The 134263-nt window shown below is 43.5% G+C and overlaps 13 protein-coding genes, 2 long non-coding RNA genes and 2 pseudogenes across 22 annotated transcripts; 5 read left to right on the plus strand and 12 right to left on the minus strand.

Annotated features, from left to right (window-relative positions):
* Positions 1–876: 876 nt before the first annotated feature.
* On the minus strand, positions 877–3711 carry LOC4348020 (MEIOTIC F-BOX protein MOF-like). The gene is made up of 4 exons (XM_015757282.3): positions 3614–3711; positions 2551–3497; positions 1558–1713; positions 877–1461 (listed from the first exon to the last, which is right to left on the minus strand). The coding sequence occupies exons 2-4, from the start codon at positions 3436–3438 to the stop codon at positions 1180–1182; spliced, it is 1326 nt and encodes a 441-aa protein (XP_015612768.1). The 5' UTR covers positions 3439–3497; positions 3614–3711; the 3' UTR covers positions 877–1179.
* Positions 3712–6180: 2469 nt separating this feature from the next.
* LOC4348021 (F-box/LRR-repeat protein At3g58900) lies at positions 6181–8851 on the minus strand. Its single transcript, XM_015758373.3, has 4 exons — positions 8741–8851; positions 7627–8588; positions 6744–6899; positions 6181–6642 (listed from the first exon to the last, which is right to left on the minus strand). Exons 1-4 carry the CDS (start codon positions 8787–8789, stop codon positions 6445–6447), a joined length of 1365 nt encoding a protein of 454 aa, XP_015613859.1. The 5' UTR covers positions 8790–8851; the 3' UTR covers positions 6181–6444.
* A 4596-nt stretch (positions 8852–13447) lies between these two features.
* On the minus strand, positions 13448–20902 carry LOC4348022 (uncharacterized). The gene is made up of 10 exons (XM_015757603.3): positions 20626–20902; positions 20323–20484; positions 19115–20059; positions 17938–18093; positions 17626–17837; positions 16789–16807; positions 16470–16515; positions 14921–15849; positions 14035–14190; positions 13448–13938 (listed from the first exon to the last, which is right to left on the minus strand). The coding sequence occupies exons 2-10, from the start codon at positions 20470–20472 to the stop codon at positions 13702–13704; spliced, it is 2850 nt and encodes a 949-aa protein (XP_015613089.2). The 5' UTR covers positions 20473–20484; positions 20626–20902; the 3' UTR covers positions 13448–13701.
* A 14440-nt stretch (positions 20903–35342) lies between these two features.
* Positions 35343–45947, minus strand: LOC4348023 (uncharacterized). 2 transcript variants are annotated; one of them, XR_010737034.1, is made up of 11 exons: positions 45440–45947; positions 44463–44697; positions 44130–44299; positions 42507–42649; positions 42207–42384; positions 40980–41547; positions 39857–39969; positions 38642–38732; positions 38464–38557; positions 37100–37343; positions 35343–35699 (listed from the first exon to the last, which is right to left on the minus strand). XR_010737034.1 is itself a non-coding variant. In XM_015758986.3 (9 exons), the coding sequence occupies exons 1-9, from the start codon at positions 45652–45654 to the stop codon at positions 35472–35474; spliced, it is 2094 nt and encodes a 697-aa protein (XP_015614472.1). In that variant the 5' UTR covers positions 45655–45947; the 3' UTR covers positions 35343–35471. The 2 variants fall into 2 exon arrangements, 1 of the variants encoding a protein (XP_015614472.1); XM_015758986.3 differs by lacking the exons at positions 38464–38557; positions 38642–38732.
* A 3514-nt stretch (positions 45948–49461) lies between these two features.
* On the minus strand, positions 49462–58045 carry LOC4348024 (F-box/LRR-repeat protein At3g58900). Of its 4 annotated transcripts, none has more exons than XM_066304786.1 (5): positions 57791–58045; positions 52670–52991; positions 51563–52496; positions 50143–50298; positions 49462–50043 (listed from the first exon to the last, which is right to left on the minus strand). In XM_066304786.1, exons 3-5 carry the CDS (start codon positions 52457–52459, stop codon positions 49822–49824), a joined length of 1275 nt encoding a protein of 424 aa, XP_066160883.1. In that variant the 5' UTR covers positions 52460–52496; positions 52670–52991; positions 57791–58045; the 3' UTR covers positions 49462–49821. The 4 variants fall into 4 exon arrangements, 3 of the variants coding, with proteins under 3 accessions (XP_066160883.1, XP_015614811.1, XP_025876637.1); XM_015759325.3 differs by having other exon boundaries at positions 49462–50066; XM_026020852.2 differs by lacking the exon at positions 52670–52991.
* A 3280-nt stretch (positions 58046–61325) lies between these two features.
* On the minus strand, positions 61326–69025 carry LOC4348027 (MEIOTIC F-BOX protein MOF-like). 2 transcript variants are annotated; one of them, XM_026020880.2, is made up of 4 exons: positions 68886–69025; positions 62881–63767; positions 61885–62040; positions 61326–61783 (listed from the first exon to the last, which is right to left on the minus strand). In XM_026020880.2, exons 2-4 carry the CDS (start codon positions 63736–63738, stop codon positions 61562–61564), a joined length of 1236 nt encoding a protein of 411 aa, XP_025876665.2. In that variant the 5' UTR covers positions 63739–63767; positions 68886–69025; the 3' UTR covers positions 61326–61561. The 2 variants fall into 2 exon arrangements, with proteins under 2 accessions (XP_025876665.2, XP_066160884.1); XM_066304787.1 differs by lacking the exon at positions 68886–69025 and adding an exon at positions 63941–64058.
* Positions 69026–72360: 3335 nt separating this feature from the next.
* Positions 72361–73104, plus strand: LOC112936657 (probable CCR4-associated factor 1 homolog 11). The gene has a single exon (XM_026020881.1). It carries the CDS (start codon positions 72361–72363, stop codon positions 73102–73104), a length of 744 nt encoding a protein of 247 aa, XP_025876666.1.
* Positions 73105–74336: 1232 nt separating this feature from the next.
* LOC136353804 (uncharacterized) lies at positions 74337–76614 on the plus strand. Of its 2 annotated transcripts, XR_010737247.1 has the most exons (3): positions 74337–74632; positions 74971–75114; positions 76024–76614. It is a non-coding gene; the product is annotated as an uncharacterized lncRNA (long non-coding RNA). The 2 variants fall into 2 exon arrangements; XR_010737246.1 differs by lacking the exon at positions 76024–76614 and having other exon boundaries at positions 74971–75333.
* Positions 76615–76807: 193 nt separating this feature from the next.
* Positions 76808–79355, minus strand: LOC107278984 (MEIOTIC F-BOX protein MOF-like; annotated as a pseudogene).
* Positions 79356–80682: 1327 nt separating this feature from the next.
* Positions 80683–88406, minus strand: LOC4348029 (uncharacterized). Its single transcript, XM_066304876.1, has 11 exons — positions 88342–88406; positions 88120–88170; positions 87049–87970; positions 86052–86207; positions 85772–85941; positions 85458–85569; positions 83461–83558; positions 83238–83288; positions 82147–83068; positions 81270–81425; positions 80683–81160 (listed from the first exon to the last, which is right to left on the minus strand). The coding sequence occupies exons 3-11, from the start codon at positions 87913–87915 to the stop codon at positions 80987–80989; spliced, it is 2706 nt and encodes a 901-aa protein (XP_066160973.1). The 5' UTR covers positions 87916–87970; positions 88120–88170; positions 88342–88406; the 3' UTR covers positions 80683–80986.
* Positions 88407–89206: 800 nt separating this feature from the next.
* On the plus strand, positions 89207–89860 carry LOC112936658 (E3 ubiquitin-protein ligase RDUF2). The gene has a single exon (XM_026020882.1). The coding sequence runs from the start codon at positions 89207–89209 to the stop codon at positions 89858–89860; it is 654 nt and encodes a 217-aa protein (XP_025876667.1).
* A 1102-nt stretch (positions 89861–90962) lies between these two features.
* Positions 90963–93959, minus strand: LOC4348031 (putative F-box/LRR-repeat protein At4g13960; annotated as a pseudogene). The gene is made up of 5 exons (XR_001540199.3): positions 93895–93959; positions 93663–93717; positions 92584–93470; positions 91703–91854; positions 90963–91601 (listed from the first exon to the last, which is right to left on the minus strand). The product of XR_001540199.3 is annotated as a putative F-box/LRR-repeat protein At4g13960 (transcript).
* A 4138-nt stretch (positions 93960–98097) lies between these two features.
* Positions 98098–98973, plus strand: LOC107275712 (mannose/glucose-specific lectin). The gene has a single exon (XM_015758021.3). It carries the CDS (start codon positions 98098–98100, stop codon positions 98971–98973), a length of 876 nt encoding a protein of 291 aa, XP_015613507.3.
* Positions 98974–105161: 6188 nt separating this feature from the next.
* LOC112936686 (uncharacterized) lies at positions 105162–107656 on the minus strand. Its single transcript, XR_003239095.2, has 2 exons — positions 107555–107656; positions 105162–107305 (listed from the first exon to the last, which is right to left on the minus strand). It is a non-coding gene; the product is annotated as an uncharacterized lncRNA (long non-coding RNA).
* Positions 107657–112482: 4826 nt separating this feature from the next.
* Positions 112483–115853, minus strand: LOC107278969 (uncharacterized). Its single transcript, XM_015757255.3, has 3 exons — positions 115672–115853; positions 113306–113642; positions 112483–113219 (listed from the first exon to the last, which is right to left on the minus strand). Exons 2-3 carry the CDS (start codon positions 113633–113635, stop codon positions 112710–112712), a joined length of 840 nt encoding a protein of 279 aa, XP_015612741.1. The 5' UTR covers positions 113636–113642; positions 115672–115853; the 3' UTR covers positions 112483–112709.
* LOC9270097 (uncharacterized) lies at positions 113799–115503 on the minus strand. The gene is made up of 3 exons (XM_015757253.2): positions 114994–115503; positions 114681–114906; positions 113799–114596 (listed from the first exon to the last, which is right to left on the minus strand). Exons 1-3 carry the CDS (start codon positions 115501–115503, stop codon positions 114154–114156), a joined length of 1179 nt encoding a protein of 392 aa, XP_015612739.1. The 3' UTR covers positions 113799–114153.
* Positions 115854–125972: 10119 nt separating the features above from the next.
* LOC107278431 (probable L-type lectin-domain containing receptor kinase S.7) lies at positions 125973–126536 on the plus strand (the record flags this gene model as incomplete). Its single annotated transcript, XM_015758022.2, has 1 exon — positions 125973–126536. A coding segment is annotated over one exon (564 nt), but the record flags the coding sequence as incomplete, so codon positions are not given.
* Between the last annotated feature and the right edge of the window lie 7727 nt (positions 126537–134263).

A 134263-nucleotide genomic window follows, 5' to 3' on the forward strand; every position in this document is an offset into this window, starting at 1 on the left:
TATATAATATATAACAACAACTTAGCTGGTTACAAAATCTGTAATTCTTCTGTTTTAGCTTTGTTTTTTTATTTTTTTGTAAATAACTCTTCTTTCTTTATAATATATAACTACTGGGCAAAGTCTTGGTTGTATTTTGCATAAAAAAAACTTATGAGGCGAAGAGAGATGCTAACATGAATTGCATGTGTTAATTAATACCCAGATCTTAAAATGTACTCCCTTCGTTTCAAAATGTTTGACACCGTTGACTTTTTAGTACGTGTTTGACCATTCGTCTTATTCAAAAAATTTAAGTAATTATTTATTATTTTCATATAATTTGATTTATTGTTAAATATACTTTCATGTACACATATAGTTTTACATATTTCACAAATTTTTTTGAATAAGACGAATGATCAAACATGTGCTAAAAAGTCAACGGTGTCAAATATTTTGAAACAGGAGTAGCAATCTAGGATATGTCTAATCATATCTCATGTCCAGATTTATAATTCTAGAATGGGATTAGGGACATAGGGGAATACTTGGCTTCCTTTATACTCTCTCTGTCCTCTAATATAAGGGATTTTAACATTTTGATTGCACTGTTTGACCATTCGTCTTATTTAAAAAATTTTAGAATTATTATTTATTTTATTTGCGACTTACTTTATTATCCAAAGTATTTTAAGCACAACTTTTTGTTTTTTATATTTGCACAAATTTTTTAAATAAGACAAGTGGTCAAACAGTGCAAGCAAAATGTCAAAATCCCTTATATTAGAGGACGGAGGGAGTAGATCAAGGAATAATCATTCAGAAACAAATGATGTATCTCTTCCATTGTCAGAATGGTCACATCCTGACAGTAGGCAGTGATAGATAAAAACGAGTAATAGAAAGTGGAAGTACGATATGGAATTTTAATATCACGTCATATATAAAGGCCTAATGAAGTACTCAGACATGTAGCACATAGTCTTGGTTCTTGGAATATCACAGAAGCAAACAAGCAAAAGACGACTGAGCTTATATGCAACGAAAGACATGATTCTTCACATCATAGCTCCAAAGAAGATCAGTAAACATGTCTCTGCTTTCGAAGTCAACTGGAATCAGAGGAAGACGGAAGAGAGCGATCTTTTGGATGGAATGTGCCGCTTTGATGTTTCATGTCCTTAGACTGAGTGAGCTTTACTCATCCTCATCCTCATCCTCATCCTCGTCCTCGTCCTCATACTCGAACTCAAACCCAAACATGTCATCAGATTCGATATGAAATTGATCCTCATCGTCGTCTTCGTATTCGATATGAATCTGAGAAGAAGACATTCCACTACCAACAAAGAAGTCAACCACGTTGATCACCAGGGGATCATCCTCCCAGCATTTCATTTCAACACTCGTAAGGTGCTCACATGTAAATGATTTTTCCTCAAGCTCACCGATGAATACTTCTGATGTTTTACAATTATCCTACAGAAAGGAAAACAGGTAAGCTATATCCTCTATTGGCATGTGCACTCGTGCAAAAGCTTTCACGTATGCAGGATGCATTTCAAATTGTTTTACCTCAGCGAGTATCAGAGTCAGTTTCTCCAATCTTGGTGAGTTTTGAAGGAAGACAATTAGTGCATAGAAGTTTGCATTCAGACACCATTTACCCAGAGTCAAGCCGACAAGATTGAAGAATTTTGGACACCATTGCAAATTGTTTTCAATTGTCAGCTGCACAAGAGTGGAGTGATTATGTAGCTACATAAAAGCGATGCCATATTGACATTGTAGATAAAATTTCACAAAACTTGCCAAAGAAAAACTTGAGAGCATGAACATTATGTGACAAGTATTTTGGTTGCAGTACAGGTAAAATATAGCTTCAAGATAATGGATAGTAAAAGACCACAAGGAAAGAAGAAAGATATGATGACTGCCAAAAACCAGATTAAACAATGCCATACTTGATTGGTCCCACGTAAAGTCTATAGAGCATGTGTGAATTATTTATCAGGCTTTTTTCCATGCAAGTTGGGTAGCTAACTAGCTAAGCCAGTCGACACAATACAAATGTATCACGAGGTAGCAGCAGGAGTAAGACACTGAAAAATTGCTGAAGCATCTTTCCATTCATTTGTTGACTTTGAATGTCTCATAATTTTGAAATATATGTGTAGTACTCCTCTCAGGAAAGAAATATATATGGAGTAATGTGAACTGAAGTTAAACAATTACTCAGATTTTGGATGATGCATTTTCAGTTGCCAACCCAAATATTGCAGCCACACAAAGCACATGTCAGTTATCAAACAGGAAATACTCCAGTTCCATTGTGAAATCGAACTGCCAACTAAGATGCTTCAGGTCAAGTGATCAACATGTTGATTTATATAGAAATGAAACAGAGTACATGAACTATATTAGATGATTGGTTGATATAACATCAGTTATCCTATTGATATGTCATGTAATTGTGAAGTATCAAGAAGAGACACTTCACCTTTTCGCATTGACACCTAAGTCAAGATGCATAAGACAAGGTGGAATATGTAAGATCGGTAAGCATACCTTTCTCCCCTGATAACTGAAAATCAAATCTTTAACGTGAGAAAAGCTCCAGAGATAGTGGCGGAGATCATAAGCATCGAAATTGCCGCTTTCCACACAATAAAGTACCACTGATGCGCTCACTAGTGATGCCACGTCCTTTAGTACAGGCTTGCCGCAAATAGTATTGCGCAGGGCTAAAGTAGTAACGGTCGGAATAGAAATAGAAATCCTGTGCTCATAGCAGAATTCAGTAGTATCGAAGGTCAAAACCTTCAGTGTGTTGGAGGAGATCTCGTCATCCGCAACGATGCAATCATCTAAGTAGAGACGTTCCAATGCTGGACAGCCAATCTGGAGTTGCTTGAAGAAACCTTGGTCCATGAAAACATTGCCGAAGGCAATTCTTCTCAGGTAGATTGAATTGAACACCGAGCGATCGAGCTCCAATGAGTTGAGCTGCACGACAACCTCCAGAAACCAGGCGTTCTTCTGCAAACCGTAGGAAATCCACCTGTTCGCGTCTGCGGATCCATCGTCGTCTTCGTCTGGTATGCAGCATCTGAAGAAGAACGTCTCTATTGAGGCGGTGGGATCGCGTCGCTCCAGCAGCCGGTTGACGAACCTGTTGAACACCACCACCACCTCGGCCTCCTCTACGTCCTCCTCTCCCTCGCCGTCGATGGTCCCGTCCGGGGTGAAGTCGTAGATGTCGGCGTGGACGCGGGGTATGGAGCGCCAGAGGTCGCGCCAGCGCCGCGAGAGCACGCACGTCCGCACGGCCTGGCGCGAGTCCAGGAACGACATGATGCGGTGGAGGACCCCCTCGGGGAGGCCGCTGAGCCAGTCCCTGCCCGAGTCTTGCGCGGGGTCCATGGCCGGACCTTTCTTGCCAGGCGGCTCTTCCATGGCCGCCGAGCACCCGCTCAGACGCCTTTCGTCGAACAGGTGGCGCGCGTGGAAGCCCGCTGCAGAGAGGGGAAAAACCAAGAAACCAAGAACGCAGCAGATCAACCGTAAGCAAGATTCGACAAGGCAGCAGCTCTGGCAAGCAACGATGATTGGAAGAAAGGAAGAAACAAACCTCGATTGGTTTGGTGCTCGTCTCTCGGTGTTTGGGCTGTGAAGAGGAGGAAGACGAACAATCTCTTTGTATTTCCAGCGCCGAAATAAAGCGGTGATGCCTCGTTTTCCCTCCACAACTCTAATTATTTCCCGCGCATTTAGTTTCAGCTACTTTGATGGGCTTCCCATCAGAGCCCAATAGCCACAGAATGTAAGCTTGACCCGCTTCATCCGTGAGTAACTAAGTTTCGAATTATAAGTTCATATTATAAAGGAAAAATTTGCCACGGGACAAAAAAAAAAAAAGTGTAATTGACTGAGAGACACCGTGAAAACGTGATATGGCTGATGGATACTACAAACAAAACGTGTAATTGGCCGTAGGACATCGGTCGCATTATTTTATTTTTTGCGGGTCAAAATAGGTTATTTTTCTAAATGTCTGGATTGCCCTTTCTCTTTTCTTCTTTAAACACCGGTGGGTCCCACGTGTTATGGATAGTGTATGCTTAATCTAATTTTTAATAGGTTTTTAACCACCTGGCCCACGCGTCATGGACTAATTTGTTCCTAATTAGTAGGGTGATTACTATTTGCTAATCATAAGTGAGGCCCACATCTCTCTCCTATCCTTCTTCTTCCTCACGCATGCGGTGGAGCGGAGGAACGGCGCTCGGCCAGCGCGATGGCCCGAGACGGGGCGGCTCGGCGCGCGGAGGAAAAGCGGCGGCGCTCCGCCGGGGTACCACTGCAGGCGACGGCGAGGACCAACACCAGGATCTCCTCGTTCAGCAAGGACCAACGCCATGGCGACGAGCAGCGCTGGGATCTCCTCGTTCAGCGAGGACCAACGGCGACGTCGAGGACCAACGCCATGGCGACGAGTAGCGCCCGGTGATCCACTCTGGGAGCAGCGTGAACCAGAAGGCGGCGATGGCGACGAGCGCGACGAGCGCCAGCGCGGCGGCGGTGTTGGGGAGGAGCAGCGCGAAGGAGACGGCGTCGAGCGGGAGGCGGAGGCACCGTGAGAGGAGGAGGAGGGCGACGTGGCCGCCGAGGAGGAGGAGGACGGAGAGCGAGGAGAAGGCGATGTAGGCGCGGAGGCAATCCGATCCGATGAATTGGCGGTGGCCCTGCTCCATGGCAGGGGCAATCTCGCCATTTGAAAAATATTATCACCTTTTTCGATATGGAAATTATAAATATTGCCTCCGGTGTCCTATAGCCAATTATACAATTTTTAGAGTGTGTATCAGCCGTGTCACGTTTTTACGGTGTATCTCAGCCAATTACACGTTTTTTGCATGTCGTGTAGCAAATTTTGCCTATTATAAATTGTTTGATTTTTTCATCAAACTTCTTTAAATTTAACCAAATATATATAAAAATATAGCAATAATTACAAAACTAAATTAGTTTCGTTCAATATATTTTATTTTGATGTTATGTTTGTTTTGCATTGAAAATATTGCTATGTTTTTTTATAAGCTTATTTAAACTTAAAAAAGTTCTAACTTAAAAAAGTTCAACTTAAAAAAGAATCAAAGTGACGTATAATATAAATGGAGGATGTAAAGTAGTTATATGCCCCCATCCCCCATTGAAATGGTTGTGTATTTATTGGGACCATTTTGAATCTGACATGTAAACACTTCGTATTAATTTATATAGCCGCCTACGCGATTAAGGGTGTGTTGGTACCACAACTTTCTAACTTCTAATCCTTAATTCTTCACGAGCACGTTTTCCGAACTAAACGATGCATTTTTTTTAAAAAAAAATCTTTGTAGGAAAGTTGTTTTAAAAAACATATTAATCTATTTTTAAGTTTACGTTAGTTAATAATTAATTAATTATATGTTAGCGAGTCAGCTACGTTTTGCGTGCGCAAGAGACAAGATTACAACATCCACTCCTGAGCGCAGCCTGAAGTCATGATTCACAAGGTAAGAGTGCTGTCAGACTTCCAGAATTGCTGAGACATTTTCCATTTGTATGTTGTCCACATTCTGTGATTGCCGCAGACATGTAGTACAAGACTATCTTACATGCAGCTAAAGGCACGACTGTTAAAATTTTCACAGCACCAAACAAGAGCAGTAAACATTTCTATCTGCCTTGAAAGTTGATCACAAGATCAACACAATCTACTTACATCATGTGATTTATGTTTTAATTTGCAGTAACAAGGTATCCCCGCTCTGGCAGAAACAAACATCATCAAACAGCAGAAGAACTGCTGACCATACAACTTACAAGTTACAAGCAATGAAGCAACCCAATGCAAGACACGCGATTGTTTGTACTCAAACATGTCTATGTTCTTCAAACTCAGCTGGAACCAACAAATGTATAACCAGCCCAGAAAGAGAGGCTTCTTCAATGGAACAACAACTGAATTGATCTTTTTGTCATTTCATTCAAACATTTCCAGGAAAATTGCAGTACCTCACGCTGGAACTGGCTCCAGTGTTTGATATCAATTAATCTGAACAGATGCCATGCCAATGTTAACAAAGAAGCCTTTCACGCAGTTGACCAGGGGATTAAACATCCTCCAAGCATATGATTAATAGAAACCAGAAGAAGTGAAAGCATGTAATGGGAATGTAACACCACGTCAGCAGAACATAGGCCAAATGGAGTATTTAAACAGAAGCAACATATATACAAGTATAGGACTATGATTGTTTGTTCTCACGTCATAGCACCGACCAAGAAGTCTATGTGCTTTCAAACCCTACTAGAATCAAGGAATGTAGCTGAAAGAGAGTGATTTTTTGGATGGAATGACCACCGAATGTATGATCCTTTGACGTTTCATATGTCCTCAGACTGGAAAAGTGGATGTTACTCATACTCGCTCTGGCTCCATTGTTTGATATGAATCTGAACAGAGGACATTCCACTATTCACAAAGAAGTTGACCACGTCGTTGACCAGGGGATCATCCTCCAAGCATATGACTTCAACACTCGTAAGGTGCTCACATGTAAATGATCTTTCTTCAATCTGGCCAATGATTCTTTGTAATTTTCCTGTACGATACTATAGCAAGAATAAACAGGTAAGCTATATTCCTGATGATATGTGTGCTTGTCAAAAATCTTTCAAGTAGGGTCAGTATACATTTGGAGGAAAATATTTACCATTGCGAGTTCTAGGGTTAGCTTCTCCAATATTGGTGAGTTCTGAAGGAAGACGATTAGTCCATAGAAGTTGGCATCCAGACACCATGGACCGAGAGTCAGACTGACAAGATTGATGAATTTCGGACACAATTGCAAATTATTTTCCATTGTCAGCTGCACAACATTGGAGTTATGTGGTGTATAAAAGCCATGCCATATTATAGACAAAAATATTCAAAAAATATGGCAACAAAATTGAGAACATGGGCATTATGTGATAAGTACTCTGGTTGCAGTACAGGTACAAATATGGCTTCAAGATAATGCATAGTAAAATACTACAAGAAAAAAAAAATTATGGCTACCAAAAACCAGATTAAACAATGACATACTTGTTTAGTTCCAATGGAAGTTTATAGAGCTTGTGTGAATTAATTATCTGGATATTTCCATGCAAGTATCACGAGGTAGCAGCAGGAATAAGACTTTTGAAAATTGATGAAGCATTTTCCATTCATTTCTTGACTTCGAGATTTGAATATCTCATAATTTTCAAATATATATGCAGAATTCCTGTAAATGTGCAGTAATGTCAACTGAAGTTAAACAATCACTTGGATTTTGGACAGGATGCATTTTCAGTTTCCAAACCAAATATTGCAGCCACACAAGAACATGTTGTGCCATCAAACGGGAAATGGATCCAATTTCATTTGTGAAATCAAATTGCTAACTAAGGTTCGTTTATGTAGAAATAGACAGAGTACATGAACAGATGAACTAAATTGGACTGAATGGTATGGTTGATAATATCATCCACCCTATCAACACACCTTTTCACATTGATACCACAGTTAGGGCACATAAGACAAGGGAAAATATGTAAGATCAGTAAGCATACCTTCTTCCCGTGATAACTGAAATCCAAAATTTCAACATTATAAAGGCTCCAGAGATAGTCGCGGAGATCATTAGCAGCAAAATCGTCGTCTTTCACATGACAAAGCAGCATCGACGTGCTCACTAGTGCTTCCATGTCATTCAGTACAGGTTTGCCACTCATAGGATAGTGCAAGGCCAGAGAAGTAATACTCGGACTTGAAATGGAAGTCTTGAAGCCACAGCAGAAATGAGTGGCATCGAGGGTCAAAACCTTCAGTGTCTGGGAGGAGATCTCATCATCCACAATGAAACATTCATCCAAGAAGAGCTCTTCCAATTCTGGACACCCCATCTCGAGTTGCTTGAAGAAACCTTGGTTCATCACGACATTGCTGAAGTCCATTGTCCTCAGGTAGCGCGATGAAAACACCGAGTGATCGAGCTCCAATGCGTAGGACAGCACGGAAACCTCCAGAATCCGGACATTCTTCTGCAGAGCGTAGCTGATCCATCTGTTCCCTTCTGCTGAGCCATCATCGCCTCCATCCGATCTGCAGAATCTGAGGAAGAACGATCGAATCGAGGCATTGGGATCACGGAGCTCCAGCAGCCGGTTGACGAACCTGTTGAACACCACCTCGTCCTCCGCTACGGCCGCTTCGTCCACCTCGTCGTCGTCGCTGGTCCAGTTCAGAGTGAAGTCGCAGAAATCGGCGTGGACGCGGGGAACGGTGCGCCAGACGTCGCGCCACCGCCGCGACAGCACGCACGTCCGCACGGCCTGGCGCGAGTCCAGGAACGACATGACGCGGTGGAGGACACCCTCGGGGAGGTCGCTGAGCCGGTCCTCCCTGCCGCCGGCGTGCGCCGGGGCCATGACCCGCCACCCACTCTTGACAGGCGGCGCCTCCATGGCGCGGGCTGGAAGCCGAGCACGTCGCAGAGGCGTTTCGTCGAACAGGTAGTGCGCGTGCGTGGAAGCTGCACGTACAAAAACCCCCCAAGACCAACCAAGAATCAACCAGACATGAGCCCGCATGCAATTCTAAGCAAAGATTTGTGGATGAACTGATGATGATAGGTGCAAGGAACACAAACAACGGATCGATCGAAGGAGGGAGCCATGCGCATACCTCGAATTCGAGATTGGGAGGCGTCAGCTTTGGACACCTGGCTGTTCATTTCGGTAGATAGACGCTTGCTTGTATGTATAGGACGACGTGCTTGTAAATTTGTTCCATCTGATTTCCTCCTTTCTCCGTTATACTCCCTCCGTTTCAAAATGTTTGACACCGTTAACTTTTTAGTACGTGTTTCACCATTCGTCTTATTTAAAAAATTGAAGTAATTATTTATTCTTTTCATATCATTTAATTCATTTTTAAATATACTTTCATATATATATATATAGTTTTACATATTTCACAAATTTTTTTAATAAGACGAACAGTCCAACATGTGCTAAAAAGTCAACGGTGTCAAACATTTTGAAACGGATGGAGTAGAATATAAGTATTTCTATGCTCTATTTGGAAAGCCTCCATAGCTACAACTTCTCTTCGAATCTTCGGCTCCCGAAATAGTTTAGAATTTTACTCGGGTTATAAGGATTAATTTGTATATATAGAATTTAGAAAATGAACTATAAACTTAAGTTAAAAAATCTACCATTTCTAGACTAGATCTTCACCGGCTGTTTTTAGAATCTCCAACTTCACAAACAAGGAGTTGTTTAGCATAGTAAGATTGAGAAGAAAAGACTACAGTTGCCTCATTAAATGATGTGTAGTTGAGGAGTAAGAGGATGTTTGGGGTTAATATTAGGTTAAAAATTAAAGAGTGAAGTGCACCAGCGGTCGCTAAACTTGTGCGAGTGTGTCATCTAGGTCCCTAAACTCTTAAAATGCATTTTTAGATCCCTTAACTTGTCTTGTGTGTCATATAGATCCAAACGGGCACCGACCCGCTCCATCCGGTGACGTGGCATGCCACGGTAGCGCCTACGTGTCAGTGGGGACCCACATGTCAGTCATATTTATAAAAATAAATATATGACATGATAACAATATTTACAGAAAGAACTTTACATGTTTTAAACTTACTCTAATCAAATCCTGTACGTGCTAATGGAGCGGGGCCCACCTGTCATAGGCACAGGGAGAAAGCAGCAGCAGCTGCTGCTGCAGAGTTTGCCGGCCGGCGTTCCTTCACGACGATGCCGTCGGCGAACGACGATTCTTTGGCCGACACAACCACAAGAAGAAATGCTGAGAACTTCCTTGCGATCCTGTTGAAGGTGGTCTCATCGCCGGAGGTGGCCGGAATCGATGCCAGTGGTGTCGCGAATGGCGGTGGTCTTCGGTACGCTTGTGCATGTAGAGCCCCAGCCCGATTTAGTGCAAAAAGATGCATGCATGCGAGTCTAGCAGGTCCCTAGGTGCTCACTGGAACTTGATTGCGGCATGGCGTCTGGGTAACAGCAGCAATGGAAAAGACAGCCCGGCGGTGGTGGATAACGTCGGCTTCACGGCGACGGCTCGCTTGGGTGGTGGAATGCTTAGAGAAGGTGCATGGATGGTCAGTGAGGTTTCTAAAGAGTTGCATGCACGATTAATTAGTCCGTGGCTCACCGAGGAGAGAGGGATTGGCGATGGCACTCGGTGACCGGAATTGGAGAAGATGACGGTGATCTCCCTCGTCTGTGCACGATTCTTAAAATTTCTTGAGGGCTTTTGGCCATGATGGTGAGGCGATGACTTTGGCGCGATGGCTTGGCTTGAGATGGACCATGTCGGCCGGAACAGCGACGACGTCATGGCGGCGGCGCCCGGTGCGAGTTCTGGAGCTCTCGTGGGCAAGGTCGCGTTTCCGTTGCTGCAGTGGATAAAACGAGATGGGGTCAAAAGGAGATTTGCTCGGCATGATGTGGGAAGTATGGAACGGGAAAGATTTGGAGATGGAGACGACTCGTCGGCAACAGCGAGCGTCGTCTTCTTCGCGACCGACGACGAGAATGTGGGCGACGGAGAGGCATAGGGCTCTCTCTCGTCCGAGTTGTTCGGCTCCTGAAGAATGTAGAAGAGAAGGCGACACGTCTGAGGAAGAAAAGAGTGGAGCTCAGCGTTGCCACGTCCCGGGCACGCGTGATGCGTCGAGCACCGCCGGCGTCTCTCTTTCCCTCTCTCTCTCTCTCTCTCTCTCGGCTTCCAGGGCGGTGGAGATGATGCACAGAGGTGACATGTGGGTCCCCGCTGACCCGTAGGCGCTACCGTGGCATGCCACGTCAGCGGATGGAGCGGGTCGGAGCCCGTTTGGATCTATATGACACCCAAGACAAGTTCGGGGACCCAAAAATGCATTTTGAGAGTTTAGGGACCTAGATGACACACCCACACAAGTTTAGGGACCGCTGGTGCACTTCACTCAAAATTAAATGACTCGCGGTTGGTGGAAGAATCAGCACTCTGAAAAGTAATCGTAAGAGTTAATCGGTATATAGAATTAAAAAACGAACTATAAGAGCAAGTACAATAGCAGGCTATAAGCCAGCTATAACCATATATCGAGAAGAAAAGAGAAGAGAGAGAAGAAAGCGAGCTACATATTTATAGCCGGCTGCAACACGGACTCCAAAATGTTATGTGTATATGAGAGGTGGGACCGGGTATTAATAGTGAAGTATATTTTTATAGTTAAATATTGTATGAATGGGCTATTAGATTGGCTATAGATGTTTTGGAGCTAGTAGTTGGCTATACTATTGACATTGCTCTAAGCTAATGTTACGAAATCTAACATTTTAGCTTGGGATTAATTAGGTTAAACATTAAATGACCCCGTGGTTGATGGAAGAATAAGCAATCTAAAAAATACTCCTAAAAGTTTTATATTTGAGAATGGAGTGATTGTCCAGTTTATAATTTTAATCCTCAATTAAAACGAGAATGAAGCTCCTGATTCGGAAACAAAATGTTAGTAAAGGATATAAATTGGTCGGCCAAATGATTTCAAGGGTTTAGCACAATTGTTAATGACTGGTTGGAAAAAAGGGGGAAATTGGTATTAAACTTGCCATTTGCGATCACTTCTGTTAGTAAACTGGAATGTAGGTGGAGTAAAGAATAACAATAATTTGAAAACAATATGTCTTCCACAATCAGAATGGACTCCTCCGGACAGAAGTAGGCAATGAAAAAGAAACAATAGAACTAGGGCTCTCAACGAGCCGAGCTCGAGTTCGCTTGTCTGCCTAGGCTCGAGCTCAATACAAGCTTGAGCCAAGCCTATAAAATATTCGAGCTTTCCGACAGGCTCAGTTCGAGCTCGACTACAGAGCTTAAATTTTAAGTAAAACAATATATATTTTAAGGATAATATTTAAAAAATAATTAATTTCTAGTTCTTCATATTAATAGAAGAGGAAAAAAGAATAAAATAAACATATGATGTCAATACAAGATATATAAATAATATAACAACAAAAATCATATATTACTAGGCTCGTTGGAAGCTCGAGCTCGGCTCGACAAAGCTCGCGAGCTTAGGGAGAGGCTCGGGCTGGGCTCGTTTGGAGCTCGAGCCGAGCTCGAATCGAGCCTAGAACGAGTCGAGCTCGGGCAGCTCGCGAGCCTTGAGCTTTTATGAAGGCTCTAGGAACATGGAATGATTATAACATAAAAGAAGTTTCCTGAAGTATTGAGATATTTTGCCAATCCAATGATCCAACAGTCTGCAACCTCTGGAGCGAAAATCAGTCGTTCCATATTCTTTTGATGATGTGACGCTGTAGTTTTGCATAGAGGGTTTCACATTTTCACCTTTCAATTATTTGGATGGAGTAAGGTGGTGTTTGGATCCAGAGACTTAACTTTAACTTTAGTCTCTATATTTAGACATTAATTTAGAGTATTAAATATAGACTACTTACAAAACTAATTATATAAATAAAAGCTAATTTGCAAGACAAATTTTTTAAGCATAATTAATTCATAATTAGAGAATGTTTACTGTAGCATCACATAGGCTAATCATGGATTAATTAGGCTCAATAAATTCGTCTCGTGAATTAGTCTAAGATTATGGATGGGTTTTATTAATAGTCCACGTTTAATATTTATAATTAGTGTCCAAACATCCGATGTGATAGGGACTTAAAAGTTTTAGTCCCATCTAAACAGGGTCTAAGTCTACTTTACCCCCTGAAGTATTAAGGTTGGCCTACTTAACCCCCTAAAGTACGAAACTGATATGAAAAACCGGTTTAAATAACCCCAAAAGTGGTTTTGTAGGTGGTTTTGACATGTAGATGGTTATGTGGTAGCGGCATTAGCTTGCATGGCATAAAGATTAGCATAGCAAATCCAAGTTGATCTTACTATTATTTTTCACTTACATGTCGGCAAGCCTAAACATTATATATTAACACTAGTTTAAATCATTATCAGCCCATTTCACTTGTGAATAAAGTGCTTAGCCCATTTCAATAGTCTCCTCTATAGTCCATGTCATCGTGTGTATAATAAAACCACTCTAGGAGGCTATTTGAACTGGTTTTGATATTTTTGGGTGTAGAAAATTCTCTTTCATACTTTAAGGGGCGAAGCAGACCTATTCCTATTTAGATTAAAATGAGAAATGAGAATGAAGCTCCAGTTGTTAGTGACTTCAGGGTAAGGGCTTAACACAGTTGTTAATGACTACTCCAGTTGTCGACGGGAAGTATCGAGTATGCCCCGTAATCACCAGCTGAAGCTTGACCAGAATACCAAATCAGCCTAAAATGAAAGTACTATAGAATGGACTCATCCGGACAGAAGCATGCTACAAGTGAAAGCATGTCATGGGATTGCAACATGCAAATCATATATATAGTACTCAAATATGATACCATATACAGTCCTAGTTCATGGAGGAACATTTTAGGCTAACGACTGAATTTGTGTTTCCCCCCAAAAAAAAAACTATACTTACTTATACATGCAACGAGACAAGATTGTTTGTACCCACATCACAGCAGAGAGGATCAAACCAGACCAGTAAATATGTCGACGTGCCTTAGAACTCAACCAGCCAAGTAAGCCGAAAGAGAGTGATTTCAATGGGACGGAATAGGAATGCGGGTAAACGCCGGTAACTTATCCTCTTTTAGCTGGCTCCAGTGTTTGATATGAAACTGAACAGAGGTTATGCCACTACTAGCAAAGAAATCTTTCACACGGATGACCTGGGGATCATTTTCCAAGCATATCACTTCGATAATCTTAAGGTGCTCACATGTAAATGATCTTTCTGTAAGCTCACCAATGATTCTTTGGTGTATTTCCGAAGTACACTATAGCAAGAAAAACAGGTAAGCAATATTCTGATGAGCAAACTTGTGCGAAAAATAATCAAGTGGAATCAGTATACATTGGAGGAAGGTATTTACCTTTGCGAGTTTCAGAGTTAGCTTCTGTAGTTTTGGTGAGTTCTGAAGGAAGACAGTTAGTGCATAGAAGTTTGCATCGAGGCACCATTTGCCGAGAGTCAGGTTGACAACATTGACGAATTCAGGACACCATTGCAAATTGTTTTCGATTTTCAGCTTCAAAAGATTCAATTATAATCAGAAAACTTGCCAACAAAAATATATTGAGAGCAGTAGAGTACTAACAGTATGTGATAAAATATTCTATTTGCAGTGCACGTATAACTATAGCTTCAACTTCAAAATAATGGTTGGTAAAAGATCATATGAGAGAATGAAATTATGTCAACAAAAAACCAGACTAAACAATGTTATACTTGTTCTTTTAATGTGAATCTCTTGAGCACGTTAACTAACTATCAGGATGGTTTCCATGACACTCATGTAGCCAAAACCAGGAAAAGAACAACAAAAATATGTCATGAGGAAGCATTAGAAGTGAGAGTTTCAACAATTCCTGAAGAATTAGACTAGAACACTTGAGTCCTCACATGAGAAATGATCCAGTTTCATTTCAAGATCAAAACTGCCGACAAAGAAACTTCAGGACAAGTGTTCAACGGATTGATTTTAAGTACAAAAAAAAAAAGGTTGGAGGACATGAACTATGTTGCATAGAGTATAACATTGGTTATCTTATCGATATATCATGATTTCAAGACACAAGAATTAGCTGCAACGTCAGTTTTGCAGGTACAGCCATACAGGTAATTAAATTATTGCAATTTGCAATAATGAAGTGGCAAGAATAAACACAATGCTTAACTTTCAGTTTTTCATACTGGTACCAAAATAAAGAAGAGTGAATGTATGTAGTAGCAGTAATTGTACTATGTAATAGCAATACCTTTGGACCCTGATAATTGAACTCCAAATTTGTAACACCAGAAAGGCTCCATAGATACTGGTAGAAATCATTAGCATCAAAATGAACTCTGAATTCACTAAATGAAACTGATGCAGTCACTAGCGATGTCATGTCCTTTAGTATATGTAACGAACCCTCAGGACTATACATGGTCAGAGAAGTAACACTTGGAGCAGAAATAGATTTCTTCTGAACATCAGTGGCATTGATCGCAATTAAGAAATAAGTTCTATCGATGGTCAACACCTTCAGTGTCTGGGATGATATTTTGTCATCCTCAATGGTACAGTGATGTAAGAAGAGATCTTCCAATGCTGGACAGCCAGCTTCAAGCTGCTTGAAGAAACCTTGGTCTAAACGAACACCGGAGAACCCAATTCTTCTCAGGTAGCGTGAAGTAAAACTTGAATGATCGAGATCCAATAGGTGGCAGGGGTACATGACAGCCTCTAGAACCCGGGCTTGCTTTTGCAAAGCATGGCTAATCCACCTGTTGGTGTCTGCAGAGGAAGTAGTGTCGGTATCCAATTTGTGGTACCTGAACCAGAACGCGTCCATCATGGCGATGGGGTCGCGGAGCTCCAGCAGTCGGTTGACAAACCTCTTGAACTCCACCTCGCTCCTTCGGAACCCGAAGAAGTCGAACTCTTTGCAATCGGCGTTGATGCAAGGAACGGTGCGCCAGAGGTTGCGCCAGCGCCGCGACAGCACGCACGTCTGCACGGCCTGGCGCGCGTTCAGGAAGGACATGATGCGGTGGAGGATTTCGTCGGGGAGGTCGCTGATCCAGTCCATCCCGGCAGCGTGCGCCGGGGTCTTGACCTTCCTGCGTGCAACTGCAAGAACGCCCCTCCATGGCGGCCAAGCACGCAGAGGCGTTTCGTCGAACAGGTGGTGCGCGTGGGGAACTGCACAAGAGCGGAAGAACAAGAAGCCATGAATCCACAGCACAAATCAAATCAAAAGCTGAGATGTCAGTGAAAGGATCGAGTCCCGAATGCCTAGCAGGAATGTGCCCGTGAAGAACTCCCAGAGAGGAAAGATGCAGCAAGGATGGGGGAAGGAAGGAAGGAGGGAGCCGTACCTCCAGCTCCAATGGCGGCCGCGTCTCGAGCGCACCACGTCTTTTCCATTTTAATAGAAAAAACCTGACTACTCTGTTAGATGGGCTGATAATCGCCAATGGGCTGGGCCCTGTTGTCTATTCTGGCCCAAGATGTACAACTGTCTTCTTGTTTCTTTTGTGTTTTGCAAAGCCACAATTACCGTCCACTCTAATTGTTCCACAAAATTCAAAAAAAATATTTTGTTCTTATATTATTATGTTTAAGAAACAATGATAATTTTTTTCTTATATTACCATCAAGAAGATAATGGCATTACCACGCATAGTTTCTCTTTTGTTAGACATGGTGCATATTATGGAACAGAACATGAGAGATTATGCATGATAGGTGAAACGAAATGTTTTCCATACCAGTAAAAAAAAGTGCAATAATTTCTGAAATGGCCAGTTTATTTGAGCTACCTTTGATGGCCATATGAAATATTACAGGGTGTCTCTTGATTTCAGGCTACAGAAATATTCAGAAGTTTCAATCACCTTTTTATTCTTTGGATGACAATCAAATGGTTGCTATCATCACTCGTCTATTACTTATTTATAAACAAAGTCCCTTCTCTTTTAAATAGAAACTAAAAAAATGAATCTAAATATGAAATTCATAAAATTACATGCAAAAAAACTTTGATAAAGTAAATAAACTAAAACGGTATATAACAAAGAAGTTGAAGATAAAATGAACTGAAAATTACACATCATATAGCATTGCAAATTTAGGACTAACAATGTAAGATTTATGATGCCTGAAAATTTACAAAATTTTAGGCATTCGAAAATCTAGCAAATACCTAGATTAAAATCTCAAGTGGCAGCATCAACTGATTTGTTGTCTTGAAATAACGTTTGATTATTTGCTTTATTCAAAATTAATGTAAATATGCTAAAATATAATTCATATTTAAAAGTCTCTTTAATGGTAAACTTTTCACAACAACATAAATAAATTTATGTATTATTTTAAATATAACGAATGGAAATATCATGTAAAAAGTCAACAGCGTTATCTATTAAAGGATTACTCCATAAATACTTTACCTAAAGGATGATTTTTTTCTCTCAAAGGTTTTACCAAAAATGTGGCAACACAAATTGTTGGATTTCGTCGCCATGAAGATTCGTTGATCGTGATTGTTGCACATTCTTGGCGAAGCCAATTAAGTGAGCAGTTTGTGTGGTGGGGTGCTGTGATATGTACTTGCTCACGTCGTGATGGGAAAAAAGTTTAATCTACATAAGAATGTTTTTGTAAAATGAAAACGAAACTGAAGAGACTCGACAAAAATAGTTGATGAATGGAAAGAAATTCTGTTGTACAAGGGATAAATAGGTTCTTGGTTGAACAACTGCTAATGTAACCAGAGATTAGGAGTAGAATGACACATTACTCGATTTGTTCAGTTGAAAACTAGCAAGTTATTGGATGCCATTCCTAGAGACCAGCAAAAATGCAGGAGACCTTAAAACTCTACTGTAACCAGTGAATGTAGCAGAAAGCGAGTTGATTCTTCAATGGGATGACAAACAAATGCATGATCCTTTGGCATTTCATCTCTCCTCATACCGAATAAATGCAGGTAACTCGTCCTTGTATTGGCCCCAGTGTTTGATATCAAACTGAACAGAGGCCATGCCATTACTAGCAAAGAAATCTTCCACACTGATGACCTGGGGATCATCCTCCAAGCATTTGACTTCAACAATCTTAAGGTGCTCACACGTAAATGATCTTTCCATAAGCTCGCCAACAATTCTTGGAGATTTATCTGCAATGCACTGTAGCACGACAAACAGTAAGTTATTTCCCAATGCACAACCTCTTGTGCAAAAAGAAACAATCGAGCAGGATCAGTATACATCTGAGGAAAGCAATTACCTTCGCAAGATTCAGAGTTAACTTCTCTAGTCTCGGTGAGTTCTGAAGGAAGACAATTAGTGCATAGAAGTTTGCATCCAGGCACCACTGACCAAGAGTCAGGTTGACAACATCGATGAATTCTGGGCACCATTGCAAATTGTTTTCGAATGTCAGCTGCAAAAGATTCAAACGATTATACACCACACTTCCTCAATCACAAAACTTACCAACTAAATTGAGAGCTTCAAGATAATGGATGGCAAAAGATCACAGGAGAAAATGAACTGATGTCAACAAAAGACCAAAATAAAAAATGTTCTACTTGTTTGTTTTCACCGAGAATCTCTCGAGCACATGCGAACTCACTGTCAGGATGGTTTCCATGGAAGTCCAAAACCAGTAAAAAAACAACACAAATATATCATCAGGAAGCAGTAGGAGTGAGACATTCAACAATTCCCGGGAAGAATTTTCTGTTTGTATGTTGCCTTTTAATGTCTCCTAACATTAAAATTATGCTAGCATAATGTCTGTGTATTGTAACACCCAACACATTACACATCCCAACTAAATATACTATCTAAAATATAAAATGCAATATACAATTAATCCTGAAATCTAAAAATTACATGAAAGATTGGACAAGAGAAAATGACTGCCTATACAAATCAATACTTTTCTTTCACTATCCTACAAATAGCATGCACACGTATTTGCAGCCACAAAAAATCTGGACTTGGGGCAGGTGTAGAACATACAATCACCAATAAACCTCTCTTTCAAAAAGTACAACTAAAGTAAAATAGTCTATCAGATATTGGATAAGATGCATTTTTGGTTGACAACCCTGATATTGCATCTAGACTGACATGTAAAGTCCTCACATGAGAAATGATCATGTTTCATTTTTTAGATCAAACTTCCAAATAAAAAACTTCAGGGCTAGTTGATTAATGCACAAATGACCAGAGTACATGAACTAGATTGCATCAAATGTTGATAACATCCGTCATATTATCAATACATCATGGTTTCACAACATATGAATTAGCTCTGCGATGTTAGTTTTACAGGTTCAGGCTACTAAACTTATGCAATTATGAAATGACAAGAAGAAAAGCTTAAGTTTCAGTTTTTTCATATTGATAACTAAATCAAGGTGGGTGGATACACTAAGTAATACAAATAACCATACCTCTGTACCCTCATAATTGAACTCCAAGTTTGTAACACCAGAAAGGCTCCAGAGACACTGGCGGAGATCATTAGCATCAAAACCATAACTGAATATGAATGTATTAAATTTAACTGATACTGATGCGGTCGTTAGTAATTCCATGTCCTTTAGCATAGGTGTGGAATCCTCAATAGACAAGGTCAGAGAAGTAACACTTGGAATAGAAATAGATGCCTTGTTAGCCATGGAGAATTCAGTGCCGTCGATGGTCAAAACCTTCAGTGACTGGGACAAGATCTCCTCATCCGCAATGATGCAATCATGTAAGAAGAGTTCTTCCAATGCTGGACAGCCGGTGTCAAGTTGCTTGAAGAAACCTTGGTGTAAAGAAACACAGGAGAACCCAATTTTTCTCAGGTAGCATGAAGTGAACACTGAGTGATCGAGCTCCAATGGAAAGGCGAACACGACAACCTCGATAACCCTGGCCTGCTTCTGCAAAGCATGGCTAATCCACCTGTTGGCATCTACATTGGAATCCTTGTATTCATTGTACCCGTCCCATATTATGTAGCTGAGCCAGAATGTGTCTATCATAGCGGTGGGATCGCGGAGCTCCAACATTTGGTTAACGAACCTCTTGAATGCCACCTCGTCATTGTAGTCCTCATCGTCCCCTTGGTAAGCAATGAAATCAAACTCATCGAAGTCGGCATTGATGCAGGGCATGGTGCGCCAGAGATTGCGCCACCGCCGGGACAGCACGCACGTCTGCACAGCCTGGCGCGTGTTCAGGAAGGACATGATGTGGTGGAGGATTTTGTCGGGGAGGCCACTGATCCGGTCCATTCGGGCAGCGCGCACATGGGCCTTGACCCGCCTGAGCTTGTGCCTCCCAGGACGCCTATCCATGGTGGCCGATACCGAAGAGGCGTTTCGTCGAACAGGAGGTGCACGTGGAAACTGCACAAGAGCGGAAGACCAAAAGAAGCCATGAATTCATACGAATCAACAGCGCAAGTAAGCAAGAACTGAGATCGCAGTGCAAGCAACGATTCGCGAGCAGAATCTACCGGTGAAGAACTCCCAGTCAGTGGCGCAGCTAGGAATTTTTTCTTGGGTAGTGCTAGTTCACACGTTCATGTCACATGCTAAAATTTTCTTGTACCATAAAGCCGATATACAAATACAAATTTAGTGAAAATGCGATAAAAATAATGTCTTACAGCATCTGTAGGAACTTGTCGTGGTTCTTCTTCAGGTACAGGAGCTTCATCACCAATGAATACATTCGAAGAACTAGAAGATTCTGGAATCTCCATTGTTTTTGCTTCATGGTTCCCAAATAATGACGCAATATCTCCGCTCCTCTTCATGTTTTACCAATCCTACAAACAATAGCACACATTCACTAATCAGTAACAACTTATAAATTGCATATTCAGTTATTCTTATTCACAAATTCACTGATCTCTAATCACACATCGATTTAGGCAGCCGTTCTAGTGTTTTGTTGATCTGTTCGTTACCTGGGCTGAATGGTGGAGCGCCGGATCAGTGGAGACGTGGAGCAGCCAAGCAAGAGAACTGGAGAAGGCGGGCGGGCAAGCCGCGCCAAGCCACCAAGCCGGCAACCCGCAACCGGCGAGGCGGCGAGGAGGACTGGAGGAATCGCTGTCGCAGCGTCGCGGCCCCCGGCTTGGCGGCTTGGACGGTGGGGACGGCGCGGACGACGGCGGGGACGGCGCGGCGCCGGCGTGGACGACAATGGCGGCGTGGTCGCGTGGAGCAGCGCCTGGTGGTGGTGGGCTGGACTCCCTCCAACCCTAGCTGTTTTTGGGCTTCTTGGGCCAAACAGGGTATTTGGGCCTTTTTTTTGGGGGGGGGGCCCGGGCCAAATTCTATGGTAGTCCGAGCTCTTGGCAAAGATGCAAGAAGAGAACCGTACCTTCAATGGCGCTCGCGTCGCGTCTCGTCTCGACTCTCCAGCGCACCACGGAATGGGAGCAGTCGTGGCTTGAGGCATCCTCCTTTGCAGTCTGTAGCACGGAATGGGCTGGTGTCACGTCTGATGGCACGGTGAACATCAGGGCAGCGACGACACATGAAGAGGAACATGAAGTAGAGAAAAGAGAAGAGGCATAGTGCGTAGAGTCGTTTCCCGGTAAAGAAAACATAAAGTAGAAAAAGTAGAAAATGACATGTGGACCGACAAGGGTTGGTGAACTTTGATGTATTTATAACCTCCAGGCTATATGGTGGAAATTAATTATGAAATGAAAAGAAAAAAACCTCCCCAATATGCTGTCTTCTTCCCATGTCTCCCTCTACCTCTCGCTCATCTGTTTTGCTCTGTCCTACTGATTTCAGCGAGTCTCGCCACCAACGTTGGGTTGTGACAAGTTGGTATTCAGTCGCTTTCGGTCTTGGGGTTCTTCTCCACCGTCTGTGGGTTAGTGCTGGTAATTCGCTTGCTTGAGTTGGTGTTTTTCCTTTGGATTGCGTCGTAATCCTCTGCTCGGGTTCAGCCGTGATCGACAGCGTTCCACCACTGCACTAGCGAAGCAGAGTGTCCAAGTCCGCCAAGTGGTTGCCGCGATGGAGTCCATGGAGGAGCGCTTGATGGACGCCATGAAAGCTGTCGCGGCTAAGGTCGACGGCATGGACGGCATTGCCAAGCACCTCGCGCAAATCGACCTCAAGTTGGCGCAGCAGGACGAGCTCTTGGATCGCGTGCAGACCAAGGTAGATCGCTCCATGACTTCCCTCGGCCAAGTACAGCAAGAGTAGATGCAGGTGGCTCGCACCTTGAAGGTCACAGCGGCTGCGTCTAAACCATCCCCATCCACTCCGTGTCAGAAACCGATCTTACCGACTCTATAGACTCGTCATCGGCGGCTTCTTCCGCGCAGCCTCCACCACCTCGTACACCCCAGCATCAAGTATCTCATCATGATCCTCAATTAGATGTTTTGCATACGGCTAACTTGGGGCATCGCCATTGGACTGCTAAAATGGATTTTCCTAAGTTTGATGGTACTAGGGTTTGTGTGTGGATTGATAATTGTGAGACGTATTTCTCCTTCTATCAAATTGCTGAGGGTTTTATGGTCTCCGTGGCTACACTAAATTTAGTTGGGGACGCTGCTAATTGGTATCTAGCATGGAAACTTGAGGTGGGGTGGCATGACTGGCCTATGTTAAAATCAGCAATCTCTTGGTGAATTTGATGTGCATTTGCGCAGTGTTAAGATGAATGAATTGTTGTTGTTGACCTAAACCGGTACTGTGACTGAATACCTCTCTAAATTCAACGAGTTGGTCTTATCAAATTCGACTGTATGATCCCTTGCTTTGAGGTTCAGTTGTGATTAATCACTTTATTTTGGGTCCGAAAGATGAATTGCGTTCATTTAAATGTCCAAGCTGCTCAGCCTACTTCTGTTACTCTTTTTTTGAACGACTCGCAAGAGACGGTGTAAAGTTCTATTGATAGAGTAGGAAAAAATTACAAGATTACAGCCCTGAAGATCGTAACCAGGAAAAAGGAAAAAAAATATACCACTACCCACACATCGACAGCGCCAACACACAGGTCCGGGAGAAGACTAGCACCGGACCGGCCGTCGCTAAGCGTGAACGACTATCGCTAGGCCAACAAAGGAACACAGACGAGATCGCCCAAAAAACGCCCTTACAACCAACACAAAGCCCAACTCCATCCTAAGCGTGCTTGCACCAATCATTCGAGTAGTTTTGGCAAGGGGATGCCTAAACGACATCTCCAAGGAGAGAAGCGACGGAAAACAGCCGCCACTGTCCGTCAGGGTCTCGAAAGAGCCAAGACTGGGCTTTCGCCCGGCAACCACCCTTAAGGGATGAGACGGCATGACAACACCCTCAGGAGGGGGAATGAACCATTGTTGTCGGTCCAGCCAAGGCCGGGCTGGGTTTTCACCCGCCGCTCACCACATACAAGTCCACGGCTGACGCACCAATGCTCCACCACCGCTCATCCTCTGGCGACATGTGGGACCACTGCACCAGCGCCCCCCCAGCCACATTGTCGCCACCGTCCAATCGCTGTCGCGCCAGCCAGGTGTGGCCGTCTGCCACTCCCCCAGCTAGCAGTCCAAGTCCGCCATGCCTCCTCCCACCGCAGCCACGGTAGCCACTGCTGCCATCGGCCAGCCACATTATCGCCACCGTCCAGCCGCTGTCGCTGCCGTGACAGCCGCTCCTGCCGCGGGTGCACCTCGTTGCCACAGCAGCCATCAGCCGTTGCTGCCGTTGGCCAGCCACCCGCTGTCGTTGTCGTCCAGCCATTGTCGCCACCGTCACCACGAGCTCTGCGTCGTTGCCACCGAAGCCGTTGCCGCGAGCTCTCCCCGCACCAGATCCGCCCTCAGGGGAGGGGGGAGGGGGGATCCACCTCCGGCGCGACCGGATCCCAGCCAACACCTGAACTTCTTCCATCCCCACCGCTGTCTCCTCCTTCCGCCAAAGGCACCGCATGGGCGTGGCCACTGTCGACGTCGCGTCGTTGCACCCTCTCGCCAAGCTCTCGCCTCAGACGTTCACACCGTCACCTCCACAGTCGTGTCCTGCTGTCTCACCGGCCTCCACCGTCGTACCGTCCACTCCACGTCCGCCACCGGCTCAGGAGACCGGGTCTGGCAAGGGGCGCTAGACCTAGCTTCGCGGCAACGCCGCCGTACCCCAGCACCTCGCTGTCGTCGCCAGCACGGGGGGCCGGCCTCCCACACCGAGGAGGCAGGATCCGGACGGTAGGGTGCCAGATCTAGCGGGGAGGGCGCCAGACCGGCGTCGCCGCCTCGCCGTCACCACCCGGTCCACCCAGCCACCGAACTCGTCACCTTCGACGCCGGCGGCTAGGCTGTCACGACGCCGTCCCAAGAGCTGGCCGGGGTCGTGGGCTCCGACCCCGCGACTTCGGGGGAGAAGGAGGCCCCGCCGCCGCCATCCTTGCGGCTTCCGCGTGGTTTCTGGTGGCCTGCTCGGGCGGCGGTGAGGCGGAGGAGGAAGGTGGGCGGGGGTGGTGGCGTACCGGCGGCGGTCACCACCCGTGTCACCCTTGTCTCATGCTCTTCTGTTACTCAAGCTTTATTTGTGGCTATATATACATGCACAAATTAAAATCACACTCTCCACACATCAAATCAGCAAGATCATAGCACACTTTGCCAAATGATGAATTTTTTTCCGTTTGGCGCCGCTGTGGGAGAAGTTCTTTGAGGGGCACCGCGGGCTCTAATCCGTCTATGTCCACACCGACCCCGGCGAGGCCTCCGATCCGTTTTCCATCACCACACTATCCCCAGCAAGGTACATCTACCTAACCATACACATTGCTTAACTATCATGTATATAATTACCTGATCATAAGCACCTGATTAACCAAACTATCCATAAGCATCGGCCTCCCTATCCAGCTAGCCTTATATCTCCTTTCTCTCGATCTCTCTCATTCTCTCTCGCTGTCTTTCTTGCCTCTCTCCCTCTCTCTCTCTCTCTCTCTCTCGCCTCTCTTGCTTCTCTCTATTGTGCATGGCGGCCCGGCAGAGGCGTCAGTGGCGGTGCAAGAGGGGAGGCGGCGGGCGACAGGCCGCGGCGGCGCCCCCCCCCCCTCCGTCGGATCCGACGGGAGGGGAGGCGGCGCACCTCGCCGATGGTTGTAGGCGGTGCCCTCCCCTCCATCGGATCCGGCGGGAGGGGAGGCCGCGGCACAAGAGGGGAGGCGGCGAGCGGTGGTAGCGCCCTCCCCTAACCACCAGCAACGAAGCAGATGGTGGAGCATGAAGCCCGAGGGCCAGCCCCTCTCCCTCCCACGTCTCCTGTAGATTTTCTTTAGATGTTTTGGTGGATTTGTGGATGATTTTGTTGTTGAGTATGTTCATTATGTGATGTCAATCGATTTTGGTGATGATTTGTGGATGATTTGGGGTTTTCAATTTGATTTGGGAGTGATGGTGCTTAGTGAGTTCGGCTCAATTCGAGCCGGTTGTTGGTATTTTTTAACGACATAAGTAGAAATATAATTCACAGCAATGGTGCCCGAAATACTCCTGGTATATTACGGTTACAGAGTTTATCCGCAAGCGCACGGATATACCAGTGTAGCATTTCACCCGAGAGTATTCCAAGGGTATCGTATTTGTTTAATCCCGTGGGATGATTATAGCAGAGAGAACCGTACTAATAATTTATATATTACTTGTAGAGTGGGTTAATATAAGCAAAGGGTAGAGTGACACACAAGCATAAGACTACTTATTCTCATAATAAATTATCTGAGTTAAGTGGAAAGAAAATAGAAAAGAATCTATTCATATACTTCTAGTATACATATTATATATACATCCTAGCTATAAGATTAACTAGCTAATACCCTCTTTCCAATGCCCTCCTGGTGCTTCAAGAAGCCACCCCTGACTATCGAGTTCCTTATGACTGCCCTTCATGACCATACAACCGGGACTAAATACGGAGGAGTACCCTCCCCATGAAATTAACTTAGGACTATATACACGCGCGGAGGAGTACCCGTACTGAGATGTCACCATCAGCGGCCCACCTCTCATCTGCAGCATATAACCCCAAATAATGATATCCTGTAATCTAGACACTACGCCTAAACTACCAGATACTAATCTAATATCATCGTCATCACATAGAGTAATTGCATAAGCAAACACTATACATGTTCCATTGCATCTCCCAGATAAGCTAGCAATATAAACAATATAATTCGGATATAAAGTAAAGTTAGCATTCATATACTTGGAAAGTATTACAATACTAGAAATGTATAAAGAAGAATATTCTAAATAAAGTACAAGTCTTACAAAAGAAGAAATGAGAGCTGCTGGAGCCATACCCGAACTCTTCCTACTCCACTAGCTTGAGAATACTAAACTAAAGCTTGAGAGAGTATGAGAGAGCTTAGCTTGAAGAGTGTGGAGAGAGTGTAATATCCTGAAAATTCCTGACAATAAAAATCACTAAAATTTTGAACTTTTTAAAACTTTTGCACCATGCTGGTTGTTATGATTGCTATTGGTTGCCAAACCGTAAATGATCACAAAGAAAGTAAAGAAAAGATCTAAATTTAAGCAATAGATATAATTTACGAGAATATGTTATTTATTAATAACCCTACCAATATTTATGCACAAGATAGTAAAGTCAAATATTAATTTCTATTATAAATTACAATTCAGATATTAAATATTCGAACCATGATTGATAGCTTGATGTCACAATTAGCTAAAGAAATAGTAAGATTAAATCCAATTCATTTGAATCCAATCTCACATGAAATATAAGAACACATGAAATGATGATCACCATTATAATGATCGTGTTTATAAATAAGTAATTCACCGGAATATATAGAGTGATACTCACAACATTTCGCCAACTTCCTCATGACATGAAAATCACTCATATAAAATAATGGTCATATAAATACATTAAGATTATATATAAATAAGAATATGTGAGTTTTAATTAAACAATTAGATTAATATTGTACCAAGTCTCAATTTACTATTTATAGAATAATTGGATTAAACCTATCCGTGTAAAATATATTGCTATGCAAATAAGTTCATTCAATGTGCTATTGTAATAATAAGGGCCATATTAGGATATTTTAATTAATTTTAGAGCCCTCGAGCCTCCAAAATTATCTAGGTTAATTTTAGAATTAGACCTCATTTAAATAATACAATAGAAAAATATATATAAGAATAAAATATGGGTAATATTAAAATTTGGTAAACTTTCATCTAAATTAAAACATATATTGGGGTGAAAATTAGGTTTATAAAACAAGATTTGAAAAGGAAATCAATCAAATAGGCAAAATAGGAAAAAGTACTGTTCATTGCCCCTAGGTGCTCGACCCTGTCCTATCGCTGCCCTCCCCCTGCCCGCGCTGCGCCTAGCCCTGCCGTGCCGCTGCCTCGCGCCCCGCCAGTGCCGTCGCCCTCGCCATCTGACGCCGCGCAGCCCGCCGTCCCGTCGCCGCGCCGTTCCATCGCCGCGCCGTCGCCGTCGCCGTCGCATCGCCGCGCGCCGTCGCCGTCGCGTCATCTCGGCCAAGCCGCGCGCGTCGCCGTGCGCCCGTCCTCTCGCCGCCTCGCGCCTGCGCCCGCCATCCCGCCGCGCTCTGTCGCCCGTCCTCTCGCCGCCCGTCGCTGTCGCCCTGAGCTGCTGCCGCGCCCCGGGCCCCGGGCCACTACCGCGCCAGCGCGTCGCCATCACCGCCTCGAGCCCCGCCCGCGCCGCGCACTGTCACCGTCGCGCCGCGCCGTCCCATCGCCCTCGCGTCGCCGCTCCTGCCGCGCCGAGCCCCGCGCCATCCCTCACCTAACCGCGTCCCATCGCCGTTCCCTCCGCGTGCGCTGCGCGTGTCGCCGTCGCCATCGCTGTGAGCCGCACCGTGCGTCGTCTCCCTACCGCGTCGTCGCCATCATTGCCGCACCGCTCACCGTCGCGGTGCTCTCGAGCCCCGCGCTCCCCCTCGAGCCCCGCGCCGCCCCTGCGCGCGCCGCGCCGCGCCGCCGCGCGCCAGTCACTCCGCCGTCGCGTCGCCCGTCACGTCGCCATCGCCGCGCGCCGCGAGCCGTCGCCGTCAGCCTCGCGCCCGGAGCCGCCGCGCGCCGCTCGCCTGTCGCCGTCCTGCCGTCGCGTCGCCGCTCCGAGCCCCGCGCCGTCGCGTCGCCGTGCGTCACCGTCGCCTCGCTCTCCGCGCGCCGCGCCGTCCCAGCGCCCTTAGGCCGACCGCCCTCCCCGCGCCTATATAAACCCCTCCCCGGCTGCCCATCGCTCCCCACACTACCCCCACCACCTCCCCTCCCTTTCCCCTCTCTTTCCCATCCCCGGCGTCGCCGCCTCGTTGGAAGCCGCCGCCGCCGCCGCCGCTGAGCCGACGCGCCCCGCCGCCGCGATGTGCCTCGTCGCCGCGCCGTGCTCCGCCGTCGACCTCGCCGCCTCGTCTCCGTCGACCCCGCCGCCGAACCGGTGAGCCTCCCCCTCCCCCACCGCTTGCCGTCGGGCCGTGCCGCCCGCCGGTTCTAGCCGAAGCCGTGAGAGAGAGAGGAGAAAACAGAGAATAGAGAGAGAAGAGAATGGAGGAGAGAGGTTAGAGTGGGCCCACCTGTCATTAATTCCATCCAATTTCCCTTAGAAAAATAATTCTGTAGAAAAGAAAATCAAGACCTTGACCCCACTTGTCAGCCACTATAGCTTGTGGATAAGGTTAGATTAAAAATAAATCTATTAGGAACAGTGCCATTTCGCAATTAGTTGAATTAGGAACTTTGAGCTAGCATAATTTATTCGTTTTAGCTCCGATTCGAGTGAAACTTGAACCTAAATTCATCTAAATTCATAAGCTTTCTAATGGTATATAAATTACTATTTAATAAAATATATTTATAATTATAAATTAATTAATATCAAATGATTAGATAATAGTTAACCTAAATAGTGTGCCAATAAATAAAAATGGATATTGTACAATAGCATAATTATCTTTAATGTGTTTTGTCACAGTAGCAACCACATAAATTAGTTATAATCAATCGTTCAAATTAATGGGTGTATAGGAAAATATTAATGCCATTTACTAGTCTATGTCCAAATATAACTAAATCCATGACTTATAAATTATTTACATAAAGTTTAGCCTCATATTTTGTAACTAAAAGTTGAACACACGTAGATGAGTCTTTAACTTGTTTATGAGAGATAATAACAGAGCTAGTGAGACTAAAATCACCAGCACGAAATTAATTAACAGCATTTCCTATACAGTAGTATATGTTTAGGTTGGAAATCGACTCTTAAGTTGTATAGACGGTAACTCACTCATAAATCCACTTAAAATCACATGTACTGTGTAGCTCGTAGTAAATAGTAGCTATTCAAATAAATGATTCAATATTAAGACATTGCGCACACACCTATACTATACATCCCATTATAGTTGTACGGTATAGTATTAATTTGCGTGTTGCATATATTAAATTAGAGGGAGTATATGACAAACATGTACATTAGATAAATACTAGTTATAAATCTTGACCTCATATAATTATAATTATAGTTCAACTGTAAATTGGGATTATTCATTGTAAAATTATGTGATGGGATAATCTGTAACCATAATATGATTAATCTAAACAACTCTAACATACAAAGCATGGATAATTATTAACCTTTTATAATTTATTGTGACAAGTAAAATATGTTCATAATTAAAGTGAAGCCTCCATCAACAAAATAATAATACAAATGATTCACTGTAATTATTTGATTGACCCTAAATCCATACGACAACAGAACCTCTAGTATATAACCATTTTATTTAAATAGATGCATGTGTAGCCATAATCCTTCCATAGCCATTAGCTAGACTAAACCACACAATAGCTAGATGTGTATCTCATTTATACTAAGTTGGTTAACTCCTAAATAGACCACGCTGACGATAGAAAGATTAAGAAGCCTTAGCCCCTAGCACGATTGGAATCCATTAGCAAACACGAATAGTATAAGCAACCCTAGGTTCGACCTCAACAAATATATTTTATTTGTGCATATTTGATTGATGCTTGAATATTGGTTTTTCTCGCATATTATAGACCTTGTGTATCGGTTAGTCGTGAGGCAACGTCTGCAACCTCTAGGAGGAGAAGGTTGATCAAGATTATATCAAGAATAAGGACTATCCTGAGCAGGCAAGTCATCACTATTCTTTGATCACGTTGATCCCAATTGCGAAATTAATTTTTGTTTACAAATAAGATTGCATGCAATGATGAACATCCTATTTGTGATTATGCCATGCCTTATTTATTGATCACCCTTAAATCTTTGTAACCATGATTACATATGAGTCCCTAGTCAATTATTACAATTGCTTAGAAATGCTATTCTAGAATCATGCATACTCATATTTATCAAATGCTATATGCTTGGGCAATTACCTTTGGGAAGGTAATTGAGATGCGGCATGTGGAGACATGAGCGCCACATTGCCATGATATTGATGACATGATTTATGAAAGGAAAATAAAGTGAAAACAACTGTTTTCGACTGGGGCGGCTGGAAGATTTGGGTGGTGTCCGGAAAAGGCTAGTGCCGTCCCTGGTCAATTAAGGACCGAGCCATGAAGTTAAGCATGAAACAACCCCCGTACAACCGCACTTCTCGTATGGGTATAGACCTAGCGGAGTAGATAGCTAAGCGGAGGCAGTATCCATGCATAGTGGTTTCTTGATGTGTGAGGAAGGGGCTCTACGGTGGGGCAGCCGTTGGTAGGACCGCGGGGCGGGTGTCTACGTGGTGTCGCCATCGGTAGGACTGCCATGTGAGAATCTAAACTTAATTATAACTTAATGCATGTGTGAGTCTTCCCTTCCCGGGTGCGCCAGAACTCCTCTCACTACTAGAAACCGTGTACGCCTAGAGTGCATGAGGATGTAAAGTTCATGGAGCGGGTACTGCCAATGTGAGGTTATCGAAAAGCTTTGCCATGACGCGTCTCATGTGTTGAGACAAGGCTCATGTGTTGGGCAGTCGCGGAGTGTGAGTAAAATAAATCTATTCGAATAGCCGTGCTCACGGTTATTGAGCACCGGGACATGTATTACACTTGGCTAGACTCTAAATTCTTAACTTGTGTGGGATGGGATATTGCATGATGAATTTTATGCTGATGGAGCCACTTCCCAAGAGGAGGGAAGGTGGACGTCCTCAGAAAACAATGACGACTCAATGGCGGGAAGCTATCCTTGGGATTACAATGGATGGTGGACAGAACCGTCGTTGTTTAATGTAAACACTGGTATTAAAACTTGAACAGTCTATGCTAGGTCTTAGGCTTGTGAAAAGAATTGCAAAACTAGCTTTATGCAAAAGAACCTGAAGCCATTCCTTGAAATACCTTCTATCATACGCATTGTTGTTGTGGTGGCTTGCTGAGTACGGTTGGTACTCACCCTTGCTATTTATATATCTTTTAGGAGAGTGTGGAAGAGAAGCCCTTGTCGGTACGCTTGCGTATCCAACAAGATGATCGGAGTGCGGTCTTGTTCTAGGTCTCGTTCTCCAGTCAACTGCCTGTGCCATGTTAACCGGGCCCTTATATTATTATTGTCTTCCGCTGCTGTTCTCTGATAGTTATCAGCCTACCTGACCCTAATGTAAGTATTTAACTCTTTTAGACTGAATTCATTCGTGATATGTTGTGATCCAACTATGTACGTGTGTACCAACTACTGATCCAGGGATTGGTACGGATAGACACAGAAGATTTCCGATTTTTAAAATCGGGGGTCTACAGAGAGTGAGGATGGAAACTCCTTTTATAGCCTCCCAATGACGGTTATGGCAATTGGAATGGTTGGAAATGCCCTCTAACTGTCATTGGGGTGTAATCCTGGACGTCCACGCCAAACCCTACATCCAACGGAGCAGGTGGGGGTTCAGCTGAACCATGGGCCGGGCCAAACCAGCCCAATTTCGGCTGGCGGCCTCCCCTCTTGATATACTTTGTAAACTTGTGAATTTTGGCCCAATTGGTCGTGTTATTTCTGAGTTCTTGTCCTATCTTTCCACAAGTCTGATTCTCGACATCGTCCGATTGATTGATCGCTTGTTTTGATGTCGATTCTCCTCCATTTTATGTTCATTCTCGGCAAGTGGTTAGTAATCCTAGTACTAGTGGAATATTTATTATTCTAACACAAATATGCATTGCAAGCATAACTAGTTCTCCTTTATTTTGGTAGTATTGACGGTCGAAACTGATCGCTAACGACCATCAACACCGGTCCTCTTTTTTTTTTGGCTCGAGCAAAGCTGAATGTACCAGTTCAATTTTCATCATAGGTGCGGTTGTTAGTATTGGTGCCGACCAATAGGTGTCGGTTGGGAAACCGGCACCTATGGCCCTTTTTGTAGTATTGTCTGCGAGTGAATTTAAAAAAGAATGTAGGTCTTGTGGAATGCCGAATGTGTGCTATATAAATTATTAGTACGGTTCTCTCTGCTATGATCTTCCCACATGATTAAACAAATACGATACCCTTGGAATACTCTCGGGTGAAAAACTACAATGGTATATCTGTGCGCTTGCGGATGAACTCTGCAACCATAATATACTAGGAGTATTTATGCGCCATTGCTGGGAATTATTTCTAGTAATGTCGTTAAGAAATACCAACATGGAGCCGAACTGGGGGGAGCCAGAGCCAGCGGCGTCGTGCGCAGCCAGGCCCATGCCTCTCCCGCCACCAGCGCCGCCTCCGCTGTCCCGTCGTCGTTGCCGCCGCCATCTCGTCGTTGTCGCCGCCGCCGCCTCCATCCCATCGCCACCTCCATCCCGTCGCCGCCTCCTCTGCCCCACCACCCGGGAGCTAGCCTCCTTCGATGGCCCAGCAGCGAGCGTTGGATCTGGCCTGGAGGGAGCCAGATCCGGCGGCGCCTCGTCCCCGCCGCCAGCGACGTCGCCTCCTCCGTCGACGTCGCGACTGCCCTAGCCGGTGCTGCGTCAGCCACCGTCGGCCTTCTCCGTCGGTGCCACGACTGCCCCAGCTGGCGCCTCGTCCTCCTCTGATGCGGCGCCCGGCCAGCGCCGCTCTGTCCCGATCTGGCCACGCGGGGGAGGGGGGATGGGCCAGATCCGCTAGCGACGACACCGGCTCTGCCGCCTCTGGCCGTCGGTGGCGCCGGAGCCACCTCGACGCGTCGCCGTCCCTCCGCCTGTTTCCCGTCAGGGCCCCAGCCGTCGGGTGTTGGAGGGGGTAGAAGGCCCCACCGCCGCCGTCCTTGCTGCCGCCCGGCTTTGCCGGCGGCTGCTCGGGTGGCGGCGAGGCGGACGAGGCGAGGGAGAGAAGGCTGGCGGCGGGGCGGCCTCGAGTCGCCTCCCGTGTCGCCCTGGAGCGGAGCGACACGGGGGCTCGGAAGCAAGTCCACGGTGTACTTGTACCTCATCAACTCCACCACCAAGGTGTACCTCGAGTCCTACGACTTGCCAGGCACGCGGGGCGCGGCCGGTACAAGCGCAGCATGAGCCCCGTCATCACTGCCGCGCAGTGGCGCAAGGGCTCGCAGACTCGCAGTGGTTCGAGGTAGACAGGGGCCTCGCCGCCGACGTCATCTACTTCCCTGTGTTAGTGAGGCACCGCAGCCGCAACTGCTACGCCGACGAGCACTACCTGCCCACATTCCTGGGCATCCTTCACCTGTCGCGCGTCGCCAACCAGAGCGTGACGTGGGTCCACACCCGGCGAGGTTCACAAGAATGGGGGTCACGGCGCCGGACTTCCTCCGGTGGCTCAGGGCCGGGACCGGGACGACATGCGACTACAACGGCGACACCACGACGGCCTACTTCATGTTCGCGAGGAAGTTCCTACCCAACTCGCTCACCAGGTTCCTCATATTCTAGGACCGGCTCAACATTTTCGAGGGCCCTAGGCGAACTTCACGCTACAGGCCCTTCAGAAGTTAAGGCTATTTTTGTTAACTTGTAATATCAATAAATATTTCTAACATGTTAAATAATAAATCAAGCAGTTTGTAAGTTGCAATATAGTAATTTGTTCTCGATAAATAATATCGATAGTATGATTGAAAACTTAAAAAACACAGTAGAAACAAAGTACTATGACCTAAAATCAGTGAGGGAAAAATCTATATAATCAAGAGCCTAGGCCTAATGAAAACTAATCCACCATATACCTTAATTTAATTAGCTTATGGACTTATCGTGCATTGAATGGTTGTATACTTGTATTGATCCCTTGAACGGTTGAACCCAGAACGGTAGAACCCTAAGTCCCTAATCTTGGTAATTTAATGGGGAAAAAATAAATTAGAAGAACAGATCAATTCTAATCAGCGAGAAGGATCAATGGATTGGATCATCACCTGATCAAGTGAGAAGGATCGATGGATTGGATCATCAATTCTAATCAACGAGAAGGATCAATTCTAAGCTATTGGGCTAAATACCTATACAGGATATATACTAGATCAGGGTTGGCTGGGCCCTAGGCCATCGCCCTTATGGCCCTGCTCCAGAGTGGACCCGATTCGTTCCAAAGGTCATGGGCTTTAATTTGGATGATGATGTGCAGTGAACGTTTTCGTTTTAGCCAGGATATACAACTTTTCGTTTTAGCCGTTGTGTTCATTGCAATTAAATCTGTACAACAAGATTTTACATGATTACATTATGATGAAAAAATTTTTATGTTTGTAAATTACTTTTATTATATACATAAGTTACTTTAATCATATATAAAAATTACATTCATAATACTCTGAGGTGATTACTTTTATTTTTTTTAGGTAATTCCGTAATTTGTGCTGATTAATTTAATTTCTATATAGAGTTATGTTTTTATCCCTATAACAAATTTACTTCTAATGTCATGACAATGTTTTTTTTAAGTTACTTCTATAATATAAGACTTTATTGAATTTACTTTTATTTGTCTAAGAAGTAATTTAGTAATATCTAAAAGTAATTTAGATATATTATAAAAGTAATTTATAATTTTTCATCATAATATAATCATGTAATATCTTGTTGTAAAGATTTAATTGCAATGATCAAAATAGTATAATCGGATTGTATATCGGATAAGAAATTTAAGAGAAAACTTTATAAGAAGGGAAAAAAAGACATGCATGCCTGACACTCTCATGTTTCTCTCAAATTCTAAACTCTGATACTTCCGACTAAATCGGATGGCCACGCCAGGTGTCGATGTGTAAGACCAGATAGATGTGTAAGACCAGATAGAGATGCCTCTCGTTATAGATTTTATGATTTTTTATACTAACCACACTTCGAATATAGAGTTTATTACACACCCTTGACTACTGGGTCTGTCTAAAAAAACCACCCGTCAAATATAGAACCATGGACGACACATTAATTGGATGGCAAATCCTGAAATGCAAAGGGTATCGTGAATACATGGACACTTCTCAACTTACAAAGACAGGTGATGTGAATCCAAAAGACGAACCCTAACTGGCAAAACTAGGTTGTTAAACCCACTTGTCACCTAAAAGAAAAATGACGACAAACAGTAAGAAATTCAGCTAAAATCACATAAACCTGGGGTGTTGTCCAACATTCCCGATCACCCGATGAAACTATATACGAAATAATCAAAGTACGAGGCAAGCAATTAATTCTAGGTGAGAACTCGCATTTTTATTGAAAAATACTAGCTGCTACTGTACAAGACGAGCGTTGGTGATCCACCCCAACCCATCGGCCAAACATGGCACATAATTACATTGAATATACATATATATCTTTTATTTTGTTTTCTTGTCTTCTTTATCCTTCTCCACGACTACTGGAGCTGCAGGAATGCTGAACCACCACTCTCTTAACCTTCTGGTCCACCTTTCTGTGCTTGCTCTCCTTGGTGGGGAGTGGTTCGTGAATGCCTCCAGAAACATCATCAGGACAAGCAACCTTGTGGGCACGAATGCAAGGCTCAGAGCCATCACTACCAAGGCAAGTATAGCTCTATCAGTAGCCTGTGAAATATGACAACCAAAATAATGTAGGTAAGTGAAGGGTGCTATGTTATCTTTTACAAAAAAAAAAAACTAGCTACTGATAGAACGGAAAAAAAAACATAACATTTCCTATAATAAATAAAAGCATACTTTTCATGAAATATGTTACCCACCTTTTAGCTATAAGTAATACTCACGTTAATTTAATTTTATATGTGGCTCTCCATTTTGATTTGGTTCTTACATATTGTTAAGAAGTTTACCGTGTAATATGTAAAAACTATAACGGGAATAGGTGGCGTGGCAGATCCAATGCACCACCATTGGATTCTTTTCATAGGAGTATAGATAGGCTCAAGGTGCAAGATATGTTGGATCTCACAAGGTTCAGCAAAGTTTAGAAAAATGCAGAAGTTTTATCAACAGTTTTAACATATTCATCTAAGTTTTGCAACCCAATTGATGCCATCTATCTTCCAATTCTATGAGACAATCAAAAGACTGAAGGTGAGACCAAGGTCCAGCAAGGCAGAAAGGTCTGTACAATTGGATGGAGGAAAGACTGTATATCGTCTTCAATCCTGGAATTACCTCATATATTCTTTGATGACTACTTTTTTTTCTTCTAATTTTTACTACTTTTCAGTTCAAATTTCCAAATCCTTCCAACTAAATATGAAATGATTGTTTGCTCATCCAATTCATAAAATGAAGAGGGGGAGCAATTGGGACCTGATATGCTCTCTTTCAGAATAATAATAAATAATCATTATCTGAATAATAGTGGATGCAGAAGGTTAAACAACTTCAATAGTTTGTACCTCATGATTGATGAAGATACCTTATTTAAGGGAAAATATCAATTGGGACTCAAAAGTAACATAAACACAGAAGCATCCACTCGTTTCTATAGACTACACAAATTCGAAACAATAAGTTACATGCGTAATCTGTTATGAGGATTGAAATTACAAAAGGAATTTAACTGGAAAATTTAAAAAGTCTCTATTGACCATCAAGAAAAATAAATGGAAGACCAAATGTTCATATGCTAAATGTGTAGAATAATTAGCAGTATATCAGACAAGATGCATATGCTGTAGTACGCTTAGAAAAAACAGAGTGGGTTAGTAAATTTGATTTCAAATGATTAGCTAACCTGATCTTTCTAGTTGAATCTATGTTTTTCTTGAGTTCGCATATCATTATTTTCTTTTCATAGCATCATTCATCAACAAGCTGAAGTGTAGCTTTTGGTTTCCTTTCCGCAATAAAATCTAACTCATTGAATACCGCACATATATTCATAGTATACTATTGTTAATGTTATTTGTTAGCCTAGGAAGCACAAAAAATGAATGAACAAAGTAACTAGCTCCCTAAAAGGATGAAGAATAAGAACTAAGAAATATAGTTACCTGGGAGGGAAAAGCCAACAATAAAGCTCTAATCTTCAGAAGAACAATATTTGCATCCTGAACAAGCTCTTCAACTTTGGAAATAGCATTTTGAACAGCTAAGAGCTGCTCCATTGTGTTCATTGGAGGTGGAGATGTCACTTTGACCTCCGTCATTGGTTTTCCATGGCTAGTTAGTCTTGTAAGGAACATGAAAGCTGCCGAAAACAAGAGCACCAAAACAAGAAAATAGACTAACCACCCCCTGTGCCATCACAAAAACAGAGGATATTACAAATGTGAAGAATGAAAAAATTGTGTAGTATCCATCACAAAAGAACAAATATTCATCATATTATGGGCGCATTCTTCTAGGAACAGCAATAATTGCAGGTCCCCTTGGATTTCAAGGAAAATGTTTTATTACAGAAGAATGTCATTATAGCTAAGGCTGTTAGGAACGATACTCCCTCCGTCCCAAAATAAGTGCAGTTTTGCACTATTCACGTTCAACGTTTGACCGTTCGTCTTATTTGAAATTTTTTTATAATTAGTATTTTTATTGCTATTAAATGATAAAACATGAATAGTACTTTATGTGTGACTAAATATTTTCAAATTTTTCATAAATTTTTCAAATAAGACGGACGGTCAAACGTTGGGCACGGATATCCACGGCTGCACTTATTTAGTAACATTTAGATGAGTTGTTCTCCACAAGGACTGTAAAATATATTTTAATTAGGAAGAATAATTGGACATAGCTCATAGCCTCAGCACCAGTGAATTATTTTGGTACTCTCTCCAGCCAAGGCCAGAAACATGCTACCTCATATTTTCTCTCATTCCCTTCCACAAAGCCCACAAGAGATAGCTTTACTTCTTAGATTTATCACTACGATCACTAGTAGAACCTATACTAATCTTCTCAACTTCTATATACACTCATGGCCAACTGCAAGCCCAAAATACATATGGTTCTAGGTTTGTAGCCCACCATGTCAAATTCATACCTTAAGACATGGAGCTCATTGTACTGAAAAAGGCAATTTGATATTGGCTGTACAGGGGTGGAGATTTGCAGTCCATACTGACTACTGAAACTTAGTGCCTCTAGAATTCCGCAGCAATGTTGGGTGAGTAAATTGTAGGGCATGGCGACCAGAATGAAGATGCTGACATATTGTCCCAGCACTATTTCGAACAGGTTCAACACCATGCCATGCCATGTGTACATAATACTAGACAGGGCCTAAGGCACCTCGGACATCTTTTATGGAAGTATGTCCCTACTTACGAGTTACGACTGGGTGGTACACGTGCAGATTAGTAATATGCCTTTCGTAAGTATTTGCTTAGTGGAAAGGGATGGCAGCTATGCGTACAACTTTGGAGAAGGGTGGTTTTAGCTTGTGCTATCCAGACTTCTTGATCAAAGACGAGTTATCTCCAACAGGGGTGAAATGTTATAGGAACACACTGGGGAAGATAAGGAAAGTACTTTGTTAAGTAATAATTATTAGAGTAAAATTATTAGCAATGCTAAAATCCTATTAACTGTACCTTCCTCAAGCTAGGAAAAGCCTCATCAGTACTTTGTGGATGAGTGCAAGTGCAAATGCAAGTTATGATAGCCAAGAATTTCCTAAAAATACTGAACATAGATCACAAGTAGCAGCTACATTAGTACTTTGGCTAAGGACTAATTGGTATATATAGATGTAACTACATCACAATGATACATGGACATGGACAAGAACCATATGAAAGCTGAAATCAACAGCTTGAGTCTTCTTGGCACAAGGATTCACAATTTTCTGAAAAATGTCGACACATCCAAACATCCAAATAATTATATATATTTAAGTATTATTTCTCATTTCTGAAGTGTTTGTCGAACTGAAGTAATTTGCTGCAAGTGTTAACTATGAAAATATACCTCACATATGATCTATGCTTCTTAATTGTTCATTCAACAAATTTAATACATGCTTAGTATTCAACCAATGTCAAAATCCAGTGGTTACAGTTGTTTTTGCTTAGTATTCAACCAATGTCAAAATCCAGTGGTTACGGTTGTTTTCACCAGGTAATCAGGCTACATGTTGAGGATGGATTGATGTTGGGTACAACATTTAGAACTAGTGTGGTACTACTACTAGGCTTAAAGTGTCACTGCAATAAGATGCTAGATACTGATGAATTTGTGATGTACAGTTGAATTAAGTATTCTATCACTTTTTGTATGGAGGTATTGCTATGCAGTATAATAAGGACTAAGGACAGGACTTTTCTAGTGTTTTGTTTTCACCTCGACCCAGTTTAACTTCCTTCCTAAATCAGGTAGGTTTTACGCTGATCGTAATTATAAGCAGGAAGGCATAATCATCATTCAAGTGTTTAATAAAGAAATGAGAATCATCTACACCACTCTTCTTAATATGAGGAGCTTCCTATAGCACCATCTGCTGTTCCACCACCTCCGATGACATCATTCCATGGTGCAACTCAAATGGGAGTATATGGTATCCTTGAATTCAAGTCAACGGGGCAGCAGCAAGGTGGATGGAAAGCACGTGAACTAGTTAAAATTGGGGTGGATTATATTAGAGGCAATCGAAGCAACATTCACTCCAAAGGAGCTAGTGATTTATGTTTATATTACATTATATTAGTAAGTTGCACAAAGTTATAAAAAAATCACGATAGTGTACCACAGTTAAAAAGCATCATGTAGCATAAAGCCAAAAAGAAAATATCCATGAGAGTTTAGCATACCTGATAATGATATAAGACGATGAAAAGCAAAATACCATGGACTTAATTGGCTCATCCCAAGATGCCAGCAACACCAAAAACCTCCATAGCTCACTTACGGGAGATAGCAATTCCTAAATACAAGTGAGGATATAAAAAAAAAGGAAACATGAATCTGTATAGTTTTTTTTGCGGGGATGAATCTGTATAGTTGCTAGACATGTTTCAAGCAACAATAGTATAAAATATTGTGAACAAAAACCTTCTGGCTAAAAACAATATACAACTTCTGATCATAAATATTTCATGTTTAAAACAAGATTTGGTCAAACTTTTGAAATTTTGACCATCAATTTTATAATAGAATAAGTTTATAAAATCATAAAGAAAATATGATAGTGCTTTTCAAGGAAAATCTATGCTTACCATTTTTTTCCTTTTTAAACTAAGCATTGAGAAATAATTGATGATCAAAGTTTGAAAAGTTGGACCAAATGTTGACCTAAACATCAAATATTTATGATCAGAGGGAGTACATACCCAACGGGATTTGCATTGAACATGTTTATACCTTCAAATTTCCATAAGCGAATAAATTCTCTTCATCAAAATTCAAATTACTACATTCACAACTTTCAAAACAAGTGGTAATATGGCAAGTTCTAATTCATATACAATCTCTAAAATAGAGGTAATAATTTTGGAATTTTATGTATCATGCAGAAATATGTAAAAGCTGGAAAATATAGGTATGATCAGGCAAATTTCTCCAACAAAATACTTCAGCAAAAATATTACATTGGAATAAGGATCTCAGTGAAGTCTAAAAACAACATATGGTGAATGGTCACAAACAAAGAATTGCTGATTAATTTCTATTTCCATGAATATATATACTTCAACAAAAATTACTTTTTATTTTTGTGATGCACAAGCTCTAAATAGGTTAGTTTTGTTCTGAATAATTTAACAGATCAAAATGGTGCTGAAATCAATTTGGATAAACCACAATTTATTCTGATTAATTAGGCCCCGTTCACATATCAGGAAGCCTGCTCACGAAAAATGAGGGAGTAGCTAAACCCAAACATTGAATTGAACAGATCCTTAACAGTTGAAAAGGCTAATTCTGTTGTGAGTATACCTTCATCACTGCCAAGTTTGTATCCAGGCCATCAACTTTGACTCCATCAACTGTGGCTTGGGCCAATTCAACCTTCTTATAGTTGTTCATTGACTCATTAACTACCTTCTGCAAGGCACTCATTTCCCCAACAACTATCTCGCCAACAAAGAGTCTCTCACCTTTATTAATTGGTGATACCACTCCAAGATTCGACAGAACAGTAAAGGGGGACATTGAATGCCTTCCACTGCTAGTGCCAGGTTGGTTAACTTGAGTTGATCTTCTCGATGATATAGAACCAGCTAGTGTTTCAAGTATTACATCACCTCCGGGAAGTTTGTCACATAGATTAAACATCAAAAGAGACTCGAATCGATTAGAAACTGGAATGGCTAACTCTTCAATAGCTTGTAGCCGCATAATGCTTAGTACAGCCTTCAAAATTGTTTCCTCTTTGTCAACTCCACTTATGTCAAACTTCCTAACAAATCTGTGGACATAGAGAATTTCTGATATGATGGCCAGCCAATAGTCACGACGAAAGTGGCCAGCCAACTCTGGAAATTCTATGATCACTGGTTCTGTTCTGCATTTGCATTAACAATAAAGAAAAACATGTAACTAAAGGTGATAAGAGCAAATCTATGTGCTAGTTATAAGGATATCAGGTGAGGGATACATGTTGCTACTATCTCCTAATAAAAAGGAATGGATAGCAACGACCTGTAAATTAAAACTAATTAGCAAAATACCACTATAGGAATCAGCTATTACGTTTACTAGCCAAGAACCCATGCGTTGCAACGGAAAACGAATTCAGTTTCTAGCTTATCAAGTCAATTAAGCACATATTTAGTCAAATTAACACTTTTATGATTTTCCTTATTAAATAAGTAGATAAACCATCAGTGAAACAGGAGAGTACTCGTTGGAGGTAGGTGTAATACTATAGATTGTGGGGCCTAAGTATCAGTGGCAGGGGTGGTGTGGCAGAACAGACACCACCACTACTGACATTTGAAGTAGTATAGATTGAATAAGTAGGTGATTTCAAAGTTTAAGATAAACCAACAGTGAAACGGGAGAGGACTCGTTGGAGGTTTGTGTAATACTATAGATTATTGGTCCTAAATATCAGTGGTAGGGGTGGTGTGGCAGAACGGACACCACCACTACTAACATTTTAAGTAGCATAGATGTAGTACTCTATTGCTTATTTGCTTTGCTAAGTGTGAAAAAACTTACAAAGTTGTTGATTTATACATAACAGCTTTGTCAAATAGCCGTGAGCCCCATGGACCAGTCAGCTCAGGTTTAACAGACTGCTTTAGATCTTCGGCAAGCTCATAAGCTTTAGGCTTATCATAGGTCACAACCCGAAGTGCTTCGAAGTAAAGAGCATGATCAGTAAGTGTTAACCTTCCTGTGCCAGGAAAGGAAAAGTTGAAACCCAGTGATATAAAACCGTAACAAGGCAAGTTAAAAGAACATGCCAGCATGTAAACAAGAAGAAATCATTTCTCCTCACTGAGAAATCAGACATACCTGGCCATGTCGAAATCCCAACATGTTCAAGTACTGGTTGAGTCGTCAATGTTCCATCTACTTCTACAATCCTTTCTCCTCTCTGAGACCGCTGGGCAGATAAAAGCGAGGACTCAGATTGTCCTTTCATTTTCTTAATTGCTCTACATGAGGTAAAACATACTCTCAGTCCTGACATTATGAAACAAGATCCAACAGAAAGTTATGCTTGCATATCCTATCTCCAGAAAAAAAAAAGAGCATAATTGAACTTATTTTGGTAACAAAAATTGGCAATATGCAATCCCATATTCCCATTCATTTATGACAGATCTACCTTTAAAAATGGTAAAGCATGAAGAAATGGTTAATGTTTTAAAGGAATCCCAATTATTATATTACTTCAGACACTAATTCTAAATTCAGAGTACAAACTAGTAGGTTATGTATATTAACTGATGGAAATATAATGGTATCTCTATATGAACAAGGATGTAAAGATATTCAACAATCAGATAACCTGCTTGCTATTGAACCATTGAACTTGATAGTAGAATCTATGTCCATGCCTATATAATGGTATGCACCATATTGCATTTATTCATTCTCCAAAATTGTTTACATGCTATGGTACCATAAACATTACACCCTAGTCCCTGTATTAGCAGGTACAACTTTGAGCATGTAAAAGGGTACTCCCTCCCTAGAAAATTGTACGGCATATAGTTTTGGGGCTCATAGACCAAAGGAAGCCAACTATTTTATCTAAATACCTCCATTTATTCTAGTTGCATGCACGGTATTAATGCATCACCTCACTAAAATCTAACTGCGTGCATGCGTACAGGCCTCTTTAAGCATGGGCACTATGGGAAAATTACCAACAAAATATGGATTGGGAAGTGTGCGTGTGTGTTTCTATAAACATCAACAGAGGGCTTGTGGAAATATGCCCCATAATTTTCTATGGAGAATAGTTAACAAGGGGATCTACTACATCAATCTTAACTCAAACAGGTGATATACTTATCAGTGCAAAGTAGGAAGATAACAACATCTATTGTAAGGTTGTAACAGGTTAAACATCCAGAAATAAAGAGCTATAGACCTATAATGGTTGCCCAAATTTTCTCTATCTTAAATCAAGAAAGTGGATTATCCACTTATCACTGATGAGAATAAGCACTAAAGAGATGCACAACATGTTTATGCATTTCATTTTGAAAAAAAAAATATTCATCATGGGACAAGAAACTAGTTGTTTCTGCTACACTGCACCATGTAAATCTAAGTTGTATCTGTACGTTTGGAAGGTAAACAAAAGAGAAAATATAAGTCAATATGTATGATAATTATGGTAAGTAATACTCCCTGCCTCCCCATATTCTCAAAAGGACATCATTTTACAACATTTGCATACAAACATTCAAATTTTGACAACTAAGAGGCATATAACTATTTAGATTTGTCAGATAAATTATATATTACTAGTGGTAGACATTTCATCAAGAGAACTTCCATAACATTCAATTACTGCTGATATGAAATTAGAAAAGGCAGTTTGTCACTGTCTATTGCTGACCATGTAAATATCCAAACCAACAACAAATAAAATTGAATGGACAGACCAGTAGAGAAAGTGACCTGTCCAATCCTGTAAGGTACTTATCATATACAGGAAATGTAAGCCGGCCTCCACTTGAAGATGAAAGTACATCAAATAGATTTGAACATGTTACCACATCAGTGATTGTTGGAATTGCAGGTGCTATTCTTGAAAAAGCCTCTAAACTGACTGTGTTGTCTACTTCAACCTGCAAGGGAAAGGAGATGAAATTCAATATGTAGAAAGATTCTTAAAAGCCCTTAATACGAGGAAGTAACCTGGGAAAATTTTATTAATGCAACGCTAACAAATTATATAAGGCGTGAACAAAAGAAAACTATTTAAGAAAGTAAAGAAAGGAAAATTGTAACCTTAACAGTGAGCTCGCTTGAAGAAGAGGGAACTTCCCAAGCTAGCATCATATCAAAATTTAGGCGACGAAAGCTTTTGTCAGAAAGATACCCTGCAACTTGTGAGGCATGTGCAAGTGCCCTCAAACAACAATATTCCAAAAAATTTCTTGCATAATTTCTTGGCTGCTTTATGGAATCAGATGCTTGCATATCAAAGTCATACTGCAGCTCATCCGTGGAAGTACCAAGTACCCTGAAATGTAATTAACACAAAAGGCAAATGTTCAGCACCTAATGAAAGCAAAACTGGTATTACATAAGTTTGTGCATGAAAAGGGAATTGATTTTACATGACATAGCGATTTGGAAAAACTAATATTACACAACTATGCCAATTGGCTTAACAGAACAGTAGCAAATGCAAACAACATCATATTGGTTCCATGAAGCATAGGATGCTCATCAACATGTTTCCAATCAAGCTAATAAAAGAATTGCAGGTCATTCTGAAAGGACATAAACTATATTAGCTCACACAAGTTATTCATTTACCAACATCCCTTAAAGAAAACCCACCTTAGGGACATATTAAACAGCTATGGTTTTGATTCTATATTAAAATTCCCTCGGAACAAGTACAATGGACGCAACGAACTACATTGCACACAGCAGTTGACGTTTGGACTTTGGACATCATAAACCAAACCCATTTCAGATCCAACACGAACTCATAGGCCCTAGAGCACATCCTGAGCACTACATACTCTAATAATCGATCTTCAAACATATGCAAAGTAATATTGGTTGCTGATAAAGCCACCGAACAGCCACTTAATTGCAGAATTTCGAAGAATTGTCACATCCAACGCAGTAACCTAGTAGTATATCAGAAAGAAAATGCTTCCCCAGAGCATTTCCCATCCCTAGAAACCCAACCCAAGAAATCCCAATTTTCAGTAGAATCTAGGCAATTGCGTGTGTAGGGAGGCCATTACCGGGAGCAGCGAGAGACGACGGCGTTGGCCTTGGGGGAGAGGCCGGAGATGGAGGGCTGCTTGCCGGAGGAGGAGGAGGAGGAGCTGTCGGGGTCATCGGCGTCGTCCACCGGCGAAGCCCCGCGGCGGGGGAGGGCCCAGCTGAAGGAGCCCTCCCGCACGAGGCCCTCGAACCCCTCCATCAGCAGATCCCGCGTCCGGTTCATCATCGCCATCCTCACCTCACCTCACCTCACCTTACCTCAACAGGGGTCGGTTGAATGGTGGAGCGCCGGATCAGTTGCCAAGCAAGAGAACTGGAGAAGGCGCCGCGCCAAGCCACCAAGCCGGCAACCCGCAACCGGCGAGGCGGCGACCCGAGGAGTCGCTCCGTCGCGGCCCCCGGCTTGGCGGCTTGGACGGTGGGGACGGAGCGGACGGCGGCGGGGACGGTGGGGAGGCGCGGCGCCGGCGTGGACAGCAGGGAGCACTGGAGGCGCGCCTGGTGGTGGTGGACTGGACTCCCTCCAACCCTAGATGTTTCTTGGCTGTGGCTATTTGGGGTGGAGGGTTCTCTAGCCCAAATTCTGGGGTATTCCCCTTGGCTACGCCTCCAGATGGCAAAGATGCAAGAAGAAAACCGTACCTCCGATGGCTCTCGCATCGCGTCTCGTCTCGACCCCCTAGCCCACAATGAAATATTGGGAGCAGCGTCCTTTGCAGTCTGCAGCACGAAATGGGTTGGTGTCACACCTTAATGGCACGGCGGACATCAGGGAATTAGGGCAGCTACAATACATGAAGAGGAACATAAAGTAGATAAAAGAGAAGAGGCATAATGCCTAGAGTCGTTTCCTGATAAAGAAAGCATAAAGTAGAAAAGGTAGAAAATGACATGTGGATCATATGAGTTGGTGAACTGTGATGTATTTATAACCTCCAGGCTGTATGGTGGAAATTAATTATGAAATGAAAAGAAAAAATCCTCCCCAATCTGCTTTGTCTTCTTCCTCTGTCTCCCTCTATGTCTCTCTCCTCTGTTTTACTCTATCCTACTGATTCCAACTAGTCTCGCCGCCGGCGTTGGGTTGTGACAAGTTGGTATCAACCACTTTCGGTCTTGGGGTTCTTCTCCACCGTATGTGGGCTAGTGCTGGTAATTCTCTTGCTTGAGTTGGTGCTTTTCCTTTGGATTGTGCCGTAAATCCCCTGCTCGGGTTCAGTCGTGCTCGGTGGCATTCCACCACGGTATCGGCGAAGTAGAGTGTCCAAGCCCGACAAGTGGTCTACGTTACCTAGATACGCCGTTCAGTCCATGTATCCGTATCGGATACGGCGCCGGATACGGATACGTATCGGATACGCCCCGATACGTATCCCGTACGTATCCCCCCATTTTACTATTTCCAAATAAATAAAAGAATTCCTGATACGTCTCCGATACGTACAAACCCTAAATCAGACGATCAAAACCCCCCAGCCGCATTGAGCGAACCAAATCCCACACCCCAGCGCCACCTCCCCCAACCCAGTCCCAACCTCTGCTTGCTCTCCTGCGTGGCTGCGTCGTCGCCGGCTCGCTGCGTCGGCGCCGCCGCTGTCCACCGTCGTCGGGCTGCATCTCTGCCGCCCTCAGCTGCAGCAGCCGCAGCGCCGCGCCTCCGCCATCCGCCGTCGTCTCCGCTGGGCGCAGCCGCAGCGCCGCGCCTCCGTCGTCAGCCGTCGTCTCCGAGGGCGCAACGTCGCCGCCGTCGGTAAATCTCCTATTTAGGATTCCATGTTTGGCACTAAAATTACTTGGACAGCCAACATCATCATCATGTGCTGAAAGAAATTGGAGCACCTATGGTTTGATCCATAGTTCAATAAGAAATAAGTTCTGTTCCTTCCTTACTTGATTTCTTGTATATTAGTAATGCTTGAAACTGATTACAATTGCAATATTGTAGGCTTAACCCTGCACGTGCTGAGGATTTAGTGTTTGTGCACCAGAATTTGCGTCTTCTTTCTAGGAAATCTGAAGAGTACCATAGTGGCCCATCAACTATGTGGGATGTTGCAGGAGATAGCTTTGAGTTATTTGATGGTGGTGCTAATTTTCTTTAGCACGCTGGACTGTCACCTGATGAGCCTATTCTTGAGATATTGCTAGAAGATCTTGGTGCATTGGACATACAAGACGATAATGGGGCTTCAACCACTTCAGTTACAATGGAAGAAAGCAACAATTGATTTTATCCAACTATCTAGTTATTGAGTTGAATTTGAAGTCCTAAATAACTCTGTTCTTATTAGCTCTATGATGAGTTGATGCTATCTACTATCTCTGTGAACTGGCTGTGATGTGATGTGTGAAACTATGTATGTCGATGAACTATTAATTTATGATTCGTGTACTATTTGTAATCCTGCACTTATATATGCACTGGTTTAGCCTTATATTGTTCTTACTTTGGTAAGATACTGGAATATGATGGTTGGTGGCATGATATTGACAATGGCATGCTCTGTTCTGCTAATGGTCTAGTTTACTCTTCAATTTTTTTTGTATTTTTAATTTATATATATATATATATACGCGTATCCCTGTATCCTTGTTTTTGGGAAGATGGCGTATCGCCGTATCGTGTATCCGTATCCGTATCGTCGTATCTAGGTAATGTAGAAGTGGTTGCCGCGATGGAGTCCATGGAGGAGCGCTTGATGGACGACATGAAAGCTGTTGCGGCCAAGGTCCACGGCGTGGACGACATCACCAAGCACCTCGCGTAGATCAACCTCAAGTTAGCGCAGTAGGGCGAGCGCTAGGATCACGTGCAGACCAAGGTTGATTGCTCCATGACTTCCCTCGGCCAAGTGCAGCAAGAGTAGACGCAAGTAGCTCGCGCCTTGAAGGCCGCAGTGGTTGCGTCTCCACCATCCCCATCCACTCCGCGTCAGCAAACTGATCTTACCGACTCCAGACTCGACATCGGCGGCTTCTTCCTCACAGCCTCCACCACCTCTACCGTCGCCGCCACCTCGTACACCCCAACGTCAGGTATCTCATCATGATCCTCAATTGGATGTTTCGCATACGGCTGACTTGGGGCATCACCACTGGACTACTAAAATGGATTTTTCCTATGTTTGATGGTACCGGGGTTCGTATGTGGATTGATAATTGTAAGACGTATTTCTCCTTCTATTAAATTACTGAGGGTTTTATGGTCTCTGCGGCTGCACTAAATTTAATTGGGTAAGCTGCTAATTGGTACCAGGCGTGGAAACTTGAGGTGGGGTGGCATGACTTGCCTATATAAAAATCAACAACCTCTGGTGAATTTGATGTGTATTTGCGCAGTGTTAAGATGGATGAATTGTTGTTGTTGACCCAAACTGGTACTGTGAATGAATACCGCTCTAAATTCAATGAGTTGGTCTATCAAATTCGACTCGACTGTATGATCCCCTGCTTTGTGGTTTAGTTCTAATTAATCACTTTATTTTGGGTCTGAAAGATGAATTGCTTTCGTTTGTCCAAGCTGATCAGCCTACTTCTGTTACTCAAGCTTATTTGTGGCTATATATACATGCACAAAATCACTCTCCTCACATCAAATCAGCAAGATCGTAGCACACTTTGCCAAACGATGAATTTTTTTTTTATAATATGAAACGGAGAAACGGAGGAAGTATGATCTTATGAAAACACTTTGCTAAACGATGAATTTTTTTCAACGGTTTTTGCTAGAAATTCGGCTACACAATTTGTGTTGGATTTCCTCGTCACTGGTCATTCTGGGGAGTAGTTTATAAATGGCAAGAAAGTCTGTTCTACAAGGAACAGATCTGGAATTGCCTGGTTGTACTACTTCTCTAAGCTCATTGCGAGATTATTGCCAGGAAGGCCTGACGTGCAAGTATATATATGCAGTTTTTACCTTTCTTTTAGGCTTTAGATGTATACTTAAACTTCTATTAATATATAACGCCAATCGATATTAATCTAACAGCTATCAATCTGTTTGGCCGTTCGAATCAGTTGTTAATACAAACACAAATACAACACTATAACATGGGATTATATTAGGAGAGAGACAAATACAATACGTTTCACCGGAGACCAGCCAAGTTGAGAAAGCAGTGGCAGGCTGTATCAGGAGACGCCATAGCCATACAGTATTTTTCTTGGAGCATCATTATTGCTACAAATCATCATGTGATCGCAGCAAACAAGTACAATACCACTGACCTTACATGCAAGGCAAGATGCAATTGTTTCTACTCACCTTCACGTCATAGCAGAAAGCACCAAACAAGATCACTGAACACTCTACTGTAACCAGCAGATGTAGCCGACAGGCGAAAGAGAGTGATTTTCTTCAATGGGATGGCAAACTAATTCGTGATCCTTTGCCATTTCATATCGACCGAATAAATGCCGGTAGGTCATTCGCGTACGGGCTCCAGTGTTTGATATGAAACTGAACAGAGGTCATGCCACTGCTAACAAAGAAATCTTGCACAGTGATGACCTGGGGATCATTCTCCGAGCATATCACTTCAACAGTATTAAGGTGCTCGCATGTAAACGATATTTCCGTAAGCTCGCCAATGATTCTTCGACTTATTCTCATATTACTCTACAGCAACAAAAACAGGTGATCTATATCCCGATGTGAAAACTCTTGTGTAAAAAGCAATCAAGTAGGATCAGTGCACATTTGGACGAAAGCATTTACCTTTTCGAGTTTCAGAGTTAGCTTCTGTAGTCTAGGTGAGTTCTGAAGGAAGACAATTAGGGCATAGAAGTTTGAATCCAGGCACCATTGACCAAGAGTCAGGTTGACAACATTGAGGAATTCCGGGCACCATTGCAAATGGTTTTCGATTGTCAACTTCGAAAGATTCAAATGAATATAATCAGAAAATATGGCAACTAAATTGAGAGCATTAACAATATGTGATAAAGAATTCTATTTGGAGTGCATGTATAATAGCTTCAACTTTAGGATAACGGATGGTAAAAGACCACAGGAGAAACTGAAATTATGTCAACAAAAGACCAGACTAAACAATATTATACATGTTCATATTTTCAATGCGAGTCTCAGGCATGTTAACTTACTGCTAGGATACTTTCCATGCAAGTCATGTAACAAAAACTAGTAAAAAGAACAGTACAAATATTTCATGATGAAGCACTAGAAGTGAGATTTTCAACTAATCCTGAAGCACTTTCTGTTTGCATATTGCCTTCGAATGTCTCTTAATTTTCAAATTTATGTAGCATAAATGCATAATGTCTGTGCGTTGCATCATATCCCAATTCAACATACTGTCTAAAATATAAAATGCAATAAATAATTAATCCGGAAACCAACGATTTCATGCATGATTACACAATACCAAATGGCCGCATATGCAATTGCAATATTGTTTTCTATAAATATCTTAGAAATAAAATGCATACATGTCTGCAGCCAAGAAAAATCTGGACTAGGGTTGGGTCTAGAACCTACAATCACCAGCTCACCGCTAACCCCCTCTTTCAAAAAGTAAGGTAAGATGTGAACTGATGTCAACTAAAATAATCAGTCAGATGTCAAACAAGATGCACATTTGGTTGGCAGCCCTGATATTGCATCCAGACTAGAACATTCTAGTCCTCACATGAGAAATGATCCAGTTTCATTTTGAGATAAAACTACCAACAAAGAAACAGCAGGACAAGTGTTCAACGGATTGATTTGTGTACAAAAAATGGCTGGAGTGGATGAACTATATTGCATTGAGTGGTTGATAACATCAGTGGTCATCGTATCAACACATCATGATTTCACGACAAAATGATCACTTGAATCATGGGTGTGTTTGGATAATGGGAAATGAAGGGTGGGATTGGGATTAGGAAATGAATGAAGGGTTAGGATTAAATGGAAGAGGGAGAATAAATGGTTAGGATTTAAAGATACCTTTTGATAGTTGGGAAATCATTTCCCTATCCCATTATCCAAACAATGCCCATAAGTTTTGCAGGTACAGGTAATTAAACAATTGCAATTATGAAGTAGCAAGAAGAAACAACACCATGCTTAACTTTAAGTTTTTCAAATTGACACCTAAATAAAGATGCATACTATGTAATAGAAATATGCATACCTTTGAACCCTGATAGTTGAACTCTAAATTTGTAATACCGGAAAGGCTCTGGAGATACTGGCCGAGATCATTAGCATCAAAACGAAATCTAAAACTAGACATTGTAACTGATACTGATACTGATGCAGTCACTACTGATGCCGTGTCCTTTAGTATAGGTGTGAAACCCTCGGGAGTAGATATGGTCAGAGAAGTAACACTTGGAAGAGAAATAGATGTCTTGTTCAGCAAGGTGAATTCAACAGTGTCCATCGGCATGTAGAAAAAAACACTATCGAAGGTCAAAACCTTCAGTGTATGGGAGGAGATTTCGTCATCGTGAACGCCGCATTGATGTAAGAAGAGATCTTCCAATGCTGGACAGCCAGCTTCAAGTTGTGCGAAGAAACCCTTGCATAAAACAATACCGGAGAACGCAATTCTTCTCAGGTAGCAGGAAGTAAACACCGAGTGGTCCAGCTCAAATAAGCAGCAGAACACGACAACCTCTAAAACCCGGGCCTGCTTCTGCAAAGCGTGGCTAATCCACCCGTAGGCATCTTCATTGGAATTCGTGTTTCCTTCTGGTCTGGTGGTGTACCTAAGCCAGAAGGTGTCTATCATGGCGGTGGGATCGCGGAGCTCCAGCAGACGGTTAACAAACCTTTTGAACGCCAGCACGTCATCATAGTCCTCGTCGTCCCCTTGGTAAAAGACGAGATCAAACTCATCGAAGTCAGCGTTGATGCAAGGCACGGTACGCCAGAGGTTGCGCCACCGCCGCGACAGCACACAGGTTCGCACGGCCTGGCGCGCGTCTAGGAAGGACATGATGTGGTGGAGGACCTCCTCGGGGAGGTCACCGAGCCAGTCCCTGCCGGCGTCGTCCTCCACTGGGGGCAGAGCGCGCGGTGGCATTTCGTCGAACAGCTGGTGCGCGTGCGGATGGGGGAAGCTGCACAGTAACGGAACAATAAACCATGAATCCCCAGCTCTCAACTCCAAGCAAGATTCAAGATCTTAGCGCAAGAAACGATGCTACATTGAGCGGCAATACAGCATTGTTTGGTGAAGAACATCCATCCAGAGAGGAATGGTGATTCAAGAAAGATTGGGTGAAGCCATTACCTCCAAATGGAGTGAGCGAGGTATGCTTCCTTTCGCCCCGGACGGGACGGCGGCTAACGAGTCAGGCCGGCCACCGGCAAGCGGACCCGGTGCTCCTCGCGCTCGCGTCTGAAGAGCGCCACCATGGAACTATGGAAGGGGAAGGGGGGAGATTGGGAGGAGGCCTCCCGCTCTCAAACTGTCCGTGACAAGGAGTAATACGCGAGATCTCGCGCGTTTTCAGTTTTCCGCTTCTCTCGTAACTCGCGCATCCGCGCTGCTACAGTAACTCGCGCGCACGGCGCCATGCCACACGCAGACGCGCCCCTCCCCTCGCTTAGCGCTAAACGCGATTAGATTAGCATAAGCGTGATTATTTATAGCAAAATAACGAACAGACTGGTTGAATTAAAATTTTAAAAGATGAACTGAGAGTTTTAAATTTGGACTTGAAAGTTTAAAAAAATGGATATGGTTTTTTAAAATTTTGAGTTGAAAGTTTTCAAATTTGATTTGAAAGTTTTGAATTTTTAACTTTAAAGTTTTCAAATTAGATTTGAAAGTTTTCAAATTTTGATTTGCAAGTTTTCAATTTTGAGTTGAATTTTTTCAAATCTTAAATTGAAAGTTTCAAATCTTAGTTGAAAGTTTTCAAATCTTAATCGAAATTTTCAAATTTTCAGTTGAAAATTTCTAAATTTGAGTTAGAACTTTTCAATTTTATGTTAGAAGTTTTTAAATTTTGAGTCAAAAATTTTCAAAATAAAATGAAGTTGAAACTTAGCCTGATAGCACACGGGAAAAAATAATCTTGCAAAAAAAAAAGGAAAAAATTGCGCGAGAAAAAGAAAAAAAATCACGAGAGACAAAAAGTTGCACGGGAAAACGACGGAAGGAGAGGAAATCACTCGAAAAAGAGAAAAAAAATGCTAACAACTGCAGTGTAGGGTAGGGTGAGCCTAGTAGATCCGAGTTAGTTTGCTCGCGCATCTGCGCGAGATAGGATTCCTGCTTGAAAACACCATCCCCAAGTTGGTTCAAGCAAGTTTTATCCACGTCATCTTCTCATAAATTTAAAAATAACCTATACAATATATTACCTCTATTACACTAACCTCAACGCATTTGTCACCAATTAACTTCTCTATTTCACTCTCATTTCTTTCTTCTCTCCTCTCCTCCATATTACCATTTAAGCTTGATTGGTATCTTATGACTAGTATTTAGAAATTTTATAGTACTTGCTCAAATACCATGTGTTCCTTTTTGCTTTTAGCGATTTGATATGAAGTTATGCAATTAGGTTGGAACTTATTTTTTAACATTTTGAAAATTTGAGTAAAATAATAAACCTATGATCAAACTATTACAAGACTATATATTTATTCAAGATGATATATAATAAAACTACATGTTTAATATTAAATTTATCACGTGACTACTAATTTAAAGTGAAGTATTACATAACTATAGATTTAGATTTAGTAATTGTCGATCCCCGATTTTGGAAATCGGAAATCTTCTGTGTTTATCAGTACCAATCCCTGGATCAGTAGTTGGTACACACAGCCGAATCACAACATATCACGAATGAATTCAGGCTAAAAGAGTTATATGCTTACATTAGGGCCAGGCAGGCCGATAACTATCAGAGAACAACAGCGAAAGACAAAATAATACAAGGGCCCGGTTAACATGCCACAAGCAGTCGACTGGGAACGAGACCTAGAATGGAACCACACTCCGATCATCTTGTTAGGTACGCAAGCGTACTAACAAGGGCTTCTCTTCAACACTCTGCTAAAAGATATATATAGAGCAACAATGAGTACAAAAGTACTCAGCAAGCCACCACAAAAAAATGCAGTAATGTACAGGATAATACAAGGAGTGGTTATGGTTACTTTGCGTAAAGCTGAGTTTTCAAATATCATTTCACAAACCTAAGACCTAGCATAAACTGGTCAAGTTTTAATTCCATTGTTCATTAAACAGCGACGGTTCTGTCCACCATCCATTGTGTTCCCAAGGATAGCTTCCCGCCACTAGTCGTCATGGTTTTCTGGGGTCTACCTCTTCTCGCCTCTCGAGAAGTTGTTCCACCAGTACAAAATCATCATGCAACATCCCACCCATCATTTTAAGAATTTAGAGTCTAGCCAAGTGTAATACATGTCCCGGTGCTCAATAACCGTGAGCACGGCTATTCGAATAGATTGGTTTACTCACACTGCAGTGGAAGTACACTTTACCCATACTCCGTGACTGCCCAACACATGAGCCTCATCCCAACACATGAGACGCGTCATGGCAAAGCCTTTCAATAACCTCACTTTGGCAGTACCCGCTCCATGAACTTTAGTCCTCATGCACTCTAGGCGTCCAAGGTTTCTAGCAGTGAGAGGAGTTCTGGCTCTCCCGGGAAGGGAAGACTCACACATGCATTAAGTTATAGTTAAGTTTAGGTTTACATATGGCAGTCCTACCGATGGCGACACCACTGTAGGCACCTGCCCCTCGTGGTCCTACCAATGGCTGCCCCACCGTACGCCCTGCCTCACACACATCAAGAAAACCACTATGCAGGGATACTACCTCCGCTCGGCTATTTACTCTGCTAGGTCTATACCCATACGAGAAGTACGGTTGTACGGGGGTCGTTTCATGCTTAGCTTCATGGCTCGGTCCTTAACTAACCAGGGACGGCACTAGCCTTTTCCGGACACCACCCAAGTCCTCCAGCCGCCCTAGTCGAAAACATTTGTTCAGTTTTCATTTTCTTTCACAAATCATCTCATCAATGTCATGGCAATGTGGCACTCATGTCTCCACATGCCGTATCTCAACTACCTCCCCAAGGTAGTTTCCCAAGCATAAAGCATTTGATAAATATGAGAATGCATGAATCTAAATTAGCATTACTAAGCATTTGTCATAAGTGACTAGGGACTCATACATAATTATGGGTACAGGGGAATAATGAGATAAGCAATAATCAAAGGCATGGCATAACAACAAGTAGGATATTCATCACTGCATGCAATTTTATTTGTAAACAAAACAATTTCACAATTGGGATCAACATGCTCAGGGAATGGGGTGATGACTTGCCTGCTTAGGATAGTTCTTATTCTTGATATAATATTGATCAACGTTCACCTCCTGGAAGCTGCATACGTTGCCTCACGACTAATCGATACACCAATACTATAATACGCGAGAAAAATCAATGTTCAAACAACAATCCAATGTGCGCAAACAAAATATAATTGTTGAGGTCGAACCTAGGGTTGCTCATACTACTTGCGTTTGCTAATGGATTCTAATCAAGCTAAGAGCTAAGGTTTCTTAGTCTTTCTGATGTCATGGTGGTTTAGTCTAGCTAATGGCTATGGAAGGATTATGTCTACACATGCATCTATCTAAATAAAATGGTCATATACTAGAGGTTCCGTTGTTGGATAGATTTAGGATCAATCAAATAATTACAGTGAATCATTTATATTATTATTTTACCAATGGGGCATTATTTTAATCACGATCATATTTTACTTGTCATTATAAATTATAAAAGGGTTAATAATCATCCATGCTCTATATAGATCTGTGAGGTTATAGGTACAGATTATTTGTCTACGTGGCCTCGTAACGAGGTCTAGATTTATAATTAGTGTTTTTATCTAACTTTGATGTTTATCAAACAATTCATAGTTTAATAGGTGCAACAGTAGGTGATTGACTTACTGTGTATGTGTTAAATGGATGTACTGTACATGCAAGTCCAATAATATGTTAATTGGATTATTTACCGAACATGAGTTATTTATTGTTCTGTTAAATAATATGTTAAATAATAGGTGTCAACCAAATTATAAATATACTACTATATAGGATATTGCACTGGTTAAATCTATCATTCGATTGATTTCATCACACCCAGCTCTGTTATTATTTCTCATAAACAAGTTAAAGATTTATCTATGAGTATTAATATTTTAGTTACAAAATATGAAGCTAAACTTTATGTAACTAATTTTTAAGTCATGAATTTAATTATATGGCCATCGAATATTAAATAAGCACTAGTATTTTCCTATACATCCATTCATTTGAGACATCACTTATACTTAGATTATGTGGTTGCTACAGTGACAAAACATGTTAAATATATTTATTTGACATCTACTCTACTGTACAATATCAATTTTATTTATTAGCACATTTTTAAGTTGACCATAATCTAATCATTTGATATTAATATATTTTATTAAATAATGAGTTATATACCATTGGAAAGCTTATGAATTTAGATGAATTTAGGTTCAAGTTTCACTCGAATCGGAGCTAAAATGAATAAGTTATACTAATTTAAAGATTCAAATTTGAGTTAATCCGAGAAATTGTAAAAATGCACTGTTCATAAATGATTTATTTTTAATCGGAAACATTATCCAAAACCCAGTGTGGTTGACATGTGGGACCGGCATGGTTGACTTAGGGTCAAACTTGCTTGTTTAATTACCATTGGGTCCCGCCTGTCATAGGAACAAAATATATAATTGTGTTTTCTTAGATTTTAACTATAGGGACCCCACCTGCCATTGAGTGGGATAATCACCGTTAGGGATAGGATTACTGTGCGCTAATCACATGTGGGTCCCACACGGTTTCTCTCTCTCCTCATCTTCTTCTTCCTCTCGCCCGTTACCGAGCGATGCAGAGGCGCGGCTCGGCGCAGTCGGCGTGGCCGGCCCGAGCCGGGACGGCGGCGGGCGGCTCGGCGACGGCCGGGGTGAGGCGCGGAGGAGCTCCGGCAATCTCCCGCCAATGGCAGCCGGCGCGCGAGGAGACGGGGGCGCGCGGCGCCATCAGGCGACGCCATGCCCGAGCTCGGCTACAAGGGGCTTCGGTGCTAGGGACATCCTCCGGCCGAATTGAAGGGTGCGGGAGCATCTACGGGGTATGGGGATTCGATTTCACGAACTATATGGAGAGGGGAGCTCCCGGGATAGCCTACCCACGGAGAGCTCGCCGGCGACGAAACGGCGGCCGGGGCGGCACGGCCATGGGCGCTAATCGCCGATTTTGGAGCCGGCGCTAGCAATTAGATGTATGGAGGACGCTACAGGCGCGAGGGTGTACCGCGAGACGGCGAGATGGCGAAACGCGGCGAAGTGGAGCTCGACGCGGTGCAGGACAGGGGCAGACGGCGGCGACGTAAGGTGCTCGACGGCGTTTCTGGATGTCCAGCGGCTACCCGGCTTCCCCCATGGCGACGGCGGCAGCACGGCTCTTCCTCCACTCCGTCCAACCTCCAGCTCCGGCCGGGGAGCCTCACAATGGTGATCTCTAGCGGTGGTGAGAGGGTGATCGCAAGGTGTTCGATGAAATGCATACGAGAAGAAGGCTGAGAGGTATGGGGATTTTGTTGAGGGCTTCGCTTAGGATGCAAGCAAACTATGGGGATAAGATCACCAGCACATGCCTAGGCGAGCTAGAGTACTAATGGTGATCGGATAAGAGCAATGAGGTGGATGACGCGGCTGAGATTCATCTCCTTCTCCATTAAGGTTCTGTGGCTTAATCATCACACATATAACCTATAGACTGCAGGTCTGGGCGCTAGCTGGAGGAGAGGGCTCCGTTTTATCCATTGGGCGTGGATGGGGGCGATGGGACGCACGTGTCTGGGTGATGAAGGCAGGCGTGGCGACGGCGACGCGCGTACATGGGCGATGGCGCAGCTCCGTGTTTCCTGGAGAGAATCCAGGAGAGCGGTTAGAGGTGCGGCTTGGCGTGGCGCGGGCCCTGGCACGACGCGGCACGGAAGGGACGACGCTGGCGCGGGCGTGGGTCCGGCACGATGCGACGCACGGCGCGATACAACGCGATGCGGTTGCGGAGCAGCAAGTGCGGTGCGGCTAGGGTTGGGGTCGGACGTGGCTGAGGGGAAGGAGGCGCGGTTGCGGTGCGGCACGGGCGTGACTGGCGTGGCCGGAAGCGATGTGGTGCACGCGGTAGACGGGATCGAACGGTTGGCGGACAGTGAATAGTGGCAGCTGAGAAAAGAGAGAAAAGGAAGAAAAAGGGAAAGGAAGGAAAGGGAGGGGCTAATTTGCAAAAGTGAATGGGATTGAATTTGAATTGAAATGTAATCAATATATTTTGGTTTTGAGAATTCAAATGTTTGATTTGAATATTTATTTGGTTATTCATTAGTTCCCAAATGAATTTGCTTTCCATTAAATTATCCAAAAATTATCCAATATAACCTATAAGCTTTGATATTTCTTAAAAACTAATTAAATATTCTAATGTGACCTTAATAATACAATAGCACATTGGTCGAGTTTATTTGTATAACAATGTATTTTACAAGGACATGTTTAATCTATTATTCCATAAAAGTAAATTGATACTTGGTACAATATTGACCTAAATGTTTAATTAAACACTCACATAAACATATTTTATGTATAAAGTTCAATTTATTTGCATGACAAATTATTTTACATGAGTGAATCCATCCCATGAGAGACTCGATGAAAGTTATAAATATTAATTTAATTATTCTAGTGGAACACTCCTATATATATAAAATCATTGTAGTGGCGACTACTTCGTGGTTACTTAGATGTCATGACACTTGTCGACATGGTTCAAGTATTTAACATAAAATTTGTAATTATTAATAATTGACTTGTGTTTTATTTGGCTTGCTATCATGTACACAAATATTTATAGGATTAATAATAATTATCTTATTCTAATTACTTCTTAGTTGTACGGCTTTAGCTTAATCTTCAATCGTGACAATTTATAGTTTGGCAAGCAATAGCAACCATAACATCCAGCATGATGCAAAAGTTTTAAAAAGTTCGAAATTTTAGTGATTTTTATTATTAGGGATTTTCAGGATGTTATAGTAATAAAATTATAATAAAACTAGAAGTTTAGCACCAATTTAATTTAGATGTTTCTAGCTCAAACATAACATTGGGCTAAGGATTTAAACATAAAATGTATAGTTTTTGCGACAAATTTATTATTAAATATGTGGTTTTGCAATACTTAGCGTTAAAAATCTGTAGCTTTGTGATAAAATTGGTGTTAAATATGTAACTTTATGATATAACACTTTAAATTTGTAGTTTTATGATAGTTTGGTCAAAATATTTGTAGTGAAATTTACTCTAGAAATTAATATGATCATCCAAAATTACACATGACGCATTTCAACTATTTTTGAATTGTCACTGAAAGAATCAAGATCTTGATTCCACAATAGTGGCATCACTAGTAGATTCTATAATTTTCCGTGACCGGGGAAAGGGGGGTGGGGGGGGGGGATAATTAATTTTATTGGGAGCGGGAACAAAACCACCAAGATTATATTGAACCGCAATTACAACTAACATATTCTTCAATATGTGTTGAAACTCAAACAAAAACATTATATCTTTATAAATAATTATTGGGAGCAGGAACAAAACCACCAAGATTATATTGAACTGCAATTTCAACTGACGTTTAACGTATTCTTCAATGCGTGTTGAACTCAAACATAATATTATATCTTTATAAATAATCATGTGCGGGCCTCTACCTGAGTTGGTTAGGTGGCTCTAGTAGCACTCCTCATTTCCTGGGTTCGACTCCCCGTAGGAACAAATTTCAAGCTGGGGTTACAACTTACAAAACCCCCTCGTTTGTCCCACGCCAAAGTATACGTCTAAGGCCCAGCCAAGGCCGTTGGTTGTTCTCATATGGGTTACAGTACCACTGTGTAAGGGTGGGATAGGGGTTCAGGGTTTTGTCGACCTACATGAGAAGGTTTTCTTCTATGCAAAATGTCCAGGTTGTCTTACCCTCACAGGTCGAGTTATTTTATATATGTTCTCTGAACTTCTCTTTGATCACAAATATGTTTTGTGCTGCCGAATAACGAGTTAGCAAGGAAGAGGATCGAGTGGTAGCAGTCACCAAGTGTATTTGTTTTTGTCCTCTTTGTTTACTGTCTAAAAGGACTGTGTATTTGTTTTTGGCTTCTCTGTTTACTCTCTAATGATCTTGTCTTCTCTTTAGTCCGAAAGATGGGCTTTCCAGTGTACTAAGTGTAGTATGCAGTGGATAATTGTCTCCATTGGAAGAAATAGGAACTAATTTTCACTTCTTTTTCAGCAGTGAATTGTATGAATATATTGTGCTTGTTTTATTATCCTTTTAATGATATAATTATGGATAGCAAGGACCTGATAAATCACATTGTCATACCTCATCCTGAATATTATATATTTTCATGTCATCATGTCTAGCGAGTAATTTCACAGTTGATTCTTTGTTTCTCTCTAAATTAAACCAGGTCAACATTTATTTGGTCTGAATAGTTTTTTAGTGTAAAATGCCATCAGGAGTACAATTATGCTTGCGAAAAATATAAAGGGCACCCGTCTAAAACAATTTTAGAAACCAGTCTACACAAAAAAAAAACTATAAAGGGCTAGAAGGTTCGGTGTTCTACATGAGACTGCAATTCGAACAATGATCTGGACAACAATCATGCTTAGGCTCAGTCAGTTTGGCAGTATTAAATTTGAATTGTAGCTGCCGCGCAGATCAATTGTCGATTAAGATTAAAAAAAAATCAACCTTGACTCTCATCATTCATTCTTGTCACTGTCATGAAAAACATATATGTTTTTTATGGTATTATCTAATTGCAGATGAAATGAATGAACCATACATGTGTCAAGCTGAATATAGCACAAAATATTGTTATTTTTCTCTGGGTACTAAACTTTTAGCACCATGAGAAAAAAATGCAGTATGAACCATGAAACTATTAAAAGGTGACATATCTCTTGTTTGTATAGAACTAGAAAAATGTTTCCGTTGCAACGCATGGGCACTCAGTTAGTATTGAATAAAAGCAGGTAACTTATACTCCTCGTCTTTTCTCCAGTGTTTGATATGAAACTGAACGGATGTCATACCACTACGAACAAAGAAATCTTCAACACCGATGACCTGGGGATCATTCTCCAAGCATATCACTTCAACAATCTTAAGGTGCTCACATGTAAATGATCTTTCTTCAAGCTCACCAATGATTCTTTGTGGTGTTGTCCAACGATCCTATAGCAAACAAAACAGGTAAAGCTTTATTCTTGATGATATGCGTGCTTGTGAAAAATCTTTCAAGCAGGAACAATATACATTTGGAGGAAAGCAGTTACCTTCGCGAGTTTCAGAGTTAGCTTCACTAGCCTCGGTGAGTTCTGAAGGAATACAATTAGTGCATGGAAGTTTGCATCCAGGCACCATTCACCAAGAGTCAGGTTGACAACATCGACAAATTCCGGACACCATTGCGAATTGTTTGCAATCATCAGCTGCAAAAGATTTAAATGATTATACACTTCCATAATCACCAAACTTGCCCAACTAAGAGCACTAATGTCTCTTAATTTTCTGTTTGTACATTGCCTTGGAATGTCTCTTAATTTTCAAATTAATGCTAGCATAGTGTCCGTGCATTGTAACACATCCCAATTAACTATACTATAAAATATAAATGCAATAAACAATTAATCCTGAAATCTAAAATATGCATGAATATACAAGACCAAATGATCACCTATACAAATGAAATATATTCGCCGGGCACAAATGAAAATTTTCTCTATAAACATCTTACAAAACAACATGCATGTTTGCAGCTACAAAATGTCTGGACTCGGGGTGAGTGTACAACCTACAATCACCCCCAATCCCCTCTTTCAAAAAGTAAGATAAGATTATTTGTACTGATTTCAACTTAAACAATCAACCAGATATCGGAGAAGATGCATATTTGGTTGGCAACCCTGATATTGCACCCAGACTAGAACATTTGAGTCCTTGCATGAGAAATGATCTAGTTTCCTTTCGAGATCAAACTACCAACTAATAAACTTTCAAGACAGTGGGTCGATTTATGTTCAAAAAATGACCAGAGTACATGAATTGTATTGCCTTGTGGTTGATAACATTAACATCAGTTATCTTGTCGATACATAATTATTTCACGGCATAAGAATTAGCTATGAACGGTAGTTCTGCAGGTACAGGTAGTTAAAGTATAGCAATAATGAAGTGTCAAGAAGAACCAGCATTCTTAAGTTTCAGTTTTCACATTGGTACCTAAATAAACATGCATTGGTATACTATGTAATTATTAGCAATAAGCATACCTCTGCACCCTCATAATGGAACTCCAGATTTCTAACAGCAGAAAGGCCCCAGAGATACTGGCGGAGGTCATTAGCATCATAATAACCGTCGAAGTTTAATGCATCAAATGTAACCGATACTGATGCAGTCACTAGTAATGGCATGTCCTTTAGTACAGCTTTGGGATACTCAAGACCAGACAAGGTCAGAGAAGTAAGATTTGGAGTAGAAATAGACATCTCCTTCACCGTGTATAATTCAGTTGCATCGACGGTCAAAACCTTCAGTGTCTGGGAGGAGATCTCACCATCCCAAATGAAGCATTGATGTAATAAGAGATCTTCCAGTAATGGACAGCCCGTCTCAATTTGCTCGAAGAAACCTTTGCGTAAGTACACATGGGAGAACTCAATTCTTCTCAGGTAGAATGAAGTAAACACTGAGTGATCAAGATCCAATGGGAAGAAGAACACGGCAACCTCTAGAATCCTGGCCTGCTTCTGCAAAGCATGGCCAATCCACCTGTTAGCTTCTTCATTAGAAGCCTTGTATCCATCCAATCTGTCCGGCATGGCGTATTTGAGCAAGAATGTGTCTATCACGGAGGCAGGATCACGGAACTCCAGCAGCCGGTTAACAAACCTCTTGAACGGCACCACGGGCCCTTGGTATCCGATGGAATCAAACTCAACGAAGTCGGCGTTGATGCACGGCACGGTGTGCCAGAGGTTGCGCCACCGCCGCGACAGCACGCACGTCTGCACGGCCTGGCGCGCGTTCAGGAAGGACATGATGCGGTGGAGGATTTCATCGGGGAGGTCGCTGAGCCTGTCCCTGCCGGCGGCGTCCTCCATTGGCGGCCGAGCACGCAGGGGCATTTCGTCGAACAGGTGGTGCGCGTGGGGAGCTGCACAGTAAGCGTTAGACCAAGAATCAGTAAACCCCAGCTCAACTCTAAGCAAGATTTAAGATCTTAGCGCAAGAAACGATTTTCGATCGAGCAGAAATACAGATCGGTCTGTGAAGAACACCGAGAGAGGAATGATTCAAGAAAGATTGGATGAAAAGAGGGAACCATACCTTGGATTGAATGGTGTTACAACAAACGGGACGGGTTCGTACGTATACCGCCTTACTTCCTAAACATTTTGTTTAGCAAAAAATAAACATATTGTAGAAGGAGATTTGGATCAACCATAACTTTCATTGATCAATGGAGCTTATATTTATACATGTACAACAAGGCTTGGGAGTTGCCTGGGCCTAACTAATCCCCTGATCTAAGGGACGTGCAGCGGTGCGAGCGGAGCGAGGAGCGCTGCGCGTCGTGCGCGGGGTGCGCGTCGTGCGCGTGGAGCGCGCCGCGAGAGTCTGACGAAGCCGTTCGCCAACACCCCCCCGCAGTCGCAGCCGTCGTATCACCGACGCAGAGACTGGCTCGGAACTCGTTGAACATGCTTGAAGGAAGCCCTTTTGTGAACACATCCGCGAACTGATGGGCACTCGGTATCGGTAGGACGCGGAGTTCACCGAGCGCGACCTTCTCCCTGACGAAGTGGATGTCGAGCTCGATGTGTTTGGTCCGCTTGTGGTGCACCGGATTCTTGGACATGTAGACGCTGGAGATGTTGTCACAGTAAGCGATCGTCGCCTGTGGAACGCGGCAGTGGAGTTCACCGAGCAGCTGGCGCAACCAAGTGCACTCCGCCACCGCGTTCGCCACACCTCTGTACTCGGCTTCCGCACTTGACCTCGAGACGGTCGTCTGCCGCTTGGACGACCAGGAGATGAGGGAGTCGCCGAGGAAGATGCAAAAGCCGGACGTGGAACGCCGGGTGTCGGGGCAGCCGGCCCAATCTGCGTCGCTGAAGGCGGTGAGCGTCGGCGACGTCGAGGCGCGAAGGTGTAAGCCAAACGCGGCCGTTCCCTTGATGTAGCGCAGGATCCGCTTCAGCAGGGTGACGTGAGCTTCGCGCGGAGCATGCATGTGCAAGCACACCTGCTGGACGGCGTAGGCGATGTCGGGCCGCGTCAAGGTCAGGTACTGGAGAGCGCCGGCAATGCTGCGGTACCAGGAGGAGTCCTGGAAGAGAGGCCCCTCGTCGCTTGACAGCTTGGGTTTAGCGTCCGCCGGAGTGGCCACGGCCTTGCAGTTCGCCATGCCTGCACGTTCGAGGACATCGGTGGCGTACTTGGACTGGCTGAGGACGAACCCGTCGGCAGTGCGCTGAACTTCGATGCCGAGGAAGTACTTCAGGGGCCCCATGTCCTTGACCTTGAACTCCGCTTGAAGGCGATCGATGATGCGCTGCAGCAAGCTCGACGAGGACGCGGAGAGGATCATGTCGTCGACGTAGAGGAGGAGGTAGGCCGTGTCGGAGCCACGGCGCAGCACGAACAGGGAGGGGTCGGCGCGGGACTGGACGAAGCCGAGGCTGGTTGCATGATCGGCGAAGCGCTTGAACCAAGCGCGCGGGGCTTGACGAAGACCGTACAGCGAACGGGAGAGGAGGCACACGTCCGCCGGGCGAGCAGCATCCTCAAAGCCTGTGGGCTGCTGGCACAGGACACGTTCCTGAAGATGGCCGTGCAGGAACGCGTTTGAAACATCCAGTTGATGCGCCGGCCATTGCTTGGAGGAAATCAGCGTCAGCACGGTGCGAATGGTCGCTGGTTTGACGACGGGCGAGAATGTCTCGCCAAAGTCGACGCCCGGGCGCTGGTTAAACCCGCGAACCACCCAACGTGCCTTGTACTTGTCGAGTGAGCCGTCAGCATGAAGCTTGGTCTTGAAGACCCACTTGCCGGTGATGATCCGAGCACCGGGAGGCCGGGGAACCAGAGTCCACGTCCTGTTCGCGAGCAGGGCGTCGAACTCAGCCTGCATCGCCGCGCGCCAGTTGGGATCCCGGAGCGCCACGCGAACAGACGAAGGTGTCGGCGACAGGGTCGACGTGGCAGTCATGGCGTACCGCGGGTTGGGTTTGCTGATCCCAGCCCGCGCACGCGTCGTCATGGCGTGTCGAGGTGGAGAGGCGGACGCTGGCGACGACGTCTCGGGTGATGGAGGCGGCGCGACGTCGTGGGCCGGAGCAGCACTGCTGGGCGTGGACGACGCGGGCGACGGAGGCGATGCGGCGTCGTGAGCTGGGGCGGTGCCGACAGGTGTGACGACGTGCTGTGCTGGAGCAGGCAGCAGCACAATAGTGTCATCGCCGTGGTCCGGTGGCGGAGGAGCTGACGGGCGAGGCGATGGCGCGTCGCGGAAGGGGAACACGTCCTCGACGAACGTGACGTGGCGCGACGTGAACACCCGGCGGGAGACCATGTCGTAGCAGCGATAACCACGATGGTCAGCCGGGTAGCCGATGAAGACGCACGCCAGGGATCGCGGGCTGAGCTTGTGCGGCGCTGTCGCGATGGTGTTGGGGTAGCAGAGGCAGCCGAACACGCGAAGATGATCGTACGTCGGGGGAGCGCCGAGCAGCAACTGGTACGGCTTGAGGGAGCCCGTGGCGCGGCATGGCCGTCGGTTGATCAGATGCATCGCCGTCTGCAAGGCTTCAGCCCAAAAAGACAAAGGAGCAGCGCTGTGAACAAGCATTGTGCGCACGCAGTCATTGATCGTCCGGAGGATACGTTCCGCCTTGCCATTCTGTTGAGAGGAATAGGGGCAGGAGAGGCGAAGAACAGCTCCGTGGAGAGACAGGAGTGAGCGAAGTGCATAAGAATCGTATTCCTTGCCATTGTCAGTTTGCAGAGCTAAAACGGGGAGCCCGAACTGTGTGTGTGCATAAGCAAAGAAGGAACGAACAGTATGAAACACCTCAGATTTATTGCGAACAGGAAAGGTCCAAATATAGTGTGTAAAATCATCAAGAAATACCACATAATACTTGTAACCGGAATTGCTATAAATGGGAGAGGTCCAAACATCTGTATGCACTAACTGAAAGGGAAATAGAGTCTGACTAGATGAAGAGTGGAAAGGAAGCCGCACATTCGTGCCTACATGACAAGCAGAACAGTGATGGGGGGCTGATTTATTACATTGGAAATCAAAGGAACCAAGAACCTTGGACAGGGAAGCAGAGCCAGGGTGCCCGAGCCGCAGATGCCAATGCTCCACCGACGGCGAGGAAGTCGCAGAGAGGGCGTGTGGCGATGGCAGACGCAGGGGGTACAGGTCACCCGGGCTGTCACAGCGGAGCTTCACCACCTGAGTTTGAAGATCCTTGATGGAGAAACCAGTTGGATCAAATTCAATGGAGACATTATTATCACGAGTTAGCTTTTTCACAGAGATCAAATTCTTAATCAAGGGAGGAGAAACAAGCACGTTATGAAGGTGTAGATCAGTGGAGGATGTGGGAATGTGGGTGGAAGCTGTATGCGTGACAGGCAGCTTGGCACCATTGCCGACAGTGATACAAGAGGAGAAAGGAAGAGGACGGGGATGAGCAAGAATACCAGGGGTGGAGGACATATGTGCTGACGCACCGGTGTCGAGGAACCAATCCGCAGCGCTCGGAGGAGTGGTGGTGGCGACGCCGGCGGACTGCAAGGCGCTGTAGAGCGCACTGTTGTCCCAGGCGCCGGTGGAGTGAACTCCTGGAGATGCCGGAGGAAGAGCCGGAAGCAGGTGCTGCGCGGTCATGGCCTGTTGGGCCTGGAACGGCGGGCGAGGGCCCAACACACCCGCGCCGGGAGCCCGGAACGGGAAAGGCCAGGCCTGGACAAAGCCTGTCCAGGGGTTGTAGCCCCAAGGCGCAGGAGGGCGAGGCTGGCCGTCGTGCCCGGCACCAGCGCCGCCGCCAGGAGTCGAAGGAGCGCCGCCAGGTGGGGCGCCGCCGCCCCGGCCACGACGCTTGCCCCGTCCCTTGGGACGAGGCTGGCCGGTGGTGTCGGAGGTGCCGGAGGAAGACCCGGTGCCGGCGTAGAGGGCCTCCCCGGCTTCAGCCTTGGCGTCGTGCTGCATCTGGAGCTCCGCCAGCAGCAGGTAGGAGCGCGCGGTCATGAAAGTGTGTGGCGGATTCCGGTCGGCGATGCTGGCGCGGAGGGAGCGGAACTTGGTGTTGAGGCCGCGCAGGAGGTTGAGCACCTGGCTGGGCTCAGACACGGGCATGTTGATGTCACGGAGGCCGTCGGCGAGTTGCTTCAGCTTGGCGGTGTACTGCGTGATGGTCATGTCACCTTGATTGATCGAGCGGAACTCGGTCTCAAGGTAGACAGACCGTTGGACGGCGTTGTCGCGGAAGACGCCTTCGATGTCGCTCCACACGGTGAAGGCAGAGGCGCGGGGCTTGTAGACGACGTCGAAGACGTTCTTGGCGATGGAGTTGTGCAGCCAATTGACCACGCAGTGATCCGCACGGCGCCACTCGGCAGTGCGGAGGTCGAGAGCGGGCGGCTCCTGAACATGGGCCTCAAGGCCGAACTTGCCGAGGACCGATTCGAAGCTGCAGCGCCACTGGCTGTAGTTGGAGACGTCGAGATCGAGGACGACCGGGACGTGGGAGCGGATGTTGACGGTTTGAAGAACAGAGGTGGAAGGCGCCGGCACAGGCTCTTCGTCAGAGGTGGACGAGGCGTCGGAAGCGCCGGAGCTGTGCGACATGGCTAGCAAGGGAGAGGTAGCGGAAGACTAAGATCAGAGGGTCACTGATACCATGTAGAAGGAGATTTGGATCAACCGTAACTTTCATTGATCAATGGAGCTTATATTTATACATGTACAACAAGGCTTGGGAGTTGCCTGGGCCTAACTAATCCCCTGATCTAAGGGACGTGCAGCGGTGCGAGCGGAGCGAGGAGCGCTGCGCGTCGTGCGCGGGGTGCGCGTCGTGCGCGTGGAGCGCGCCGCGAGAGTCTGACGAAGCCGTTCGCCAACACATATGAAGAAGAAAAGATTCCTTTTTAGTAGTCATCTCATTTCTAATTGCTAAATGTTTATTTGACATTTACCTAAAAAAACAAATGTTTATTTGACAGAAAATTAGGGAAAAAAAACTTGCAAATTTCAAACCTTAAGATTTGCTTTGTTATTTGTGATCCGGCGACTTTGACCCCATGTCCTTCTTCTCTAGATCTGGTGACCCTTTCTCCTCCAACTCCAGCGAAGATCCAACGATCGACCACAATCCAACAAGTTAGGGTTTAGGGTCTAAGGTTGGTGTGGGAGATGAGAGTAGGGTGAGGGAAGAGGGCGGGTATTGTCGGGCTTAGATGGATATATCTAGAAGGTGATGGCCCGGTGGTGGGTGGTGGATACAAGCGAGCGACGAGGTGCCGGTTGGTGGTGGTGGTAGATCCAGAGACTAGAAGCCACAGGAGATGGGGAAGATAGCAAGGCGGGACCACCTCACCACCATCGGCTTGAGGAGAAAGAGAAGGGTGGAGGAGGAGAGTGGAGGGGGAGGAGGCCGGCGAGAGAGAGGACCTCGCTGGTGCCGTCGCCGCTTTTCGTCAAGCCGATGAGGCCGGGCGGCAGCGTTGTGGGTCGGCGGCAGCACAGGAGCATAGTCACGAGGAGAAGTTGAGAATGGGGGGCTTGTGCGGCGGCGGGGATGGAATAAAAAAGAGGAAAGAAAAAGAGGTGATGGAAATTAGGGTTGGGAGATTTGCTCGAATCTTAAAGCAATCAAACGACCCAAAATTTGCAACATATTAGGGTTTTCTTTTTCTGTCAAGCGGAGATTAGACAGTCCTTTGACACATGTTGAATTTTAAATTGCTTCTAAACACACATGATTTGTTGAAAATGGTTGGATTTCGTGTGCATTGAAATCAATGTCTTGGAAATATATACGTATACTTAATTATATACTACTTTAAGACACCCTCCTTGTGGTGATGGTGATCTACACATTTCTAATTTCACCCGCCTATGCTGCTGTTGCACGTGGCAGAGACCAAAAATCAGTAAACCATGAATCCTAGCTCAACTCCAAGCAAGATTCATGATCTTAGCCTACGTTGGCTTTCAGTAAAAAGCCGGGTATTTGACCTGTTTTCTAAAAAAAAAGATTCATGATCTTAGCACAAGAAATACAAATTGATCAGCGGAATGATTCAAGAAACGTTTGGTGAAAAGAGGGGAGCCATACCTCCAATGGTGCTCGCGTCTTCTCTCGAGTGCACTACGGGACGAGTGGTTTGTTTGCTTCCTTTAACCTGGACTGAGCGGCGACGGTGGACACCACCGGCGACGAGAGGATCCGGTGGTCCTCGCATTGGTAGTGTGCCACCATTGGAATGGAGAAGAAGATTGGGGATTTTTATGAAAAACAATTTGAACTTTTTTAGTTTCTGATTTTTAAAATAAACATTTTCAAGCGAAATTTTTATATATAATAATTATTTACCGTGAAATTAAATAAGTACTCCCTCCGTTTTAGGTTATAATACGTATAATATTTACATTATCAAACTAGTTTTATTAAATTAATAATTAAATATATTTTTATGATAAATTTATCTTGAGTCAAAAATATTACTATTTTTTCTATATAATTGGTCAAACTTAAAACATTTTGACTTTGTATTTTGGGACGTTGAGCTTAACAGAGTCCGCCTAGGACGCTATCAGCCAGAGCGTCCTTCTTCCTAGTTTTCTAAATATATGTTTTTATTTACTATTTCCTCCGTTTGTCCTAGGCGGACTATGTTAAGCTCAGCGTCCCAAAATCATAAATTAAAATTATCTAGAAATAATGTGGTCCGGGGGCTTCAAAATCAAACCGAGCTTGTATACTTATTGAGTACAGTTCCTCATCATATCCAAGTCCCCGAAAGATCTCATTTCTCATATCTTTGAATGTGGTAGTGTCATATGCTGGAAGTGTTATTTTTAGAGGAATACTATATTCTGCACCCATAGCTCCATATTGGATTCTTCTACCCACATACACAAGAACAATAATCATGTTTTCATCTGCTATACCTGCAAATAGGAAGCACATATGCAATTCAATCAATTCAATGAGTATGAAGATCTATATAGTAGGGGTTGTTTGGTTGGTTGCCACATATTGCTACGCCACACTTTTATGCACAATTTTTTAGGTATGTGTTTGTTTCGCTATCGCAATTGTGTCATAACACACTTTCTTAGCCTTAGACCCACATGTCATACTCTTAAAGTTGGAGCTAAGCATGTCATACTCTCAAAGTTGGAGCTAAGCATGCCACACTTGTAGCCAACTATTTTTAAGCCACACTTTTTTTTAAACCATTTTTAAACCACACTTATGCCACCATGCCTCAACTAGCCTAAACTTAGTTATGGCAAGGTTAGACATCAAGCAAACATTCCCTTAATGTATTAATCGAGGCCTCTGCCATGTAAGTACTACTCCATATTACGTAATAACTTTCCTAGCAAACTGGTCCAATGTAAATAATCTATATCTGCCTGTTATATTAATAATAATCCATTATTTTCAGATTAAACTGGTCCAATGTAAATAATATATATCTGCATCATCTATTTAAAGCTATATATGATCAAGGACGAAGCAATCATATTCTACCCCTGTTTCGGATTATAAGACTTTCTAGCATTGTGTTTTAAACTCATAATGCTAGAAAGTCTTATAATATGAAACGGAGGAAGGATAAAAGAATCGAATAATCTAGTGAAGTGGTTTGCATAGTAATCAGACCAACAACAAGACACATTACCTGCATATCAAGACGTAGAAAGACTTTTTACATAACCAACCGTTGAGAGATACAGATGTGTAGACGTCAATGGTATATGCAATCCATCTGGTTTTCGATCCGGACACTTGTTGACTCTCGAGCGTGCAGCCGCATCCGCATGCGCTAGGGTTTTGCCGGCCGCCGGCGACGATCCAAACGGAGCCTTCAGCTTTGCGCTCAGTGCGGGCCGGGCAACGGCGGTGAGCCGGCGAGGGTGAGCGGCGCCCGCGACGGCGTCGCTTCTATCCCGGCGTTTTCGGTGGGACAAACGAACTAGTACTTCGGGTGTGTTTCACCTTAAAATTGTAAGTTTGGTTGAAATTGGAACGATGCGATGGAAAAGTTAAAAGTTTATGTGTATAGAAAAGTGTTGATGTGATGGAAAAATTAAAAGTTTGAAGAAAAAATTTAGAACTAAACAATGGCTTCATTTCATTTATATTTGATCAACGGTGGTGACTATAAGAAACATTTAATAAAGAAGCCTGCCTCCCTCCGACTAGACGTACTAATACATCGCTAATCCGACTAGAACTCATTAATTAATGCGACTCTAATTAATCCGACTAGAACTCAGCGTTCTCCCTATATATTTCGCACCGGGCTCGCCTCACCTCACCACGTGATCGACAGTGCGACACACAACGCAAGCAAGGTGTTCGTCCATGGCCGCCTCGTCGTCCTCGTCTATGGCGTCGTCGCAACCGAGGATGATGGAGCAATCGTTGTTCTACACGCAGCCACCGGCGCGGGCCGTGCACACCCGCAAGGTCACGGCGGTGAACCTCCACCGTGAGATGTCGCTCATCCGGTCGCTGATGCCGACCTTCCCCTTCGTCGCCGTCGACACCCAGTTCCCCGGCGTCGTCCACCCCCACCCGAGAGGGGCGGGGGTCACCGCCGACGATCGGTACGCGGCGGTGAGGGCGAACGCCGACGAGCTCTGCCTGCTACAGCTCGGGATCACCCTCTCCGCCGCCGACGGCCGTCTCCCCGTCGACGGCGCCCTCGTCGAGTTCATGTGGGATTTCGACTTTGCCGGTTTCGACGCCCGCTACCACCGCCACGCGCCGGAGTCCGTACAGTTCTTGAGGGCCCAGGGGTTCGACTTCGAGGCCGCGCGGCTCGCCGGCGTGCCCGCCCTCGCGTTCGCTGCGGAGCTCGCCGCCTCCGGCATCCTCGGCCTCCGTGGCGTGACGTGGGTCGCCTTCGGCGGCATGTACGACGTCGCGTTCCTCCTCAGGCTGGCCACCGGCGGCGCGCCGCTGCCGGCGACGAGGCTGGGCTTCCTGGCGCAGGTCGGCGCCGTCTTCGGCACCCAGGTGTTCGACGCCAAGCACATGGCGTCGCTGCTCCACATGCACGGCGGCCTCGCCGCCGTCGGAGGGATGCTCCGGCTGCCGCCGCAGCTGCCTCGCCGCCACATGGCCGGGCAGAACAGCGTCATGGCGATCCAGCTCTTCATGGAGCTGAGGAGAAGGTTCAATGACCTGGGAGGCAGCCTTCACAGCTGCTCGCTCAAGATCGAAGGCCTGACTTGAAGATATTTTTCAAGTATATGAAATTATAATTATTTGGTTGATGTAGTTTATTAGATTTTTTCTTTCAGAAAGATTAGAACGCGGGAGCTTATTAGCTTAATGATTCCCCTACTAAATTCTTTTATTGTAATGACATATCTCTTCAGATAATTACTCAAATACAAATTGCACTTCAATACCTTGATGGAAACCATATATTTTTCTGTATGTAGAAAAAATCTAACCGAAAATTATGAAAGGCCTAGCAAGTCCATCCAGTACAAAAATTGGAGCATTGTTTTATTCTGCAGCCCCATCGTTAGGCATATTGGAGGAAAAAACGAAATAACATATTTACAAATAAAAAATAATTTGTGAATAAAACTTTTATATGTGTGGTCTTAACGATCTAAAAGCAAATGCTGAAAATAAATTACGATGGAAAAGAAAATCCCAAAATCAACTTCAAATTTAAAGATAAAAATTTTAGTTTTAGCTAATAAGAATAAGCATAAGTGAAAAAAATATGAGACTGCTAACGTTTAGAGAGGCCAAATTATTGTCAGCTGAATGTGGGCGATGATGCTTTTTCGTAAGAAAGATAACAGTACGAACAAAAAATGACAGTTTTGTGATGCTTCTTGTTTGCCACAGATATCAAAATTGTTGCAGCTCAATGATATAGATATAACCATGTTCAGTCAAAACCACATAATTCATATCTCACGTGAACAATTACGGAACGAAAGAAGTAGAGCCAGTATAATGGGATTGTATCACGTCAGCAAAACATGAAGGCCAAATAGAGTACCCCGAGCAAACATGTATACGCAGAGCAGTACCGTCTTGGTTTGAGTACAACAGAGAGCAAGTACAAGATGAATGCCCTTAAATGGAACGAAAGACATGATTGTTTGTACTCACGTCATAGACGATAGCACCAAGCTAGACTGGTTGTGTACATTCTTTTGAATGTAGAAGCTAGGTTTTAATTTATTTTCTAACCAAAAACACAAAGCTAGTAATAAACATGTCTATATACTTACGGATTCAACTGGAATCAAAGAATGTCTATACTAATATAAAAAAAAAGGAGAAGTTCACCCCTCCAATCCTACATGCCAAATCACCTCATCTTATCTCATCTATTCATCCGCAAGGTGGAATAATCTCATCCGTGAATATGTTAGGTGAAATCTCCTCTTGACCCCGCGATGACTACGCCGCACTTCCGCCCGCAAATTGTTTTCTTCGACAAAACTGCCGCCTGCCCTCCACCCCACCGGTGGCCGCGCCTTCCTACCACCGGCACCATCGGGCACACCTCCCTTCCCCTGGTGGCTGCGCCTCCCTACCGCCGCCGCGGGCGTCGTCGCCTGCCCCTCAAATTCCGCCGGTGGCTACGCCTCTCTACTGCCGGCGCCGGCGCCGTTGCCTGCCCTCCAACCAGTCCGCGCCTCACCGCCGCCAGCGCTAGGGCTCCACCCCGCACGTGCCTTCCCCACCGCCAGTGCCCTGAGGTGCAGCCGGGAAGAAGCATCCGATGCAGGTAACGGCTTCATTCACTCATGGACAAAAAAATCCAATGGATTGTTCTCAAGACTACAAAAAATTGCAGAAAAATACTCAGCGTATTTACTCAAAAATTAGATTGGTTGGAGGCCTGGCTGACTTCAATGTCAGTGCCAGCACGACTTCATGGATGAGCTCCATGAACTTGACCGCATCTTCTTTGTCTATGAGCCATCAATTCCCTGTATCAGTCCATCATCTAAATTTGTTTGATTCCTGATTTTCCAGGGATTATATGAGCCTGATCTCTTTGTTTCAAACTATCACTCCATCATCTAAATTTTTGTTTTTTTTGTTTGATTCCTGATTTGTCAGGAATTAAGAGCACAAGACAACGAGATGATGGAAAGCAACACTGTCTACTAGATGCAGTTTGTTAACAGTGAGTATTTCTTTGGTGAATTTAGTTTGCACTGAAGAACTGCACATGCAAAGGAGGGATTATTGTCATGTGTCAAGGTTAGGGATTATGGTCACTTTTTTTCTCATATATATGCACTATCGTCTTGTTCTTGCGAACACGGTATCTGCACTGTTCTCATTGAATCTTCTAGCCCATGCAAAACAGAATGTTGGTATATGCCAGACACACTACTATCCATAATTTTGCCATTGTTTATTGGTCAACTTTTTCCATGATTGATAGAATTCAATTCCATATCTTTTTTATCAGCACCAACATTAGCTTCATTCCTTAATTATTTTCTACTTGCATTAGAAAGGGGACTTCAGATCATGTAGGCCAATCCTATACATTGGCTGAGCACTCTCTTCAAAAGGAAGAATGTGATCACAAACAACAATCTGGGCATGACCTTCTACCAATGTATGAATACTAATTGAATATTTGATTTTTTTTCTTCACATACACTAATTGAAATACTACTAGCAAGAGAGCTATATATAATACAGTAAGGTGGTTGTTCATCACAAATGAAAGTCAAGGATGGTTATTTAGCAAAATTATTTCTGCGTTGATCTGGCCCTTCATATTTCTACTGCTTATACTGTATAAATGGCAATTTTTACATGATTTTATTAACTATATTATTGCTGTACCTAGAAGTTATACTTGTTATATTGTAATGCGATTCATTTGTGAATGACAGAAATTACGAAATATGGAAACTGTTGTTTGATGTTTTCTCATATAGAGCCATATGCCAATTATTGTCTATCCAAGCGCATGTTGTTAATTCATTCTAAGAATTATTCCTTCTGCCTGGCCATTCTGATCTTTTCTTACTATATTGAGATACAGGCACATCACGCCTCTATTGCAAAATTGTGTCTATGTGTGTTTTTAATCAGTCCATCTTTTGCCAAATTGAGATACAAGCGTTTTATTTGACCTTTTCCCACTTGCAGCCATCCAACTAGCTAACAACGACAGCACATTTTGGTACCTCTTTTTGGCTTGCTGCTTGGCAGCTACATTTCGATTTGTTAAAACAAATTCAGCTACATTTGGCAGGTAACTCCAAAATATTCTGATTAGGGAGAAAAAGATAGCTAATGCAGTTACTTGTCAACATACCCTCATGTTACTTTATGAAATGCAAGTGCCATGGAAAGGTTATATTCGAAGTTATAGCCATGTATGTGCGTTGTATTTTCTCACATTTATCTTACTTTCATCTGATATACATAAGCACTATATGTTCCTCCACTTATCTGTTTACTATCTCTTTCAACCAGTTTTTCACTAGCAAAGTTCTTTGCAAGTAATTGCTTTGTAATCTGTATTGTGCGTTGTTATGTAAGAAAGGATAAGTGGATGAGAATACAGTTGTATATAGCATAAACACAAGTATCGGGGATTTGATGGATATACTGTTTAGATCATGAACATTTAAGTTTTGAACAGGTTTATTTACAATAGCCGACATATAGTCCCTTAATGTATTATGAAACCCACAAGGAGTTTAATTATGAAATAAGCATCATAAGTTTATATCATATTTTTACTACCACTATTAATATGGTTTGTGCATAATAAAAATGTTCTCTTGCAATATGACGAGTTTGATTTATATTAGTTGGAGAGGATATATCTGGTTTAATTGATATTGGCTTATACGTGCCTTGCACGTGCACGATCACTAGTATCCGAAAGAGAGCGACTTTAAAATGGAATGTCAAACGAATGTAATTGATCGAGTTTCAATAAAGCTTCCATTATATAAAAAAAAAACAAATGCTTGATCCTTTTACTTTTCATATCTCAGACAGGAATTTTCATCCTAGAGCTGGCTGGCTCCAGTGTTCGATATGAACCTGAGCAGAGTTCAATCCCATTTTAACAAAAAAGTTGACAACGCCATTGACCAGGGGATCATCCGCCAAGCATTTGACTTTAACACTTGTAAGGTGCTCACATGTAAATGATCTTTCTTCAAGCTCGCCAATCATTCTTTGTGATGTTTTTCCCCAACGATGCTATATATACCAAGAAAAACAGGTAAGCTATATTCTCCTGATGACATGTGTGCTTGCTAAAAATCTTTCAAGTTGGATCAGTATACATTTAGAGGGAAAGATTTACCTTTTCAAGTTCCAGATTTAGCTTCTCCAGTATTGGTGAGTTCCGAAGAAAAACAATTAATCCATAGAAATTTGCATCCAGACACCATTGACCAAGAGTCAAGCTGACAAGATTGATGAATTTTGGATACCGTTGCAAATTGTTTTCAATTGTCAGCTGCACAATATTGAAATGACTATGTTGCAGAAGGCCATTTATAAACATGATTACCTAAATTAGAAACTTGAAAACAAAATTCAGAGCACTAACATTATGCAATAAGTATTATATTTGCGGTGCAGGTACAACTATAACTTCAACATAGCGGATCATAAAAGACCACTAGAAAAAGAAATTGCGTCAACAAAGAATCAGAATAAACAATGCTACACTTGTTTGGTCTCAATGAATCTCTTTAGCACGTGTGGATTAACAGTCAAGATGCTTCAGATGCAAGTTAATTAGGTAGCTACATCAGCTTAAACACAATGCTATGTCAAAAATTTTAAACACAACGCGAATCTATAGTGAGGTAGCAGCAGGAGTAAGACTTTCAATTGCTGAAGCATATTTATCTTATTTTTCAATTTTATATTTAATAATGTCAATTGAAGTTAAGCAATCACTTAGATTTCTGAAAAGAAGAATTTTCAGTGGCCAACCCAATATTGCAGCCACACAAGAACATGCCAGTTACCAAATGGGAAATGGTCCACTTTCATTGTGAAATCTAACAGCGAACTAAGATAATTCAGGTCTGCTTGACCAAAAGTCTTATTTATGTATAAATGAGCTGAATACAATGAAATAGATTGCATTGGATGGTTGATGGCATCAGTCATGATTTCATGACATAAGAATTGGTTATGCCACGCTTAGTTGTGCCGGTACAGGTAACTAATATAGTGGAATTGTGAAGTGTCAAGAAGAAACAGCGTGCTTAAGTTTTATTATTTTTCATATCAATACCTATATTAAGATGCATGCATATAATAAGGGCAGGGGGGATATATATCTAAGATCAATTGCAATACCTTTTTCCCATCATAATAGAAATGGCAGGTCAAATTTTTAGCAGCAGAAAGGCTCCTGAGATTTTGGCAGAAATCACTAGAGGCTTGTTCGACATGAAGTACCAGCAATGAATTCACTAGTAATGGCATGTTATTGAACACAATTGTGCCGCTCAAAGGCCACCACAAGGAAAAAATGGTAACACTCGGGGTAGAAATAGTAGTCTTGTACTTCCAGGGGAACCAAGTATCAATGATGCTCAAAACCTTCAGTGTCTGAGAGGAGATGTGTCACTATCCACAATGATGCATTCATCTAAGGAGAGATTTTCCAACGATGGGCAGCCTTTCTCGAGTTGCTTGAAGAAACCTTGCTTCATAGCAACACTAACGAAGTTGATTGCTGTGAGGAAGCGGCAAGCAAACGCAGAATAGTGGTTTAGCTCCAGTTTACCAGACAACACAACAATGTCCAGAACTCGGGCATATGCTTCTGCAAAGCGTGGCTAATCCATCTGCTCATATCTTCCGAGTTCCGAGGCCGAGGCACCTTCGATTCTGGTCAATCTGTAGAACTTGAAGCAGAAGGTGCGTATCGACGCGGCGGGGTCGCGTAGCTTCAGCACTTTGTCAAGGAAACTGTTGAACGACAACTCCATCTTTTGATCATACTTGATAAAGCCGGTTTCGTTCCGCCCAAACTCATGGATGTGGATGTTGATGCAGGGCACGGTGCGTCAGAGGTTGCGCCACCGCGACAGCACGCACGTCCGCACGGCCTGGCGCGTGGTCAGGAAGGTCATGATGTGGAGGACGATGTCGTCGGGGAGCGCGCTGAACCAGTCCTTGCCATCGGCGTGCGCCGGAGCCATGGCCGTGAGCCCGTGAGCACACGCGCACGCCCAGAGGCGTTTCGTCGAACAGGTGGCGTGCGTGGAAACTGCACAGTAGAGGAAAAACAAAATCAAAGAATCAAGAAGCCATGAATCCGCGGCTCAACCGTGAGCAAAGATTTGAGACCGCGGCGCTCGAGCAGAGATTGAAGATTGAATCCGTGAAGAACATCGATAGAAGAAAGATGCGAGAAGAGATGGAGTTGAAGGTGATGGGAGGTGTACCTCGAAATCGCGAATGGTGTTGGCGTCTCAAGCGCTCGATTGACTGCTTGTTTTTGTTGGGACGCTGGGTGTATTTGCGGTTTTACTTTAGTCCCTCTGATGGAAGATGGATGGTTCAGATTAACAGAAAATGGAGGAGATTTCCCTTTGGACCGACAACCAACACTTTAGTTCTTTCTTTCTTGCTTGTCTCAGGTAGTTTTGGGTATACTGTCGTGGTTAAATTTTTAACAGTTTCTCCTCAAAATATCGATGAAATTTGGCCGGCTAATCCTTTGTCAACCCGGCAAAAAAAAAACTTTCAAAAGTCTAGAACAACATTATTTTGTGACTATAAGAGGAATGGATACTGTACTCCTATAAGAAACAATATTTATGCTAATGGTGAAACGTCCCATCGTTGGACCATCACGCCTGCAACATATATATGGTGTCATCCCATAGGCATTTGTAGATCACTATGGGTCAATTTGGAGAAGCTTATGGAAATTGCATTTTCCCTAAAATCTTTAGCTGCTAGAAGCTTTCTCAAACAGTTTAGATTTTTATCCAAATTTTGAGAATTTGTAGTTATGGAATCTAGAAAATGAACTAAAAGTCAAAATCTAGGTTGGGTTTCATAGCTTCTCTAGATTCTCACCAGCTGTATATCAAAATCTTAATCTCCACAAACAGGTCTTATGTCTCTCTCACCACCTACTAACTACAACAATGCTACGATCAGTCAGCGGCAGAACCAAAATATTTGCGGGCCTAGGGCTGATTTAACACGTTAGAAATTATATATTTTATTTTTTTTATATAATTTCTAAAAGATTTACATAGAGTTTTGAAGCAAGCATGGTAACTCAAGCCCCTTATAACTAGTGTTTGAGCCAACCTATTAGCTATATGGTCGGCTGGCCCCACAACTATTTCACAAACACCCTTGAGAGTCTTAAAATTTTCATGTGTAAATCCATTAAGATTTGCATAAATGATCCCATTAAAATGTGAAGTATTAATAGTCGGCCCCACATGACAAAAATTCATGGCTCCGCCGTTTGCTATGACAGCTTCGCTGAAAATCTTATCAGCTTGCTACGACAGTTTGCGACATTTTCTTTCAAAGAATACAACGTGTGACGCAGCAGATTCCATAACAATGTGTGCGAGTGTGACAGTTTTCATTTTCATAACAAAGATATAACTGCATTAAAAAAAATAACAGTTTTGTGATGTTTCTTGTTTTCCACTGATATAAAAATTGTTGCAGCTCGTTGATATATAACCATGTTCATTATTTCTAGAACCACCTAAAATTAAGATCTCATGTGAACATTAGAAGCATGGAAGGGGATAGAGCCAGCAGAGTCATAGGAGTGTAACATCATGTCAGTAAAACATAAAGGCCAAATAGAGTACCCAAGCATGTACATGCAGACATGCAGTATCTTCTGTACAACAGAACATCACAGAAGGATGCAAGTACAGGAACCAATACATGATTGCTTCTACTGACATCATAGCACCAAACAAAAGCAGTAAACATGTCTATGTGCTTTCTGACTCAACTGGAATCAACGAATGTAACTGCAAGAGAGCGATTTTTGAATGGAATGTTCAGAGAATGCTTGATCCTTTTTGACGTTTCATATCTCCTCAGACCAGAAAATTGCAGGTCACGCATACTCGATCTAGCACCAGCGTATGATCTGAACCTGAGCAGAGGTCAGTCCACTATTAACAAAGAAGTTGACCACATCTTTGACCAGGGGATCACCCTCCGAGCATACAACTTCGACGCGGGTAAGGTGCTCACATGTAAATGATCTATCTTCAAGCTTGCCAATGATTCTTTCCGGCGTATTCTGATGATATTATAGAAAGAAAACAAATAAGCTACATCCCTGATTGACATGTGTGTTTGTGAAAGATCTCTCGAGAAGGGTCAGTATACATATGGATGAAACGATTTACCTTTTCAAGTTCCAGAGTTAGCTTCTCCAGTTTTGGTGCGTTCTGAAGGAAGACAACCAATCCATAGAAGTTCGCATCCAAACACCATTGACCAAGAGTCAGGCTGACAAGATTGTTGAATTTTGGGTACAATTGCAAATTGTTTTCCATTGTCAGCTGCACGATACTGAAATGATTATGTTGCAACAGAAAACCCTTGCCATGTTATAGACAAAATTTCCAACAAAACATGAAAACACAATCCAGCGCACTAACATTATGCGATAAAAGACCATAATAGCACATGCGATTTAATTGTCAGGATGCTTTTGATGCAATTTAAGTAGCTACGCCAGTCTAAACACAACACAAAAAACTATTGCAAGACTTTCAACAATTGCGGAGACATTTCCATTTGTATGTTGACTTTGAGGTTGTCTTGATTTTCAAATTTATGTGCAGTAATGACAACTGAAATTAGACAAACACTCAGATTTCTCAAAATATGAATATGAATCTTCAGTTGACAACCCAATATTACAGCGAACAAGAACATGTCGAGTTACCAAATGGGAAATGCTCCAGTTTCATTGTGAAATTGAATAGCCAACTTAGATAGTTCATGTCTGCTTGACCCCAACAGCTTGATTTATATACAAATGAACTGACTACACGAAATAGCTAGATTGCATTGATGATTGATGTCATCAGTCATCCTTACAACACATCATGATTTCACGCATAAGAATTAGTTATGCAACGCTTAGTTTTGCCGGTGCTATTGTGAAGTGTCAATAAGAAACACCATGCTTGAGTTTTTCCTTTTTCATATCGACAACTACATTGAGATGCATGGATGTAATAAGGAAAGGGGGATGTGTGAGACCAATAACCATACCTTCCTCCCAAAATAATCGAACTCCAATCTTTTAGCAGCAGAAAGGCTCCTGAGATTTTGGCAGAAATCACTAGAGTCTTGTACATCATAAAGTACTAGAATTGAAGTCACTAGTAATGGCATGTCGTTGAACACATATATGCCGTTCACAGGCCTCCACAACTTCAGATAAGTAACACTCGGGGTCGAAATAGTAGTCCTGAACTTATAGGAGAACTGAGTGCTCTTGATGGTCAAAACCTTCAGTGTCCTGGAGGAGATCTCAACATCCGCAACGATGGATTCATCTAAAAAGAGATTTTCCAATACTGGACAACCCATCTCGAGTTGCTGGAAGAAACCTGGCATCATAAGAACATTGATGAACTTGATTCTTGTGAGGTAGCGGCAGGTAAACGCAGAGTGATCGAGCTTCAATGCGTCATACAGCACGAGAATATCCAGAACCCAGGGCTGCTTCTGCATAGCGTGGGTAATCCATCTGTTCATATCTGCCTCGTCCGAGGTGCCTTCGAATCCGTCCAATCTGCAGCACCTGAACCGGAACGTGCGTATCGGGGCGGCCGGGTTGCGGAGCTCCAGCACCCTATCCATGAACATCTTGAATGCCGACTCCCTCTCTTGATCATACTCTTCCCACTCAGTGTCGCTCCGCTGGAACTCGCCGACGTCGGCGTTGATGCAGGGCACGGAGCGCCAGAGGTTGAGCCACCGCCGCGACAGCACGCACGTCTGCACAGCCTGGCGCGTGGTCAGGAAAGACATGATGTTGAGGATGACGTCGTCCGGGACGTCGCTGAACCAGTCCCCGTCGTCAGTGTGCGCTGGGGCCGTGACCCCCCTCCTCTTGCTAGGCGACCCCTCCATGGCGGCCGAGCACGCGCGCAGAGGCGTTTCGTCGAACAGGTCGCGCGCGTAGAAACTGCACGAGAGAGGAAAACCAAGAATCAAGAACCCAACAACCCGCAGCTCAACTCCCAGCACAAGAATCGAGATCGTAGCACAAGAAACGACGCTCGAGAAGAAATTGATTGGTCAGGGAAGAACATCCAGAGAAGGAGGATCGATGCAAGAAGAGTTGGAAGCCGTACCTCGAAACCGCTCGGGCAGGCGTTTCGTCGAACAGGTGGAGCGCGTGGGAACTGCACAAGACCAAAAGAATCAAGAAGCCATGAATCCACAGCACAACTCCAAGCAAGATTTGAGATCGTAACACAGCAAAGCACACTCGAGGAGAGATTGATCCGTGAAGAACATTCTAGGGGAGGGGATCGATGCATGGAGAGATGGAAGGGAGGAGGGAGCTGTGTGTACCTCGAAATGTCGAATTCGCGATTCGCCTCGCGCGCTCCGGGGAAAGGTTCACTGCTCCCTCGATGGAAACATGGGCGGTTCAGGTTGGATAAATGTGTCTGCCGGAATGAAATACTCTGTCCGGTTAAATAATATGGACTCCGTTTCACAACGCAAGTCATTCTAGCATTTTCCGCATTCAAATTTATTTTAATGAATCTAGACAGATAATAAATCTAGATAGATATATATATCTAGATTCATTAATATCAATATAAATATACGAAATGCTAAAATGACTTACATGGTAAAACGGAGGAAGTCCTTGGAGTAATGTGGTTATAGAATCTAGTCTACTCCATAAGTCCCAAAAAGATCCCTTATAGAACAACGAATCTGAGCTACCATTTATCCAGATTTGTTAGTTTTTTTTGGACGGAGGGAGTATGTAATTCCTCCATTTCATATTACTAAATCATTTTGACTTTGGTCAAAATCAAACTACTCTAAATTTAATTAAGTTTATAAATAAATATAGTAGTATTTATTACACCAAATAAGTTTCATTGAATCTATAATCGAATATATTTTCATGATATAATTGTTTTCGGTTGAAAATGTTAGTATTTTTTTTTACAAATTTGACCAAACTTGAAACATATTTACTTTGATCAAAGTTAAAAATGACTTGTAATCTGAAGTAGAGCGAGTAGTCAATAAATAAATTTTGATCATAATAGTTAGGGTTAATTGGATCCATGCCACTGCAACTTTACCAAATTAAAAACATGCCATTACTATTCGTTGTATAGGCTACATGCCACTGGAAATTTCTAAAATTGAAACCATGCCACTCTTGTCACGTTTTCCGTCTCCTCTCTCATGTCGTTTCTTTTCCTCCAGTTTAATCGTTTCCCCTCATGTTTCCTCTCCTCTCCTCTCCTCTTCTTCTCCTCTCCTCTCTTCCGACCAACCTCCCACCACCACACCGCTCCTCCTCCTCCTGCTGTTGCTGCAACCGTGCTGCCCTCGAGAAACTAAGTCTTTGATCACCGCTGGTAAACAACAAACCAAATAAAAAACCCTTCTTGCGGTGGTTTCTGGGCAGATCTGAGAGAGAACAAAAAGTGATTAGGCAGATCCTTTTCCGATGGCTTCTTCCCCTTCCTTTTCCTCCTCCTCCTCCCCTTCCGCCACCAGTGCCGCGCCGGCGTCCTCCTACTACTGGTGCTACAGCTGTGACCCCTTCGTGCACGCTGCCCCTCACGAAGACTCCATCGTCGCCTGCCCGGACTACGGCGGCGTCATCCTCGAGGAGATGGGTGTGCCCCCACCACGCACCGCCTGCCTTCGCCACCCGCGCGCGCACCACACCAACGACCTGCGCATGTGACGGACACGCTACGCTGCCGCAGCAGCGGCGGCTAGCGACCGCTCGCCATTCAACCCCGTCATCGTGCCTCACCGCTCCCCCGCTGCCGTAGCTGCTGGCGACGACGACGGCGCGGGCTCCGGCCTCCGCCCGCTCCCGGAGACCATGTCGGACTTCCTCATGGGCTATGCCTTCGAGCGTCTCCTCGACTAGCTCACCCAGATCGAAGTCGGCGGCCTCGCCCACATGAGGGAGAACCTACCGGCCTGCAAGGCTTCCATCCCCATGCCGCGGGGCCGTCCACTCACCTAGCTCAATTGTTGGAGAGGAGACAGAAAAAGTGACGGGAGTGGCATGGTTCCAATTTTAGAAATTTTAAGTGGCATGTGACTGATATGACGAATAGTGGTGGTATTTTTTTAATTTGGCAAAGTTGCAGTGGCATAGATCCAATTAACCCTTTAAACAACATCAAATCAAATCTAAAATCAAGTTTGAAAAATTTAAAAATGTAACTTATAAGCATACAAACATAAGTGAAACTAATAGGGTTATATATATATATATATATATATATATATATATATATATATATATATATATATATATATGTCTCCGTTACCACCTAATACTACTACAGTGCTACGACAGCTTCACCCAGAATCTGATAAGCCGATGCCACTGCATCGAATTCTTCAGGTGAAACTGCACCGCCATTACACGAGTATCTGAATCGACGATGTTGGTACCCCATGTTTCTGAAATTTTGGATCAAAGAATACAATGTGTGACACAGATTCCATAACCATGTGTGTGACAGTGGTGTTTCATAACAAATATATAATTGTATGAAAAAATTAACAGTTTTGTGATTTTCTTATTTTCCACTGATACAAAAAATTGTTGCAGCTTGTTGATATATAACCAATTAACCATGCAGGTTACACATCCTTGATCTACATCCGGCGTATGATATGAACCTGAGCAGAGGTCAGTCCACTATTAACAAAGAAGGTGACCACATCTTTGACCAGGGGATCATCCTCCGAGCATACGATTTCAACACGCGTAAGGTGCTCACATGTAAATGATCTATCTTCAATCTTGCCAATGATTCTTTGTGTTTTTTCCTGATAATAATATAGCAACAAAATAAAATAAGCTATATTCTCGATTGACATGTGTTCTTGTGAAAAATCTTTCAAGAAGGATCAGTAGACATTTGTAGGAAAAGATTTACCTTTTCAATCTTTAGAGTTAGCTTCTCCAGTTTTGGTGAAGTCTGAAGGAAGACCATCAATCCATAGAAGTTTGCATCCAGACACCATTGACCAAGAGTCAGTCTGACAAGATTGTTGAATTTTGGGTACAATTGCAAATTGTTTTCCATTGTCAGCTGCACAGTATTGAAATGATCATGTGGCAACAGAGAAAACCTTGCCATGTTATAGACAAAATTCCCACTAAACATGACAACACAATCCAGAGCACTAACACTATGACAATAGAAAGAAATGATGTCAACAAAAAACCAGAGGATTGCAAAACTCAAAGGGACCCTAAACATGACAATGCAATCCAAAGGACTAACATTGTGCCACAACAGAAAGAAATTATTTCAACAAAAAACCAGAATATACGATACTATACTAGTTTGCCTTCACCAAGTCTCTCGATGCAAGTTAGGTAGCTACACTAGTCTTAACAAAATGCAAAAAACTATTATGTGGTAGCAGGAGTAAGACTTTCAACATTTGCTGAGGCATTTCCATTTGTATGTTAACTTTGAGTATGTCTTAATTTTCAAATTTATGTGCAGCAATGTCAATTGAAGTTAGACAATCACTCAGATTTCTGAAAAGATGAATTTTCAGTTGCCAACCCAATATTGCAGCAAACAAGAGCATGTCGAGTTACCAAATGGGAAATGCTCCAGTTTCATTGTGAAATCGAATAGCCAGCTAAGATAGTTCAGGTCTGCTTGACCAACAGGTTGATTTATACACAAATGAACTGACAACATGAAATAAATTACATCGAATGGTTGATGGCATCAGTCATTCTTACAACACATCATGATTTCCCACATAAGAATTCGTCTTAATTTGCCAGTGCAATTCTGAAGTGTCAATAAGAAACAACATGCTTGAGTTTGTTTTCTTTTTTCGTATCAATACGTACATTAAGATGCATGGATATAATAAGGAAAGTGGGATGCGTAAGACCAATAAGCATACCTCTTTCCCAATATAATTGAACTCCAAACTTTTAGCAGCAGAAAGGCTCCTGAGATTTTGGAAGAAATCACCAGAGTCTTGCACATGATAAAGTACCAGTAATGAAGTCACTAGTAATGGCATGTCATTAAACACACAGCTATCCACAGGCCTCCACAACTTCAGATAAGTAACACTCGGGGTCGAAATAGTAGTCTTGTCACTGGAGAACAGAGTGTTCTTGATGGTCAAAACCTTCAGTGTTTGGGAGGAGATCTCAACATCATTAACGGCGCATTCATCTAAGAAGAGACTTTCCCATGCTGGACAGCCCATCTCGAGTTGCTTGAAGAATCCTTCCATCAAAACAACACTGGTGAACTCAATTCTTGTGAGATAGCGGGAAGCAAACTCGGAGTGGTCGAGATACAATTTGTCACACAGCACAACAATATCCAGAACCCGTGCCTGCTTCTGCACAGCGTGGCTAATCCATGCGTTGATATCTTCAGGGTCCGAGATATCATCGAATCCTTCATCCAATTCAAATTTGCACCTGAACTGAAACGTGCTTATCAAGGCAGCAGGGTCACGGAGCTCCATCACCCTCTCCATGAACATAATGAACGCCAATTCCGTCTTTTCATCATAGTATCCTTCCGAGTCGGAGTCCCGCGTGAACTCGTCTATGTCGGAGTTGATGCAGGGCACGGAGCGCCAGAGGTTGCGCCACCGCCGCGACAGCACACACGTCTGCACAGCCTGGCGCGTGGTCAGGAAGGACATGATATTGAGAATGATGTCGTCCGGGACGTCGCTGAACCAGTCCCCGTCGTCAGTGTGCGCTGGGCCCGTGACCCCCCTGCTCTTGCTAGGTGAACCCTCCATGGCGGCCGAGCACGCGCGCAGAGGCGTTTCGTCGAACAGGTGGCGCGCGTGGAACCTGCACGAGAGAGGAAGACCAAGAATCAGGAACCGAACAACCCGCAGCTCAACTCCAAGCACAAGAAACGACGCTCGAGAAGACATTGATTGGTCAGGGAAGAACATATAGAGAAGAAGGATCGATGCAAGAAGAGTTGGAAGCCGTACCTCGAAACCGCGCAGGCAGGCGTTTCGTCGAACAGGTGGCGCGCGTGGAAACTGCACAAGACCAAAGAATCAATAAGCCATGAATCCACAGCACAACTCCAAGCAAGATTTGAGATCGTAACACAGCAAAGCACGCTCGAGGAGAGATTGATCCGTGAAGAACATTCTAGGGGAGGGGATCGATGCATGGAGAGATGGAAGGGAGGAGGGAGCTGTATGTACCTCGAAATGTCGAATTCGCGATTCGCCTCGAGCGCTCCGGGGAATGGTTTTTTTACTGCTCCCTCGATGGAAACATGGACGGTTCAGGTTGGATAAATGTGTCTGCTGCAATGAAATACTCTGTCCGGTAAAATAATACTAATGTGGTTGTAGAATCTAGTCGTACTTCGTCCATTTCATATTATAAGTCATTTTGTGTTGCATGTTATAAGTCAGTTTTACTTTGGTTAAAATCAAACTACTCCAAATTTAATCAAGTTTATAAATAAATATAGTAATATTTGTAACACCAAATAAGTTACACTGAATCTATAATCGAATATATTCATAATATATTTATCTTGGGTTAAAAATGTTAGTATTTTTTTATACAAACTTGACCAAACTTGAAACAGATGGACTTTGATCAAAGTCAAAAATGACTTGTAATCTGAAACAGAGCGAGTAGTAATTAAGTTAATTTTGATCATAATAATTAGGGTTAATTGGATCATGCCACTGCAACTTTGCTAAATTTAAAAAAAAACGCCACTACTATTTGTCATATCAGCTACAATGCCACTCGAAATTTCTAAAATTAGAACCATGCCACTCCCGTCACATTTTCTGTCTCCTCTCTCACGCCGTCTTTGTCCCCCCTCCCCCAGTTTATTCGTTTCCCCTCATGTTTCCTCTCCTATCCTCTCCTCTCCTCCGACCAACCTCCCACCACAACACCGCTCCTCCTCCTCCTCCTGCTGCTGCAACCGCGCCGCCCTCAGGAACCTAAGTCCTTGACCACCGCCGGTAAACAACAAACCAAACAAAAATCCCTTCTTGCAGTGGTTTCCAAGCAGATCTGAGAGAGAACAAAAAGTGGTTTCCGATGGCTTCTTCCCCTTCCTCTTCCTTCTCCTCCTCCCCTTCCGCTGCCGGTGCTGCGCCGGCGTCCTCCTCCTACTGGTGCTACAATTGCGACCCCTTCGTGCGTGCCGCCCCTCACAAAGACTCCGCTGTCGCCTACCCGAACTACGGCGGCGGCATCCTCGAGGAGATGGGTGCACCCCCACCGTGCACCGCCTACCTCCGCCACCCGTGCGCGCACCACGCCAAAGACCTGCGCCTGCGACGGACATGCTGCGCTGACGCAGTGGCGGCAGCCGATGACCGCTCGCCGTTCAACCCCGTCATCGTGCTTTGCCGCTCCCCCGCTGCCGTAGCTGCCGGCGACGATGACTCCCTCGCCACGGTTACTAGCTTCGAGCTCTTCTACGACGACGGCGTGGGCTCCGGCCTCCGCCCGCTCCCGGAGACCATGTCGGACTTCCTCATGGGCTCCGCCTTCGAGCGTCTCCTCGACCAGCTCACCCAGATCGAAGCCGGCGGCCTCTCCCGCGCAAGGGAGAACCCGCCGGCCTCCAAGGCCTCCATCTCCATGCCGCGGGGCCGCCCACTCGCCCAGTTCAATCGCCGGAGAGGAGACAGAAAAAGTGACGGGAGTGGCATGGTTTTAATTTTAGAAATTTCGAGTGACATGTAGCTGATATGATGAATATTAGTGATAATTTTTTAATTTGGCAAAGTTGCAGTGGCATGGATCGAATTAACCCTTTAAACAACATCAAATCAAATCTAAAATTAAGTTTGAAAATTTAAAATGTAGCTTATAAGCATACAAACATAAGTGAAACAAATAGGGTTATATATATGTCTCCCTTTACCACCTACTCCTACAACAGTGGTACGACAGCTTCACCCAAAATCTGATAAGCCGATGCCACTGCATCGAATTCTTCAGGTGCAACTGCACCGCCATTACACGAGTCTCTGAATCGACGATGTTGGTGCCCCATGTTTGTGAAATTTTCGATCAAAGAATACAATGTGTGACACAGATTCCATAACCATGTGTGTGACAGTGGTGTTTCATAACAAATATATAGTTGTATGAAAAAATTAACAGCTTTTTGATTTTGTTGTTTTCCACTGATACAGAAAATTGTTGCAGCTTGTTGATATATAACCATGCTCATTATTTCCAGTAAAATCCACTCCTTCCGTTTCATATTCATATAATAAGTTGTTTTGACTTTTTTTAAAAAACATTTTTAAACTTGACCAAGTTTGTTGGAAAAATAAAAATATTTCCAACGCAAAATATAAATATGTTCAATGTTACATTTAATAAAACTAATTTCTAGATGTTATTCAATTTTTCTATAAACTTTGTTAAACCTAAAAAAATGACTAGTAAAAAAAAAGTCAAAAACAACTTATAATATGAAACAGCGGAAGTAATTTTTTATTTCATGTGTACATTACACAAAAAGGAAAAAAAATCTAATGAGTCGTACTGAAGGGGATAGAGCCAGAGTCATGGATTGGGATCCCATGCAGTTTGAATAGGGACTGCAAGTTTAGCAGTCTTATATCTTCAGTTTAGCAGTCTTATATCTTCACTACCATCAGATCAAAGGTTTCAACGGCCTGGATTTAGGAGCAATACTGTTTGTCAGCATTGGTGCGATCTGAGTCCTTGTTATTTGATCCAAAGATGGTTATATGACTGCTAAAGTTACAGTCATACAAGCAAAGGTGATCTCAATTCCAGTCATGGTGTATAACATCACGTCGGGAAAATATAAAGGCAAAATAATAGAGTACTCAAGCATCAACTTGCAGTACGTCTTGGTTATAGGACAATAGAACATCAACAGAACAAGGTGACAGACCTTTCACTTACATAGTACTACTAAGACATGATTGTTTCTACTCATATCATAGCACCAAACAAGAGCAGTATACATGTTTATATGTGCTTTCGGACTCAACTGGAGCAACAAATGTTATGATATGAACCTGAGCAGAGGTCAGTCCACTATTAACAAAGAAGTTCACCACGTCTTTGACCAGGGGATCATCCTCCGAGCATAAGACTTCAACACACGTAAGGTGCTCACATGTACTTGATCTACACCCGGCGTATGATATGAACCTGAGCAGAGGTCAGTCCACTATTTACAAAGAAGTTCACCACGTCTTTGACCAGGGGATCATCCTCCGAGCATAAGACTTCAACACACGTAAGGTGCTCACATGTACTTGATCTACACCCGGCGTATGATATGAACCTGAGCAGAGGTCAGTCCACTATTTACAAAGAAGTTCACCACGTCTTCGACCAGGGGATCATCCTCCGAGCATACGACTTCAACACGCGTAAGGTGCTCACATGTAAATGATCTATCTTCAAGTTTGCCAATGATTCTTTGTGGTTTTTCCTGGTGATAATATAGCAACAAAATAAGATGAGCTAATTCTCGATTGACATGTGAAAAATGATTCAAGAAGGATAAATATGCATTTGGAGGAAAAGATTTACCTTTTCAAGCTTTAGAGTTAGCTTATTTTTGGTGAGGTCTGAAGGAAGACCGTCAATCCATAGAAGTTTGCATCCAGACACCATTGACCGAGAGTCAGGCTGACAAGATTGTTGAATTTTGGGTACAATTGCAAATTGTTTTCAATTGTCAGCTGCACAATATTGAAATGATTATGTGGCAACAGAAAAAATCATGCCATGTTATAGACAAAATTTCACACTAAACATGACAACACAATCCAAAGCACTAACATTATGCCAACCAAAAACCAGAATAAATGATACTATACTAGTTTGCTTTCACCAAGACTTTCGTTGAAAGTTAGGTAGTTACACTAGTCTAATCACAATGCAAAAAACTATTGTGCGGTGCAGCAGGAGTAAGACTTTCAACATTTGCTGAGGCATTTCCATTTGTATGTTGACTTTGAGTATGTCTTAATTTTCAAATTCATGTGCATTAATGTCAATTGAAGTTAGACAATCACCCGGATTTCTTAAAAGATAAATTTTCAGTTGCGAACCCAATATTGCAGCAAACAAGAGCATGTTGAGTTACCAAATGGGAAATGCTCCAGTTTCATTGTGAAATCAAATAGCCAACTTCTTGCTTGACCAACAGGTTGATTGGTATACAAATAAACTGACAACATGAAATAGATTGCATCGAATGGTTGATGGCATCAGTGATCCTTAAAATCATCATGATTTCACACATAAGAATTAGTTATGCAACGCTTAGTTTTGAAGGTGTAATTGTGAATTGTGAAGTGTCAATAAGAAACACCGAGCTTGAGTTTTTTCCTTTTTCATATCAATATCTACATTAAGATTCCTGGATATAATAAGGAAAGTGAGATGTGTAAGACCAATAAGCTTACCTGTTTTCTTCTCCCAACATAATCGAACTCCAAACTTTTAGCAGCAGAAAGGCTCCTGAGATTTTGGAAAAAATCACCAGAGTCTTGCACATGATAAAGTACCAGTAATGAAGTCACTAGTAATGGCATGTCATTAAGCACATATGTGCCATTCAAAGGGCTCCACAACTTCAGATAAGTAACACTGGGGGTCGAAATAGTAGTCTTGTTGCCATAGGAGACATGAGTATTCTTGATGGTCAAAACCTTCAGTGTCTGGGAGGAGATCTCAACATCCTCAACGCTGCATTCATCTAAGAAGAGACCTCTCATTGCTGGACAGCCCATCTCGAGTTGCTTGAAGAATCCTTGCATCAAAATAACATTGGTGAAGTCAATTCTTCTGAGGTAGCGGCAATTGAATGCAGAGTGATTGAGCTCCAATTTGTCACACAGCAGGACAATATCCAGAAAGTGGCTGCTTCTGCACAGCGTGGCTAATCCATCCGTTGATAACTTCCGAGTCCAAGATATGGTTGATTTCCTCATTCAAATCCAATATGCACCTGAACCGAAACGTGTGTATCAAGGGGGCGGGGTCGCGGAGCTCATTCAGCCTTTCCATGAACATCTTGAACGCCAATTCCGTCTCTTGATCATAGTGCTCGGTATCTCTCCGCTTGAACTCGCTGATGTCAGCGTTGATGCAGGGCACGGTGCGCCAGAGGTTGCGCCACCGCCGCGACAGCACGCACATCCGCACAGCCTGGCGCATGGTCAGGAAGGACATGATGCGGAAGACGATGTCGTCGGGGAGGGTGCTGAGCCTGATCTTGCCAGGCGACCCCTCCATGGTGGCCGAGCACGCGCGCAGAGTCGTTTCGTCGAACAGATGGCGCGCGTGGAAACTGCACACAGAAGAGGAAGACCAAGAATCAGGAACCCATCAACCTGCAGCTTAACTTCGAAGAAATATCTGACACCGTAACACAAGAAACAACGGTTACAACGCTCGAGCAGTTTTTCCGTGAAGAACATCCAGAGAAGAAGGATCGATGCAAGAAGAGTTGGGAGGAAGGAAGGAAGGAAAGGAGCCATACCTCGAAATCGCTCGCTCAGGCAGGCGTTTCGTCGAACAGGTGGCGCGCGTGGAAACTGCACAAGACCCAAGAATCAATAAGCCATGAATCCACAGCAGCACAACTCCGAGCAAGATTCGAGATCTCAGCGCAAGAAACAACGCTCGAGCAGTGATTGATCCGTGAAGAACATCTAGAGGAGGGAGGGGATCGATGCAAGAAGAGATGGAAGGGAGGAGGGAGCTGTACGTACCTCGAAATCGCGATTCGCTGCCCTCGAGCGCTCCGGGGAATGGGAGATACGCTTCCTTCGCCACTGCTACTGACTGGTGGGGACACTGCTGTATATCATAGTAAAAAAAAGGGACCGGTCCGGCTGTTGAACCGGAAAAACTGGAACTGGTGACCATGACGGCTCGGTTCAGCACAAAGACCGTCCCCGCAGTCGGACCGGTAAAAATCGGATAAACCGGGTAGTTTTTATGGACCGCTGAACCGGTGCGGTTCTGTAGAACTGGGTGGTTTTGTGTTTGGACACACAATACCCTTCCTTTTGCTTGCCTTGGTCGTTGGTACTATGAACTCAGGGGTAATATTGAAAAATGGATAAGCCACCCTAGGGTTTTTGACATACTGTAGAAATTTGGACCGTCATCCAGATCCACTCAACCTCTCACATTCTCAATTTCTCTAAGCTCAAACTCAATTGCTGAAGAAACCTTTTTAATCTCGGTTTGTAACCTCCAGTAGTCCCGATTATGCAACCGGGACTAAAGATTTTCATCTTTAATCCTGGTTGAAATAACCCGGACTAAAGATGGATTTTTAGTCCCGGTTGGTAACATAAGGCTTTTTTTTCCCTATTTTACATATATCGCGCTCGATATCTCCTAATCATTAAAAAAATATCATCTCCCAACATCCCAAATTATCCACAACAACATTCTCAAATCAAATCATCCACAACAACATAATCATTCTCAAATCACAACAACATACTCATTCTCAAATCACAGATCGACTGAACAAATTATTCTCAACAAACAATCATTCACAAATAACAACGAAAAAAGAAAAGAAAAAAAAAATCCACCGCCTGCCGCCGCTGGGCGTGGCCCTCGCACCGGCCTCCACCGGACACGGCGGCCTGGCCGGGCGCGGCCCCGCAGGGCGCCGCGTCTGTGACTTAGAGGGAGAGGGAGGAGGAGGAGGAGGGAGAGGGATAGAGGAGTGGGGGAGGAGGAGAAGGACTGAAGGAGTGGGCGTTGTGCGTGAGGAGATAAGGGAGAGAGAGAGAGAGTGCGTAAATCGTGGGGGAGAGATTATTTAGCCCGGTTGGTGTTACCAACCGAGACTGACTTAAGTTCGTTGGGGGCCTTCCAACTATTGAACCGGGACTAAAGATAAAAAAAATAGCGCTAGGCTTTTAACCAGGACTAAAAATATTTTTTAGTCTTGGTTTTTTTAGCAACCGAGATTATTGTGGAATTTGGCCGACCGACCAAAGATGATTTCTACAGTAGTGTAAGACCTACCCCTACTCACTGCTGCTCAAGTTTTCCCCGGTGCGTCGCGCCTTGTCGCCGCCACCTCGCGATTTCTCTCTCGACGCAGTGTCCGGCGACCTCACATCAACATGCCACAACAGTAGCGCGGCAAGCCGGTAGCACGAAGTTGCCGAGGTGCCGACGGCCGTCGCGGCGTCACGCCGGTAGCAGAGCAAGCCGGTGGCAAGGTTGAAGGGCACATCATTGCGAGTTGCTTCGTGTTCTAGCCTCAAGAAATATATGTGCATGTGTGGTTGATTAGCTTATTGCACCAGATCTGTTGCTAGCTAGTTAGCCTAGCTGCGGAAGTGCAGGTGTTTGATTTGCTCTGTTGATCACCCAATCTAGTCTAAAATTGGTATTACATATACGATGAACTTTATTGGCTACCGATTTGTTTTCTAATCCATTAGATTTGGGAGTTGTGACCTGATGTTTATCCATTTGCAGCAGTGAATTCTTTATCCACTCCAGAATCACTACCACCAGTTGTGCCGGTTAGATTAACCACAATCTCAAGAGGATTGCTCTGCTGCTGAAACTAAACAAGAAATCCGTTCCAGTAAAAGGTCAGAGGGAAGACTGATCCTGCTTGGGACCATTGTGTTGAACTTGTCCCCAAGGATAAAACTAAAGCAGGAAAGCCAAAACTTTTATTTTTACATACATATTCATCAATATCTGGTGTTTCTGTATATAAAATAATACAAAACAAATATAATATTAATAAATAAAAAGGCAGCGGTTCGACCAGTGACCTGATGGTTGGACCGGTGAACTGGTGAACCAGCAACTTGAGGGGTTCGATCTCCGGTTTGGTATTTTTACTATACTTGAGATAGAGATGGACAGTTCAGGTTGAATGAACTTGTCTGCTGCAATGAAATACTCCCTCCGGTTATCTCTACTACTTAAAAAAAGCCTAGTGGTGGTCTTGAATAGGGTTTCACTTATCGTGTGGTAACCGCGCGATTACCGCGGTTATCGCACTTACCGTAGGGATACGGTACAGGAAACCGGTGATATGGTTTGGATGAATTTTGACCAAATTCAAAATTCTGGAAAAAATAAAAAAATGAAAAAAATCATGGATGTAATGCCAATGATGATGAATTTTTTTGAAATAGGGTAAGCTAAATTCAAATTTGAGGGCGAAACCGAAAATAGTTTACAAATTAGAAAAAAAGGAAGACAATATCGGTAAGAATCCTACGTATTCTTCCAATTATCCTCAATTTCTAGTTTTCTACACATATTCAACCGTATTTTCGATTTTTTTGCCTATTTATTTTTCATTTACGTGATTTCAGCTGCACAGCCCGTGATAACTGTGCGAATATCGCGGTTAACCATGCGGTAACCACAGCGAAGCCGCGAAACCACCGAGTTTTGAATTCGAATTTTTGGATGCGATTTTCGGCGGTTACCGCGCTACTGGGTGTGTGTGTGTGTGGGGGGGGGGGAAGGGGTAACCCTGGCCCAAACGATAAGGTAAATCTTGGTCTTGGATCCTCACCCTAATAGACCCATCGCCCAATCAACGGCTCAGATCGTGTTTCAGTCGATAAAAACAGTACTACCTCCGTTTCATAATGTAAGTCATTCTAGCATTGCCCACATTCATATAGATACTAATGAATCTAAACATATATGTGTGTCTAGATTTATTAACATCTATATGAATGTGGATAATACTAGAAAGTCTTACATTATGAAACGGTGGGAGTATAGAAGAAAATAATAGACTGATATTTTGTTTAGCACAGCTCTCCTAATCGGCCGGCACTGGCATATAGTATATCGGCAAAAGTAAACAATAGTTTGACATAATCATATCTGGTCCCACACAAAATAAGCAAATCTTAACTGAAAAGAAAACTATAACTAATAAGATCGGGCATTGCACGCGCTAAATAATCAGCTGCAAACCGACACCAAATCGCCATGCTTCACGCGGTCTTCACGCGCATGCACAGACCGGTTGCATCCAAATTCTCCTCTCTCAGCAACGTGAAATCCTTCTGTGCATCTCCTGCTTCTTCTTTTTAAATCACCAGCAAACCTTTGACTGCATCGATCAATGCATCCTCACAGTCCAAGATTCCAAGTACATAGCTACTCCCTCCTTCCCTAAATATTTAACACCGTTGACTTTTTTAAACATATTTGACCGTTCGTTTTATTCAAAAACTTTTGTGATATGTATAAAACTATATGTATACATAAAAGTATATTTAACAATAAATCAAATGATAGAAAAAGAATTAACAATTAATTAAATTTTTTGAATAAGACGAACGGTCAAACATTTTTAAAAAAATCAACGGCGTCAAACATTTTGGGATGGAGATAGTACTAACTTCTCACATAACACCAAATGATAAAATGACCCTCTAACTTACTATACAAACAACCATCCAGTACATCACAAATTCCTATACAAATAAATTGAGGCCCTCTTTGTTTAGGCTTATAAGCCAACTTATAAGTCGAAAAGTCTAAGCCTAAACAAACAAGTAGCTTTTCTGTTTGGCTTTTTTGAAGCCATAAGCCACTCTAACACTATTAAGCCAAAAACTAGGTTGGAGAAGTGTTTTTGGCTTATGTGAGGTAGATGTGTGATTCAACTACTAAACTTAGGACATTAAATCCACCGGCTTATAAATCATATAAGCCAATAAGCTGACTTAAAAGTCTAGGCCAATAAGTTTAAGCCTAAACAAAAGGGCCTGAGTAGATTTTCCAAGTAAATCAGTTGCATCATGCATGTATTCTAAAATAATCTCGCCTGCACATATACACTACTCCTAGCTGCCAAGGCTATATATATACATGCACCCATGGTCATCATATTGATCCCACGAACAGCCAGCCCAGGCAACAACCCTGTAGATATGACACTCGACACAATGACGATAGGCTTGCCAGTAAGAGAAGGTGTGAGCAGCGCGAAGCTCACCCTCATCGTAGCGTGTTTTCTGCTACCGTTTCTTGTCGAGGCTGAATCGCGGGCACCGGCGCCACTCTCCTTCAGCTTCGACTTCTCCAATTCAGCCAGCTACCGCCTGGAGGACCTCCTGTTCGAGGGCAACGCAAGCGAGCCCAGCAACAAGCTGGTGGACCTCACCTGCAACGAGTTCGCGGAGACGATCCACAAGTGCAAGGGGCGGATGTCGTACGCCCACGCCGTGAAGTTCTACGACGCCACCACGGGCGAGGTGGCCAGCTTCAGCACGCGATTCACCTTCGCTATCGCCATCAGAAGCGACATCAGCAACCCGACGGACACAAAGGGGGACGGGCTGGCCTTCTTCCTCGCTGCTTACCCATCAACGATTCCATCGAATTCAGATGGAGGCAACCTTGGCCTCCTTGCCACCAATCATTCGAAGGCCTACGGCACAGACCGGTTCATCGCCGTCGAGTTCGACACATACAACAACATCTGGGACCCCAATAAGACCTACGACCACATGGGCGTCGACATCAGCGCCATCGAGTCGGCTAACACGACAAGTTTGCCGAGCTACAGCCTGAATGGCACGATGACAGCCTCCATCAGTTTTAACAGCAGCACCCGGATGCTGCTTGCCAACCTGCATTTTGATGATCATCCATCGTTTCAACCGGCCGAGGTCAGTGCGATTTTGCCGGATCCGGTCACATTGCTTCCACAAGAGGTATCCGTTGGGTTTTCCGCAGCCACCGGCGGCTCTGGCAGTGAGCTCCATCAGATACTTTCATGGTCCTTCAACTCCACTCTTGGTTTGGCCCTCTACTGCTAATCCACGCAGAGGTATATTCTCCATCACAATATACATTTTTTGTCTCTATTTAAATAACTAATTAAGCACTCAATCTAGTTAGAAGGAAGGAGTAAACTACTGGCTTTCATGTCTTACATCCTCGTTAAATATTTATACAAACTTGTATACTTCAGGCTGAATCCAATGGAATATAATGGAATACTTAATAGCTGAATGATTCGAGACACAAACAAATGAATTAACTATTACAAAATTAAAAAGCGGATTAAAAATAGTATTTTACAATATTCATATGTACGAGTAGATAGTATTTTTCATATAAAAAAAATCACACTATTTAAGAGCTTGGGAAGCTTGCATATTCTTGTTTCATTCCGTTATGGAGAAAAGCACACTCGAGAACAACTGTCTTCAGAAGGTCGGAAGCTCAAAGGTGAAATACATGAAACGACTAGCAGAGTGCATGCATGTGTTAGCAAATTTATGGAATAAATGATGAAAGAAACGAAGTTTTAGCGACCTTACAACTAAACCAAAATAAGTATAATGCCACACTATAAAACACTTCTTACCTAGCTTGCTTAGATTGATAAATGTGTCCTTTGTTGAGCCTTCCATTGCTGCACCTAATATTTACGCGGAATGTGTATACTATGACGAGAGAACAAATATAACGTACTGTAGCAGCAACAATATATATAATAGCATATATATGATCATAGAATGATTAAATTGTTCTAACATCCAGATTAATGTTCTTACTTCTCACTTGGCTTGCTTCTGTAACACGTTCTATGGATGGGAACCCAACAAAAGAACTTCAAACAATATATCACAATAATCAACCCTACATATTAATTCTAAACCTGGTATTTATCTCATGTCCTTTGTTCTAGACATTTTTTTTCTGTTTTTTTTTAAAACAAACCTGAGGCTAAAGGCCTCAAAATATATTACTAATAGAAATTTGCAAGCTGAGAGGACAGCTAGATAAGCAAAGAAGCCCCTAGGAACTGTGCAAATTACACATTGAGCAACAAAACAGCAAAGAAGGGCATTAGAGAAGAAACTGAAAAAGCAATCAGGTTCCTAACTCTGTTTCCTCCACGGCACCAGCCGAATCGACGACGATGGCGATGGCGAGACCAGTAAATCCATGGCAAACTGCAAAAAAAAAAAGCTAAAACACGAAAACGGAGGAGGAAAAAAAGGGACGGAGTACGGACTAAGGAGTGCGGTTGGAAAAGAAAAGTTGGGTGGGGTGGGGGTGGGGGTAGGTTGTGAGGGGAGCGTATATAGTTATGGATATGGAGATACGATCGACTATATAGTGTATTATAATGATTTGCGGGGATGATTTCATACTATATATAGTACTAATGTGTTAGTCAAGAATATATTAAGAAGCGTTCGCGAAGGCTACAACGTACGGATGCTTAATGAAGTGCCATTGTCGACCTAGTGGCCTACTGGGGGATTGCAAATGGATGATTGAAAACGCTCAAGGCCTTCATCTCCAGGGAGGTTGGTAGGGCACACCCGCTCTAGCTTTGTGACATGCATGCATATGTATAGATGCATACTGTATATTGTATATGTTACCACCAGTAATTAGTAGCTAGGGATATACTCCATCCGTCCTATAAAAAAACTAACCTAGTACCGAATATGACATATTCTAGTACTACGAATCTAAACATATATAATATTACATCTGATTCTAGATACGTTTTTTTAGGGACGAAAGGAGTACTTAAAAACAGTGGTAGAGGAAGGAACTTATAAAGACTAGGGCATAATTATTAATGCAATTTGTTGAACCTTCAAACTTCCTACAAAATTTAAAAGTATTTTCAAGAGAGGAGACAAGCACAATAGCACTGTTTTTTTTGAACGCAGAGCACAATAGCACTTTTAACTCTTTAAACTACTACTGCATATATTTTTACTCCTTTCATCTGAAATAACTTATTTTTTTATATAAACCAGAATATCAAGCTAAGTTACTTTTAGGACAGATGGAGATTTTACGCTAAGCGATGGAAAACGATTTGATTTTACGCGCTGAACCTAACGGTATTTTCTTCTCGCTGTACAAGTCCTGGTAGGACGTCACTCATCGGCTCCATGGGTCATATATCGGCCCATCAAACGGCTACCGGCTACGCACTCTGCTTACTGACATGAATGCCAGTCACAGGTCACAGCCACGTCAGCCTTTTCCCCTTCGTGGGAGACAAGATGAGAAAAGTTGTTCAGCAATTAATTTCAACAAAAGTCAAGACCTCAACCTTAGGGTAGTCCCTCCCTTCGTAAAAAAAATCAACCTAGTAGAGAATGTGATCTAGAAGAGAAAAATGTATGTATGTTCAAATTTATTATACTGGAAGAGATGAAGTAGGTCGATCCTAACTCATAAATTATTGTATAAATATGGAGTTTGTATAAAACTCAGTGGATGGTTTATTCAAAATAATTTTTTATCTAATCACCTCTCTTAATTATCTCTTCTTTCATTCACCTATCCCTTTGTCTTTGTTCTTGCTTCATGCCTAAAGTTATTTTCTTGATGAGAGATGATTTCATCTTCCTTCTCTCTCCTTGTTAACTCTTTTGCCACTTTGTTTTTTTATGTGACAAACATACAATACTAGGAGAAGGGTTTTTCCGTGCGGTTGAAACTGATTTTCGCATGCAGATGGGCGGCCCGTATGCACCCAAGGGTCTACGAAAATCGCGATTTTCGCGTGCGGGTGCCTATGTCGCCCGCATGGGAAAATAAAAATCCAGAAAAAAATTCAAAAAAAAAAATCCACCGGCAGCGCCACCGCCTCCTTGTCGTCGTCGTCGTCCGAAGACGCTGCCCGCGCCCTCGTCGTTGTCGCCACCGGCTTCCGCGCCGCACGCCGCCTCCTCGTCATCGTCGGCCGGGGATGCCGCCCGCGCCCTCGTCGTCGTCGCCGGCGGCCTCCGCGCCACCTGTCGCCGGCATCCGCGGTCCCCTCCAGCCGCACCGCCGCCGAGGCCCCTCCCCTCCGCCGGATCTGGCGAGGGAAGGAAGGGGAGGGGAGGGGAGCCGGATCCCGAGGGGGGGGGGAGGGGAGGGGAGGGCGGCCGGCCGCTGGATCCGTGCTCCCGTCGGCCTCCAGGCTCCCCTCCGGCCACACCGCCGCCGACGCCGCTCCCCTCCGCCAGATCTGGGGAGGAAGGAAGGGGAGGGGAGTGGAGCGGGATCCCACGAGGAGAGGGCGGCCGGTAGCCGGATCCGTGTGGGGACGGCCGCCAAGCACCGTCAGGACTCGGGGAGAGGAGAGGACGACATGGAAAATGAGGAGAGGAGTAAAAGAGGAGAGGAGAAAAAGAGGAGAGGAGGGAAGAGGAGAGAAAGAGGGGAAAATTTAAAGTGGGTAGGAGGGAAAGAAAGGGTGGGTATTTTTGCATGCGGCTTTCTTAATAGGTCCGCACGTGAAAATAGGCTCATTTTCGCGTGCGGTCCATTCAAGAGGACCGCACGGAAAAATTGATTTTTTCCGTGCGGTCCTCTTGAATGGACCGCACGTGAAAATGGGCCCTATTTTCCCAGACGCGACCAGTTATGGTCCGTCTGCAATCTAAATGACTCTATATCTAGGAAAATCTTTTGTGTAGTAGTGATATATATAATGTTATACTAAACACTACGTGACATGGAGAGTTGGGACTACCCTTAGGCTTAGAGGATGTGCCCTACTACCTCCCTATCAAAATAAGTGTATTAAGGGGTTATTTGATTGATGACTAAGTTTGTCACATCTCACGTTACCACAAGTGTGTATCACCTCCTATCATATTTCTTTTCATTTACCTCTAATTAACCTCTCTCTCACTTCAAATCACACCCTTATTTAATGTACTTTCTCTATTCCAAAATATAAGTATTTCTAGGTTGTTAAGCAGATGTTAAGGTTAAGAAGAAACAACTTTGGTGTTCCTCAATAAAGCTAGAAATGCATTTACTATGACATAGAGATATAGTAGGTTATAAATAAATAAAAATATTCATAAGAATAATGATATATTGTAAAGTAAAAAAATATCTTTAGAAAATGTTGTCCAAGCAATACTTATGTAAAAAGGTTTTTGAGAAATCATACTTTTGAAAGTGGTAGTAATAATCTATATTATCTACATAATTAAGTTGTTTAGAATAGGGCACAAGGTAGCACCATTTGATACACTTAGATACATAATATATGCCATGTGTTCTTAATTTATAATTAACCTAAGACATTGAGTTGCCAAAGTTTGAACCCTAGTTTGTCATCATCATGCATGTGAGTACAGTACAGGCCTTGCTTGTGTCATGCAAGAGAGGTAACTTGCACAAAAGAAAAAAAATGGCTGATCAGAATGAATAAGAAAAACAGAATTCGTTGTACAAAATGTACAATTTTAGCTGATTGAAAAATTATGAAAATTAATTAGATCCCTGAAATCTTTTTTTCCCTGAAGCTACAAATTAATCAACACGAAAACTATAAAACCTCTGTGAAAGACCTCTGCATGTGGATCAAGATCCTGTGCAGTTGTTATTATAAGTGTAACTTAAGCAGTTATATGTGTATCAAATGATCTAGAATGGAAGGTCAGGATATGAAGCGGTACTGTAGCAAAAATACTGTAGCAGGGATGTACTATATTATGCCTTTACTGTAGCAGTCATCTAGAGCCGCTAGATCTGAAAACGAATGGCCACGATTGTGTGCAGTTGCTATTGTGCAGTTACAATAGCAACTGCATTTGATCTCAATCCTCTGCATGTACTACATCATCCCCAAAAGACCTCATTTCTCACTGTAGACCTCATTTTTCACTATATGAATATCGGAAAGAAAATGTTCGTCTAGATTCATAGTCAAAGTTGAAGTGTCTTTTGAGGACAAATGAATGGCCTGTTTGGCACAGCTCTAGAGCTAGAGTCCAGCTAAACAATTTCAGCTCCATCTAAAATGGGAACGGGGATGGGTGGAGCGCTCTCACAGAATAAACTAGAGGTGGAGCTGGGTTTTTTTAGGCTGTTCCACAACTCCGATCCACTACAGATCCAACTCCTGGAGCTAAATCTAGGAGTTTGAGCTCTATCAAACAGACCTGAAAGTATATAATACAACACTTGTCATTCTAGGTTGTTTAGGATAAATTAAGGTTTCATAAGAAAAGACTAAAGTAACCCTTATTGATTAGAAGCGGAAGGTTGGTTGAGGATACAATAGAAAGAAATTTGAATAAGATGTGATTGAGGGGACGATTAGTACTTTACAGTGACAACTATTCTGGCAAAGAATTTGCAATATAACTATTTTAGAACTTAGGGATTCATACGATCCAACATGCATGCTGTGTATGAATCCTTTCTTCATGAATCTTGGATTCTTGGAGGTGATCAGGTCAGACATATGTTGGCATTCACCCTTGAATAACTATTACGTTCCAAAACCTGCAGTACTGCCACATGAATGCAGACATATACCCCTACTATATGGCATAGTACTATATGGTATTGTCACTTCGATTAATTTGTACCATTCCTTGTTTTTTCGTTTTTTCTCCTTTTCCCCTCCGTTCCCCTTCTTTTCCTTTTTTTCCTCATGCACTCTGTTATTTTCCTTTTTTCCTTCTCTTTGGAGCCACGAGTAAATATTTTACTAACAAATTACTCTCACCTAATCTTCTTTTAGTAAATAATTTTTTTTCTTTTTTTCTTCTTTTTTTTCTCATGCACTCGTTATTTTCCTTCTCTTTGGAGCCATGAGTAAAAATTTGACTAATAAATTACTCTCTCACCCTAATCTTCTTTCAGTAAATAAATTATGGGCTTTCAGTCACACTAAGTATCTACCAGCAAATCAATTACTCACGAGTATATTGTTATAGAAAAAAAATATTCCAGTGTTATCTCAATAAAGAAATTACTTCCGATAGAAAAATCTACTCTGGTCTTCACTTATTAAATAATTTACTTCACACAAAATCTACTGCATCCCTTATCTCAGTAAATTAATTACTCATAAAATTTACTCCTCTCAGTAAATGGATTACTTTTACTATAACCATTAATTTTTCTGGCTTTTTCTCACTCTTATAAAATAATGCCTCCTGCCTTTTCCCAATAAATAAACAAGAAGATTGACTCCGGTATTCTCTTAGAAAATAAATTTCTCCCAGACTGCTTAGCCACAAAATTTACTCCAATCTTCTCTCATTGAAATAAGTTACTTCCCGACTGCTGGAGTAAAATATTTACCAACAAATCGATATAGCCAAAATAAATTACAACCATATTTTTGTCGACTATAAAACTACAGACATGTTTACAAAGACTCAGGGGCACAAACACATATGATTCTACAATTAAAAAAAGTAGACTCGCTGCTCCAGTTGCATCTGCAAAGGACAAATAGTAGCCGATGATGACACCGGCACCGACAACCTTAGAAGTTCTGTGCGGAGTTATGGGCAGGACTTGTGTTTGGAGGTGGGTGTTGGGAACCCATCTCCCATACACGGAAAACAGAGCGGTCTGTTAGCACGTGAGTAATTAAGTATTAGCTATTTTTTTTAAATAACTTTTGTATAGAAACTTTTTTGTAAAAAATACACCATTTAGTAGTTTGAAAAGCGTGCGCACGAAAAAAGAGAGGGAAGTGTTGAGAACTTGATCTTGCAGACACACCCGTTGGCAACCACAACAGATTAGCTACAGGTAGAAATCGATGGAGGAGGCCAATGACAGCTGGCTGTAGCTAGCTCATGCACGAGCAATCCCCATCAAGAGAGGGATCCGCAAAATAACAATGAATCACAGGGGCTTAGAATGCTCACAACAATGAAACCATGATCACAGAAACTAAATTCAAACATGATCGATAGAAATGGTGAAGTAGTGAGACTTTGATCTTATCGACAAGAACAATGGTTCGATCCAGTAGATAATGTTAGGATTTTAGAAAGAAGAAAAAATGGGATTTTTTTACCATGCTATTCTTCTACTGCAAGTCATCCGTTATCCTCCTTCAGCTGTGCAACCAAGTTTGTACTCCTAGCCTGCAATCAATGACATTGTGCAATAATTGTATATAGAATCTCCTCTTGTTCCAGTTCCAAATTCCTCAACACTGCACAGACCAATTGACAACTAAAAAAATAAAATTTAAACAGGAAAAGTAAGGAGGTGTTGAATGCATCCTGCAGGAATTTCATTGTGGTCAGGCTTGTTGTTAGACTGCTGGTAGGAAGTCAGAGAGTCAGATACAAAACTGTAGTGCATAAAATATAATCTAAATGACCCAGTGCATACCTTGAAACTGAATTTGTTATCCAGACAAGCATGGAAGTCAGATTCCTTTTCCTTCAAACGAACATGATCATGAGGCCTGAATTCACTATGGTTCTTGGTTTGGCATATATTATGAAGTGCAACTAGTTGGTTGCTGAAACAAATAGTGTGCACTACACATCTAACCAAAAAGAACTTTAATAGTGACAGGTTACCAATCTCAAGAAGCTCATGGTTTTGTTTTAGAGTCAATTAAGCAAACTGCTAGTAAATCGGTTAATATGAGACATTATATTTGTGTGTAGGCACCAAACATATATATTGAAGGACAAATCCAAGCCTGTAACCTGACAATGCAGGCACCAAATCCATTAATATCTTTTGGAGCTCAAATTCGAAATTCTGGCCATTGTTCATTTGTTTTTATACCTGCCAAAAGTAGAATGATGCTATTTGATAACATCTGAATATGTACTCCCATCTGTTCCAATTTAATGCACTCAAATTTGACCCAAATTAATACTGATAAAACTAGGATTTCTTAATAAATAGATGAACTCTAGTTTTTGACATGGAAACAAGCAGCGCTTTAACACCCATGAATTTGATCAAACAAAGAAAATAGCACAAAATGTGCATAATGGAGCACGTGCACATTAAAAAAACACAATACTAAAATTTTGAGATTAAATCACTTTGAATGGTTTGTAATGAGATCCAGGCAATTTTAGCAAGAATTATATAGTGTGGATAGACATATACAGATGTCTAAGAAAATCAGCCACACGATTGCAGTGGAAAACATTTGAGTAGTTTAGAATCAAACTGCAAATATGAAACTATTACAAACATGAAGCAAGTAAAAGCGGGATGTTGGCACTCTGAAACTGCAAAAAACCTGAAACGCTTCTATTATGTGCTTGTTGACTGCAAACCTGAAACGGTGGAGATCGACCGAGAGGCGACGTTGCCGATGGAGACGAGCGGATCCAGACACGGCATCGATTGTTGGTTGCTGTCGTGCATGTATTTCACCTAGGATGGCAACAAAATCATGACAACAATAATTCCAGCTGAACAAAATAACTACAGCAAAAATGATTTGGAATGGACGCTCTCAGCCGGCGCCCGGCGGATGTGCAGGCGCGACGCCGAAGGTCTGACGCTCTGAGGCAGAGCTCATGGAGACTGGATCTTGGGGCGTCGTTGAGCCTGAAGCCGACCGGCAGAGGAGGGGCGTCGAGGCGGGGCCGCGGGGGGGGGGGGGGGGGGGGGGTGACGCACCGAGGGGCGCGGTCGTAGTGGCGCGGAGCTAGCAGCGAGACTGGACTGGAGGCGGACGGCCACGACCCCGACGACCCCGGGCGGCGCACCACAAACAGCGGTGGAGAGAGGGCAGGGCTAGTGTGATTTTATATCTCAGGCTAGACTCGCTTGAGCTGTCTTACATTAGTGTCTTTACTTTCGTTTCGCTAACCGCCCAAAAGCAGGTGCGCACACACAAATGCTAGGCGAGATGAGGTCGGGCGGCAGTGATGGAGCTCCATGGGGATCTTGAGCCACCGAGCCACAGCGCGCCTGCCTTCACCCGAGCAAGACGCCAAGACCCGCGTGGGAGGGAGGGGACGTCGGATCGGACGCACATTCAGTGACATTCCCCGTGACATTCTCGGTGACATTGAGTCACTGACACGTGGGACCCACATGTGTCTGGATCCACGTGGGTCCCACACGTCAGTGACTCAATGTCACGGGGAATGTCACCGGAGCAATGTCACCGAATCTCAATCCCATCGGATCCGCCATCGCGCCGCCTTTAGCTGCGCCGGATCCGCCTCGCTGCGACCAGATCCACCGCCGCCTCGCCGAGCCTCCAGTCACCCACCACCACCGCGCCCGCTAATGCCGCGCCCATCGCCGTTCGGCGGTGGCGGAGGTGGAGCCGCCGCGCCTCCCGCCCGCCGACGCCGCGCCCGTAGTCACTTGTTGCCCCGAACCGCTACTGCCGCCGCTCCTTCTCACCGCATGACAAACTGCATGCCTCCGCCGGATCCGTAAAAAGTGGAGAGGGAGGGGAAAGTGAGTGGACGGTTAGATTCAATAATAAGCTATTTACTCCGTAAATGTAGGAGAGGGAGGGGCGCAGCCCGCAGGTGGGCTTTTGGGGGAGGGGTGGGGGGTAGGCGGGGAGGGGGTGGGATGTGAGAGGAAGCGTTTTAGTTATTACGCACCCCAGGTACGGTATAGTATGTGTGTGTCTATATATATATATATCACTATTATAAAAATTGAATATGTTTTTGTCGGGATTTTGGTACGTCATCCGTGTTAGAAACGGTTTTAATTTTATGTTTCAGTTTTAATCTATATCTATATCTCTATAAAAACAATTTCCGTCTTCTGTAAAAAAAGAAAGATAAAAGTCCGACTAAAAAAGAGGTAAAAAAAGAAAGAAAAAAATGTCCGACTCAATGAGCGATTAAAAAAAAAAAAAGCTTCCGTCGTCCTCAGTAAAAAAAAGAGAAAAAAACCATCTCTTGTCCGACTCCCATACAAAAAGGAAAAAAAATCTCCCAGTAAAAAACGAAAAAGTCTGTTTGTTTTTTTTCACCGGTATTTTTTTTTCCTTTTTTCTTTTTCTTTGCACGCAAAAGAGTTTTCTACGTTTTCTCTTTGCACACAAAAGAGTTTTTTTATGCGCACACGCTAAGGCTTTTGGTTTTTTTTAATCCGATCGGTTCACCGTGCACCTCCCGTGCGCTTTTAGTTTTTTCGTCAATCTTTGTTGTCATCGGTTTTTCTCCCGTGCGCTTTTTTTTTTCTTATCTGGTTTTATAATCCCATATGTTCACCGCCGTTATATCGATCGTGCGTTTTCTCCCCCAATTTGATTTCAAAAATCAATTCCCCACTCCTCTCTCATCATTTTCTCTATGATTTTCCCTTCGATTCGGCTTTAATTGCCGGATTTAATCTCTGTTTTATAGTTACCGATGATGACGGTGATCTTCCCCGGTCATTTTTATCCCGAGTTTTATGCTCTGATTCAGGGAAAACGGAAGGAGTAGCTCAAGTGGATAAAAACCCTCGACTAATTTTGGCTGACCAAGAAAGATTTAGCCAAATTTGATGGGGATATTTTCTCTGGCAAACGTACGGGCGCGGACACGGGATTATCTTCGGGAGATTGAAGATGGTAGTCATAGTCGGGAAGTTGAAGGTAGTTGGGTCGAAGAGAAGAACACCAAATGAAGGAAGGTAGCGGACTAGCGTAGGGCTGACAAGGAAGAAAGGCTTTCGGCTGAAAACCCAGGAAATATTTTCATTACCTTTTCTTAATTATAATTTATAGCGATCCCAATATTAAGATTTTTATTAACCTTTTCAATTATAGTGTATACTGAATATCCAAATATTTCAGCTGTGTTTAGATTTCAACTTTTCCGTCACATCAAATGTTTGGACACATGTATGGAGCATCAAATGTGGAAAAAAAAAGAAAAACTAATTGTACAATCCGACTGTAAATCGCGAGACGAATCTTTTGAGCCTAATTACATTATGATTAGCCATAAGTGCTACAGTAACCCACATGACGGATTAATTGGGCTCAAAAAATTCGTCTCGCAGTTTACAGTCGGAATCTGTAATTTGTTTTGTTATTAGTCTACGTTTAATACTTTAAATGTGTGTCAAAAAAAAATTGGCCAAATTTTTACAGCATCTAACCACGGCCTTCAATTTGTTACTCGACTCTTAGTATATCATTGAAAAAAGTCTTTACCCGTTGCAACGCACGGGCAACTTTTATTTGATAATGTGTTTGTTTGAGCGTCCGTTTCTATACTATGGGCCTGTTTGGTAGAGCTCCAACTCCAAAATTTAATTACATGAGTTAGGTCTGGAGTCAAGTTGTGGAGCTGCCCAAACCCTACTCCACCTCTCTAGTTAATTTTGTGAGAGCTCCATCCAGTTCCACTCCCATTTTAGGTGGAGCTGAAACTGTTTGGCTGACATCTAACTCTAGGAGAGGTGGAGGTTGAGCTGGAGCTGTGCCAAATAGGCCCTATATTTCATTGACAAAATTAAATGCCTTGTGGCTTGTACAACCTAACCATCACACATATAATCGTGGCTTGTGCAACCAAACCATCACACATATAATCATCCTCACCATCCTACCCATCAGAGATTATTTATAGCTTTTTGCCACCACATGTAGCCACCACTAAGACAAATAATAATATCTGGCCACCACCATAATATATATATTTCCGGGTGAACAGATATTGTCACACCTGAAAATACGGCATCGTCTTCACATGCTCTGAACTTAGGCATATGCCTAGCACTAGTACACGATTGATTTTCCTGGACGCTGCCCCCTTTTATTTCCATGCGATTGGTAAGTAAAACCGCACGAGAAAATCGAAAACCGGTGCCAAGCTAACGCCTGCACGAGAAAATCGATTTTCCCGTGCGGTCCCGCACAAGAGGACCGCACGGGAAAATAAACAGATTTTCCCATGCGGTAATATCCTCTTTTCCCACTTATCCACATCGAAATTTCCTCGGTACCCTCCCTCTCCTTTATTCTCTCACGTGTCACGTGTTAAAGCAGACAGCGATGTGTCAGGCCTCATATCCTCTCCTCACTCCTCCCTCCTCTCCTCCCTCAGCGACAGCGACGAGACAGCGTGCGGTGGGCATAGGCGACTGCGGTGGTGCGCGGCGACAGCGTCGGCAGCGCGCATCTGCCGTGGAAGCACGGGATATGGTGGGCAGCGGCGACGACGAGGTGGCACGCGACGGCTGCGTCCGATCCAGCGGTGGCCACCCCACGCGCGGATCCGGAGGCGGCGGCCACCCCCACGAGGATTCGGCTGCATGACGGCGGCGGCGGCCATGGCAACGGCCGCCCCCCGCGTGGATCCAGCGGCGGCAACCGCCCCACGCGCGGATCCGGCGGCGGCGGCCCTGTGCCCCCCACGGATCCGGTGACGGCGTCCGCCCCTCGCACGGATCCGGCGGCGGCTGCCGCCCCTCGCGTGGATCCAGCTGCGCTACGGCGGCGGCAGCCGCCCCCCGCGTGGATCCGGCGGCGGCGTCCACCCCCGCGCGGATCCGGCGGCGCGACGGCGGAGGCGGTCGCCCCACGCACGGATCCGGCAGCGGCGGCCACCCCACGCGTGGATCCGGAGGCGCGACGGTGGCGGCGGCCGCCCCCCGCGCGGATCCGGCGGCGGCGACGGGAGCGCGACGACGGCGGCATGGCCACGGCAACGGCGACGACGACGGGAAGGCGGCGATGGTGGCGACGGGTAGGGTTAGGGTTTCGTTTTTTCAATTTTGTTTTTTTTTCGATTTTTTGTTTTTGCGTGCGCCACCCGCACGCAAAAATATTGATTTTCGTAGACGAATTGCTCCAGACGGGCTGAAGCTGCACACGTGAAAATCCAAATCAACAGCACGGGAAACGATCTGTGTAGTAGTGTAGTCTCCTTGAGGAAGATATATTTAGTACAATCCTATACTACTAGCAACAAGATTCATGACGATTGAGCAAGATTTAGTACAACCCTACAAGCAAGCCAGACATGTACAACTAGAATATGCAAATAATGCACATGGCAAGTTAAAACAAAAAATGCACAAGACACAAGTAAAGTAAGGCACATGCATGGGTGATTTTGCGTAAGGGATCGAATAGTTTTCAACAATTCAAGACTTCTACAATGCAGATCAGTTTCAAACACATAGTCTAACCTAGCTAATAAGTCATAATTCAATAACATTATCTTGGTAGTGTTTGGTTTGGGGACAGGGTGGGATGGGTTAGGTCCATCCCTGTTTTTTGGAATGGGATGATCTTGTTTTTTGTTTGGTTACAGGGATGGAACGAGCACTGTTTTTTGTTTGGTTTGAGGTATATAATGGGATGGAATGATCCTATACATTGTTTGGATGGAGGGATGAAGGTGGGATGCTTGATAGGGTTACCTATTGATATTAGTTGGTGAGGTTACCCTCAACTAGTCATGAATACCACACAGTGCAAAATAATACTTACTCATGAACACCACACTATTTGAAAATGACCATTGTGAATCTGTTCGCAAACAATATAGCTCCATAGGTTATTAAAAAGATTTAATAAAACTTCATGTATGCCGATACTAATTGCTGCAACAGTAGGCTTCACAGGGCACATATAATACAAGCCACCCATAATAATAGCAAATTTTAGTCTTACACATATTAGCAACCGAAGGTCTTACACATAATAGCACATTTTAATTCTTGCACATGATAGCAATTTTAAGTCTAGTAAGTTCTCTGCCTCAAACATATTGGCAGTTTAAAGTCTTACATATAATAGGTAAATAAGCCAACCAACAACACATAACACCAAAAGAACTATCCAACTCATCCAAGAAGCCTATGTTGATCCAGGGAACTTTTCACTAATGAACATAGCAAACCAATGCATCTTGTTTTCAAATGGAAGTCCATCGAATGCTCTAGCAATATGAGGGTTGGCAACCAAATGAGCATAGTAAAATGATCTATGGACCTCCTCAAAACCAGGAAGGGTTTTCAATGTGTCAAATAAACCTTCTGGAAGCTTATTGTCCGGCTCGGCGACCTTTAGTATAGCAGAGGCAAGCTTGTCACCAACACTAGTGAATGCACCAATCAGCCCGTCATCTTCATTCTCTTGTGTTTTTGCTTTCTTTGGCTTACTTGCAGATGATGCCTCCGCACGATCATCAGTAGTGGCAGGACCATCATTTTCTTCATCATTGTCATCTTGGACATCCTCTGTTCCTAGGACTGAACTTGAGTCCTTTGCATACTTTCCTGTAGCCATGGTGCTACCAAATATTGTAAGCATCTCACCATAGTGTGCAAGAGGTTTGTTAAAATAATTCGCATCAGCCTTGTGATCCTTCATGAAACAAAAGTTAATGTATAAGCAAATGCAATAAAAAGTTATAAAAATAAAGCAAAGAACCCAGAAAATAAGACATATACCTCAATATAACCATTATAGTGCTCATCATCAAGAGTAATAATGAAGTTTTTCTCATCCCAACCAGCAGCACTCACTTTCCTAAGCCTATTTATCTTCGAGAACTTTCTTTGCCATGTCTTCAAATGGTTCTTAATTTGCTCACCCGTGAGAGTACTATTGAACCTTTCATTGACCGCCCTAGCACATGCATTGAGATGGACTGCCTTGAAACCAGATGAGGTCCTTGTGCCACCAGCAACAACATTAGCTAGGTGAGAAAGCATGAAAGAGGACATAGCTGAGGTCCATGAAGCATGGGTGCTTCCTCCCTTGCCACTGTTGTTATCCATTTCCTACCTATCATAAAATAAAACAAAAATGTCCATTCAGTAATATATATATCAATAAATTATGCATGCAACAATATATGAACTCAGAAAATAACTATTCAGCAATATATCTAATAAAAAAATGACCATTCAGCAACATATCAACCCAAAAAATTACCATTCACCAACATATCAACCCAGAAAATGACCATTCAGCAACATATCAACCCAAAAAATTAGCATTCACAACATATCAACCGGGAATATGAGCATTCAGCAATATATCAACCCAAAAAATTACCTTTCACCAACATATCAACCCAGAATATTAGCATCCAGCAACATATTAACCAAGAAATTCAACATTCATCAATTCATCAAACCAGAAATTCAGCATACAACAATACATTTATCCATACAACTAAGATTTGGCAAATGGACTACAACAAGCTGTCCACACGAAATAAATAAATAAAGAAGTTCATAATACAAATGAAATGTAGCAAATAAGGTAGAAATACAAGTTGCATAGCTACATATTACACTCCATGATGGTTATTACGGTCAGCCCACATCTGATCAGCTAAACCCTGCCTGAACTGAACCATCAATGCATGGTCATTCGCTTGCCAAGTTGGCGATTCATCAATGTCCTCACTTGACCAATCAGACGGAGCTACAAGCTCATCAATTCCGTCATTTATGACCCAGTTATGAATAATACAACAAGCTACAACAATATCTACTTGAGTTCGAAATGGGAAGAATGGAGTGGCATCATCTAGAACTTTGAACCTCCTCTTTAGTGACCCAAATGCACGTTCAACCGTTATACGGAGGGATGAGTGTCTAAGGTTGAACAACTCCTTCTCATTTTGCACCGGATTATTCCCCCACTCTTTCAAGTGGTACCGGACAGCACGAAAAGGAGGCAAGAATCCTTGTTTGGCTCCATATCCACCATCAACTAGATAGAATTTTCCTATCATATGATCGATAAGTTGGTCACATTCCTAAATATCAACATTTGTCATGGAGAATTTGATAAACTATAGTAATCTATTACCTTGTGGGACATGAAGGCCATTTTCACGTTCCAAAGCATCTCTTAAAACTACAGCATCATGTGCTGTCCCCTCCCAACCAGCCAGGACATAAGTAAACCGAAGATCAAAATCTACGGCCGCCATTACATTTTGAGTGGCATGGGACTTCCTACCACGAAAAGAGGACTCCACATTCTTACGAACAGAGGCTCTAATATGTGTGCCATCAATAGCTCCAATACAATCCTATTTTGTGTTCAACAACATTAAAAATTAGGGACAATACATCAATGTTCACATAAATATAAAATGAGATAGGAATGAATCTCACACCTTAAAGTAAGGATCCCATCTAGGATTTCCTGCTATTTTAGTTGGAGTGTCCAATGAGGGGGGTCTGATAAGTTCATCTCGTAGCTCACCAATTGCATGAAGGACTTTGTTAAAATAACGACTTACTGTTTCTCCAGACCTACCATAATTAGTGCGGACTAACCTATTTCTAAGGTTATGTCCCACCGTATGCAGAAACATAGCCACTTGTTCCTCAATACACATGTGGATGGTATCTTCAAGTAAACCACGATCCCTAAATAGCTTACAAAAACGAAAAAAACTTCCTTTTCTAAGTCTAAGCATGTCAATACAAGTTGTATCATTGAACCAAATTTTCGTTTCTAGGTACTCAATTCTTATCCTATCCCTTTCAGCCATTGGGCCATATCTAATACCTTCTCTCCTTGAACCTCTCGTTCTTTTCCTAGACCGAATAATCATGGCCATCATTGATAACAATAAATTTGTAGCAGCAATACAAACTAAAAGCTTGGTCCTCTTATCCATCTACAATACAACAACAAAAATAACACATGACCATCATCTACTGTCAAGAAATTTACCAAAAAAATTAACACATTGTTGAAATAATTATACTACAACATTCTTAAAAAAAACAGACATGCACAGATCTATATAAAAGAAATCCCCATTCAGTGTTTAGGGTATTTTTACCTTGTACAATGGAAACTGAGCTCTGCAGTTTGTGGATGGGGATGGAGAAGATGAGGATGAGCAGCAACTGGCAATGGAGGCTCGCGCGCCGCTGGCTTGCCCCTACTCCCACAGCTGCCTCGCCCTTATCGCGCCGCCGCGTCACCTGCTCGTGCCGCCGCGTCGCCCTGCTCGCGCCGGCGCCGCGCCCTGCTCGCGTGCCGCCGCGTCGCCCTGCGCGAGCTGCCGCCGCGCCCCGCTCGCGCGCCGCCGCGTCGCCCTGCGCGAGCCGCCGCCGCGCCCCGCTCGTGCGCCGCCGCGTCGCTTGGCGCGCGCCGCCGCCGCCGGGCCCCGCTCGCGGGCCGCCGCCGCCGCACCCCTGCTCGCGCCACCGCCTCGTGCGCTTCCGCCGCCGCCACTAACCCTAACCCTAGAAACGGACTCGCGACTCGCGAGGAGGAGAGAAAAGAGCGAAGGGAAAAATGAGAAGCGGTGAAAATATGTGGTGGGGCGCGAGAGTTACCGCGCCGAGACAAGTGAGGCGCGAGGCGGAAGTGGGATGGCGCGGTCCGTCTCTTTTTCCCGGATGAATCGGTCCCGAATATTGAAGGAATATTCCCTTTTAGAGCCATCCCATCCCTTCTAGCCTCTCAACCAAACACACCTAAAAATGGGATGATCCCATCCCATCCCGGGATATCCCTCCAACCAAACGCTACCTTAGGTTGTGAAACCCACGCACAACTAGGGGTGAAAGTGGTTCGGATAGTTTCCATCCGTCCGGACCATTTTTCGGATTCGGATAGTTTCGGTCGGAACTATCCGGAAATTCTCGGATTCGGAAATGAATTCGGATTTTTTTTCTCGGAAACGAAAACGAATACAATAAGGGTACTATCCATCTCCGTCGGAATCGGAAAACAGTCGGAAACTATCCGGATTTTTTTCGGATATCCACAGACATTGAGCAAATTTTAGAAAAAACACGTATATATACATAACTTTTTCATGCGGAATCAAACGGAGACAAACTTTATATCAATATTGTAGAGATCGATGAGATCTACAACATTCTTATTAACTATTTTATTATTTGAGATCATTTAAGGGTCTAAATATTCATTATAATATACCATATTAATTTTTACAAAATCTCATATCTACAATTCAAACGACATCTGATGGAGATGTGTTCCATATCAAAGTTGTAGAGCTCAACGGGATCTACCACTTTGTAGTTTATAACATTTGTATTTGAAAGCATTTAAAGTATAAAACAAACATTACAAGTTTCGAAGATGTGAAGTAAAATAAATAACATCTTCAATTTATACAATGGTAAGTAAGTTATACATCTAGTAAAAGGTCTTGGGAATAGAAAATGATAATCATATTTGCATATGGATCTCTAAGAGGAATAGCCATGAAAATCGATTTTCACATACGGTTGTGGGACCGTCTACAAAATTGACGATATAAATGTTGGAGATGTTGAACTAAAATAATAAGCGATATCTCTTACTGGATCCAGAAACTCAATTTGAGGGTTTTTTATATACCAGTAAATATTCGCTACCGTATTCGTTCCATCTCGTATTCGCTCCGTATCTGTATTTGATAATATTCGATTTCATTTCCGTATCCGAGTTTTCGATTATGATTCCGATTCCAAAAAAAAAAATGAAAACGAATATGATAAAGCTAGTTTCCGTCCGTTTCCGATCCGTTTTCATCCCTACGCACAACCTGCCCCTCCTGCCTCCAACTTGCCCTTAACCCATAGACAATAGTCTACGTGGTCGGTGGTTCCACCAACGGGTGGTAAAAAATTAACCAGAAATAGTAAAACGGACCGAAGAAGTGTTGGTTTTTTCGGTGTTTGGTTTTGCCTTTTGTTTTGTTTATAGTGAAGCTCAGTCTCTAGTTTGCAAAAACTAAAAGCCCCGTATAAACCGAGCATGCTAGCACAGTAGCACCTCTCTAGTATGGGCCTGTTTGGGGGAGCTTTAGATTTTGAGAAGCAGTTGTTTGGTAGCTAGCTTCTGAGAATCCGGAAAAGCTCTGAAACCCAGCTTCTACACCTTCTGGCTTCTTAGTTCATTTTTCAGAATCTGTAACTACAGATTCCCAGAAGCTGTGGACTGCTTGGGGCAGCTTCTAGCAGAAGCAGCTTTTGGGAAAAGCTGCAGCTGGGAGAAGCTCCCCAAACATGGCCCTAGCCTTTTATGTGCGCAGCCCACCACCTTGTTGAAGGCTTTCAGCTTGCCCACTTACTAACTAGCAATTAAACCAGCACATCCACCGTTGCCTTATGAACCCTAGCCGCCACTCGTCGTACACTCACAAAGTTTACGCAGGTGGCCAAGCAGCCTTGACGGTGACTGCGACCGGGGGAACAGAGGTGGGAGGCAGACGAAGATCTACGTAGGTGGTTTTCGGTGGAACTGAACCCGGAAAAGCCAAACCAACAATACTAAGAGAATCAATTTTTCTGGACGAGACTCCCTTTAGGTTGCAGGCCTGTCATAATTGCTCCCGCTTGAAAAAATCGCTCCCCTGTAGATAGTGACCCCTTAAGAGGCCCTCATGAGAAAATAGATTTTCGTATGCTGGCAAAGGGGAGTGCAAGTGTCCCCCCACACATTTTTTCCCGCACAATTTTTTCTCCTTCTCCTCCTTCTCAACACCGCACCTTTTTCTCTTCTCCATCGCACCTTTTTCCCACTCCCTCTCTTCATCTCTTTGTTAACACTAAAATTTGATAAGATTCTTTAGTGGATTCGGTTAAGGAAAGAGCACAATCAGTCGATGGAAAGCTTATCCAGAAGAGTCCAAGTTCAAGAACGAATCATAAGACTTGTATCTATTAATAAGGCGGAGTCAGTTAGTTTCCTTTTTTGTTAGTGTCTGATTAGGATTTGTATCTTTTCTTTTATCTTCAGGAAAGTTTGAGTCGTGTCCAGTTAGGACTCTTATCGGCCAATAGGTATAACTATGTACACCCAGGATCCCTGTAATCTATCTCTCGATCAATACAACTACTCTCGGAGCATCACCACCCTCTTTTTCGAGGGTTTTATCACCGTCAGAACTTGGCACCTGACACGGGCTGCATCGCTTCGATCTCCGACATAGGGGTAAGTCATAAGTTCCGCCGGCCATGTCAATTGTATCGGTTATGTTGGTGTTGTCCAAGGCTGCATCGCTTTGATCTCTTGGATTGCTCTAGTTCGGTTGGTATATTTTTCCTACCCGATATTTCAATTCTATATTTAATTACATTGTGTTTAGATATGCATCGTTTAGTTGGGACTGTCTCGGTTAGGTCTGATCTTCTGTCTTAGCCAATATATCTCTACAATCACAATGTCACTTTAGATAGATTTGTTATATCCATCACATTATATAAATTTATCGACTCATTGAGTATTAGATTATCATATACAATTTAATGTTTCATCAGTTAGGTCCAACCTGCTAAATTGTTATTGACAATCTAAATCTTGTTAGGCCGATAGGTTCATGCTAATGTTTCATTGTAGGGTTAGCTGATCTTATCTGATGTGTTAAATTTATCTTTGATGGTTTTACTATTTTGGTTAAATTTAATGCATCATTACCATGATCGGTGTCATATTAGCTTATTCAAATCTATCAGGCAATTATCAACCTTATGCTGCATCGGTTAGGTTTGACCTATCGGGTTGTGGTTGTAAGTTAGATTTTTTTAAGTCTTTAAGCATCAATCATTGTTTCATCGGGGTTTCAGCTGGTGAGTTATCTTGTCGGTGATATGGGCCCGGAGGTATCAGGTTTAGAGGGAGGAGGCTCCCCCGAGGGGGGGAGTCAGGCCCGAGGTAGGGTGGCGGCCACTCCTTCCTAAAGACTGGATGGAGGAGGCTGCCCCCCGATGCCACGTGGCCCTCCCCCGAGGGGAGTCAGGCCCGAGGTGGGGCGGCGGCCACTCCCTGGCCGAGACTAGAGGGAGAAGGCTGCCCCAGGCGCCACATGGCCCTCCCCCGAGGGGGGATCGGGCCCGAGGTCGGGCGGCGGCCGCCCCCTCCTGTGACTAGGGGTTGGGCTCCCCCGACCCCCTCTCTAGGTCACCATGTACGGTGGGTTAAGTGTCCACCTCCAGGTGCCCACCTACCCGCATTTATGGCAGCCCGAGTAGTCGCGCCGTGCCGCATTTAATATGGTGTGCAATGCACTCAACTGGTCTGTGACCGGTCGAATGACCGATGGGACTGGGGTAGTGCGCCTGTGCGCTGCTCGTGTGTCAGGCGACGTGCAGCCTGACATGTCCCATCAAATAGTGATGGTGAGAGGTTCTCATCCTCCTATCCCAGCCGGAGTCGGTCCCCCGCTCTGGTCAAAGCAAGGCTCCTGTTTCCCAGTGTAATAGGAGCCCAGAAGTCCTCACCCATTAAATGGTGACTGACAGGGGCACCCCCCGTGTCAGGCGGCAAGATTTGACAGGCCTCATCATCAAGATGACGTGCGCTTGCTTCCCAAGTCAAGAGACAGGACATGCATTTAATGCAAAGATTGTAATCCTTCTCCACTAAGTTATGTTTTTGGGCCCATGTGGTAACCCCTTGAGATATAAAAGGAGGTCCAGGCCTAGTAGGAGGGGGGGCTAGAGCCCCTGATGATCAACACCTTCTACCCCAACAAGGAGATCTTATAATTTCTCACAAGATCAGCTAAGCATAGGAGTAGGGTATTACGCTTCTCAGCGGCCCAAACCTGTATAAACTCCTTTTGTCTCATCACCTTGGAGGGGGATAACTCCCTCAAGATGACACAGCTTCGCTCAACAAACCCTCGAATCTCACCCGCTGCCCTCGGCAGAACTCACAAAGGGGGGCCTCACGGTTCCCCGGTGGAGGAGTTCATTCTCCGACATCTGGCGCGCCAGGTAGGGGGCGCGTTCGTGATTTTTGAGGTTCTTTCGAGTGCCGGTGTGACGAGCGTCGCGGCGCCAAAGCGGGGGAAGGCGCAGCCTCCTCAGGAGTGTCGCGCCACCCCAGGCAGAAGGCTAGGCCCCCCCACATCCTCATCGAAAAAGGCCAGCGGCCAGGCTTTTGTGGCGAGTCTTCGAAATGTCCGATGGCCCCCAAAGTTCCGGCCCAGCCTCACTGAGAAGTACGACGGCGGCGTCAACCCCTCCGAGTCCCTCCAGATCTACACGATGATCATAGAGGCGGCGGGGGGTGATGATCAGGTCATGACGAGCTTCTTCCCCATGGCCCTCAGGGGCCAAGCGCGGGGTTGGCTCATGAACCTGCTGCCTGCCTCGGTCTACTCCTGGGAGGACTCTTGCAGTTGAGCTCCAGGTGCCGTCGAAGCCCGGGACCCCCTGTGCTGGCTCTTCCGCAGCGGCTAGCTTTGGTCTCGCCGGCTGGCTACGGTGCCTGACCCGGCTCAACTAATCGTCCTTTCAAGTTTCAATGGTCGCAGGCTTCCCAAATGGTTAGGAACCCATGGTGGGAGGCCCTCTTCGAGCTAACGGTTTGAAAGGTCGCGACATGCAAGCAAGGTTTGTGTTTGCTTCATTCATACAAGCGATTATTTGCTATAAGTGTGGGGGGCTACGATTCCTAGCTCCATCCTAGCCCTACGACGAGCTCTGGGCGCCGTCCACGTCTGGGGCCCCCTGTGCTGGCTCTTCCGTAGCGGCTAGCTTTGGCCCTGACGGCTGGCTACAGCGCCCAGCTTGGCTTGATCGTGGGTGAAGATTGTTGGCTATGGAAAATTTAGTCCTCGCACTCGTGCGAAGATAATCGTTTGCATAGAATTATTATGGCTTATATTTATCTCTCATCTCATCCTCGCGGTCCCGCGGTACCCATGTGTCGCGCGCTCGTTTGCCCCCCTTGGTAACGAAAAGTTTGTATTCGCTTTATCCATCCAAACGATTTTTTGCTAAAAGTGTGGTGGCTACGATTCCTAGCTCTATCCTAGCCCTGCATCGAGCTTTGGGTACCGTCGACGCCCGGGGCCCCCTGTGCTAGCTCTTCCGTAGCAGCTGGCTTTGGCCCCGTCGACTCGCTACGGCGCCGAGCTTAGCTTGATCGCGGGTGAAGATTGCTGGCTATGGAAAGTTCAGTCCTCACACTCACGCGAAAACAATCGGTTGAATAGATGAAGTAGAACACGAACAGAGGTTAACAAAAGGCAGGGGCAAGCGAGGTACGCGACGTGAGGTCGCGGGCCCGAGAGAATCTAACAACGTTTGCTGAATGTATACAGAAAATAAGTTTACAGCCTAAGGTACGGGCTGGCGAGTCGCCCTCAGGCTGGGGCGAAAAAGGCGCATGGGTCCTAGTGCTAGCAAAGAAAGAAGAAGATACCGGGCCCACATATCATCAGACTAGGAGAGTGGCATCAACCTTGACCACCTGGGGAAAGTTTTGGTTAGGGCTAACGCCGGGGGCTACTGTCGGTGATATGGGCCCGGGGGTATCAGGTTTAAAGGGAGGAGGCTCCCCCGAGGGGGGGAGTCAGGCTCGAGGTAGGGTGGCGGCCACTCCTTCCTAGAGACTGGATAGAGGAGGCTGCCCCCCGATGCCACGTGGCCCTCCCCCGAGGGGAGTCAGGCCCGAGGTGGGGCGACGGCCACTCCCTGGCCGAGACAAGAGGGAGAAGGCTGCCCCAGGCGCCACGTGGCCTGAGGTCGGGCGGCGGCCGCCCCCTCCCGTGACTAGGGGTCGGGCTCCCCCGACCCCCTCTCTAGGTCACCATGTACGGTGGGTTAAGTGTCCGCCTCCAGGTGCCCACCTACCCGCATTTATGGCGGCCCGAGTAGTCGCGCCATGCCGCATTTAATATGGTGTGCAATGCACTCAACTGGTCTGTGACCGGTCGAATGACCGATGGGACTGGGGTAGTGCGCCTGTGCGCTGCTCGTGTGTCAGGCGACGTGCAGCCTGACATGTCCCATCAAATAGTGATGGTGGGAGGTTCTCATCCTCTTATCCTAGCCGAAGTCGGCCCTCCCGCTCTGGTCAAAGCAAGGCTCCCGTTTCCCGATGTAATAGGAGCCCAGAAGTCCTCACCCATTAAATGGTGACTGACAGGGGCACCCCCCGTGTCAGGCGGCAAGATTTGACAGGCCTCATCATCAAGATGACGTGCGTTTGCTTCCCAAGTCAAGAGACAAGACATGCATTTAATGTAAAGATTGTAATCCTTCTCCACTAAGTTATGTTTTTGGGCCCATGTGGTAACCCCTTGAGATATAAAAGGAGGTCCAGGCCTAGTAGGAGGGGGGGCTGGAGCCCTTGATGATCAACACCTTCTACCCCAACAAGGAGATCTTGTAATTTATCACAAGATCAGCTAAGCACAGGAGTAGGGTATTACGCTTCTCAGCGGCCCGAACTTGTATAAACTCCTTTTGTCTCATCACCTTGGAGGGGGATAACTCCCTCAAGATGACACAGCTTCGCTCACCAAGCCCTCGAATCTCACCCGCTGCCCCCGGCCGAACTCACAAAGGGGGGCCTCACGGTTCCCCGGTGGAGGAGTTCATTCTCCGACATATCTGGATTCTGGATGTTGTTTAAGTGTTGCATTAGCTTATAAGGATTATATACAAGTTGGTTTTAGCCGATTGTAGCGAAGGTTTAATTGATTCCTTAATCATTTGGAATTGATGATATTGGTTTTCTAGCCGATGTATGTTTTAATCATCGAGACTACATTTAATATTATTTCTATATCAACATCGGTCGATTGGTTCATTAGATATTTTGCTTCGTTACATCTATACTGGCCGATTGGTACATTGGATATTTATTTATTACTTTATTATTAGCTGATTGTCTTTATATCATTGTTTATACAAGTATCAGAGTCCACATCGGACATATAGTCGATTGTTAAAAACCCTATCGATATCAGCTTGTTGGTCGATCGGCTCTTTGATCATCCATTTATATATCTAGTCAGTTGCATGATCAAACTGATTGGCACATCAACATCTCAACTATAATTTAGGACATGCACTTGAGCTAAATAGATCTCCCAGGCCTTTGTGTTTTTCACGTCAACACTCTTCCCCTTTCCTCTCCCCCTTATGTTCTCCGGCGGCTAAGGCGGAGCAGGCTAGAGCGAGCTGAGTGAGAACGAGCTGGCGGCGGCAGGTTCGGATGGGCAACAATGATGGCAAGCGGTGACGGCAGAGCTCAAGGGCGGCTTATTTGGCAATGCCACCCTCGACAGTTACTACGGGGACGACTATAGCAGACGGCGACGACAATAGTGAGCTCGACGACAATAGTTCCTCCACTCGATGCACTATCAATTACATTACGCGATAGTCCCTTAGTTAATTGATTTGCCAGATTTAATTTTTAGCCATCTGGACATAGTACAATGCTATCACTCTAGAGTTTTTCAGCTTTCTGATATATTTTAGTCAACGTTTTATATGCCTAGATGATTTCATGTTATTGCGTGATGGTATAAAGATCTTCTCTTTCCACAATGACGTATATCAGCAAATGAGGTTAAGTCAATGGGCCTGGGTCTATATTATATTATACTACTGCCGTTCTATCTTAAGTTATTTGTTTATAAGATACTAATTGATAAAATTGAACAAATAATAAATTATATATTATTATTTGTTTTCAATAGTAAGTTATATCTTATGATTGTTATATATATCTTCCTCTTATTAATTTATTGATTTGCCTCTTATTTTGTGCCATAGATACCCCAAAGTTATTTTGCTATGTTTCTTGGTGTATTAGTTTGTGTGCATCAGTTCTGTCTCATGCAAGACATGTTTATCATTAATTTTCTTGTCAAATCAGATTAATTCAATCATACTCCATTCAGTTTTTAATAGATGACACGTAAACTTTTGGACAGCAATTTGTTTTATTAAAAAAATCGTACAAATATATAAGATATGTTTAAAGTACTTTTTTGAAAAAACAACACATACCAAAATAAATAATAATTACGTATTTTTTAATAAGACATATAGTTAAATGTGTGTTTAAAAGTTAATAGCGTCATCTATTAAAAAATATAGGTAATATGCTGTAAGCTATTAATTCGTGTAGACACTGTCATTGGTTCCGCCTTACACTCAGTGGTCCATCTAAAAAATAGTCCATAGAATTTATTGTTATGCAAAGTAAGAAAACGCTGATAAGATCAATCGCAATGGGTTGGGTTCTATTTAGACCTAATCATCATCCAAATAGTATTAGGACAAAATATTTGTTGGTTTTTTTTTGTGCACTATTGAGGTTGGGTCCTATCCTAATACTCTCTTGGCTAGACACTGCTCCCTCCGTTTCACGATGTAAGTCATTCTAGCATTTTCTACATTCATATTATATATGTAGATTCATTAATATCAATATAAATATGAGAAATACTAAAATGACCTACATTGTAAAACGGAGGAAGTACTACTTTAAGGATCTTCTCTATACATGATATTTTTTACCTATAATGTGTGTCCTTTGATGTGCATGCATACTCCCTCCGTCCCAAAAAACCTAATCTAGGATTGGGATGGGACATAATCTAGTACAATGAATTTGGACAGATTTTCAGTTCAGATCCTAACTAGGTTAGGTTTTTTGGGACGAAGGGAGTATGCTTATAGCTTATTTATAGCATGCTATTATAGAATGGGTCTAGCCCTCGTACACAGAGTACGATAATGCATTGGATGGTACATACTTGTCTTACAAGAGATATTCTTGCAGGCTATGAAGCATTATTTATTGTTGGAGTCCTAGCTCTAGTGGTGGTTGTTGTGTAGATTATTGTCTCATGTTTTATGTGGACAAGAAGGAGCAATGACGACTTAGATCTTAAGGAAATTGGGGGACCTAGGCAGTTCATATACCGAGATTTGAATGTTGCGACTAACAAGTTTTTGAATGTGATTGGGCGTGGTGCCTTTGGCGTGGTCTGCCGCGGGTCCTTAGGAGGCTATGAGGTGGCGGTTAAAACCCTAATAAATGGAAGGAAGGACTTCATCGCCGAGCTCAGCTCAATTGGTGGGGTGAAGCACAAGAATCTTGTCAGGCTCATTGGCTGGTGCAGGCAAAATAGGTTCAACATTGTTGATTTCATATTCTGGTGGAGGCATGACAAAAAGAATAAGCTTTTCCTTGTGTATGAGCTGGTGAGCAATGGCAACCTTTGCTAAACGCCTACACGAGGGAGTACTCGAATGGACAACAAGGTAACTAACTAATATACACACACGCATGCTTTATATATATATATATATATATATATATTTATATATATATATATGGTACAACTTATTAAATTCTTTTATATATATGTATATTAGGTTCATAATAATAAAGGATATCGCCAATGCTCTTCTATACCTCCATGAAGAATGCCACCCGTACATCTTGCATAGAGATATCAAGCCAGACAACATACTCCTGGACAACAACTTCAATGCCAAGCTTGCTGATTTCGGGCTGTCAAGGATCGCCGACCCCGACAACAACATAGTGAAGACGACAGCCCATGGGACTAAGGGTTATATTGATCCACTCTGCATGAGGGACGCGACCATTGAATTCGATCGTAGCTCTGACATGTACAGCTTCGGCATGGTCCTGCTAGTGGTGGCATGCACACAAGGCACCTCCAGGGAACAAGTCTGGCAGCTGTACCAGGACAAATCTCTCCTGCAGGCTGCTGATGACAATTTGAGAGGCCAGTATGACGAGACGCAGATGGAAAGAGTACTCATCCTAGGACTCTGTTGCTCCCGCCTTGATGATGCTACCAAGCGGCCTACCATCCGTCAAGCATTGGCTTTTCTGGAGCACGGCGGCCCAATGCCAGGCCTGGAGTCATTGATCAACCCTCGATCGAATCTCTAAAAATTGATGAGCAAGATGCAATTAATAGCACTTAATTGGGTCCATGGATACGTACTTTGTTATACTCCATTTGCGTAATTTTACCTATGCCGATGCATAATGTGCGACATCATTGTCCTCATTTGTTATGGTTACTCATGCAGCTTCCCCTTCAGGTTATTCTCACAAACTAGAAAGGTATGTGCGCGGGGCACCTTATTTAATTAATGTTACTTGAATTTTAGTTATGAATACTTATGTGTGGATGAGTATTTCTTAAAATATTTTTTTACTCTATTCTGAACATGTTTTTATCAATAATTTGTTTGAGGTTGTTGTGAACGTCGCTTTTAATTTTCTTCTAATTACCTTTCAAACATATAAATTCTAAACCAAAATTATTTAAACCGTGTGGTTTTTAATTTATGAGATACTATTGTTTCACAACAATAGTGCTACTTCATATGGAACTATTACGTGTACCATGTGTGTGTATTTTTTTTTAGAAATCAGCATATATTACTTTGGAGTTATAGATGTCTATTTTATCTGTTTAATGGCAGACTTCTATTTACTTCTTCTCCCTCCTCTTTTTTTTTTCTCATATGATCTCTTATATTATGTGGAGAAAATGAATTTAGTTTGAAATAAGAGCGGAAATAATTAGTATGTTTAGAGAATTTATAAATATTTAAGCACCATAGACTAAAGTATAGACTAAAGTATACTTTTGTTAAGTAAGTTCTTATTATGACGTGTATTTTTAATGCATGAATTCTTATATTAACTTTAGTATTGTTTATATTCCATAATTAACCAAACTTAGTATATACAAAATACCCACACACCATACGTATTTAATAGAAATCAAAGGGGATAAAACACAACATGTACTCCATCCGTTATTTTACTTATTATTTAGGGTGTAGTCTACAAATTATACATGATTTGGTAAATAGAATTGACATTTTAGATTATCCCTGTATAGTCCGAATAGATTGGAATCCACATGATAAGTATATTTATATGATCATATAATCCATATTGTTAATTTTTATCATGATTTGTCGTAATTCTCAATTGCCATGCAAGGCTGTGACTTGCTACTTGTTGATATTGTAAATCTAATTAAGTCGAGCATATTTGTGAACTGATATGGGCTGAATAGAGTGCACACTACATAGTAAGCATATTTATGTGATGATATTAGCCATATCATTAAATTGTTTTTTCACGATTTGTTATAATTCTCAAATGCCATATAAAGCGCAAAGATATGACATGTTTCTGGTTGATATTGTAAATCTAATTTAGTGGTACATATTATTATATCCGACAAAGAATATATAGTGATATATACTCCACACTGTCATTTTTTTTATAATTTTCATGTCCGTTTGGATTACACACAAAGAATAAAAATATGACCTAAAATATAATTTTTTATAGATTAAAGTATAGTTAATATAGATCATAAATTAAGTTAATGGTAAATAATATAATTTAGTAAACTTTTTTTTCAATCATCTTAGATCTAATTTTAGTTATTTATGATTATAATGTGATATATGACACTATAACCTGTGTTTTTCGTGTTTTTTTGTCTGTGAGATATAACACAAATGGTCAAATCATGGATCAAAATAATATTTATTATTTTTTTCTAAATAAAAATATAGTAAATATGGATTGATTTAAATGTAAAGAATATAATTGTGGTAGAATAAAAAAAATTGTATATATAATTTAAAAGTTACAATAGTTTATTTATTATATTTATGTACTACATTTATCTCAAATAATATAGGAAAAAATGAGTTAAGGAGAGGGAAGAGGGGCTCCACATTATCTGCAATTAGTGAGTATGGCTGGTTAGTTAAGTATGGTGGAACTTAACCACCTAGGTTTAAGATGTAGTCTTGACATGGGTCTCATATTTATGGCTAATTATTTTTGTAGTAGGCGACGTTCCCATCAATAGCGAGGTGCTTGTGGTGACTTCACTAATTTGAAGATATATCATTGGCTCAGTCTCTCGAATATGTTTTCTATGGATAAGTGCACACGCGTGTATATGAACTCTTGTGTTTGTACTATGTTTCTCTTAAAAAAGCGGCATGCATTACCCTTCCAAAATGATTATCTAAAAAATCAATTAGCAAATTTCTGTCGGCAAAGCACGCAGTATCAAGATGTCTCGACTAAGTGCTCAAAAATCAACTGACATCACCCAAATACCCGATGTTAGTGAATATATTGTCCAAGAGCCAAGAGCTTTGATATATCGCTTTGTTGTAGAAGCTAGTAGCAACAGATCAGAATACGAACAACATCACCAAGGAGTAGTATAAAATGGGAAAAAGTACGAATTACACCCCCGAACTATCGCGGTCGTCTGAATTACCCACTTGAACCACAAAACCGAACATTTTTCACCCCCGACTATACAAACCGGACGAATTACCCCCTCGACCCAATCCACGTTGGTTTTGGTCTACGTGGCGTGCACGTGGCAGTCCAGTCAGCGTTTTTTAATTAAAAAATTGTGGGACCCGCATGTCATACACTTCTTACTCTGTCTATTCTCTCTCTCTTTTCTCTCTCGCGCAGCGCGCACGGCGAGGACGAGCGCGGGGACGGGCGGTCGGCGACAGTGGCTCGCGGCGGCGGCGGCCGAGCAGGTCGAGGAGTACCACCACGCCGAGCAGGTCGACGAGCAGGAGGACCACCACCACGCCGCGCAGCACGACATGAGTAGCGACGCCGAGAAGCTCCAGGGCGAGCGCGGTGGCGGAGGAGGCGAGGCGGCGACCGGGCCCAAGGGCGGGAGGAAGATCGCGCCGCCGCCGCCTCGCCTCCTCCGCCGGAAGAGTGCGCCGTCGCCGCCTTGCCTCCTCCGCCACCGCGCTCGCCCTGGAGCTCCTCGCTGTCACTGCTCTTATCGTCCTGCGCGGCGTGGTGGTGGTCCTCCTGCTCGTCATCCTGCTCGGCATGGTGGTAATCCTCGACCTGCTCGGCCACCGCCGCGCTCGCCTCATCTCCGCGCCACCGCCGCTACGAGCCGCTGTTGCCGACTAGGGTGGAAAAAAATCTTGGGCTCATGAGCTCAGCTCGGGCTTGGCTCGAGCTCGCTTAGCTCAGCTTGGCTTGAATGCCAAACGAGCCAAGCCCAAGCTTCATTTTCAGCTCGGTTCTGAAACGAGCCGAGCCCGAGCTGGCTCGTGAGCCGCTTGATTTGGCTCGTGAGCCTTAGCCATCATGTATTTATATGGATGATTTTATTTTCTAGTGGAGTTATTATTTGTCAATATGTAATTTATCATCTATATTTTGATGAATTTAATATATAAAGTTATTTTAATTTTACATGTTGATAATTTGTTATCGCTTTTCTTAATGATTATAAATTATATAGCTTCAACGGAAGGCTCGCAAGCCAGCTCGAGCTGGCTTGAGCCAGGAAACGAGCCGAGCCAAGCTCATGTCTTAGCTCGCTTCCCTAACCGAGCCGAGCCAAGCCAAGCCTAGCTTGTTGCAAGCCATTACAAGCCGAGCCGAGCCAGGCTTGGCTTGGCTCGTTTCCACCCCTATCGCCGATCGCCGGTCCCTACGCTCGTCCTCACCGTGCGCGCTGCGCGAGAGAGAAAAGAAAGAGAGAGAATAGAGAAAGAGAGAGTAAGAAGTGTATGACATGCGGGTCCCACAATTTTTTAATTAAAAACGCTGACTGGACTGCCACGTAGACCAAAACCACCGTGGATTGGGTCGAGGGGGGTAATTCGTCCAGTTTGCATACTTGGGGGTGTCAGGGTTATGGATACCACATACCTAATAGTAGTTGACTAAATCTCGGCAGGACCCACCACATACCATGTCTTATACGGAAACAACCTTCAGATATAGGAGGAGTTCCGCATAAGGAAGGATGAATAGAGTTCTACATGGAAACGACAAGGACTACTTGGATTGTATCCATATTTATTTCCCTAGTTCTACTTGGACAAGGGGACACCTATGGGTATAAATATAAGGCCTCCTAGAAGGAGAGGGGACACGGAACAATAGATCAAGATACAAGATCAACATACAAGCCAACATGCGCCAAGACAAGACGCCGGATATCGACTTCAGAGATAAGCATGACTAGTCCCCTACGGTGTCTACGGATACTGTCAGGAGAGATATAGCACTGTCTTTGATCTCGCCGGATGTGGATTCGAGGAGGAAGGGTACCCTGTTGTCGATTACGAGTCAGCACTTCGGACTGCCAAGTCGATAACAGTTAGATAGGCTACCCCAAATATTGTACTGGTGTGATTATGGTGAATAAGAGCAACGACTGGTTTCGACCAACTGGAGTAGGATTATTACCTGACAATTCAGGGACCCGAACCTGTATAAAAATCCTCGTCTCCATCTTTTTTACTACAATCTCGCAAATATCCTAGTACCAATGATCCCCATACTATGCAAATATCAGAATCGCGACATCAAACATCGACAGTGGCGCGCGCAGTTGGGAGATTTTGGTGCTTCAGGGTTTCGATGAAATGGGTTTATGAGATGGATTCTCCAACAACAAGCTACTCGACAACTTCAGCTATGAGGAGATCTAACCCGATCGGAGTATGTCGTCCAACAAGATCGGAACCATTGTCGTCAAATATTTAATCCGGCGAGATAGACCAAGCTTGAAGACATTGCCGTCGCGGAAGACGTTAGTTCACTAATGTCGACCGTGGGATTTTGGTCCATGTCGGCTACTTCGGAAACTAACATCGACCGCCAAAAAGTTCGACGAATTACCGCCGGGTATCGACGACATCAGTGATCGGTCTGACGATTAGCGTGTTCGGAGAATTGACGAGGTGTACGTATCCTCATCGGTTTCTGATATACTCCCTCCCTCCCTAAATATTTGACACCGTTAATTTTTTTAAACATATTTGACTGTTCATTTTATTTAAAACTTTTGTGATATGTGTAAAACTATATGTATACATAAAAGTATATTTAACAATAAATTAAATGATAGAAAAAGAATTAACAATTACTTAAATTTTTTAAATAAGACGAACGGTCAAACATTTTTAAAAAAGTCAACAGCGTCAAACATTTTAGTATGGAGGTAGTATTATATTGGCCTACAGCAGACCAGAGTCAACTACACGTCGTTACCCGCCAATCAAGCAACTAGCCGACTGCATCTACACATGTATTAAGCATGCATGCGGTGGGACCCATGTACAGTAATGCATGGTGTGTACCGAAGGCTATTTTAGCCATAGGTATGCTTGTATACATAGGTAAGCCGTCCACACGTGCTAATCACGGAGGACAATTCAGATTGGCTAAAAGGTATTTAGTAGATTAATTTTTTAAATTAATATATACTATTTTCGTAGATATATCTGGCATATATCTACACAGGTACGCGATATTTCATAAAAAAATTATCGTACTTACTTTTCTGATCTATATAATATTGTCAGATCCATGATTTATTATGTTTAACTAGAGCATGTTTTTTATATAATATCTATTGTGCGAGTGTTTCCGACGTTAAACCAACTATGGTCTAATGCTACGGGCTTGCTCTATTTTCTTATGATAAATCATGCTTGTTTACGGTTTACATAATCCCTGATATTTAATCTGCCCGTTATATCCTGATAATACTAGAAGATCCACGCAGTTTTCTGAGTACATACTCGATATTATCTACTATATATCTTGCCTTCTAGAAAATATTTTTCAGGAATGACTAAGCACTCGAGTAGGTTGTGATCAAGCACATGCATTATTGAGAACGTTCTCGACAAATGCAAAGTTGTCACACCCAACCTACCAACGATGACCGACGACCTATCTCATAGCACTGACCATGGCTGGGCTGTTCGAGACAAGGTTGTTAACGGATAATTTCTCGCGAACGTTGTCAGCTTGATCACCCAACATGATTGCGAACGGATATCCGGATATGCTATAAGTTGGATATGTGAGTCATGCTGGCCACATGAGATGCACATGTAACAAACCAACTTTAGCGCCCCTATAGACGATCGAGAGGCCCCTACTCCTGGTTCTCGAACCAGTATGACGAAGCGATCTCTCGCGCCTTAACTTCCAACGGTCGAGGTACGACAACGGCAATAGCGTAGCGGTGCTTGCACCACGACATCAAATGGTTGAGGTACGACTACGGCAATAGCGTAGCGGTCCTCGCACCACGACTTCAGATGGACGAGGTACGACTACGACTGGTCTTTGACCAGCAGCGTAGCGGTCCTCGCACCTCGACTTCAATCGGTAAGGAGATAAGGTTGCTCCTGGTTCTCGAAGTAGTAGGCCGTAGCTATCTCTCGTACCTCGACCTCAATCGGTCGGGAGATAAGGCTGCTCCTGGTTCTCGAACCAATAGGCCATAGCTATCTCTCGTACCTCGACTTCAATCGGTCGAGAGATAAGGCTACTCCTGGTTTTCGAACCAGTAGGCTGTAGCGATCTCTCACACCTTTACTTCAAGTGGTCGAGTTATAACTACCCCTGGTTTCCAACCAGAGGCATAGCGATCCTCCCACTACCGTTACTTCAGGTGGTCGAGTTAGGGCTACAACTAGTTTTCGGCCAGAGGTGTAGCGATTCTCCCACTACCTCTACTTCAATAAAGTTGATATCAGGTACACAATATCGCCAAGTGTTTTACCCATAGATCCCTTACCACGACGACACCTAGAGTTGAAACCAATCCTACGGTCCCTTTACACCGCCCTAGCAAGGCCTCCAAGGAACCTATGGGAACTTCGGCTGGGGACGCCCAGAGCGGATAAGGCCTTGTCAGGAAATGCATAGACGAACGACCATGTAAGATCTGGTCATGTAAGAGTTCTCACCGTGCGTATTAACCAAGCCGTGTAATCGGAAATTGGGTTTCCAACTTCACGGCTGGGGGCTAGGGTAAGCGATTTTTCAACCAAGGTAGGTCAAGGGTCCAAGAGCCTTATCCTCCGAGAACGATTCTCCGACGATAAGGCTGGGGGCTAGGGAGAGTGTATGACTCAACAAACTGACTGATCGAAGTCGGTAAAAGAGAAGACGCTCATATACAAAAACATTGGTCTGTAAATTTAATTCATTTTCAGTTTTCCATACATATTATAACATGTCACCTTTTAAGCATTCACTCGGGGGCTATTTCTATCTAATATTCTTTTCTAAGTATTGATTTCATGAAAATTCTATTCGACATTGTTCTTCTCATTCTCTTCTCTGGAAAAGTCTATCTGACCTCCCCTCAACAACTCCCCTCAACCCAGCTCCTCATTCTGTTCTCTGCAAAAAGTCTATCTGACCTCCCTACTCGGCCCATCTTCTTCTCCTCTCTCTGGCCAAGCTGGTAGGCGATAAAGTCCATTCCTTCTCCCTCTTGCCGGCAGGCTCGCCGTCCCGTCCCCGCGCCTTGCCTCGACTCCGCGCGGCCGCAATCGCGCAAGCCGCGGCAAGGACCCTAGCCAACCGGCGCCGGCTTGCCTGCGTCGTCCGTCATTACGAACAAAACGCCGGTGCGCCGTCCCATTCTCGCCGGCCGTTTCCCGTGGCGATTAGGTGGGCACGGTCGCCCAGCGGCCCGTGCGGCGGCGGCGTTGAGCGGCAACAGCCACTTGGAGCCCCGCGACACCCAATCCTCGGCCGCAAAAATAATTCTACCTCCATCCCTAAATATACGATGTTGGTGATAAAAAAAAATC

This window comes from Oryza sativa, chromosome 10, assembly GCF_034140825.1.
Source record: "Oryza sativa Japonica Group chromosome 10, ASM3414082v1".
Classification (NCBI taxonomy): domain Eukaryota; kingdom Viridiplantae; phylum Streptophyta; class Magnoliopsida; order Poales; family Poaceae; genus Oryza; species Oryza sativa.

Bases quoted from the DNA above. Each gene is read 5' to 3' on its own strand.
- LOC4348023 (XM_015758986.3), bottom strand. From the start codon at position 45,654: ATGGCGATGATGAACCGGACGCGGGATCTGCTGATGGAGGGGTTCGAG. The intron at 42,385-42,506 runs GTATGTCTGATT...TTCCTGGCACAG, and splicing joins TGGGATTTCGACATGGCCAG to GAAGGTTAACACTTACTGAT. The intron at 35,700-37,099 runs GTAACTATATTT...CATATTTCACAG, and splicing joins TGTTGGCTTTTCCCTCCCAG to GCTACTGATAGAGCTATACT.
- LOC107275712 (XM_015758021.3), top strand. From the start codon at position 98,098: ATGACGATAGGCTTGCCAGTAAGAGAAGGTGTGAGCAGCGCGAAGCTC.
- LOC4348020 (XM_015757282.3), bottom strand. From the start codon at position 3,438: ATGGAAGAGCCGCCTGGCAAGAAAGGTCCGGCCATGGACCCCGCGCAA. The intron at 1,714-2,550 runs GTATGCTTACCG...ACTCTTGTGCAG, and splicing joins TCAGTTATCAGGGGAGAAAG to CTGACAATTGAAAACAATTT. The intron at 1,462-1,557 runs GTAAAACAATTT...TCCTTTCTGTAG, and splicing joins TGACTCTGATACTCGCTGAG to GATAATTGTAAAACATCAGA.
- LOC4348022 (XM_015757603.3), bottom strand. From the start codon at position 20,472: ATGAAGAGGAGCGGAGATATTGCGTCATTATTTGGGAACCATGAAGCA. The intron at 15,850-16,469 runs GTAGCTCAAATA...GCTCTTGTGCAG, and splicing joins ATTTCATATGGCCATCAAAG to TTCCCCACGCGCACCACCTG. The intron at 13,939-14,034 runs GTAAATACCTTC...TTCTTGCTATAG, and splicing joins TAACTCTGAAACTCGCAAAG to TGTACTTCGGAAATACACCA.
- LOC9270097 (XM_015757253.2), bottom strand. From the start codon at position 115,503: ATGGATAAGAGGACCAAGCTTTTAGTTTGTATTGCTGCTACAAATTTA. The intron at 114,907-114,993 runs GTGTGAGATTCA...AACACAAAATAG, and splicing joins GATGGGATCCTTACTTTAAG to GATTGTATTGGAGCTATTGA. The intron at 114,597-114,680 runs GTAATAGATTAC...ATCATATGATAG, and splicing joins TGGCCTTCATGTCCCACAAG to GAAAATTCTATCTAGTTGAT.
- LOC4348029 (XM_066304876.1), bottom strand. From the start codon at position 87,915: ATGGAGGGTTCACCTAGCAAGAGCAGGGGGGTCACGGGCCCAGCGCAC. The intron at 85,570-85,771 runs GTAGATCAAGGA...CCAAAATTTCAG, and splicing joins GTTCATATCATACGCCGGAT to AAACATGGGGTACCAACATC. The intron at 81,426-82,146 runs GTATGGTTATTG...AGTATCGTGCAG, and splicing joins TCGATTATTTTGGGAGGAAG to CTGACAATGGAAAACAATTT.
- LOC4348021 (XM_015758373.3), bottom strand. From the start codon at position 8,789: ATGAACAGCCAGGTGTCCAAAGCTGACGCCTCCCAATCTCGAATTCGA. The intron at 8,589-8,740 runs GTATGCGCATGG...TTGTACGTGCAG, and splicing joins CTCCCAATCTCGAATTCGAG to CTTCCACGCACGCGCACTAC. The intron at 6,900-7,626 runs GTATGCTTACTG...AATGTTGTGCAG, and splicing joins TCAGTTATCACGGGAAGAAG to CTGACAATGGAAAATAATTT.
- LOC4348027 (XM_026020880.2), bottom strand. From the start codon at position 63,738: ATGCCCCTGCGTGCTCGGCCGCCAATGGAGGACGCCGCCGGCAGGGAC. The intron at 62,041-62,880 runs GTATGCTTATTG...AATCTTTTGCAG, and splicing joins TCCATTATGAGGGTGCAGAG to CTGATGATTGCAAACAATTC. The intron at 61,784-61,884 runs GTAACTGCTTTC...TGTTTGCTATAG, and splicing joins TAACTCTGAAACTCGCGAAG to GATCGTTGGACAACACCACA.
- LOC112936657 (XM_026020881.1), top strand. From the start codon at position 72,361: ATGTCGCTCATCCGGTCGCTGATGCCGACCTTCCCCTTCGTCGCCGTC.
- LOC112936658 (XM_026020882.1), top strand. From the start codon at position 89,207: ATGGCTTCTTCCCCTTCCTCTTCCTTCTCCTCCTCCCCTTCCGCTGCC.
- LOC107278969 (XM_015757255.3), bottom strand. From the start codon at position 113,635: ATGGATAACAACAGTGGCAAGGGAGGAAGCACCCATGCTTCATGGACC. The intron at 113,220-113,305 runs GTATATGTCTTA...TGTTTCATGAAG, and splicing joins ACTATAATGGTTATATTGAG to GATCACAAGGCTGATGCGAA.
- LOC4348024 (XM_026020852.2), bottom strand. From the start codon at position 52,459: ATGCCACCGCGCGCTCTGCCCCCAGTGGAGGACGACGCCGGCAGGGAC. The intron at 50,299-51,562 runs GTATGCATATTT...AATCTTTCGAAG, and splicing joins TCAACTATCAGGGTTCAAAG to TTGACAATCGAAAACCATTT. The intron at 50,044-50,142 runs GTAAATGCTTTC...TTGTTGCTGTAG, and splicing joins TAACTCTGAAACTCGAAAAG to AGTAATATGAGAATAAGTCG.